General features: G+C 42.7%; 3 protein-coding genes across 10 annotated transcripts in view; all 3 read right to left on the bottom strand.

The window, feature by feature from the left end:
* Positions 1 to 30,610: 30,610 nt before the first annotated feature.
* On the bottom strand, positions 30,611 to 67,870 carry LOC110523913 (UPF0606 protein KIAA1549L). 5 transcript variants are annotated; one of them, XM_036978514.1, is made up of 23 exons: positions 67,262 to 67,870; positions 52,447 to 52,761; positions 51,398 to 51,994; positions 51,085 to 51,200; positions 49,773 to 49,995; positions 49,485 to 49,618; positions 49,199 to 49,367; positions 44,342 to 44,401; positions 43,632 to 43,792; positions 42,818 to 42,989; positions 42,384 to 42,544; positions 42,118 to 42,153; positions 39,817 to 40,007; positions 37,764 to 37,891; positions 37,180 to 37,307; positions 36,614 to 36,828; positions 36,041 to 36,179; positions 35,162 to 35,542; positions 34,672 to 34,769; positions 33,728 to 33,870; positions 33,387 to 33,547; positions 33,194 to 33,267; positions 30,611 to 33,089 (listed from the first exon to the last, which is right to left on the bottom strand). In XM_036978514.1, the coding sequence occupies exons 1-22, from the start codon at positions 67,482 to 67,484 to the stop codon at positions 33,238 to 33,240; spliced, it is 3,981 nt and encodes a 1,326-aa protein (XP_036834409.1). In that variant the 5' UTR covers positions 67,485 to 67,870; the 3' UTR covers positions 30,611 to 33,089; positions 33,194 to 33,237. The 5 variants fall into 5 exon arrangements, with proteins under 5 accessions (XP_036834409.1, XP_036834417.1, XP_036834392.1 ...); XM_036978522.1 differs by having other exon boundaries at positions 33,396 to 33,547; positions 37,764 to 37,894; XM_036978497.1 differs by having other exon boundaries at positions 37,764 to 37,894; positions 67,262 to 67,869.
* A 572-nt stretch (positions 67,871 to 68,442) lies between these two features.
* LOC110523921 (homeodomain-interacting protein kinase 3) lies at positions 68,443 to 119,406 on the bottom strand. 2 transcript variants are annotated; one of them, XM_021603074.2, is made up of 15 exons: positions 118,861 to 119,406; positions 111,945 to 113,142; positions 82,772 to 82,895; positions 80,210 to 80,329; positions 78,800 to 78,886; positions 78,442 to 78,626; positions 78,107 to 78,260; positions 77,715 to 77,847; positions 77,474 to 77,583; positions 77,165 to 77,283; positions 76,893 to 77,051; positions 76,115 to 76,558; positions 75,730 to 75,986; positions 72,874 to 73,004; positions 68,443 to 72,702 (listed from the first exon to the last, which is right to left on the bottom strand). In XM_021603074.2, exons 1-15 carry the CDS (start codon positions 118,937 to 118,939, stop codon positions 72,289 to 72,291), a joined length of 3,714 nt encoding a protein of 1,237 aa, XP_021458749.2. In that variant the 5' UTR covers positions 118,940 to 119,406; the 3' UTR covers positions 68,443 to 72,288. The 2 variants fall into 2 exon arrangements, with proteins under 2 accessions (XP_021458749.2, XP_021458758.2); XM_021603083.2 differs by having other exon boundaries at positions 118,961 to 119,396.
* An 8,840-nt stretch (positions 119,407 to 128,246) lies between these two features.
* The window catches only part of tcp11l1 (t-complex 11, testis-specific-like 1), an 11,526-nt gene continuing 10,732 nt past the window's right edge, over positions 128,247 to 129,040 (bottom strand). For all 3 annotated transcript variants that reach the window (XM_021603103.2, XM_021603095.2, XM_036978555.1), the window contains one exon: positions 128,247 to 129,040. This exon is cut by the window's right edge and continues 1,821 nt beyond it. The gene's annotated coding sequence lies outside the window, so the exon portion shown is untranslated.

Below are 129,040 nucleotides of genomic sequence, written 5' to 3' on the forward strand. Positions count from 1 at the left end.
ATGACAGCTCATTTATTAATTCATAACCATTCATTATTAGGGGAAAAAATGTACAATCTATGAAAATATAAGTTCCATGTGAGATGAATCATTTCGTGCCCGCAGCTTTTATGTTTTCTTATTTACTGGCTCAACATCCATAAGCTTTTGAAGCCGGGGGAGCTGACTACGATGAATAGGATGAAAAACTGATATTTTAACATATCTGAGACTTTCTGCAAAACTTTCAGGATACAATTGATTTTCTATTCACTAAGAGCGCTCTGTGGTTATATGGTATTTTACTGCACCTCGAAGATCAATATAGAATATTTCAAGACACTGTTAAAAGTGAGAATATTGCTGTGATATCTGGAAAATTAACAGAGTTCATCACTATTTGTCAAAGTAGTCTCGTGTGTTTGAAAAGTATTCAAAAAAATCCTAAGTTGTGAGTTTTTTGGGGGGTGGGTGGGGGGGCTTGGGCAGGTGAGCTGTCAGACATTTGCTTATCACTGTTCTTATTAGATTAACAGCTTTTCAGTCATGTTAGGTGTCAAAGAGTGTGGTAGACTGGCAGATAACAGTAGGCGTTCTGGACTGTGGACCCTCTATTCCTATGTACCCTCCATTCCTTATGGCATACTCTCACTCAGACAGAGGAAGCCAGTAATGCTTTTCTGATCTTAAATTGAATCACTTCAATTGTGATTCTCCCTCTTCAAGTGGTGGGTGCTTTAGGAATGGGGGTTCAGGAGGATGAGGTTGGGGGGGTAATGTATTAGCAAGCAAGAAGAAATCAATTTATTACTGATTGGAATTATCATACCCAATCGACCTTGGCAATGTTCAAGACAGTGAAGTGGAGAAAAACCCAGTCTGTTTTTGAATGAAATTACCAAGATTGGCAATAATATGAGCAGCGAACTATGGCAGAGTCATCACAAGGATTATAAATCAAAACAGTGGATGTCATAGCTACATCCTGTAATAAAAAATGTTGGAGGCTGGGCGGAACACGCCCGGTGTCGCCAAGATAAACTCATGTCAGAGGGCTGAGCAGGAATGAAGCTGGTTTTACAATCTGTGGCTGTTTCCTGTAACCTATACATATCAATTTAATTAAGTCGTTAAAGAAATGATTAGATGCAACATTCTGCTCTATAATTTGTATCGATTCGCAGCCATAGGCTTATGCTTTCCTCAAATTGCTTTTCCGGAGTACTTTGCATTGCTAAGGGAACTGGGCGCAAGTTCAAAAAAGACTGTTGATATTGAGTCCTGGCCTGTACCCCCTCTGTTAGGTAACTATTACCCAGCTGGCTCTGTGTGTCTCTGTACTCTGTCTCCTGCTCTTAGAGAGTAGGAATGGAGCTGGAATATGACACACATCAGGCTACACAATAACATTGAAGTACTGTACACTAGGATAAGGAGTTACACAAGGATGGAATCCATCTCCCATTCCACATTAACACATACAGTATATGTCGTCATTCAGACATTAAATCATATGTCTAAGTTGAGAAAATTCTACTTTCTAGATAAAATGTATTACTAAATGTATGTGTTCCACTGTGCACTTCGTCAATGCATATTTTAAATGTGTGTAAATTGTAAGTATTTGTTTGGTCTGTAATGTCTTTTTCGTTATGTGTCTGTCACGACTTCCGCCGTAGTCGGCTCCTCTTTTTGTTCAGGCGACGTCACAGGCTTTCTAGCCATCACCACTCCATTTTTCATGAATCCATTTGTTTTGTCTTGTTCCCTGCACACCTGGTCATTCATTCCCCAATCAATCCATATGTATTTATTCCTCTGTTCCCCATCATGTCTTTGTGTAAGATTGTTTGTGTTACGTGTATTTTGGATATTGTTACACACATTACTTTTTGTCTATGTTCCGTGTTCAGGCACATTTTACGTTACTTTGTGCTGTCATTTTGGACCGGAATAAAAAGTGTGCCTATTCACTACACTCTGCTCTCCTGCACCTGACTTTGCCTCCAGTACACACTCCTAACAGAATCTTACACCTAACCATGGAGTCATCAGGAGCAGGTACCCGGTCAGAGGAGTTGAGGAACGCGTCCACGAACACCCGGCTATGCTACATCATCTCGTTGTCCAGACCATGGACCCGCTGGGAGAGAGAGCAAGTCTCTCCAGCGCCTCGACCAGCTCAACCGGGATTATCTCTACCCGTCCCGTCCGGATCCAGCTCCAGTGGAATACGTCTCTCCCTTCCCAGGGAGTATGATGGGACATCCGCACAGTGCCAGGGTTTCCTTTTACAACTGGACCTATACCTGGCCACTGTTCACCCAGCTCCCTCAGGAAGGGAGAGAGTATCCACCCTCGTCTCATGCTTCTCGGGGAGAGCTCTGGAGTGGGCAAATGCCGTGTGGGGAGAGGAAGACGTGGCGTTGGACCACTTCAAGGAATTTACCCTTCCGGGCCGTCTTTGACCATCCGCCCGAAGGTAGAGCGGTGGGTGAACTACTCTTCCATTTGAGGCAGGGGACAAGGAGTGCACAGGATTTCGCGCTGGAGTTCCGGACCTTGGCCGCCGGAGCAGAATGGAACGACAGGGCCCTCATCAACCACTATCAATGCAGTTTACGTGAGGACATCCGATGGGAGTTGGCCTGCAGGGATGCCACCCCCACCTTTGATCAACTGGTGAATATGTTCATCCGGTTGGATAACCTGCTGGTCATCCGTGGACGTCCTGAGGGGGCTCTATAGGTTCCATCTCCCAGCCTATGGAGTTGGGAGGGGCTGCGCATAGGGAGGCTGGAGGAGGGGCCTCCATGTGCACCATCTGTGGCCGCAGAGGGCACACTGCCGGTCGGTGACGGGTTGGTCCCTCTGGGAGTCGAGGCAGCCGGCAGGGCACTCTGGCGACACCCCAGGTGAGTATGCACCACTCTCATCCAGAGTCCTCTGTTGTCCACCTGTTTGTACCTGTTCGTTTCCCAGAGTTCTCCCCGCGTTCCCAGCATACGGCGCTCATCGATTCAGGCTCAGCTGGGAATTTTATTGACAGAGCGTTTGCACTTAGCTTAGGGATCACCATTATTCCTGTAGTTAGACCTTTCCCGGTTCACGCTCTGGATAGTCAACCATTAGGATGCGGGCTAATCAGGGAGGCCACCATTTTCCATGGCCATGGAGACGCAGGGGGGTCACGAGGAGAGAATCAGTCCCTTTCTCATTGACTCTTCTGCGTTTCCTGTGGTACTAGGCCTTCCCTGGTTGGCTCGTCATAACCCCACCATTTCCTGGCAACAGAGGGCTCTCACGGGGTGGTCGTGAGAGTGCTCGGGGAGGTGTGTAGGGGTTTCCGTTGGTGCTACCATGGTGGAAAGTCCAGACCAGGTCTCCACCATGCACATTCCCCCAGAATATGCCGATTTGGCTCTTGCCTTCTGTAAGAATAAGGCGACCCAATTACCACCCCATTAACGGGGGGGATTGTGCGATAAATCTCCTGGTAGACGCTGCACTCCCCAGGAGTCACGTGTATCCCCTGTCGCAAGCGGAGATGGTGGCTATGGAGACATATGAAGGATGGAGGTCTGCACCCGTGCATTGATTATAGGGGTCTCAATCATATCACGGTGAGGTACAGTTACCCGCTAACCTCTTATTGTCACGCCGATTGAGTTAATTAATGCACTTGGGTGCGCTTCTTCACTAAACTGGATCTCAGGAGTGCATACAATCTGGTGCGTATCAAAGAGTGAGACAAATGGAAAACGGCATTTAGTACCACCTCAGGGCATTATGAGTACCTCGCCATGCCATACGGGTTGATGAATGCTCCATCAGTCTTCCAATCCTTCGTAGATGAGATTTTCAGGGACCTGCACGGGCGGGGTGTAGTGGTGTATATCGATGACATTCTGATATACTCCGCTACACGCGCCGAGCATGTGTCCTTGGTGCGCAAGGTATTTGGACGACTGTTGGAGCATGACCTGTACGTCAAGGCTGAGAAATGCCTGTTCTTTCAACAGTCTGTCTCCTTCCTAGGGTATCGCATTTCACATCAGGGGTGGAGATGGAGAGTGACCGCATAGCAGCCGTGCATAATTGGCCGACTCCCACCAAGGTAAAGGAGGTGCTGCGATTTTTAGGGTTTGCCAATTGCTACCGGAGATTTATCCGGGGTTTTGGCAAGGTGGCTGCTCCCATTATCTCACTGCTGAAGGGGTGGTCCTGTATGTCTGCTGTGGTCGGTTGAGGCGGACAGGGCTTTTGGGCAGCTGAGAGCTCTGTTTACCTCGGCTCAGCCCGGCAGAGCGGAACTATGGTGTGGGGGACCGGGAGCTGTTGGCTGTGGTTAAGGCTTTGAAGGCGTGGAGACATTGGCTTGAGGGGGCTAAACACCCTTTCCTCATCTGGACTGACCACCGCAACCTGGAGTACATCCGGGCAGCGAGGAGACTGAATCCTCGTCAGGCAAGGTGGGCCATGTTCTTTACCCGTTTTGTGTTTACCCTGTCCTACAGACCAGGTTCCCAGAATGTTAAGGCAGCCGCACTGTCCCGACTGTATGACACAGAGGAGTGGCCCATGGATCAGACTCCCATTCTCTCAGCCTCCTGCCTGTAGCGCCGGTCGTGTGGGAGCTGGACACGGACATTGAGCGGGCGTTGCGTACTGAACCCGCTCCACTCGAGTGTCCCGTCGGACTTCGGTACATTCCGTCTGCTGTCCGTGACCAGTTGTTCTATTGGGCCCACATATCACCCTCCTCTGGTCATCCGGGGATCGATCGGACGGTGCGCTGTCTGTCTAGGAAGTCCAGGAGGGCCTACCTTTGCTCGGGACATGAGGGTTTATGTTTCCTCCTGCTCGGTGTGCACACCTGCCCAGAGGTAAGCTACATCCCTTACCCGTTCCACAACGGCTTTGGTCACACATGTCAGTTGATTTAATGGATCTTCCTCCCTCACAGGGGAACACCATGATCTTGGTCGTTGTGGATCGTTTCTCTAAGTCCTGTTGTCTCCTCCCTCTGCCCGGTCTCCCTTCGGCCCTACAAACTGCGGAGGCCCTGTTTACACACGTCTTCCGGCATTACGGGGTGCCTGAGGATATAGTGGCTGATCGGGGTCCCCCCGGTTCGAGAGTCTGGAGGGCGTTCATTGAACTTTTGGGGGTCTCGATCAGCCTCACCTCGGGTTTCCATCCCGAGAGTAATGGGCAGGTGGAGAGAGTGAACCAGGATGTGGGCAGGTTTCTGCGGTCCTGTTGCCTATTGCCCTGGGCAGAGATGGCGCAGAACTCGCTCCACCACTCCTCCACTAACCTCTCCGCCTTTCTGTGTGTATTGTGGTACCAGCCGGTTCTGGCACCGTGGCATCGGAGTCAGATCGAGGCTCCTGCGGTGGATGGGGGGTTCAGACTCGCTGAGGAGACCTGGGAAGTCCCGTTGTTCGCACCAGGGGACAGGGTCTGGCTCTCGACCCGAAACCTACCCCTCCGCCTGCCCTGCCGGAAGCTGGGCCCGCGGTTTGTGGGGCCATTCAAAGTCCTGAGGAGACTGAACGAGGTATATTACAGGTTACAGCTTCCCCCCGATTACCATATTAACCCCTCGTTCCATGTGTCTCTCCTCAGGCCGGTGGTGGCTGGTCCACTCCAGGAGTCTGAGGTACGGGAGGTTCCTCCGCCCCCTCTGGACGTCGAAGGGGCCCCGGCGTACTCCGTCTGTTCCATCCTGGATTCAAGGCGTCGGGCGGGGGGCCTTCAGCACCTCGTGGAGTGGGAGGGGTAAGATCTGGAAGAGAGGTCCTGGGTTCTGGTGGCTGATTTATTAGACCCTGAACTACTGCGTGAGTTCCACCGTCGCCGGCCGGATCGCCCTGTGCCTCGCCCTCCGGGTCATCTCCGAGGCCAGTGTCAATGCACCCCTGGAGCCGTGCGTCGGGGTGGGGGGTACTGTCACGACTTCCTGTCACGACTTTACTCTGTGCTGTCATTTTGGACCGGAATAAAAAGTGCGCCTGTTCACTACACTCTGCTCTCCTGCACCTGACTTCGCCTCCAATACACACTCCTAACAGTGTCGGACCCCAGTAAGACTAGCTGTCGCCACTGGCGTCGGCTAATGGGGATCCTAATAAATCAAACCAAATCAAATCTACCAACCAAAAGTGGCTTGCGTTCTTTTGATCATATTTTAAGTTACCTGAATTTGTTCCTTTCTCATCTGAATTTAAAAGTCGTTTTTGGTAGCTGAACTAATGAGCATCTTGTGGTATAATTTATGCCCATATTAATTTGCAGCTTCCCATCTAATGTGAAGTTGTTTGGTTCAGCTTTTAAAATAGAGCACTCTACAGGCTTTTAGGGGTTTGCTGTTTATCAAAGTCACTCTGTTGAAAGAGGAGATGGCTACTGTGTTGTGGACATAGATGGATGAACGTGCAACAATCCCCTAATGAGTATGACCATAGTCCTATCCCAGTTTTATCCCAGTGTTATTTTATGTAAAAACCTGCTAAATGCTGCTAAGTTGTATAGTGAGTGCCATAAGTTATCTATGAATTATTTCACATGCTCTCTGGTAATTTATTCAATGAATACGCTCCAGTAGCTAATTCGTTTCCTCTGTGTCTTCTGCTATGAATAATACCTCGTCCTCAGTAGCCTATCATGTCCATTTACTTCAACAGGTGCTGGCCTTTTATAATTGACAATAAGTACCTATAATATCTTGATATCATCTTTTATCATTCACTGATGGAAAATAAGACCTGTAATTTTCATCCTGGCAACGTACGGTACACGTTCCCCTCTTGTTGCTTAGCTCTTTGTCTGTACCCTCCGTTTTCTAATAGATAATAAGGCTTTTTTGTATTCCTTTTATAACCTGTGATACTCTAGCCTGTAAGTGTTTTAGGACTATGTCACTCCACATGCTTTTTGAAAGATACATTTTCGTAAATCCAGAAGCCCAGATATTTATATTCGTGCAAACGATCAATGAGGGCACCGTCCAAGGTACGTATGCGTAAATCATCAAATACATTTTTCTATAATTTGGAGAATAACGTATACTTGGTTTTCAACAAAAGCTTTCTGCAGGCTGATAAAGGCAGATTGAAGCTCTGACAGAGCCTGGTCAGCTGTGGGGGCAATAGTGTCCCAGTGACCACAGTGTCATCTGCATACAGGTGAAAGTGACCATTTATTTAGCAGATAAACCAAAATTGTTCATGTAAATAGTGAAAAGAATTAGACCAAGAATCAATCCCTGTGGGACAACCTGATTTAACCAACGATGTATATAAATCCTGGATTGCTGATGCTATGTATTGGCCATTGAGAGGCTTTGAAGCCACCGGTCGGCCATATTGGCAATCCCCTGTAGGAGCAGTCCTCCAAAGGAATGAATGGAATTCTACAGTATTTCAAATGTTTCAAAGACAAAATTACATGCATTTAAGTACTTTTTGTTGTAATGGGGACCATAAATTAGTACTTTCTAAAGAAAATACTTTAAGGAAATTGTTTGTATATATTTTTTTAATGTTTAGTTCACATAATATAATTTAAAAGTATGCATTTAAGGTGTCTGTAATATAATACATGTATCAAAAACAAATGAGGACATATAAAATAAATGCATTTCTATAGCTTCCAAAAAAAAAAAAATTTAACTGGAGGAGGAGTACCAAGATGGTTGCGCATTGGCTTCGATACAGCGCCCCCTGTCAGTCATCCAGAGTTTATACTGTACACATAATTGGATTTAACATCATCAGTAAATACACACGGTCCTTTAAATAATTTTCAAACCAGCTACACATGGCCTGGTCCAGGCCAATTGATTGAAACATACCAGAAATGAGCCTGTGGGATTTCCATACAAGTTAAATAAGCATGTTTTAAGATAGAGCTAATTTAATTGCCTTATTGGTTTCCACGATGGGAACCTACTGGGTTGTGAGAAGTTACTCAGAGCAGGGTTAAAATTTTGCATTACTACAAAACACATACAACGCTGCTTATTCTCAAAGCACTCTATCTCTCTCATCTAATAATTTCACTGAAAAGCTCCCATTGACTCTAGAATTACGAGAAGCACTTATTTGGAAAGTGACCACAATTCCTCCATAGAAAGTTACCTTTTCAATTTTTTGGGGGAAAGGTCCTTGAAATGTTTGTAATTAATACTTTGGAGAAATGTATTGATTTAGCCTTATCACGGCTGGGCTGAAGCCACAGACTGTGATCATGCTGGCCAGAGCTACCAGAGTAGAGTATATACCCTACCCCGTGCTGCAAAGACACTCAGCAATCAGTCCAGGTGGAGTTATCACCAACCACATGAATAATGACTGTTGGAACCACCTGAAAGACGCTTTCAGATGAACCATGTTCAGCTGCTCACAACAACCCTCAGTGTGCTGACTGTGCACCCAAGCTGCAGGAGATTTCCGGGTTTATCAGACCAGAACAAACCCCTCCTGTCTCATTGTGGCGTGTTTAGGCTCTGAGGGCTGGTTACTGCTACTCCTCATTGTTTAGAAACAGTTCATGTACTGAGTGGATCATTACATAGCAGACTCCAGTGGTTCCACATGCCTACACGCAACTTGTGTCTAACAGACTCTCTGTAGAGGATTGGAATTTTGAGTGTATGCAGAGTGTGTGCAGCATGATTCCATTTGGTGGGAGTCTGCGCAGAGTCTCAAACAAGGTAGTGTGGAACTCATTGGGGAATATGTGCGCCAGAGAACCAGGAGCGAGAGAGTCTTATTTCATTCATGTATCAATGATAAGTCCATTCAACATTTTGTTTATTTTGTCTTTAGAATTAATATTGTTAAGTGCCTATTACAGAGATAATGTGTATCTGAAAAAGATAATCCATCAAAAATATGTTTTTGCTGTAGGAACGGTTTCCTGTAATCTTCATCAAAGGGATGACTTAATGAAAGTTCACGACCCAAAAAAAGCACTTTGCTGATTTACAGCGCCATTAGTCTGGTCTGTTTAATTAAGCCAGATTTCATTAGCACGTCTATTACACAGAAACAGTGTGATTTAAGAGGTTTACCAGACAGGTGTACAGAGGGAGAGTGTGTGAAAATTACATCCTGTCATGAAAGGTTAGGGAGGTCTGGAGTGGAGGTGGCACAGGAACCAGAGATATATCAAGTAACTTTACAATAATGGGCTCTGTAGGCTATACCGTTCATCTACTCATGATCATTGCCAAGGGCTGCTCAGACAGTATGCCAAAAACGATAACTACTCATTGGGCTCTTGTAGCAATTAAGTAAAATATGAACTTTCATGCATTTAGTTTTAAGTCATATTTTGATCGGCTTGTTTCGTCCCGTCTCGAGATAACCCGAACGCTCCTCTTGCCAGCTCTGACAACAGACAGCAGATACATTCATCTCAGAAATGGGAGTTGTTTTGAAAAACAGGAGACACTTGTTGAATCGCTGCTTACAGTGAATAAATATTGAACTCTGACCATAATTATGATGATATTACTGTATTCAGGAGCGTATAAAACTATAACTTGAACACATCATCGGACTGTCTGAACCCACACAGTACAGTGTGGCAACACCTTCACCTTTAACAGTTTGTGAACACACAGTATACGCTATATGCTATAATTAGAGATTTAACTGACTTTAATTGGCAATGAGATGCGACGCTCTTTAACCTGGGAAACCTTTTGGCAGCTGAGTTATGTAATGTATGGAAAAAGTGGGTACAGTACTTGAGCATATGAATCCTGTCTCGAAAAAAAACAAGCATCTGCTATTTCATTTGCCACCACATGGCCATTTGCATTATCAGTCTAATTGTAAACATATTGCAGTGTACAGCAGGACTGTCTGTGTGCGTGTAAAACTCAGTCTAAACAAGTCCATCTGATATCTTATTGTACACAAGTCATGGAAAATGTCATCTATTTTTTGTTCTCACCCTTCCTGCATTAGTTTATAGTGTAGTGGCATTTATGTTAAATCATTTTAACATCTCCTGAGTGCAAACAAAACAAGGGCAGGAATTAAAAATCAAAATCAGTTCAAAGTTTATTGGTCACGTACACAGATTTGCAGATGTCATCGCAGATGCAGTGAAATGATTGTGCTTTTAGATCCTAAAGTGCAGTAATAATACCTAGCAATAAAAAAATAACTTTACACACGTAAATAAACTAATTAATATATATACAGTTGAAGTCGGAAGTTTACATACATTTAGCAGTCATTAAAACTAGTTTTTCAACCACTCCACAAATTTCTTGTTAACAAACTACAGTTTTGGCAAGTTGGTTAGGACATCTACTTCGTGCATGACACAAGTAATCTTTCCAACAATTGTCTGCAGACAGATTATTTCATTTCATAACATACACTAAGTTGACTGTGCCTTTAAACGTCTTAAATTCCAGGAAATTAGGTCAAGGCTTTAGAAGCTTCTGATAGGCTAATTGACATAATTTGAGTCAATTGGAGGTGTACCTGTGGGTGTATTTCAAGGTCTACCTTCAAACTCAGTGCCCCTTTGCTTGACATCATCGGAAAATCAAAAGAAATCAGCCAAGACCTCAGAAATAAATTGTAGACCTCCACAAGTCTGGTTCATCCTTGGGAGCAATTTCCAAACGCCTGAAGGTACCACATTCATCTGTACAAATAATAGGACGCAAGTATAAACACCATGTGACCACGCAGCCGTCATACCGCTCAGGAAGGAGACGCGTTCTTTCTCCTAGAGATGAGCGTACTTATGTGCGAAAAGTGCATATCAATCCCAGTATAACAGCAAAGGACCTTGTGAAGATGCTGGAGGAAACGGGTACAAAAGTATCTATATCCACAAAAGAACGAGTTCTATATTGACATAAACTGAAAGGCCGCTCAGCAAGGAAGAAGCCACTGCTTCAAAACCCCCATAAAAAAGCCAGACTACGGTTTGCAACTGCACATGGGGACAAAGATCGTAGTTTTTAGAGAAATGTCCTCTGGTCTGATGAAACAAAAATAGAACTGTTTGGCCATAATGACCATCGCTACGTTTGGAGGAAAAAGGGGGATGCTTGCAAGCCGAAGAACATCATCCCAACAGTGAAGCACGGGGGGTGGTAGCATCATGTTTTGGGGGTGCTTTGCTGCAGGAGGGACTGGTGCACTTCACAAAATAGATGGCATCATGAGGTAGGAAAATTAAGTGGATATATTGAAGCAACATCTCACGACATCAGTTTTGGTAATCCAAATGGACAATGACCCCAAGCATACTTCCAAAGTTGTGGCAAAATGGTTTAAGGACAACAAAGTCAAGGTATTGGAGTGGCCATCACAAAGCCCTGACCTCAATCCTATAGAAAATTTGTGGGCAGAACTGTAAAAGCGTGTGCGAGCAAGGAGGCCTACAAACCTGACTCGATTACACTAGCTTTGTCAGGATGAAGTGGGCCAAAATTCACCCAACTTATTGTGGGAAGCTTGTGGAAGGCCACCCGAAACATTTGACCCAAGTTAAACAATGTAAAGGCAATACTACCAAATACTAATTGAGTGTATGTAAACTTCTGACCCACTGGGAATGTGATGAAAGAAATTAAAGCTGAAATAAATCATTCTCTCTGCTATTATTCTGTCATTTCACATTCTTAAAATAAAGTGGTGATCCTAACTGACCTAAAACAGGGAATTTTGACTTGGATTAAATGTCAGGAATTGTGAAAAACTGCGTTCAAATGTATTTGGCTAAGGTGTATGTAAACTTCCGACTTAAACTGTATATATTTGGCTCATGGCTCATCTAACATATAGTTTATTTTTATTGCTAGGTATTACTACACTGTTGGAGCTAGAAACACAAGCATTTCACTGCACCTGTGATAACATCTGCAAATCTGTGTATGTGACCAATAAACTTTTAGTTGATTTTAGAATGCAAAGTCCCGTCTCTAGATGTCCCGAACGTTCCTCTTGTCAGCTCTGACAACAGACTGCAGATACATTCATCTCAGCAACAGAAGACACTTGTTGAATCGCTGCTTACAGTGAATAAATATTGAACTCTGACCATAATTATGATGATATTACTGTATTCAGGAGCGTATAAAACCAGGATGAGCCATGACTAGAATGCAGTATGAAGTGGGTGAAACAGTATGTACATAGGGCAGCCGTCTCTAAGGATGGTAGCCGACTAGAACAGTGACTAAGGTTCAGGGCAGGGTATTAGGCAGAGCCCGACTAACAGTCTGGTGGTCTGGAGATAGAAGCTGTTTCTCAGTGTCTCGGTCCCGGCTTTGATATATCTGTACTGTCACTGCCTTCAAAATGGTAGCAGGGTGAACAGGCCGTGGCTCGGGTGGCTGAGGTCCTTGATGATCTTCTTGGCCTTCCTGTGACACCGGGTGCTGTAGATGTCCTGGAGGGCTGATCGCACCAGCCTCTAGAGAGCCCTATGTTTGCCGATGGTGCAAATACCGTACCGTGCGGTGATACAGCCCGACAGGATGCTCTCAATGGTGCATCTATAGAAGTTTGTAAGGGTCTTAGGGGCCAATACAAATTTCTTCACCCTCCTGAAGTTGCCAAGCTGTCTGTGTGATGGATTCAGGTTGTCGGTGAGCTTTTGACCCTCTCCACTGCAGGCCCATTGACGTGGATGGGGGCGTGCTCTCGCTTCTATCTTCTATAGTCCACAATCAGCTCCTTCCTTTTGTTAACATTGAGGGAGAGGTTATTTTCCTGTCTCCAATCCCCCAGGGCTCTTACCTCCTCCCTGTAGGCTGTCTCGTCGTTGTTGGTAATCAGGCCTACCACTGTTGTGTCGCCATCAAACTTGATGACTGCGTTGGAGACGTGCGTGGCCACACAGTCATGGGTCAACAGGGAGTACAGGAGGGGGCTGTGTTGAGGATCAGTGTAGCGGAGGTGTTGTTTCATACCTTCACCACCTGGGGGCGGTCCGTCAGGAAGTCCGGGACCCGGTTGCACCGGGAGGGGGTTCAGACCCAGGGCCCTGAGCTTAGCGATGAGCTTTGAAGGGCACTATGGTGTTGAAGGCTGAGTTGTCGTCGACAAACAGCATTCTCACATACCACAAAGTCAGAGATTACGTGATGAGTGTAAAAACACTGCAGTGTATCAGACGACTACAGAAGATAGAGAGGGCAACAAGTACAGGGGAATATAAGAACATACAAACTGGTGGATCATTATGGACAACTCCCCCAGGTCAGCAGAGACATTTCCAGAGCACCTCTCCTGCGGTCATTCTACCTCTGAGATAAAGAGGTGATGTAAAGGGGATGTGGCAGAGACACACAGGGACAGAAATAGCTGCTGGCGGGCTCTGGGATTAGAGGAGGTGGTGCTGATGGGTTGTGTGTGTTTGTGGGGAAGGGGGGGGCACAGCTGGCCATGTGGAGGTGAGAGAGGGGATAACAGGGACACACAGGAACAATCACATAAAGCCCCCGCCGAGGGTGCCAGTCAATAGATAGAGGGAGAGATAGATGGAGAGGTAGAAAAATATCCCAAACTGGACAGTGGCAGCAATAGAGAGAGCTGCTCTGGTCTTGTTCACAATTACTGTGCTAAGTGTGGACACAGAACAGGAACATAATATGCAGTACCAACCAGTCTAAGAGGACCCTAGTCAGAGGACACCTTAGAAACCAACCCAAACAAGGGTTAGGTTTAGGGCTACACCCTTACACTCCAAAAGGGTTCTTTGGCTGTCCCCATAGGATAAACCTTTTTGGTTTCATGTAGAATCCTTTTAGTTCCAAAAAGAACTCTCTCCTGAAAGAGTTCTGCGTGGAACCCAACAGGGTTCTATCTGGAACCAAAACGGATTCTTCAAGGTTTCTCCAATGGGTAGTCAAGGAACCATTTTAGGTTCTAGATAGCAAAAAAAATATCTTAGAGTGCAGGGTAACGGTTGACCAGAGATGTGGACATAAACCTGTGGTTAGAGATGTCGACATGAAGCTAGGCTTAGTGTGATCCTGTAATGGTAGCTAATACACTTATTCACACTGGGACAATAGTGCAAGTCCTGACAAGTCACTGAGTGTTATGATTTTTATCCATAGCTGTGGGAAGTAGGGGTGCTGAGGGTGCTGCAGCAGCCCTGATAAATCACAATAAATCAAATAATAATACATAAAAATGAAAAAACATTATTGCACTAGGCCTTTATTACTCCTGTATGATCTGAAAAAAATACTAGTCAGCAGAGAGGAATTCTTCACCCTCAGTATACAGTGCTCCCAACCCTGGTCCTCGAGTACCCCCTACAGTACACATTTTTCTTGTAACCCTAGACAAGCACACCTGATTCAACTTGTCAACTAATCATGAATGAGTTGAGTGAGGTGTGTTTGTCCAGGGCTACAATGAAAACGTGTAGCGTAGGGGGTACTCAAGGACCAGGGTTGGGAAACACTGCTCTAGTAATCCTCAAATACTTTAAACGCTTTGTCCGGCACACTGAGAAAATCCTACATTAGAGTCCTGGTCGACAGCACCCTCACCCCAAAACATTTTCCCGCGGCCATGCCTTTATCCCTTTGTCTCAGTTTAGGTCTGGGAATGAAGCAGCCTACACCCTGGAACGTAGCCTAAGCAAGATGTGTTCATCAGAAGAGTTCATACTCTATGACACAGAGATCCACCTATTGGTAACATCACTGCAATCTCTCTTTCAAGAGTAAAGAAAAAACAGGTGTGCCGTCTTCAAAAACACCAAATGTTATAAGGACGTATCACTTTGCAATGAAAAGGAATCATGGTGTAGGTATACACCCAAAACTTTTCTCAGTACATTGGTACATTGAGATAAATACTTTTTGTCCCAGAAAACTATTTCACGTGGAACGGCTTAATATTCTGTGCTTTCACACAGGCTGTAAAATTGTATTAAAGGTTATTTCCAGGTCACTGCCTTGTTTAAAACAGAGGACAGAAAGCTGTGCAGAAAGCTGCTGCTGTCCACCGCTACCATAAAAATAAAAATTGCCTGCAGGATATGGTTATATTCTGTCATTAATTATCTTGGGGACAGTCTCGCAAAGCCGGCTAAACTAGAAGAGAGCCCTAATCGATACACAAGACCAGACAATGAGATGTCATATTCAGGAGACTTAGATGACAAAATGGCATCCTTTCAGAGAAAAGCATGCCCGGCTCTTGCTTTCTCTCCCATTACTGAAGAGCAAGCATCTCTCCCTGAGTGCTACCTGTAATTGTGGCGGTGCTGCGAGGAGTCATTAGTGTGGAAAGGAGACAACAGTGTGTGTGTGTGTGTGTGTGTGTGTGTGTGTGTGTGTGTGTGTGTGTGTGTGTGTGTGTGTGTGTGTGTGTGTGTGTGTGTGTGTGTGTGTGTGTGTGTGTGTGTGTGTGTGTGTGTGTGTGTGCGTGAGTGCTTAGAGCGCAGATATTGCATCCCCTACTGCCTGATAATTTGCATTTAATAAAGCAAAAAACATTCGTACCCGAAACTCATGAATTAGGTCTCTGTGTTATAATTGCCTTATATTGCCTCTCCATCAGTGATTTAAATTACCCACAGTGTATTTCTTGTGTATCCTAAGATAGGTGACATATTCTGAAGAGAGGGAAACGTTGCGCTGAAGGAGACTAGCAATACATTGGGGATAAGTGATCAATGCAATGACTGTTACGATTTCATAACATGAACAAAAATGGCCTACATCTGACAAAACACACATAGAGACATACACACACTGGAGAAACATTTGTAAGATCTGTAACGTTTTAAGTGCCAAGGGCTTACATATTTCATCACTCTCCTGGATCGCCATTTCTGCCCTCCCCACCTCTCTCTTCCTCTGTCTCTCTCTCTCTCTCTCTCTCCCTCCCCTGCCTTCCACCTCTCCCTCCCTCCCTCTTCACTTTACAGGTCTTCACATTACTGTTTAATCAGAGCCTCTCCTCTGCCAGGTATATTGAACTGTAATCACAGTTTCAGTTTCTTATTAGCAGATAAGACTTTGATAATGGGCCCTGGGAGGGAAACCAAACCTAATTAATTCTGCCCAAACAAGGTGTCTGGCTAACTCTCACCGCTCCCACATTACACTGGAGCAAACGGCTGTTGAGATCAGCGTCCTAGAACAGATAAGAGGAAAACTGCAGCCCTCTACTGGCCTGTCCCCCGTAGTTTACAAAGACAGCCATCTAGAGCGGATGGCACCCTGTCATCATCCTGGCTCAACTAAACCAGTGTCTCCCCCTGTGGCTTTAAATCTAACAAGGACATCCAATTCTCTCTCAATGAACGACATTCGCTATGAGGCAGTGGCTTCTTTCCCCCCCCATCTCTCCATTTGGTCCTGCCAATTACAAGGAGACACTCAGGCTGCGTTCCAAACGCAAAGCAGACAGCCCTTGGCCCTCTGCCACCAGCCCTTGAATTATGTTTTACATTGTCACATCCGAGTGTACCTTAAATGTCGCTTGCCCAAGCGAGGGAGAGTGATGATCTAAGAGGCAAGGTCCCTGATGGAAATCTTGGAAGTTGTGCCTGAAAACAACCAACCTAAAGCTATTGATGTACCTAGAAAGCTAACCTAACCTGAGTGGTGTTTCTTTCTTTCCGGTCCTTTGCCAGATTGGTTCTCTTTAGCACAGTTGAAACAAAGGGAGGAATAGGCGGGAGCTAGCCACCCGGCAGTTCCGCTCTATGGACAATGATTCCCGTTATTAGGACGGAGACATAAGCATCTCATCATTATATCCATATCCCTGGCCTTACTGACTTCCAGCTGAAAGAGGGTTGGAGGATAAGAGCTAAAAAAAACATGAATTATTCTTACAATGATGGCTCAAAAAATATGACAAACTGAGAAAGACACTGGTAGTAGTTATTCCTGTTTGAAAATTGTTCACTCAGATTATATTGAACATTTTGAACTAAGTCTCATAATTGAGCATTGGGCGATTACATTACCAGTAGGCCCTACATGAGATATTTTCAAAAAATGACTGATATAGCCTATTTACTCATTGAGGGGTAGTTAGCCAAGTGGTTAAGCGTGTTGGCCTAGTAACCAAAAGGTTTCTGGTTTGACTCCCTGAGTGGGCAAAGTGAAAAAATGTCCATGTGCCCTTGAGCAACGTACTTAACCCTAGTTGCTCTGGATAAATCAGGGTTTCTTGAACCCAATCCTGATTTGGTTTTTGCCCTAGCACTACACAGCTGATTCAAATAGCAAATTTATCATCAAGTTTTGATTATTTGAATCAGCTGTGTAGTGCTAGGTCAAAAACCAAAAGACAGGACGGAGTTTGGGAAACCGTACGCTAAATTACTAAAAAAGATTGTGAGATAGGAGAAAATGTTAGCTAAATATTCAGGAAAAAAATTAGCCGGAAGTTCTCTTCTGCACTGTTCAACCAATCTGGTAAATGTGAAGGAGGAGTTAAGATGGAGTGTCGCCTTGTTAATATTCCGGATAGAAACAACTAGCCACGCCTGCTACGTTAGGTTACAAGCTAGCAAATGTGCCGTAGCTAGCTGCTATATGTTCCACCGGGGACTGTAAATAGCAAGGTGCACATCCAAAAGCAGAAGTTGCGTCACAGGCTCTCTTCCTTTTCCCCTGAAAACCGATTGACTCTGATTTTTGCTGATGGAACAGAGGGTGCGGTTTCCAATACTCTTGATAGGTTGATATTTCATTGGGGGTGGGAGTAGAGAACGTAGACAACAGCTGTCTAGTATCATAATCCCTTGAAACGGTAGCGAGAGATAAACCAATTGTGGGTTTTTGGTTGCAATCAAGCATGTAATTTCCTGTTACTGGCGTTTTAAGAAATCCAGTGATAACCTGCAGGAGCTCATTAAATTCTGCCTGTCCGTTGCAAACGACCCAGTATGATCGGCACATTGGAGCTTTGAATCATATCATCAGTGGCCGTCATGTCTAGCTAGCAATTAGCAATTTCGCACATTTTTATATTTTGTGACATTTGTTGGGTGTGGTTACAAATAACTCAGAATTGTCAAATATTTTGTTGACAGAATTTTGCAGTTTGAGTTTGTTTGTTCATTGTTAGTGCTATCCGGGATCCTTGGGATTTGCCTACCCTAACCTTAACCCTAACCATTTTACATTTCAACTTCAATGGGGTAGGGCTGTCCCAAGGATCCCGGATAGCAAGGATGTTTGTTCATCACAGCCTGGTTTTACTAGGAAGTGAAATAGAGTGGTGAACACAGTGATCAGACTGGTTCCACCAGGCTAGCTCCCTGTCATGCAATTTTCCCCCTCTTTTTTTTAGATCAGCACACTGTGCTTTGTGACAACAGTATAAAAAATAAGTGTTTTTTCTTTGTTTTTATAGCTAAAGAATCTCTGTAGTTTTACCTTCCATTTTTAAAACTGAAAAACGCAAGTAGGCCTAGCCTATGTGGAATTCTCCATAAAAATACATTCTTAATACACTGCAGTTAGAGCAGCAATTTCCCCTGTGTTCCCATTCTCTATCAAAACGTAAATCCTCCGAACAGTTTGAGCCCTGTGCTCTGATCTTTTGCTGAGTTCCCCAATTTCATAATTCTCATTTGTTTGCCTTTCAGTGATTGCTCATTAATTACTGTGAGAAGCGATTAAACATCTCTCATTACAGTGGGCCTCCCAGGCAGAGGAGCTGAGCCAGCACTGCCTGAAGGGCCTCCAAGCCCTTATTTACACACACACACAAACTGCTGGCCTGAAGATGCTGTTCTGTGCAAATCTGATGGACAAGTGCACAGTCCAAGCTGAGTGTAAAATCAACTCCGGCAGGCGGTGAAAGGATTAAGAGACAAGGCAAGCCATCCAAGGACAAAACAGAACATTCTCAAATCAAAATCCTTCGCAAGCACAAAAGAGAGCTGTCGGATTTTTCCATTCAAAGTAACACGTCCTTGAGCCATTTGGAAGACCGAACAATGAAAAATGTATTGTTCTGATAAGCTAATTATCTATCTACAGTACCAGTTTGGACACATCTACTCATTCCAGGGTTTTTCTTTATTTTGACTATTTTCTACATTGTACTTCTGAGCTATAAGACACCAGTATTGAAAGCGGTGTTGGTTGTTTTGCTCAATGACGCACACAAGCTTCACAGGAGTGAAGGCACAACATGCATAGGGAGTAAACAGTGCCATGAATAAAGTGACCAAACTTGTGTCTAAATTGTATCTATTGTATCTTAGATATAGGATAGACATTTTAAAACCTTATTCTTCATTATACATTTTTGGACCGTCTTGCCATGTACATGTTTTGCCACGTACAAATATGATACTCAATAAATTTCTATGGGCTATAGCAGTAAAGGACAAATTCAATGTTTTATCAAATATTTTTTATATAGAGTAACAGTCAAACGTTTGGACACACCTACTCATTCCAGTGTTTTTATTCTTACTATTTTCTAAATTGTAGAATAATAGTGAAGACATCAAAACTATGAAATAGCACATTTGGAATCATGTACTAACGAAAAAAGTGTTAAACGAATCAAAATATATTTTAGATTTTAGATTCTTCAAAGTAGCCACCCTTTGCCTTGATGACAGCTTTGCACACTCTTGGCATTCTCTCAACCAGCTTGATGAGATAGTCATCTGGAATGCATTTCAATTAACAGGTGTGCCTTGTTAAAAGTTAATTAGGGGAATTTATTTTCTGCGTTTGAACCAATCAGTTGTGTTCTGACAAGATAGGGGTGGTATACAGAAGACCAAGTCCTTATTATGGCAAGAACAGATCTAATGTGACCCGTTTCAGGAAACTAGGCGTATGTCATGGGTCAATACTTCACACGAGAGCCATTTGAACGTAATCTTTTCTTCTTAAAAAAAAAAAATCGAAATGAGTTTTTTTGGCAGCAACGCCTTCTGGAACATGTGAACTTTCATGTGCCTTAATAACAAACGTGTATGCCATCTGTAAATACAAATAAAATTGTACATTTACGAGCCTAGTTTGTTTAGCCACAGAAAAAGTCAGCAACCTTCCCACTAACAATGCTTGGCTGAGATAATGAGTGGGCTGGACATGCAGGGGTTGAGTTTGGATTGGACTGCCATATAGCACACTTCTGTCTATTTGAGCTGGTTAGTATGTGTAGGTAATCCTGTCTAACATGGCTTTTAAAATATATATATATATTGCTTAGTAGAACTGCAAAGTGTTGCTCTCCACTTTCTGGAGGACTGAGTTTTGCAATCAGTGGAATTAGAGTATGATAGCTAAGGAGATGGATAAAACACCTGTCTCCAGATTACATCTTCAAACTAACGGCAACCATGGCATCCGTGACAGGGAGAAGTGTCCAACCATGATGGGTAAGATAGTCTAGCTAGCTACATTTTCAGATATTACACGTTTCTAATTTTGACAAAGTTGTTTTCATTTCAAGTTAAAGTGTACTGTACTAACGTTAGCTGGCTGGCTGGCTTGCTAAAGTTACGTGTATTATCGTATTATTCGTATCTCAGAGCCATTTACTTAGCTAGCTATAGCCTAATGTTAGCTAGCTAGCATTGAACCTGGTTGGTTAGCTACCTGCAGATTCATGCAGGGTAGTAACATCATGAGTTGGAATTATGTTTAATTGTTTAGCTGGCTAGCTACATGTCTAAACAAAAGACTCATCAATGAAAGTATCAATTTCAATAGAATGTCACTGCGACGAAACTTAGCTGGTAAAATTGCTCTGGCTATCTACTCCGATTTCAGACCACGGGTAAGATAGTCTAGCTACAGTAGCTACATTTTCAGATATATAACATTTCTAATTTTGACATAGGGTCATGAATTGGGATTATGGTTAATTGTTTTAACAAAAGGTTTCACTATGTAAGTAACCATTTTGGGTACGTTCGTAAATTCAGTTTGGCTATCTACTCCGATTTCAGAGCACTCTCGTCTGAGTGTGCCAGTGCAGCAGAATAACTCATTAATTTACGAACGCTCAACACCCGTTGAATATGGCCGGTGTCAGTAAACGTTGGCAAAAAAAGCATAATTAAATTGTTGCCAGCAGCACTGTTACAGTCACCAACACTCTGGATAACATGAAAACAGTTTAACCAGCTCTGCTAGGGCGAGTAACATGGTCAGAGTGGGGTGTTCTTTCATTTCTCTTAGCTCAAGCTAGCCAATGTTAGCCAGTTAACTTGGGTGCTTGACTGCCGTTGTGAGGTCAGAACGTTCGGATCAACTCTACTCATCGGCCAGATCGTCCAGTGTGCGCTCTGAATACGCTGAGAGCGAATCGCTTTGAATTTACGAAAGGACAATCTGACAGCACAGTTGCAGTCACCAACGCTCTGCATAACATAACAGCCTAACCAGCTCTGCTAGGGTGAGTAATGTTCAGTGAGCTGTTCTCTCATTTGTGTCTGGAAGTAGCTAGCAAGTTAGCTTGGGTGCTTGACTGCTGTTGTTAATAAAGAATGCTCGGCTCAACCCTTAAAGAGATGGGTGAGGCTGAAGCTTAAGAGGGTGTGAATAGGTGATGCTGAATGGGTGTAGACCAGTGGTTCTTAACCTGGGTTCGATCGAACCCCAGGGGTTCGGTGAGTCAGTCTCAGGGGTTCGGCGGAGGTCAAGACACACATCCGATTAATATGATTCGTGATGACACGCTCCGCTTGGCCATCATTGGCTGCAGGTGATCACGCTACATCGCTTGGCCTATCTGTGCTGCAGGGAATTTGGTGCCCTCAGTAGTCGACTTGTGATTTCTTTCTTAATATTTTAATCCCTTCATACTTACTATGTCGAGCAAAAAAAGAAAGTGGTCGGACGAATATGTACAATATGGATTTACATGTATAACCGAACGTGATGGGAGTCAGTGTCCTAACTGCATGATTCGCAATGCCAAGTTGAGCAATTCTAGTCTAGCACCGGCAAAACTAAGAGAACACTTCCTTAAGCTGCATGGAGATGGAAAATACAAGAACACAACGCTCGCTGAATTCAAGGTGAAGAGAGCCAGATTCGATGAAAAGGCTACTCTGCCTGTTCTCGGTTTTGTACCCATCAACAAACCGATCCTCACAGCATCGTACGAAGTTGCCTACCTGATCGCAAAGCAGGGCAAACCACACACCATTGGTGAAACACTCATAAAACCAGCTGTGTTGAAGATGGTGAATATCATGCTGGGAAAAGAGGCCGAAGTTAAGTTATCCCAAATTCCTCTTTCAAATGACACCATCAGCGACAGAATAGAGGACATGAGCAAAGACATCTTGGCTCAAGTAGTTGCAGATCTGATTTCAAGCCCGGCAAAATTCAGCCTTCAACTCGACGAGACCACAGACGTTTCCAATCTAAGCCAGCTTGCTGTATTCGTGCGCTATGTGAAAGACGACGTGATAAAGGAATAATTTTTATTTTGTAAGCCTCTTACAACAACAACTAAGGCAGCCGATGTGAAGAAACTTGTGGATGACTTCTTCAAAGACAACAATCTTTCGTGGGATATGGTTTCTGCAGTTTGTTCGGACGGAGCTCCAGTCATGCTGGGAAGAAAGTCTGGTTTTGGTGCGCTAGTGAAAGCCGATGCACCACACATCATTGTTACGCATTGTATTCTGCACAGGCATGCGTTGGCAACAAAAACCTTGCCTCCAAAACTGGCAGAAGTATTAAAAATTGTAGTGGAATGCGTGAACTATGTGCGAACTAGTGCTCTGCGGCATCGCATCTTCAGTGAGCTGTGTAAAGAAATGGGCTCTGAATTCGAGGTACTTCTGTACCATTCTAACGTTAGGTGGTTATCCCGGGGACAGGTGCTGAATCGTGTTTTTGCCGTGCGTGTGGAATTAGCCCTGTTTTTGCAAGAGCACCAACATTGTCATGCAGATTGCTTCAAAAATTCTGAGTTCATTCTCATTTTAGCGTACATGGCCGATATCTTCGCAGCTCTCAATCATCTCAATCAAAAGATGTAGGGCGGTGGAGTCAACATCATCGAAGCGGAGGAAAACCTGAAGGCTTTTCAAAAAAAGCTACCGTTATGGAAACGACGAACAGAGAACAATAACTTCGCAAACTTTCCCCTGCTGGACGACTGTGTAAGTAAGATCGAAGATGTATCTGGAATCGGAGACATTTCTGTACCCGCTGAACTAAAGCAAGCAATTGCCACGCACTTAGATGAGCTTGCAAATTCTCTCAACGGATACTTCCCTACAACAGAGTCATATCCAGCATGGGTGAGACAGCCGTTCGCAGTAAGTATTCATTATTATGTTTTTGTTTTTGTGTAAAAATGATCATCTGTGTGAAAATGATTTTGTTCTTTGAACACAGTGATGTTGATGCGCGGTTCATTTTGTGCACCAGTCAAATATATACCTATGTTTTGAATTAGATTTTTTTTTTCAATTAAGAAGGGTTCGGTGAATGCGCATATGAAACTGGTGGGGTTCAGTACCTCCAACAAGGTTAAGAACCACTGGTGTAGACAAAGAAGGGCTCTCCAGTAGCAGTACCAAAATATTCAAAGGCCATTTTCTCAAAAGTGAGTTTACAAGTTTATCAACTTTCTAAGCAGAATTACTTTCCCATTGCTCCTCAACTGTAGTGTATGACATACCATTTTATAGCTCTTTTATCCAATGTAAAAAAAATAAAAAATCAAATTTTGCTACGTAAGACCGATTTCAGCCAGTCGGTCACAAATAAGCAAAGAGAAACAACAGGCCATCATTACTTTAAGACATGAAAGTCAGTCAATCTGGAAAATGTCAAGAACTTTGAAAGTTTCTTCAAGTGGTGTTGCAAAACCCATCAAGCACTATGATGAAACTGGCTCATGAGGACCGCCACAAGAAAGGATGACCCAGAGTTACCTCTGCTGCAGAAGATACGTTCATTATTTTATATAACCTTTATTTAACTAGGCAAGTCAGTTAAGAACAAATTGTTGCTTACAATGACGGCCTACCAAAAGGCAAAAGGCCTCCTGCGGGGACGGGGGCCTGGGATTTAAAAATAAATAAAAAAATACAATATAAATATAGGACAAAACACACATAACAAGAGAGACAACACAACACTACATAAAGAGAGACAACAACATAGCAAGGCAGCAACACATGACAACACAGCATGGTAGCAACACAACATAACAATAACATGGTAGCAACACAACAAGGTGGCAGCACAAAACATGGTACATATTAGAGTTACCAGCCTCAGAAACTGCAGCCCAAATAAATGCTTCACAGAGTTCAAGTAACAGACACATCTCAACATCAACTGTTCAGAGGTGATTGCGTGAATCAGGCCTTCATGGTCGAATTGCTGCAAAGAAACCACTACTAAAAGACACCAATAAGAATAACTTATTTGGGCCAAGAAACATGAGCTATGGACATTAGACCGGTGGAAATCTGTTCTTTGGTCTGATGAGTCCAAATTTGAGATTTGTGCTTCAAACCGCCGTGTCATTGTGAGATGCAGAGTAGGTGAACGGATTATCTCCGCATGTGTGGTTCCCACCGTGAATCATGGAGGAGGTGTGATGGTGTGGGGGTGCTTTGCTGGTGACACTGTCAGTGATTTATTTAGAATTCAAGGCACACTTAACCAGCATAGCTACCACAGCATTCTGCAGCGATACGCCATCCCATCTGGTTTGCGCTTAGTCGGACTATTATTTGTTATTAAACAGGACAATGACCCAAAACCCACCCCAGGCTATGTAAGGTATATTTGACTAAGCAGGGTGATGGAGCGCTGCATCAGATGACCTGGCCTCCACAATCCCCCGACCTCAACCAAATTGAGATGGTTAGGGATGAGTTGGACACAGAGTGAAGGAAAAGTAACCAACAAATGCTCAGCATATGTGGGAACTCATTCAAGACTGCTGGAAAAGCATTCCAGGTGAAGCTTGTTGATAGAATGTCAAGAGTGTGCAAAGCTGTCATCAAGGCAAAGGGTGGCTACTTTGAAGAATTTGAAAAGTAACACTTTTTTTGATTACTACATGATTCCATGTGTTATTTCATAGTTTTGATGTCTTCCCTATTATTCTACAACATAGAAATTAGTACATTTAAAGAAAAACCCTTAAATGAGTAGGTGTGTCCTCAATGTTGCCATTATGGTGGTTAATTCATTAATGACTTAAACTTCTGTGTGCGTAGTTTGGTCCAGTTCAGGGGTAGTATGGATCCATCATGACAACCAGATGTAGATCAAGCAAAACACTAAGCTATCAGGGATTGAGAGCAGTGGAGGCTGCTGAGGGGAGGACGACTCCATTCCAGCCATTGTTTTGAGCCGTCCTCCCCCCAGTAGCCTCCACTGATTTAGAGACACCCTGTTATTAAAGTTGGATATAATCCCATTGCTTTTGCAGAAGCAGTGGTCCTGGAGGCTGTGCTCTGTGTGTTGACTACCTCAGTAGGAGAGAGGAAGAAACAGATCAAAACAATGTGGTGAAGAGGGGATTGTTTTTGTCACTGCATCGCTGCCTGGGGCTTGTTCCATGGTCAGGGAGATGAGATGTGACAGACACCTTGGCAGGTAGGGACATCAGATCCAGAGCCGCAGGGGATGGGTTACCTGGGTATGGTGTTGTTGTTAAACAGGGTTGTCTCAGCAGCAGCAAGATAAAGAGCAAGCAATGATGTCATTCCAACCAGTGTTGCCCGCTGGGCGGGAACATTAGACAAGAGCCATGTCTGGATAACACTATAACGTGTTTGAGAAGAAATCCAGAGGCATCATGGGAGGAAAATAGCATCTAAACCTCCATTAATGCAAGAAAGGTTTTGCAAAAGGATAGGAAGATGAAACCTTAATGCATTAGAGGAATTCTGCCTCCCCCTAATGGAAATACAGGAGAACTGCCAGTTGATGATCACACTTTTCCTACGAGCTGAGTGTGTTTTGAGCTGAGTGTTTTGACCCCATGTTTTACGGGCTTTATGTCTTGAGAGTAGAACAATAAAACACCTGATCGAGACTCTTTGGTTTACTCTCAGGCTTACTGACAATCTGGATCTAAAAGCTAAACTCATCCCATGTTACTTTAGATCTCATATGGATTTATGTCCCTAAAACGGAAGTGTATCTTAACCAGGGGTGGAGTGCTGCCGGGCGCTACTTCACCTTCTTCAATTTGAGAATACACCGAGCTGGTAAAAAAATAATTCTGATCAATTCTAAATAGATTATATTTAATTACCACAGAAAATAAGAAAAAAAAGATAGAATGTCAAACCAAATAAATGTGCATAACAGCCTAGAGGTACAGTAAACGGTGGTTTCTTCCCTGTCTTGTCTCTGGCAGTGGCGAGAATTATGCTGAACTATAGGCTACTTGTGTGCACTGCTGAGGCCTGTATAAGAATTGACCACTTTAACCAATCAGAATGGAGGTTTAAAAAAAATGCTTATTGAGGCGCATGAATACACCACAGCAAAAGCTGGATTGTATGTCTGTTTTTACAGCGAATTTCCTGCAATTCTATGTAGTAACGATTTATGTTCACTTCTTGTTCAATTGATTTGTTGATAACATTTATGCAAATACAGTCTATGAATTGGTAGTTCATCTCTCTGTTTTATTTTATTCTGCAATCGGGTATATTGTAACCATATGTTCAAGCTATTCAAATCAAAGTTTATTTTTTGATACAGCGTAGTGTTAGCTACACAATACAATGAAATGGCAATAGCAACTAAAGCTCTCCTCGCAGACAGTACCATGATATAATGGTAACGTTACACGTGCTTGTTAGGTTATAGCCTACAAATAGCTATACCAGGTAGTCGTAGGCCTATTAGGGTTTAAGGCAAATTATATATTTTTCCTGAACTAACATCCAGCTATCCTTAAACACAACAAGTTGGTTCAACTTCTTAAACATCACTGTGCGATCCTGGTGCTGTCCTATCACAACCACGAAGGGCGCTCCAATCGTTTAAAATAGCACTCATCAAGATCTGTTGCCTACGCCTAATAGCTCTTCTACTCATCACGTATTGTTATTACAAATAGAAGATGATCACTTCGCACAATGGTGCTCGTTTAGAAAATCTCGATCAGAGCTGAATTACTGAATGATTGCCTCGCTGTTTCATGTCCACGAGAATCTGTCTATGGGAGATGACATAACGAATCATGAGTATTTTACATAACAGAACCGAATATAATAGCATAGCATACAGTAGTAGGCCTATAATGTTACTGTTACCGAAGAAAAAAAACACCTCATCGGTTCCAATGAGATTTTAGGATGGTTAGCTGAAGCTGAATAGTCACCGAAATAAATATCATGCGCCAAAACTCAATTAGAGCGCGCCACTAGGCAGGATTTATGCTTTGATTGAAACAAAATACAAGACAGGTTAATAGTTCGTTAACATAATCTGTTCTAATTCGCTCACGAAACACACATATCGAAATGCACAGGCTATTCCCCAGAAAATGATTGGCATGCAGATGCAGTTTCACCGATAAAACGTAAATAATTACCATTCGCCATTGACAGTGATGATGGCCTATTTTAAAATTAGGTATGCCTGTGTTTGAGGGTATTAAAAATATATGTTTTACTTGAGACAATATGTGTGGGCATAGGCAGACGTTGCAATTGGAGGATGCATTTTATGCATATTAAATAACAGGGCTCTCCAACCCTGTTCCTGGAGAGCTACCATCCTATAGGTTTTCATTCCAACCCACATCTAGTACACCCGATTCTAATAATTAGCTGGTTTATAAAATGTATTATGTTAGTTATAACTGGGGTTGAAGTGAGGGTTGAAGTGAAAACCTACAGGAGGATAGATCTCCAGGAAGAGGGTTTTGCGAGTCTTGTTCTATAATGATACCTACTTCATTTACTTTTTTGTTGTTGCGTTCCCTCACCCAAAAAAGTCAAGGACCATGACGTGGGATTCAGTGCTCATTGAAAAGTCCTGTCAAGAAAAGTCCTTTAACAGTCTTTGTTTAATACTCCAATGTCACTGGTCAAATGAGTTTCACACTGGGGAAGTTCTGCTCTTTACACAATGGGAACAATGCACGTTAGATGACTGTGAGACCCTGACATTTATTCCGTGAACTTAGTAGAAAATGTCAAACACTGAAAATGTCAGACACCTCCCTCACATGCAGGTTTCTACAGTAGGGGAGAGCGTGAGCCAAATGAATTAGTTGAGCCACCCCTTGTTTCTGGGAAACCATACACAAAATGAATCATGTGACCAAATATTTAGGAAGAGGTCATCATTTCATGGAGTCTGTGAAGGAAGAAAACACATGGAAAAAGTGGTAAGCAAGTTAGGTCATTTAAAAAAAAAAAAGGATTTTCACAAAGTCAAATTCATTTATTGTGTTATAGGTTTCATGATGCTTGTATCTAAACCAAAGTAGATGTACATCGGTTGGGGTCTCTATAAGCTACAATATGAGGTTCTAAACCTAGCATGAATGTCCATTGTAGCTGTGTGGGCCAATATAGTCAAAATGTTTGTCTTGGGGTAAGTTGAGTTGGGGTGGGATAAGATTTGAATCCCGAGCCAACTAGGTGAAAAATCTGCCGAAGTGCTATTGAGCAAGGCACTTAACCCTAATTGCTCTTGTAAACCGCTCTGGAGGGCCACCATTGTTCCTGTTCCCAAGAAAGCTAAGGTAACTGAGCTAAACGACTACCGCCCCGTAGCACTCACTTCCGTCATCATGAAGTGCTTTGAGAGACTAGTCAAGGACCATATCACCTCCACCCTACCTGACACCCTAGACCCACTCCAATTTGCTTACCGCCCAAATAGGTCCACAGACGATGCAATCTCAACCACACTGCACACTGCCCTAACCCATCTGGACAAGAGGAATACCTATGTGAGAATGCTGTTCATTGACTACAGCTCGGCATTCAACACCATAGTACCCTCCAAGCTCGTCATCAAGCTCGAGACCCTGGGTCTCGACCCCGCCCTGTGCAACTGGGTACTGGACTTCCTGACAGGCCGCCCCCAGGTGGTGAGGGTAGGCAACAACATCTCCTCCCCGCTGATCCTCAACACTGGGGCCCCACAAGGGTGCGTTCTGAGCCCTCTCCTGTACTCCCTGTTCACCCACGACTGCGTGGCCATGCACGCCTCCAACTCAATCATCAAGTTTGCGGACGACACAACAGTGGTAGGCTTGATTACCAACAACGACGAGACGGCCTACAGGGAGGAGGTGAGGGCCCTCGGAGTGTGGTGTCAGGAAAATAACCTCACACTCAACGTCAACAAAACTAAGGAGATGATTGTGGACTTCAGGAAACAGCAGAGGGAACACCCCCCTATCCACATCGATGGAACAGTAGTGGAGAGGGTAGCAAGTTTTAAGTTCCTCGGCATACACATCACAGACAAACTGAATTGGTCCACTCACACAGACAGCATTGTGAAGAAGGCGCAGCAGCGCCTCTTCAACCTCAGGAGGCTGAAGAAATTCGGCTTGTCACCAAAAGCACTCACAAACTTCTACAGATGCACAATCGAGAGCATCCTGGCGGGCTGTATCACCGCCTGGTACGGCAACTGCTCCGCCCTCAACCGTAAGGCTCTCCAGAGGGTAGTGAGGTCTGCACAACGCATCACCGGGGGCAAACTACTAACACTGAGTGGCTGCTGCCAAAACACTGACACTGACTCAACTCCAGCCACTTTAATAATGGGAATTGATGGGAAGTGATGTAAATATATCACTAGCCACTTTAAACAATGCTACATTATATAATGTTACTTACCCTACATTATTCATCTCATATGCATACGTATATACTGTACTCTATATCATCGACGGTATCCTTATGTAATACATGTATCACTAGCCACTTTATACTATACTATGCCACTTTGTTTACATACTCATCTCATTTGTACATACTGTACCCGATACCATCTACTGTATCTTGCCTATGCTGCTCTGTACCATCACTCATTCATATATCCTTATGTACATATTCTTTATCCCCTTACACTGTGTACAAGACAGTAGTTTTGGAATTGTTAGTTAGATTACTTGTTATTACTGCATTGTCGGAACTAGAAGCACAAGCATTTCGCTACACTCGCATTAACATCTGCTAACCATGTGTATGTGACAAATAAAATTGATTTGGATTAGAGTGTCTGCTAAATGTTAAAAATGTGAAATGGAAGGGTAAGTGATATTGAACAGAGAGATCTAAATCCGAATGTTGGTCGACATTTATGATGTGCAATACACCACAACCCCATTCCATTCATTCGCATTTGACCAACCAACACCATCACCCACTGTCACAGGACACCAGCACCCACTTACCCCAAGGCAGCTCAACTTACCCTGTCCCTATGCTCAATTTACCTCATACCTGGGGTAAGTTGTTTCAAGAGAACACCTTTTTTGGACAAGCTATATTTTCAAAACGGTCATGTTTACATAAATTCTGATTATTTCCGGGGATATACAACATCATGAAATGTATGTACAGTAGAAATCTTTGTCCCCCACCTCACTCTCCCCTAGCTATTCTTTATTCAGGGTTGAAAACTGTAATGTTCCACACAAGAAACAAATTCTAAGTTGTAATTTATTGGTTTTTATTCCACCCAAATTCTGCATAACTACATCCAACTGCATTCTGTATGACATGATTCAAACTCCTGTGCCTTCAGAAGCCTCAGGGGCCTGTCGTCACATTCCACCTCAGAAACGTGTCGGATGAAAGATGCATCAGCAGTGCATCGACTTGTGTCAACTCATTTGTCCTGTTCCTTTTGACTGTTTTTAATCAATCATATTTTCCATTCATTAGCTTGAAATATGGGTGAACATACCAATGATATTATTTGAAACAAACTGGAGTACCTTTTGTCTTTTTAGCGATACAAGTGATAATGATGATGATTCCAAGCACCAACCAAATGGTTTGTGCTCGACAAAGGCCAAGATGTTAAATGTATAAGCTACATTATGATTCCTTTTCAAGTCTCATCCACATTGTTGAGTGAAACTTTTTATTGTGAGTCAAATCTGGTAGAGGAATTTTTTTTTTTACAAATGTATGAGTAGAGGTGAAAAGGAAGGTAGTGTTACAGAGCACATCATATAGATTCTCAAAAAGGTATTTGCGTTTCAGCTTTTTAAAATGTCATCATATTTCCTGTGGAATATTCGGCATACATTTTTGGAACTACATCTCCCAAAAATAATTGATTCATCATTTTGTAGAAAAATAGTCAAATCACATTTGTCAAACTGGGTAGCAACAGTTGAGATCCATTTAAAGACACCTACCCAGTCAAACGAATGGACTAGATAATGACTTTGCATTTGCGTCATTATCATTGAGTATAGCTCAAAAAATTTGTAAAATCAAAAAAAAAAAGAAATCTAATATTTCAAATATGAATATTGCATGCTTAACAAAGTCTTCACATTGATACTGCAGTTTTGTAGAGCCAGGTAATCTAAGAAAGTGCTATGTTCATCTAATCCATACTAAACTAATGTCGTACCTACATTGTGATAGACCAAACTGTATTTTCTATTTCCAATTATATCACATTGATTAGACCTTATTCTGTTACTATTTCGAAAGTGTGAAAGCTTTTCCAACGCTATGTCATTATCAGATATGCAATGTCAGCGCAGTAATACACATCGCCCAATCTGGTAACATGTTTTGGTGGCTGTTGATCTACACCTAACTGTACTGATGAACTGAACTAGTAGCATGTACAGTACATGGTAAAGGGCCCTAGCCGTCATGTTTTCCTTGTTTTGAGATCCTGAAAACTCAGTAAATACTAGTAAAACATAGAATTATCCATCATTTTGCTTATGTTATGACCGAGTGAGTAATTTTGCATATACCAGCATATGCACCGACATGAATACATTCGAAATGTGCTATTTGTTTTACACTATGTGATCCTGTGTTGGTACCCTTTGACAAATTAGAAAATAGGATTGAAAGCAATCTGACCATCCTTCAAATTAAAAAATGCAGTAAAGCAAGTCAACTTCTAAAGAAAATGGTGTCAAAATATACAAGCAAATCTCTCGCTCTCTCTCTCTGTCTCTCACGGCTGGCACAAGTCTCTTCAATAATTAATGTCTTCACGTTACATCATATATTTAATCAACACACCTGTGGCCCATCCGACACCCATCTTCCTATACTACTCTGTCCAGTGAAAAGGATAGGACCCAATATAAGTCAAAATCTCCAAATACAAAACCGTAACACGTGAAGAACTATTGTAAGATCATTTGTGTGCGGCAATATACGACTCTATTCATCTTTTCATAATCGTGGTCAGTAGACAAACTTCATAAGCATATGAATAACAGAACAGGTGACCGTTGTTTTTTTTTGTGTTTTTTTACTGTAATCTGATTGGGTAAAGGTCATGAGTACATTTGAAAAATACAGAATGACATAGCCACTCACACTAAAGCCTTTCTTCGCACGGTTTTTTCTTCTTTTTTTTCTCTTTTGCCTTTTAATAAGGTGAGCGCACAACAGACACTCACTCAATTATTTCCCCCTTTTAAAAAGAAGTAAAGCATGAAAGTAAACGACAAAGCACACGAATATCCAACAACTGAAACTGAGAGACTAAGTTAGTTTTTTTTTTTAAAATACACACAAACCACCAGTAGTAGGTACAAGTCTTCTGTCCATTAAGGAATTTGGAGAATCAAAAAGCACAGTTAGTTAGTCCAGCTTTGCCATCCCTGTCGTTGGATGGTGTGGACCAGGGTAGAGGTTGTATGTGGCACTACCATGGGGGATAGGGCTGCTGTACTCTAGTCTAGGCCATCCTCTGCTGGCTGATGGCAGTTGACATGGAGGCTGTGAGGTCTGGGAGACCTGGGGCTCAGAGAGCAGAGCAGAGAGGGCATGGCTGGGCTGAGGAGGCAGGCCAGAGGCCAGTAGCCAGGGGCCAGTAACCAGGGCCAGGGGAGAAGGGCAGGGCAGGGTGCTCGAGTCCAGGGGTACTCAATGTGAGGGAGGGAGGCCCTACTGCCTAACCAAAAGGACACCTGGAAGACAAAGAAAAGGAAATGGAATGAGAGGAAATGAGCCACAACAACCCTGTACATTGATCGGAAAATTCTGTGTTGTGTTACGAAGTGTGTGTGCCCACCGAAATATATGCTGTCTCCACTCAGCTCCAAAGATCATGTAATCTCAACAAATGGTTTCTAAATGACACGGATTCTGCAAAGAGAAGAGACGATGATGTAAAACAGGGACAAATAGTGAGGATAAATCCAGATCAAACCAACAGAGTTATCTAGGGACAATATCAGAGGATATTGTCTGGTTCAGATACTAACAGTATTTACAGTCTCATTCCACTGGTGTGGGATGTCCTCGGGTTCTGGTGGGTAGGACATCCAGGATGGGCTTCCATACGACGCTGGTGGAGGCATGACAAAGTAGTCTGAGTAACCAGGGCGGTTGGCTGATATGGCATAGACTCCTGTCATTGGGTTTCCTGTACGAGATAAGCAGTGTTTTGCCAATCAGAGGCTTGGATGAGTGAACTGAAGCAATTTGACAGAGAAAGGTATACATTTGCCTTATGTATATTATATATACACATTTACATGTATATACGTATACATTTACTAGTCATAATATATATATATATATATATACTATTTATTATTCTGACCTGAGTAGCTGGTCATGGACTGGTCAACAGTAACAGCAGGGAAGGGCGCTCTGTTGAGAGGCAGATAGGGGGCACCATTGTGCTGACTCTGCATCTCAGAGGCCTCGGAAACACGAGGCTTCAGGCTGACATCGGGTGAAGAACTGCAGAAGGGGAAACAAAGACAAAAGCCTTGTAATTCATACATCTCACCACTGGGTGGCCTGTAAACCTCATGCGCAAACCTGGTTACAGTCAAGGCATTCAAATGAAGATGCTATTTGTTTTAAATAATGCGGGAAAAAAGTACAGCGCAGAGTAGAATTACAACACAATGCATGAACAGTATGACATCTAAAGCCAAAGGACTTAAACTGAACAATTTTTCAACTTCATATTCATCATCTCTAGCGCCATCCCAACATCAACACCAACAGATTATGTGAAAATGGCCCATTTCTATGTTTTGTAGTAAAAAAAGATAAAGTGTTTCTAATGACATCATCAACCAATTAGCAGGCAATTAGTAGGCAATTAGTAGGCAATGCCTTCTCTAAAACTGATCAAACTCACACGAGTTTGGAAACGCTTATCTAAGCGTCATAGGAAACGCTTATCTTCCTCTATCTTTTTAACTACAAAACATAGAAATGGGCCATTTTCACATATGTTGACTTTGGGATGGTGCTGGAGATGATGAATATGAAGTTGACCTTATTTTTTCTCCGTTTCCCTTTATTATGCGGTAGATAAAAAAAAAAAAACATGGGGGATGCACTACAAGGATACACAGTGCACAAGTTAAGTAGACTTTAAAAAAAATATTTAAAAAAATAGGTTGGGCATGTTTAGCATTGGGAGGATGTGAATACATCAGAATTAATGTTATTTTCATCAGTTTACTGTCTTTCTAACAGCTAGAGAAGTGTTGAAGGGAGAAAGAGGAGGGGGGGGTGGTTCCGTACAGCCTCATTGAGGTCCCGGTAGGGGGTCCAGGCCTGGAGGGTATCAGAGGAGGTGGGGGTCCAACGCCCATGTCAGGAAGCTGAGTGAACCTGAAGCCCTGCAGCACCAAGCACAACACACACGCACGCACGCACGCACGCACACACGCACACACGCACACACACACACACACACACACACACACACACACACACACACACACACACACACACACACACACACACACACACACACACACACACACACACACACACACACACACACACACACACACACACACACACAGACACAACTTAGTTAAATCAGTGTGTGGGTGTTTAAACATATGTACTGTGCAGCTACTCTCTCGACACACCTTGACTTTCTACAGTAGCATTCAGGATTTTTGCTTGAAGCACCACCATAAGCAATTATACAAGAGCACACGTACACAAATGCGTTGTTCTAAATCATTTGCTTTACATTGCACAGTCTAATCAATGCACTCACAGGTTTGGGTAAGCTACACTGGTGGATTTCCGGCCCGTAGGCAGACCCGCGCTGGTGACCTCCTCCGCATGGATGGTTCATGGTGCCAGGAGCGCTGGTCACACCCTCGGAGTAAGCGCTGGTGTGGCTGGGATTGTAGGAACTGTGGAGGTGGGGGTGAGGGTGGTGGTGGTGGTGGTGGCTGGCAGGCGAGGGCTCGTCTGGGGCCAGCCCAAAGGCATTACCCAGCAGGATATGCATCTGCTGCCGGACCTCGTCGATGGAGGGCTGAGAGCTCAGAGTGGACGAGTCCGAGAGACCTTTGACCTGATGGCTTCCACCATAACCCAGGGAGCACATCAGTCGGTCCACATTGGTCTCCTGGAACGTCTCTGGCTCTGCCTGACTCACAGGAAGACAAAATACACACACACACACACACGAATCGTACACATACACGGTTATCCATTTGCAATTTAAAAGCACCGAACATTCAGAGCTATTAACTGGTATCGAATTTCCAATCTAAATCACTGAACAGGCTATAAATCATATTCACTGTCATTGACATTCAGCAAGGTTCAGGCAGCATAAAGAATGGGCTCCCAGGCAGCGCTAGATGAAGGTTTTAAAGTTCGGCTGAAGGTAATCCTCTTCATTTCAGCCATGGAGCTTAAAAGTGAGGATTGGGAGAGGTAGGTATAATGGGAAAGGCTTTGTCCTAGGGTTTTCTCTAGGTTATTGCACCCCAGTACCAGAACTTCTCTAGGCTCAACCACCTTTGCCCCTGCAGTGACTCCAGGAGTATGGTGTTCATTTTAGGACATTCTCCCTGCAGTTACATCGGCATTTAAGGACATCTATGTCTCATGGATGCAGTGATATTCAGTGATGACTCACGTCATAACCGCTGTTGCGGATGCCTCTCCTGGACCTCTCCCTGAGGACCAGCAGGTCCATCTCCGTCTCCACGGGGCTAGGGCTGCTGGCGGCCAGGGACTGACGGCTCCAGTAGGCTGGCTCTCTCGATGGGGGGTGCCTGAAGTAGGGATATCATAGTTGCCGTCGTCATTATTACAGCCATCATTAATATCATCATCATCAGTAAAAAATGTCATCTGCAAACATCCACAGTTGGGCTGATTCAATTATTTCTCTGCGCTGCAGCAGAGGTTTAAACTGAACACCTGGATATACAAAATGGACTTACAACTGCTCCCTTACTGGAAAATTTCAGACAGTTACTAAACAGGTACCAGGGAGAAGTGGCAGTCAAGCATCACGTCAGCAGATACTCTCGCCCAGAAAAGGCACCGGTGCTGCAGCACAGGCATTTTGAAAAGTGACTTTTAAATCAGTGGATCTGCATACACTGAACGCCCACTGAACACCCACTCAAACATGAAATGAATGCTTCCTGTGTAGTATACTGTATGTCTCTCGGCATACTACATAATGTGGATGCTCCCCCACCTCCTGATGTGGCATCCTGCATAGGAGGCCCTCTTCTCCTCAGCAGTCATTGGCTCCTTTGCCATCTCAGGCCTACTGTGCCTCTCTCTGGGGTTGTATGGGTGGATGCCATTGTCTGTGATGGGGAAATCACAGTAGCCTTTTCTCTTGGCTTTCTGGCGGACTTTGTTCCTGTAGTGTTCGATGTCGGTTTTCTGCTTGAGCCCCATGTTTGCCTGTGGACAAAGTCATTTGTATCCATTACATTTGTATATTGATTCTAGTTTGGCATTGCTTGGTATTATGCGTATACTTGGTGAGGTTTCTCTTCCCTATAAATAAACAACTGGTTTCAATTCCATTCTTATTTCCCCTTGGCCCTAACCCATTGATGTTTGCAGATCTGTAGTCCAAGTGAAATATACAGTAGCCCCACCTCTACACTGCCTGTTCCGTACCTATCCAGAACTATCTTCAGATCTGCGTATAAAGGGTTGGGGCTAAGGGGAAGGGGAAGGGAGCAATTTGGGACAGGCTGGCCGACTAAGTATGACATCATTCCCAGCAGGCCGGGGACGGGCTCTCACCTCCCCATTGAGGACGACAGAGTCCTGGCTGTGACTGGAGGAGGATGGGTAGGAGTATGTGGGCTGGGCTGCCATTGGCTTGATGGTGATGAGTCGCAGTGAGCCGGTGTGGTCCTCGTAGGGATCTGCTGGGGTGAGAGGACATTGCTATTTAGCACAGCACTAGCTAGCCCAGCTACTACTGATCCTGCTGTTATCCCCACTCACACTGCCTGAGTTACTGCAGTAAGACATGCGGTGTGTGCACGTGCGCGCGTGTGTGCGCGCGTGTGTGCGTGTGTGCTTGTGTGCATGTGTGCTTGTGTGTGTGTGTGTGTGTATGTGTGTGTGTGTGTGTGTGTGTGTGTGTGTGTGTGTGTGTGTGTGTGTGTGTGTGTGTGTGTGTGTGTGTGTGTGTGTGTGTGTGAGTGAGAGCACTGTGTAAGTGAGGGCATGTGTCCATGCATATATGTGTTTATTTACAATTCATTAGCTCTCTCCTATTGGTCCTACAGTGTCTCAAGCCTGTGTGATGACATAACATTGTGTGGACACGCAGCAGTAGCCTACAGTAGTCAGAGCGTGGCCTCTCGCCTCTCTCTCACCGCTCCTCTTGTGCAGCAGATCCTCCTTGGTGCTCTTCTGTGCCGCAGCCCTCCGTGCCGCCAAGCTCTTGCCCGTGTTGAGTTTCCCGGATTCGTTGCTCGCAACCGAGCCGTCCTCGCTTGGCAACCTGCTGCGGGTAACCATAGCAACAGAGGCAGGCAGTGGTAAGCTCTGTGCATACAGTATTATCCAAGGTTAATGCCGCTATCACACAGCCCCCTGGCCACAGTTCTAACCCGTGAAGACTGACTGCAGTGCGTAATACAGACACCTCGACAGGTGGTGTGCTAGCTTAGACCACAGGCTAGCACCGTGGGTGCTTCTAGCTTAATGTCAACATATCTCCCCTGGTATCTTTTCAGGAGTAACCAACAGGCAGAGACACGAGTGACTAACACACCAGTCTGATGTGATGTCATATAAGATAGCTTGGAACAAGTACACCCATCATGTCAGCTCATATCGACATCCCTCTTCAGAATGTATGGATCAGGTCATTCGAAGGGTGTTATGCATTCAGAAATGCAAAATGGAATCCACATTCATGAGGCTTGTATAATGAGGCACTGTTCTACTTATGTGATAAATAGCCAGACTGAGACAGAGAGAGAGAGAGAGAGAGAGAGAGAGAGAGAGAGGGGGGGGGGGGGGGAGGGGGAGAGAGAGAGGGAGAGAGAGAGAGAGAGAGAGAGAGAGAGAGAGAGAGAGAGAGAGAGAGAGGGAGAGAATATGTGTCTGTGTGTATTCCTGTCAACGTGAGCCCAGAAAAACACTGAATCAAACATGGCCCTGGAAGCATCTCTCCAGGCTGTGTAAGTTCACTCACGTTACCAAGCCCAGTGTTCAGCCTCTATTCACTATACACCACTGTGTGTTTACCCCTTGTTTGTTTTTTTCCCCAGTTATTATGCTCAGTATCCTTTCAAAGGCGTTTTGTTGTATAATCATCACACTGCAGAATCCCAATGACAGCAGCAGAGGACCTGTGTTTGTAGCCTTGCTAATCCCAGTCTGAATGAGCCCTGGGGTCCATCCAAAGGGTGACTGGAACAGCAGCTGACCTGAGTTCAGATACTATTTCAAATCGTTTCAAATACTTGATCAGTGTTTGATTGAGCTTGCCTGGTTTAATGAGTCAATAGAATGGTCAAAAACTACAACGCCCACTCGTCTGGTACTCCAGGCAGGCAAAGCAAATACTCAAAGCATTTGAAAGACTTACAGTACTATTTGAACCCAGGTCTGCACTGCAGTGCCTTCAAGGCCCAGTAATCATTGCAGCAGACTCATGTCACACCTCCAGCATGGCGGCCGTAAATATGGCACTAAAAAGTCCAAGTGGGTCTAAATCAGCCAAAGATAGGGGAGATCTGTTTGACAGCTGACAATGACGGATGTTTTGGGTTGGGTCAGTAAAAAAAAAATCAAGCCTTTGGTTGGTCTGTACCATTTCTTCCAGTGTGTTAGAATGAGCATTTTTATGCATTGGAAATTCAAAGGAAAGATGGCTCGATAGGCAGCTCAAGCTTAGCTTTGGCTACGTTTAGACAGGCAGACCGATTCTGATATTGTTTTCACTAACTGTTTTTTTGACCAATCAGATCCGCTATTACAAAGATCTGGTGTGACAATATCTGGTGTGATTGGTCAAAAGACCAATTGGTGGGAAAAGATATCAGAATTGGGCTGCCTGTCTAAACACAGTCTTTAGTGTTCTAGACTAGAGGGAAGAGAGGAGGCTGTATTCATTTTGTGGCACGGCAATAACGCATTCATGAATCACAAGTTTTTCATTACAAATTCTTCTTTCTATTGCCTTTTCCTAGTGATAGATGGCTACGATTCTTGGAATTGGCAACACCCAGGCAAACTGTAAGCCAGTCAACATGAGCAGATTTAAGCAGATTCTATGCAATCTGTCCAAGACTGTCATATTTTTGGTGCATTTTCCTTGACTTAAAGTATTGCCACAAACAAATCCAAATGTGTTCTGGTAATCTAAAGAAAACAGGGAGATCATTCTGTTTAAATTGAATTCAGTGTTTTTCTTACCCTTTGTGGATGATGTCAGCAGAAGGAGGTCTTTTAGAGGCAGTCCCATCCTGGTGCACCTTCCTGTCCAATGACAACGGGGCATCTCTCACTGGGAGGCCCAGAACCAGCGTCTCCTTGGTAACAGAGACGGTCTCCTCACCTTGCTGATGGCCTATGTGCTTCTTGGCATAGTCAAATCCCTGCACATGCTGGGACAGAGAGGGTTTACGATGACATATGATCTGTGGTAAAGTAAAGGAGAATGACATTTAATTTACAGATAAGGTAAATGACAAAGTTGGCTCGGTGAGCTCTGATTTCTCTCAGTCAGCAAGTAAAGACTACTAAATGTTCAAACGAAGTGTCTAATAGCACCTTTGAAGTTGGGATATATTGGAAGAAAGAAATTGACAATTAAATTGGTTTATGATTTATATTATACCTAGGCAGTTTCTTTGTTTCACCAAATTACTCTCATTTCATGAAGCCTCTCTGCATTGCAAAACAGCGAAATGAACAGAATGTACAGACAGATACATTTGTTTTCAAATTCAATTTTTTTTGGAAAACTCTAAATATGTAAATACATTATATTCAATGTTTTTCTAGTGCATGTGGGGATAGAAAGGGAGAATACAACCTCACACAGCTTTAATAATTCAAGTGTCTTGCACGGTGCCATCAATTGCATCACCACACCTGGTTGTGAGATAAATCGACACACTGTTTGTGCAGACATCTTTACCTCATCCTGAGATTAGTGACATTTCACAACAGTGAGAGTCTGGCTGAGATAATGTATGAGGACAGGATGGCTTCATCCTATTGGACAGTCACAGTCAGGGGGAATGTTTCTACAGATGAACCTTGAAGGCTGAGCTCAACAGAGACATGTTTCACTGGCAGGAGGCAGACCTATCTGTCCACTTGATGCGGTTAACTTTATAAATGGCCTCCTTTCATCTTTCAACTGCCCAGTTTGATAAAGACATGGAGCTGATCCGAGACTCTGCACAAGGCTACTCTGTGATGTATTCGACAAAGATGGATTCTGTGTTTTGACTTGGGCTCCTTTGGTATACTGATGGAGAAGGAGAGGTTTGATTATTATTATTTTTTTTAACAAGGGACTTTTTGTAAAGAGACCTCATGGCAGAACCACTCTAAACAACTAAATTATGATTGACATGATATTTGTTTTCGTTGCACAAACGGCCAAAAATAAAGCCACGTGACGGACTATACCACATACTGTGTTTGGAGAGCAATGAAATACGCTCACGTATTGAATGATCAACGCAACAACAACAAACACCCATGCAGACTGAAGCCATGCCATTGATTTGCAGCTTTGCGTCATTGTCCCACTTTGATGGATAATTATGTGCTGGGACTGGTGTTTCGAGAAGTCCACTATCTCCCTAGTGGGTTAGGCTCTGCTTGGTATTCTGTCTTCATTCCCAGAACGTTTGGACACAAACACATTCCACTGCAACAGACTGCACATACGTGCAGTGTGGTGGAACCAAAGAGCTCAACTCAGCACATTTACCACTAATGTCCTTTTGTCATATCGCCACAAGCTATTCATAAACCAAGTAATTATAAGAACGTGTGTCTAATTTGCGCATGCGTGCCACATCTCTGGATCAGCAAGGGACAGAGAGAGAAATCTGCCTCGCAGCATCGCATGTGAATCTCCTTTTTTGGTGCCGTTTCAAATCATTCATGTCACATTCAAAACCAACCCAGTGACATGAAAGGTTCACAAACAGTTTCACAAATCATCAAAGCCTTGAAGCACTGTACTCGCACATGTAAGATGTTGTTGGCAAATATGGTGCTAATTGGCCAGGTTCTGGGAGAGGAAGTCCTATCCTACTGTCCTATTTTTACTTGACACTAGTGTATGTCTGACCTTGTCCTACACCATAAACTGGAGCTGGCGCTTCTCTTTTCCCATCCAAAAATATGCACTGATGTTACATCTCTTCTTCTGGAGGGAGTGATTTTGGTGTGACGTACAGAAGTTATACATTATCTCTATTCATCTCTATCTCTATTCATCTCTATCTCTATTCATCTCTATTCATCTAAATGGCACAATATTTAATCCAGTAACAAAATTACTGATCGCTTGGATTGCGCCACTGAGCCACTGGCTGGTATGAGATGAGAAGAAGCCTGGTGGATAAGGACGTATAAAATGGCCCACTGATCGTGGACGATAAGCCATGGTGAGCCCACTCCACCCCTTCCATTGATTCCCCCCAGGCACTGTCAACATGCATTTATTCACAAATAACACTCAGTCAATACCTGGTGGTGATAACTGCCCTCCCTCCGATAGGATGTCTAAACAAGAAGACAATTAAAGGGACATTTAGCCGAGGATTCACTTCCATCACATTAACCATCTGGATTCTCATTTCGCCGCCCCATCATGCTTATTGAGCACCCATCACTATCGTCACCATTGGCTAGAAGTAATTGAGCGAACTCAAGACAAAGTGTTAAGACCCGCCCAAGATAAAGACATTTCTCGGAACTGCGCATTAAGGTGATAAGAGATATGCAAAGTTCACCTTAGAGCGGGGTTTGAAGCTCCTGAAAGCGCCCGTCTTGAAGATGACCCTGTTCCTCTTGCACAGGATGGCGGTGACCATGGCGACAACAACCATCACCAGGGCAACAGGCGTCAGCACAGCCATGATCCACAGATTGGCAGGCGGGCCCTTTACCACAGCTGTCGGGGAACCATGGAGACCAAATAAATACACCCATATCTATCAATATGTATTTTTGTTTGCAATCATTACAAAATGATTGAGGCACATAGCTATTCAACAGGCTACGAGACAGATAGAAGTGCTTCAGCCTGAGCATAACTAAAATATACTGCAATAACTCCTATGCATCCATCTCTTTATGACTGAAAAAGCTAGTTCTGTAGACTTCATGTAAGAGAATAATGTTAAGGCTGTTTGGTAAAGATGTGTAAAAAAAAATAATAACCTACGATCAGCTTGGAGCAGGACAAAGTAGCCCAGAGTGAGGGCCATGGTTTGGGAATCCAAGGTACTGAGGGTCTTAGCTGCAGTGGTGCCAGTTATGGGGGCACCATTCAGTTGGGCATAGTAGGTCATTTCGGCTGAGTTCTTAGGCCCCGGGAGTCGACGAATGCCAACCATCTAAACAAGAGCAGCACAATTTGGTGGATTCGGTGCTGTCATATGGCATGAGACATGCAGTGCTGTCATATGAGACATTGCAAAAATACAATAGCAGTAATTATGTATTTGAAACACTCCAAAAATAACAGCACTCAGGGAACACACTCATGGGATTAATATGAATCAGTGGAATTCATTGTATTTTAGTATAGATCACATGTTTAATGTCCATAATACGTCATAATGGTTTCATCACGGGCTGTGATTAAAGCTTGCCATAAAGAAGGGGGAAGGGAGTGTTAAATGGAAGAGCTCAACATCCGTTACATGAGCTCTCTCCCCCCTCATAAAACCTGATCATCTGTGACGTTACATAAAAATGTTAATCTGTGACAAAACCTAAAAGGGGACATAGAAATTCCGTGAATCTTCATAAAATAGTGAAACTCTGGGGCAAGTGAACATAAAATGGGACTGAGTGGTTTATCAGTGAGTGAGCATGCAGTCCCCTGTGTGTGTGTGTGTGTGTATGTGTGTGTGTGTGTGTGTGTGTGTGTGTGTGTGTGTGTGTGTGTGTGTGTGTGTGTGTGTGTGTGTGTGTGTGTGTGTGTGTGTGTGTGTGTGTGTGTGTGTGTGTGTGTGTGTGCGTGCCCGCCTCACCTGGACAGTGTAGCTCCCGACGGTGGTGGCCCTTCTAAAGCGGCTCCCCTGACTCCCCTGACGCCCAGACACCAAAAAAAGCTCAGCCAGCCGCTGCTCCATTAAACTAGCAAAGCTCTGATAATTCCCTTCCAGAGAAGAGCTGTCAACATCCTGAATTACTGCAGAGCAGTGGAGCACAGAGAGAGAGAGAGAGAGAGAGAGAGAGAGAGAGAGAGAGAGAGAGGTGGAGACGGGGAGGGGGATGTGAGGGGGGAGAGAGGTGGAGAGAGGGGGAGGGGGAAGTGAGGGGAGAGGGGGGAGAGAGAGGTAAGAGGAAAAGAGAGGGATAGAGAGGTAATGGAGAGGTGGGATAGGGACAGAGGAGGAAAGAGAGGTTTGGTCATTCCTCAATTTAAAACTTGTAAGTCATATTATAGTAGGGCTGACCTGGGCGCACTGCAGTCTCATCACGACAGTGGCAGAAAGGTGTGCCATTTAGAGTCCTCTCACAAAACAGGGCCTCCTTCACACCGAGCATTTATCCGATGTGATCTCACAGAAACAGATGTCAGGAAGCTCTAAATAATGCATCAATAGGATTCGGGAGGGAAAGGAGGAGCTCAAAGATGTTGGGAGAAGAAACACCACAGGCAAATGTACACAACACACAGTCGACCAAAGCACTAACTAACTAGCAGTTAGTGAAAATCAATGACAGTTTAAATTACCTGTGATCACCCAGTAGTGCTTTGTGGCAGTGGATGTGTTGAGGTTGTGGTACTCTAGTGCTGTGGAGTGAAAGGGAGAGAGAAAGAGAGAGGGAGAGCAGAGATGAGAGAGAGGTTACAGAGAGTAGGCTTGGGCAATATACCGTTTATACCGTATACAAGGGGCTGCAGGGGTGCGTGCTCGGCCACTGCTTATAACAATAAGTTAAGTATAACTACAAGAAATCGAAGATGTGCCAAATAAATTATATCCAGCTCAGGAGTCCAGCTATGCATTTGGTTGGCTAACTTGAAAGCTACGTGGCTTGATACCAAGATCAAGCCTCTTGGTTACAGCAGAGACATTCAATCCCCTTCTGGATCAAGATCCCTGTTGCCGAAAATAGTTTTGTGCTTAAAAAAAATGCATATATACAGTCAAAAGTTTAGACACACCTACTCATTCAAGGGTTTTTCTTTATTTTGACTATTTTCTGCATTGCAGAGTAATAGTGAAGACATCAAAACTATGAAATAACACGATGGAATCATGTAGTAACCAAAAAAGTGTTATACAGTATAAAGATTTTAGACTCCGCAAAGTAGCCAACCTTTGTCTTGATGACAACTTTGCACACTCTTGGCATTCTCTCAACCAGCTACATGATGAATGCTTTTCCAATAGTCTTGAAGGAGTTCCCATATATTCTGAGCACTTTTGTGCTGCTTTTCCTTCACTCTGCTGTCCAACTCATCCCAAACCATCTCAATTGAGGTCAGGGGATTGTGGAGGCCAGGTCATCTGATGCAGCACTCCATCACTCTCCTTCTTTGTAAAATATCCCTTACACAGCCTGGAGGTGTGTTGGGTCATTGTCCTGTTAAAAACAAATGACAGTCCCACTAAGCGCAAACCAGATGGGAATAGTATCGCTGCAGAATGCTATGGTAGCCCTGCTGGTTAAGTGTGCCTTGAATTCTAAATAAATCACAGATAGTGTCACCAGCAAAGCACCCCCACACCATAACACCTCTTCCTCCATGCTTTATGGTGGGAAATACACATGCGGAGATCATCAGTTCACAGCATTTATTTGGGTTGCAATTTCTGAAGCTGGTGACTTTAATGAACTTATCCTCTGGGTTTCACATTCCTATAGTGGTTCTCATAGCGCTTGATGGTTGTTGCTATCTCCCCCCCCCCCCCCCCCCCCCCCACACACACACACACAAACCTTGTCACAACACAACTGATTGGCTCAAACACATTAAGAAGGAAAATAATTCCACAAATTAACTTTTAAGAAGGCACACCTGTTAATTGAAATGCATTCCAGGTGACTGCCTCACAAAGCTGGTTGAGAGAATGCCAAGAGTGTCCAAAGCTGTCATCAAGGCAAAGGTTGGCTACTTTGCGGAGTCTAAAATCTTTATACTGGTTACTACATGATTCCATATGTGTTATTTTATAGTTTTGATGTCTTCACTATTACTCTGCAATGCAGAAAATAGTCAAAATAAAGAAAAACCCTTGAATGAGTAGGTGTTCTAAAACTTTTGACCGGTAATGTATAACAAGGTAATTAGAAATGCCAGACGGGCAAATTTTTCTCACTTGATCACTACTAATTAGAATTATTTGAGTGCTCTTCTCGATCAGTTGATGGCCTGATAAATCCAAAATGATGTGAACTTTCTTGCACATCTAAATGTGATGAGTTTGTGGCATATTACAGAGATAAGATTACCAACATTAGGATGGGTGATGACTGATGACAGGCTACCAAGCAAAGGCACAATGGATGCATTTTACCTGGTTGACACAGACATGCGCAGGAAAGTGATATCACAACTTCAGCCATCTACCTGCATTCTCGATCCTATCCCCAGCACCTTCGTCAAAAATGTTTTTAATTGAAGAAGTGTAAGCTATTGTTAATCACTCCCTGGAGAAATTGGTGTTCAAACAGCAAAATTATTTTTAAGTGCCAACTGTAATTTTAAAAAATGCAATCTGGTTTTCGTGCCAACCACAGCACATAGACAGCCTTAGTTCAAGTGATAAATTATCTTGGAGCCAACACAGGCCAAACAGCTCTCTGTCCATGTACTTGTAGATTTAACCTCTACAGGATTGGTGGGTCCCTCTCGGGACGGTTGAGCTTAGGTAGGCTAATGCGATTAGCATGAGGTTGTAAGTAACAAGGAAATTTCCCAGGACATAGACGTATCTCATATTGGCAGAAAGCTTAAATTCTTGTTCATCTAACTGCACTGTCCAATTTACAGTAGCTATTACAGTGAAATAAGGCCATGCTATTGTTTGAGGAGAGTGCACAGTTATGAATTTGAAAAGTTCAAAATAAACCAATTAGGCACATTTGGGCAGTCTTGACACAACATTTTCAACAGAAATGCAATGGTTCATTGGATCAGTCCAAAACGTTGTACATACACTGCTGCCATCTAGCGGCCAAAATCTAAATTGCGCCTGAGCTGGAATTATACATGATGGTCTTTCTCTTGCATTTCAAAGAAGATGGTACAAAAAAATACAAATATTTTACCAGATCTAATGTGTTATATTCTCCTACATTCATTTCACATTTCCACAAACTTCAAAGTGTTTCCCTCAAATGATATCAAGAATATGCATATTGTTGCTTCAGGTCCTAAGCTACAGACAGATAGATTTGGGTATGTTATTTTAGGTGAAAATTGAAAAAAAGGGTCCGATCCTTGGGCTGCATTTGACACTATTGACCATGAAGTCCGTCTGGACAGACTGGAGAGGTGGGTTGGCCTCTAAATTAGTTTACATAACTCAGAGAAAATACATATCAAATGTTGAGTTCCACGAAGTTCGATTTTGGGTCTGATACTGTTCAGTTTATATACTGTATGTTACCCCTTGGCAGTGTTATCAGAAAGTGCAGCATTGATTTTCACAGCTACGCAGACGACACACAACTTTACATTTCTGTGTCACCAGACGACTTTAGCTCCACAGATAAATTATTATACTGTATTAGTGATTAAAATACTTGGATGGCTCACAACTTCCTCCAGCTAAATCAAGACAAGACCGAGGTACTCATTGTTGAAGCCAAAGCACAGAGAGAGAATCTAGCCGCACATTTGAATTCATGGCAATAAAGATAAAACACCAGGTAAAAAACCTAGGTGTTACTTTAGATTCTGAACAATTTTTTTTAAGAATGTGACTAAAATAGCTTTGTATCACCTGAGGAACATTTTCTCTCTCAGGCTGATACAGACAGACTCATCCATGCTTTTATTATAAGCAGGCTTGACTACTGTCATGCTCTCCTGTCTGGTCTACCCAAGAAAGCCATTGGTGAACTGTAAAACATACAGAATGCTGCAGCATGGGTACTGACCAAGACCAGGCGGCGAGCCCACATTAAACCGGTTTCAAGGTCTCTGCACTGGCTGCCTTTGAGTTTTAGAATTCATTTTAAGATTCTTCTATTGGTTTTTAAATCAATCCCTGACTGTGCACACCAATACATGTCAGACATGCTTTTCAGTTATGTACCCAGTCGGTCCCTCAGGTCCTCTGGCACTGGCCGTTTAACTATCTTAAAACCCAGGACCAAGAGGCATGGAGAGGTAGCCTTTATTTATTACGACCCCTGTCTCGGGAATTGCCTGCCAAAGAACCTGAGGGGGGCCGAAACTGTGGACATATTTAAAAGAGATCTTAACACGTCTTTTTAGCTCCCCTTTTCCTTTGGGTGCTTTTTAGTTGTTCAGTTTGTGTTATTCTTTGTGTTTTTTTACATTATGCTTGTTGTGTAGTGGATATTTGAGCTTTTATTTTCATTGTTTTTATTAGTGTTTTCCTGTAAAGCACATTGGGTTGCATTCCATGTCTGAAATGTGCTGTATAAATAAAGGGTGATCTGTTTGAAGGGTTCAAATACACTGAGTGTACAAAACATTAGGAACACCTTCCTACTATTGTGTTGCACCCCCTTTAGCCCTCAGAACAGCTTCGATTTTGTCGGGGCATTCGACTCTACAAGGTGTCGAAGGCGTTCCACAGGGATGCTGGCCCATGTTGACTCCAATGCTTCCCACAGTCGAGTCAAGTTGGCTGGATGTCCTTTGGGTGGTGGACCATTCTTGATACACACAGGAAACTGTTGAATGTGAAAAAGCCAGCAGCGTTACACTTCTTGACACACTCAAACTGGTGTGCCTGGCACCTACCCCATTCAAAGGCACTTACATATTTTGTCTCGCCCATTCACCCTCTGAATGGCGCACATACACAATCCATGTCTCAATTGTCTCAAGTCTTAAAAATCCTTCTTTAACCTGTCTCCTCCCCATCATCTACACTGGTTTAAGTGGATTTAATAAGTTACATCAATAAGGAATCATAGCTTTCACCTGGATTCCCCTGGTCAGTCTATGTCATGGAAAGAGCAGGTGTTCCTAATGTTTTGTACACTCAGTGTATAAATAGAATATTATTTGATCTTCCCTTCGTGCTCAAATCATCCATTCTCTGAAGAAACACCCAGAAGGTGATGCAAATGATTGCAGGTTAGCATGAAGTGAGCTAATCAGCCTCCTCTCCACTGCACAATATTGGACCATAACGTCACCTTTGTCAATTAGTTCAACATCCAATTATCAGTACTCTGCTGGTATGATGAAATAAAGACACCATTCATATTTTCATGTTCAGACCCCACACTTACAAACACGCAAACTTAAGCTTTCGCTGAGGACAACACTCAGTGGAAATATGACATGTTTCTGTATAAAAATGAAGAAAACAAGACGAAAATGCCACTGGAAACAACTATCACGCAAACCCTTCCCGTGATGCCCTGGGGCACTTACGCTCAGCGATGATGAGCGGGGGGAAGAAGAGGAAGTAGCCCACCAGCTCTGCGGTCAGCTGGTTCAGGAGACCGCTGGAGACGGTTCCGTTCAGCACCGCGTTCTCATTCTTCACCACATAGACCAGAGACACGGCAGGAGAGCCAATCACCTGGGCGGTGCTCTGGATCTGAACAAACACAGACAAGGATGTTGTACAATATCAGACATGTCGAAGTAAATACAACACGCTAAACAGGTATGCTAATTGCATGGGATTGAATATGGCCCAAAGTCATTAACACACCTCCACAGAAAGCCCGCTGTAAGATTCCAGCACTTTGTCCTGAGCTTCCTCAAATGCATTCTCCAGCCGTTGTTCCATCATTTGAACAAAACTGCAGGAGTTGACATTGTCTTCTGGGCCTACAAACCTGAGAACTAAAAAAAAACGCAGAGCAACAATCAATATACCAGTAGAGTACATTCAGTTACAGAACGTAAGAGCGCAGTACAACATTTTCTACAATAATGGTCACATCATTCAGCAGTGTTACATGTGTTGTTGTGGAGTGTTGTCCCTATTGGGCCTTACCTGTTTTGAGCTGCAGATGGACACTGAGGCTGGAGGCCCAGGGGGCTACAGGGAGCAGAACAGCCTTCACCAGAGGACTGTGCTGCCGGATGTCTGCCAGCACTTTGTCAAAGCCATAGGTATTCATTGTCTCCACCACCACAGATGCTATGTAGACCGTTTTCCCACTGGCTACATAGTACCCAAGAGTGACATTATGAGGGCTGCAGAGGTCCCGTTCAACCTGAGAAGAGAAAATGTGTTGTTTATGTCTTGATCGCTATCGCTAACACCCAACACAATTGCAGTGGGTCAAGGTTTCTGGTCCTATGTACTACCACTCACTCCTCTCCAGTCTCCACCAGTTTGTGTTAGCTAGCTATCCCCGGACACATAACTATGCAGCTTGTGTTTGTGTTGTTTCCTGACGATCACTTCCGGGCTCAGTAATAATACATGGGTTCTGATGGGGGAGAGAAGAGGACTGGGATAGAGCAGCAATCACTGAATTACACCTCGGGCAGACAGACAGACAGAAAAACAGACAGAAAAACAGACAGCACAGGTAGGAAATCGATGGACTTAAACTGAGTCAGCCATCATATAGAGAGAGAGAGAGAGAGAGAGAGAGAGAGAGAGAGAGAGAGAGAGAGAGAGAGAGAGAGAGAGAGAGAGAGAGAGAGAGAGAGAGAGAGAGAGAGAGAGAGAGAGAGAGAGAGAGAGAGAGAGAGAGAGAGAGAGAGAGAGAGAGAGAGAGAGAGAGAGAGAGAGAGAGAGAGAGAGAGAGAGAGAGAGAGAGAGAGAGAGAGAGAGAGAGAGAGAGAGAGAGAGAGAGAAAGCGTGAAATAGAGAACAAGAGAACAAGAGAACTGAATAACGGACGTGTCTGAAGAGGAAACGCCTGCAATAATAGGTTTTAATCATTCAGCGAGTAGGGTCAATAAAGAGCTATTCTCTTCACATACTGTTAACAGCCTCTATAAAGCAAAGCCTATTCACCATTCAAGATGCCATTTATCATCATATTGAAATCCATTCACCGTTAGTCACTTCAGTCTCCTCCGCTATCAAAGTGAGAAATTGTACCCCATGAATAGTATGGCTAAGAGGGGAGCCAGAATAAGTAAATACACTCACTCTAATTCCTAGAGCTCTGGCCATCCAGAGTAACTAATATGAAATCCTTGTCCCACAACGTGAACATGGACTATCAACATTTAAACAGGACTACGGCACTGTATTCTGTATTTGATGTGGTAGTTGTTCTTCTCCAGTTACACTACAGCAGTAACAACATCCTAACACAGAGAGTAGAGAGCAGAATAATACGGACCTGGACATAAACATTGGTGTCGTTGAAGGCCCTCTGTAGAGCATGGGTGAGTCCTTTAGACAGATTCTGCCTTGTCATGATATCAAGCCTGTTCCTCCACAGCTGCATGGACAAAACTTTGGAGGAAAACAAACAGTTATATATATATATATATATATATATATATATATTTTTTTTTTTTTATGAAGGTCTTCATTAGGGATGTAATCATATGGTGGCATCTCAAATCTTGTTTTATTTATTTGGCGAAACAGAGTACACTAACGAACGGTTTTCAAACTGAGCTGCTGTTGATTGAGTGCCCATACTGTACCTGTTTTGACCCAGGTCTTCTCAGTGATGTTACATGGTAGATGCTCCCCTTCAGGACTGGTGGGGGTTGGTTCGGTTGTGGTCGGTCCAGGGGTTGTTCCTTTGGTGGTGGTGGGGATGGTCAAAGTGGTAGTCGGTGCAATTGTGGTTGTAGTGGGAGCGGTTGTGGTTGTGGTCGTGGTTTGGTCAGTTGTGGTTGCCATCACTGTGGTCTCTTGGAGGGTGGTCACTTCCTGTGTGGTCGTAGTGGTCCAGGTTGTGGTTGTAACCGCCTCTGTGGTCGAAGCTGTGGTGGTCTGGGGTGTCACAGTTGTGGTGGTCACGGTCAGGGGCGTGACGGTCGTGGTGGTCACAGTCGTGAGCTGTAGACTGTCATTGGTCACAGTGTCTGGTGTTGGGTTGGTGTGTGCTGCTGTGGTGGATGGTGTAGTGGTGTTGGTGTCAGCCCTTGCAGGTGTAGTGGTGTTCCATGTGTGAGTGGAGAAAGGACTAGTCACATTGTCTGGGAGGGTGGCGTCGCTCTCCCCCAATGTGGCCAGAGAGGACACTGGGACTGTAGGTAAATCTGGGTTCGCAGGCAAACTGCTGTCTCCCTCCTCTGCAATGAAAGAAGGAGCAGCTTTTAAATTGTTTCAAAAATCGGTTCATATCAGGTGAAAAATGTCCCGTTTGGATGATGTCCCATAATGTGAGGATGAGGTCAGACCTGGAGAGGCAGCATGATAGAGGGGATGGAGCAGGGTAATGTGGGACTGAGCTGGACCGAAAGAAAATGGGATTTTGAGGGAATGAAGGTGCAGAGCATAATGATGATGACGATGATAATGATGACGATGATGGGGATGATGATGAGGATGATGATGATGATGATGATGACGACAACGCTGATGATGATGACGACAACGATGATGACAAGAAACCAACGTCTCTCTAGTGTGTAGAGACACTAACAACAGTCATGAGGCGGGTATGTAGGTATATAACATTACGATAGTTTTTTTTCCTTCTACAACAAGATGAGGTTAATTATTGTTTGATGACGTGTCCTACCTGGGCTGGTGTTTGAGGTGCTGTTGGTTACAGGTGCTAAAGACAAAGGGTCTGTTGTTCCTGCTGTTTGATTGTCACTGTTGATGGCTGAGGAGGAGGCTAAGGAGGAGGCATTAGCTAGCACGGATGGTTGCACAGGCTGCTCTCTGGTGCTTTCTGCTGTCACCCCTGATGGGTCTGTTGGGTCCGTGGGTATGGCTGGAGGGGCCCGGGGCCCGTCCTCCACTGGCGTTACCCTAGCAGAGAGGTTAGAGGGCACGGCTGGGTCCTGAGGCAGAGCCGCATGCCTTGATGACTCGTTGTAGTGCCCTTCATCTGGAAAACGAGGAGAGAGATGGGACTTAAACAGCAACTGAAAGCATGTAGATGCAGCATGGAAATGTAGAAACACACACACACACACACACACACACACACACACACACACACACAGCACTCCATCATGTATCAACTAAAGTGACAGGATACAAATGCGACAATAATTTAACCGTTTTTGAACACAAGAAAGCACAGCAAATGTGTTTATTCTTCCATGTGGTTGGTGGCACTGAGTTGGCAGTGCATGTAGTCAGGCACGGATAGAGGTTTACCTGTGCCTGAGCACCTGCCCCTGTGCACTCTCACTCTCCAAGTGCTCTTTTGGGTATTTGTATCATTATTCTTTTTTTGTATACCGTTTTTGTCGTTGGACCCAAATATCGTTGTGATGTCGTGAAGTTCACCCCCCCCCCTCCCCCCCTCCCCCCCCCCCACCACCACCACCACCACCACCACCACCACCCCTAACATGTTGGTCTGCCCTGTGCCTGTACGGAGTCTGCCCTGTGCCTGTACGGAGTCTGCCCTGTGCCTGTACGGAGTCTGCCCTGTGCCTGTACGGAGCTCGCGTGTGCCCGTTTGTGCTTTTCCCCAGTCTGACCTGCAGGGTACAGAGATTGTGTGCGCCCAGTATCCAAACATGCATGGCTTGAGAATTGACCGGTCGAGTGTGGGTAGCAAGCTATTTAGTTTAAATATCAACATTAGGCTACTACCAGAACAGCATAACACTTGATTTAGGCTACATCATCATCAATATTCAGTCTGGTTGGCCTACACACAGCAGCACTTCATCATTTGTTTCCTTATAGAATCATAGCTATGGGAAAGGTGCTGGAGGTGCTGCAACCCCCTGATGAATTTAAATACATTTGCCAAAGTTGTAGAATTAACTGCCGTATGTTAAAATATAAATGAAATCCTTCAGAACAGCCTACTACACCATGAGTAGACTTATAACATAGCCACAGAGGAGCCATAGCTTCTTTTAAAAAATGGCCTACCTGTGGATTGTGTGTCTATCAAATCTATCAGTGAACAGCATGCAGACAAAACAGGCCTTTCACTAAATTTCTAATACAATCCAGGGAAAAGAGGTTGGAAAGCAAATGGCTCCTACTAAAAAGTGAAGACTATAATCTGTCTGCTGTAGGCTACCAAAACTATTATCTTTAACATACAAATAGGCCCATTGAGCAAACATTGTTTTACAAAGCAAAACAAGAGAGAGATAGGCTTTTAGCACGAGTGCATCAGCCATCGGCGAGTGAGCTGCGCAACGTTAGGTATTTTAGTGAAACTGGAAAGCTTTTTTAGGACTCCTCATACTGTACAATGTGTGTCTCCAGACACCTAGGCGTAGGCTAATCTATTGATGGATTCAAGATGAGGTCCTTTTGAATTCTCAGTTTGTTAGTGTCAAAGTAGCCTGTCGTGATCATTTGTGAGGTATTGAAAAAGATTCTGTGAGGTATTAAAAAATATTCTGTGAGGTATTAAAAAAGATTCTGTGAGGTATTAAAAAAGATTCTGTGAGGTATTAAAAAAGAGGCTCACAGGTAGTTTAACCACCATACACTCAAATTCCACACAAGCCACTAGCCAGCCAGCCAGCCATAAATCATGAGTTAGAAGGTTATGAATATTAGGATATATCATAAAATTATTATTTAAGAGCACTGAAGCTAAATAGCAATCAGTAAAACAAATATTTAACGAGCTAACGAGCTGATTTACATCAATCATCAACCATTTTGAACACCTGCCCCCTGAAAGGTCTGTGCACGGCCCTGCATGCAGTGACGTGGGCTGGTGTAGATAAAATGGCCAAATTCTTGTCCCAGTCCGCCCCTGGCTTCACTGACGTACAAGGACGGTTTCCAATAGACCATTCCCTTAATGTCAAACAGAAGTTAACCAGAACGTGGTTACCATGTTCTTAGAATATGTAACATTAATGTTCCTGTCACATTTCATGGAAACGTTGCAAAAGCATACCTGCGTCTAGTTTATTATGGGTTAGGAGACTATTCCATCAACGTCCCACCAAACATACACAGTACATGGTTGCCATGTTCTCAGAATATAAGATACTAATGTTCCAGGCATGTTTCATGGGAAGGTTGCTGGAACATACGTGTCCAGTTTTCTGAGGGTTAGCCACCTAGAGTCGATTGATGCACCCGTGCATCACATGGTGATGCAATTTTGAATATCGAATAGCCCCCTGTATGTTTACGCAAGATAATTAGCATTTCTTGCAGTGGCTGCAGCTCAATGACCTCTTTCCGCCAATATGACGTTTGTGCCTATTCCATAACATGGGGCTTGTAAAAGAGGTGTTTTTCTACACGTGAGAGGATCCGGACAAGAGAATGGTCACAAAATCGTCTGTATAACAATCATCTCGCTCTACGACATCCACAAGCTTTACTGCAATCGTCTGAACTCTCTGAGAACATGGTAACCATGTATTGTATATGTTTGGTGGGACACTGATAGAATATTATCCTAACCCTCAGAAAACTGGACACAGGAATGTTCTTGCAGCATCCAATGAAATGTGTCTAGAATATTAATATAGGATATTCTGAGAACATGGCAACCACGTTCTGGGTAAGTTCTGTTTGACATTTAGGGAACGTTCTCCTAACTCTAATTCCAAAACATGCAAAATAGGTTCTCAGGAGAGTTTTGCTTACATACATAGAATGTTCACCTAACTAACTGAGAACTAGACACTGAAACATCTAGGCACCATTACGGCTAACATTACAAAAACATTCTCTCTCTCCCTAGAATTGTTAGCTGGGAAGGCAGGAACACGTTAATTCTCCATTTGACTCATCAATCCCAGAGGCCTGATGATGACATCCTGACTGTCCCCCTATGTTTCTCATCAACATCGTCTCTCTCTATAACCACATCTTGAAAGCATGAAATATTGTTCTCCAAAACGCAGCCTGGCATTGCCCCCTGTCAACAACATGAGTGGTACGGGGAGAGGCCGACGTCAAAACTATGGAGCAGAACATTTGAGGATACAAACACTTCTTAGTCATCCAGGAGCAGTATTATGAAACCGTGACAGAGGGAAAATAATCTTAATAAGTAGGTCACTTATGTTTTGTTCAGGATGAGCACAGGGAATTAATTTAGACGCTCTCAAGTACATATCTGGGGCACACATAAGCAGCTGCTGTGATTTAAAAACATATAATCTCAACCTACGAGGGAAAGCTAGTGCGTTGAATCAGTGCTGATACGGTGGTGGTGTTTTCAAAGACATCTTTTCCTCAGTACAAGTGAACGATGAGGAATGGGCAGCTAGCAGGGTTTATTGCCTTCTATAAGGGAGACGATTAAATACTGGCAGACCTCCAGAGCGCATTTGTACTTCCGTACCGAGCACATGCTTCCCCCACACTCTAAATCTATTCATCGGAGGATTGTTTAATTAAAAGGAAGGATTTCCGAACCAGGCTGGCTTTGTACAGTACAACCAGGCCTGTGCTTACATCCCCAGGATGCAAGCCCACTGTCTTCCATTAACACTACCTACTGGACTGTTCATCTCAAACAATGAGTCTAGCAGGAACTAGCATCGCTTAATCCTACAAAAAACTCAGATGAACCAATCATTTAAAGCCCTACATGAATATATATATATATATGACAACGAGTTTGTACGTTCTTTATAGTAAACATGATCAGGAGATATTTATCCTAAAAGACCCTATAGGCTCAGCAGTGGGAGTGTGACAGTATTTGGTGTCTTCAAGACAGGACACACTGAAGACCTCTCCTGTATCTATCCTATCCCCCCACAGAAAGCCACCTGCTCTAACAGGGGGCAACATAAGGGCCCTCCCTCAGCAGCACTGAGAGATCACTGAGAGGCTGAGCCATGGCAGTAGACAGCAAAGCTCCTCCATTGGGCTCCTATGAGAACACATGGCAGCTCCAGCCGTCCTGGGACTCATGAAGAACCTCTGCCCATTCAAAACAGTGAGCCATTGGGGCAGGAAAGAGGGACGCATGGAGAAACACAGTGCACCACCATCCAAGGCGCAGGTGGTGAGGAGGGGGCCTTTGGGAAGTGTCCAACTGAAATTAAACCCATTGCGACAGTGTGGTGTGCTTTCCATGGAGTGACACCTTTCCAACAGGATGTACAGATACACACTTCCTGAAACTATTCATAGTGTCCATCTGTCTCTCTGGGTTGAATATTGGATCTGGAGAGTAAGTCACACTTCTACAGTACTTTTCAGGAAGACTACAGGACCCAAATGCAACAATTAACCTTGAAAAGGATGATTAGAGCAATTTATTCCACAAGCAAAACACAGGAAACGTGAATATGAAAAAAACAAAAATAGGTATCACATTGTATTGTACTTAGCAAAATTGCACAAATCTAAGACTCAAAAGTGTGCAAAGCTGTCGTCAGCTGTCAAGGCAAAGGGTGGCTATTTTAAGAATCTCAAATATAAAATATATTTTGATTTGTTTAACACTTTTTTTGTTACTACATGATTCCGTATGTGTAATTTCATAGATTTGCTGTCTTCACTATTATTCTACAATGTAGAAATTTGTACAAATAAAGACAAACCCTTGAATGGGTAGGTGTTCTAAAACTTTTGACTGGTAGTGTATGTGAATGTCTGCAGAAATTGGTCATAAAATTTGATCTTCATCTAAGTCACAACAATAGACAAACACAGTGTGCTTAAACTAATAACACACAAATGATTGTATTTTTCTTGTCTATATTGAATACAAAATTTAAACATTCACAGTGTAGGTTGGAAAAAGTATGTGAACCCCTAGACTAACGACTTCTCCAAAAGCTAATTGGAGTCAGGAGTCAGCTAACCTGGAGTCCAATCACTGAGACGAGATTGGAGATGTTGGTTAGAGCTGCCTTGCCCTATAAAAACACCCACAAAATTAGAGTTTGCTATTCACAAGAAGCATTGCCTGATGTGAACCATGCCTCTAACAAAAGAGATCTCAGGACACCTAAGATTAAGAATTGTGACTTACATAAAGCAGGAAAGGGTTACAAAACTATCTCTAAAAGCCTTGATGTTCATTAGTCCACGGTAAGACAAATAGTCTATAAATGGAGAAAGTTCATCACTGTTGCTACTCTCCCTAGGAGTGACTGTCCTGCAAAGATGACTGCAAGAGCACGGCGCAGAATGCTCAATGAGGTTAAGAATAATCCTAGTGTCAGCTAAAGACTTGGACATCTCTGGAACATGCTAACATCTCTGGAACATGCTAACATCTCTGTTGATGAGTCTACAATACATAAAACACTAAACAAGACTGGTGTTCATGGGAGGACACCACGGAAGAAGCCATTGCTGTCCAAGAAAACATTACTGCACATCTGAAGTTTGCAAAAGTGCACCTGGATGTTCCACAGAGCTACTGGCAAAATATTCTGTGGACAGATGAAACTACCGTTGAGTTGTTTGGAAGGAACACACAACACTGTGTGTGGAGAAAAAAAGGCACCGCACACCAACATCAAAACCTCATCTCAACTGTAAAGTATGGTGGAGGGAGCATCATGGTTTGGGGCTGCTTTGCTGCTATTAGTTTAAGCAGACTGTTTGTCTATTGTTGTGACCTAGATGAAGATCAGATCAAATTTGAGGACCAATTTATGCAGAAATCCAGGTATTTCCAAAGGGTTCACATACTTTTTCTTACCACTGTATGTCATCTCCCTGGTAGACAAGGCAGATAAGAAAAGGGAATCATCAAGTACGGACAGAGTGCGTTCAGCATGCGGTGACAGCAGGGCTTGCAGATTTGAGCTCTAAAAGCTATATGAAAGTTCAGCTGATATTTCACTGTTTTGTTTGTCAAACTCAACAGAATATGGCTCCTATTTACCCTGTGGCACTGCACAGACACCTGCTAAGCATGGTCACACTGCAGCTCAGCATGCATCTTCAGTCACAGCATAGCAACAACATTGCCTTTTAACGATGGGGAGGTGTTCGAGAGGTCTAGCCGCAATAAAGAGATGCTCTGCTTTTTTGACACCACAGTCAAAAAGCAAGTCCTGCAGGCTCTAGTTTTGTCTAATCTTGATTATTGTCCAGTCGTGTGGTCCAGTGCTGCAAGGAAAGACCTAGTTAAGCTGAATGGCACGTTTTGCTCTTAATTGTAATCAGAGGGCTGATATAAATACTATGCATGCCAGTCTCTCTTGGCTAAGAGTTGAGGAGAGACTGACTGCATCACTTCTTATTTTATTAAGAAACTTTAATGTGTTGAAAATCCCAAATTGTTTGCATAGTCAACTTACACACAGCTCTGACACACACACTTATCCCACCAGACATGCCACCAGGGGTCTTTTCACAGTCCCCAAATCCAGAACAAATTCAAGAAAGCGTACAGTATTATATAGAGCCCTTATTGCATGGAACTTCCTTCCATCTCATATTGCTCAAATAAACAGCAAACCTGGTTTCAAAAAACAGATATAGCAACACCTCGCGGCACAACGCCTCTCCCCTATTTGACCTAGATAGTTTGTGTGTACATTGATATGTAGGCTACGTGTACCTTTTTTTAAATGTATGTAGTTCTGTCCTTGAGCTGTTCTTGTCTATTGATGTTCTGTATTATGCCATTCTGTATTATGTTTCATGTTTTGTGTGGACCCCAGGAAGAGTAGCTGCTGCTTTTGCAACAGCTAATGGGGATCCTAATAAAATACCAAAAATACCAAAAGGCTGTTGTTCCATCTGATTCAATGGAATTCTATTCACAGTAATTCAATAGTACTGTTACTAGTGGTCATTCAATATTACTAATCAGCAGAATCAAAGCAAACAACCTAGGCTACTGCATGCACACACACAAAAAAATCGTAAGCTAGTGCCACTGTCTCCCAGGTAAGACATTACCATAAATGACGATCTGAAGAAAGATATTTTTGTGTTCAATTTCACACTGGGAAGAAAACGCACACCAATTATTCTCATGATAGAAGCAAGGTATTAAGTTATGGCAGTAAACCCTACAGCACACTAACTCATAGAAATGCCAAACTAAAGTCAAATCAGAGCCTGGGTTTTGCACAGCTTATGATTAAGGAGAGTATTAAACATTTTTCGAAAGTTGAAAAAAAAAGCCAATGAAGTGATGTTGTGACAGTGAAAAAAAAGATTCAGCTGCAGAATAAACTAAGTGCCATATTCTGTTTGATCTCTTGTTGGAGCCCAGGCCCTGTGTGTGTGACCCATATTGCAGTAATCACACTCCTGGGTCCTGGGAGAATATGATGGACATACTCTGGCACTTCAGTTATCACACACGTTAAAGCCACAGTCTGCAATATATGCTACTGCCTGCAATATTTCCCAAACAATTCATGATTGATTAAAGTGGCCAGTGATTTCATAGACTTGAAATCACTGGCCACTTTAATAATGGAACACCAGTCACTTTAATAATATACTCTATTCTATTCTACTGTATTTTAGTCTATGCTGCTCCGACATTGCTCGTCCAAATATTCATATATGCTTAATTCCATTCCTTTACTTTAAATTTGTGTGTATTGTGGGCATTGTTGTGAAATTGTTATTTATTACTTGTTAGATATTACTGCTCTGTTGGGGCTAGAAACAGAAGCATTTCACTACACCCGCAATAACATCTGCTAAACGTGTATGCGACCAATAAAATTTGATTTGATTTGATACGGTGCCTTCAGAATGACTTATTGCACATTTTGTTGTGTTACAGCCTGAATTCAAAATGGATTAAATGTTTGTTTTTTTCTCATCCATCTACACACAATCCCTCAAAATGACAAAGTGAAAACATGTTTTTAGAAATGTAAAGCCGTGAGTCTTTCTGGGTAAGTCTCTAAGAGCTTTCCACACCTGGATTATGCAACATTTGCCCATTATTCTTTCAAAAATTCATCAAGCTGTGTCAAATTGGTTGTTGATAATCGCTACGCAACTATTTTCAGGTCTTGCTATATACTTTCAAGTAGATTTACTGTAAATCAAAACTGTAACTAAGCCACTCAGGAACATTCACTGTCTTCTTGGTAAGCAACCACTGTAGATTTGGCTTTGTGTTTTCAGGTTATTGTCCTACTGAAAGGTGAATTAATCTCCCAGTGTCTGGTGGAAAGCAGACTGAACCAGGTTTTCTTCTAGGATTTTAACTGTGCTTAGCTCCATTCCATTTTGTTTTTATCCTGAAAAACTCCCCGGTCCTTAACGATTGATTACAAGCATACCCATAACATAATGCAGCTACCACTATGCTTGAAAATAAAATATGGAGAATGGTACTCAGTAATGTGTTGTATTGGATTAACCCCAAACATAACGCTTTGTGTTCAGGACAAAAAGTTAATTTACTCGATACCATCTACTGCATCTTGCCTATGCCGTTCTGTACCATCACTCATTCATATATCTTTATGTACATATTCTTCATCCCTTCACACTTGTGTGTATAAGGTAGTTGTTGTGAAATTGTTAGGTTAGATTACTTGTTGGTTATTACTGCATTGTCGGAACTAGAAGCACAAGCATTTTGCTACACTCACATTAACATCTGCTAACCATGTGTATGTGACAAATACAATTTGATTTGATTTACATTTTTTGCAGTATTACTTTAGTTCCTTGTTGCAAACAGGATACATGTTTTTCAACATTTTTATTCCGTACCGGCTTCCTTCTTTTCCCTCTGTCAATTAGGTTAGTATTGTGGAGTAACTACAATGTTGTTGATCCATTCTCAGTTTTCAGCCATTAAACTCTAACTGTTTTAAAGTCACCATTGGCCTTATGGTTAAATCCCTGAGCGGTATCTTTCCCCCTCGGCAACTGAGTTAGGAAGGACGCCTGTATTTATTTAGTGACTGGGTGTATTGATACACCATTCAAAGTGAAATTAATAACATGAATATCTTCACCACGCTCAAAGGGATATTCAATGTCTGCTTTTTTATTTTTTACCCATCTACTGATAGGTGCCCAACCTTGCGAGGCATTGGAAATTGTGTTTAGGTCAGTGACAAAAAACATCTAAATTGAATCAATTTCAAATTCAGGCTGTGACAAAAATACCCATAGATTCTCGAAGAATATAAGTTATTATCATAACTCAAGATCGCAAAAAACAACAACTAGTAAGCCTACTTGTTAAACTTCCAACCACAAACTAAAATTATTTGGTGTTAAAGATCCTGGAAATTGATTTCATTGGAGGAATAAACACGTAACTAGCACATTGCACACACATGAAGAATGCCTTCCAAATGTGATAAACAAAACTAGGTTGTGATGTCAATGATGCAGATGAATAGCAGCTCATCTGTGTAGGCATTACTTGGTCCCATGTGACTAGACAAGACAATCATGTGACCATTTCCTGGCTCGGGGTATGTCAAGGCAGTCTAGCAAAAACAGATTGAGGGTGAGACATTCTGAGCAACGACAATTTTAAAAGTGGTCACGTAAGGACATACTGAGAGTGGAAATTATGCAGTTGACAATCTGGCCATATGGTGATCAGGCAGGCAGCAATGAAGAATCCACTAAGTGAGCTGCACTGAGGAGAGAGGATCTTTTGACTATTTCTACTGCATGCCTTTGATTTGGAGGGGAAAGACACTGTTGGGAGAACTCTAGTCTAGCACTGAAGCTCATGAAAAACATCACAGAAAGGGACACAGCAAACAGCATTACAGTACATTGCCCTAAATCCACCTTGGCAAACAAACATATCCTGATCCTGCCACACTGGCTTTCTACAACAAACCTGATGGCTTGCGGGACAGTGATAATGAATGGCGACAAAGATGGATGGAGCGTGGATTTCAGCAGGCCTTGTTCGTTTTGTATTCTGAGTCTGGCTCAGTCTGGCTCTGCAGCCTTCTCCTTTGGTTAGCATCACAGCAGCCAGGGACTGAAATATTGAGAGCTTTCTAAGCTCCTGCAAGGGAGAGCATGTGAGATTCCTTCACCTGAGTGCATCCTAAGAAACACATGCTTCAAGCTTCAAGTCCCAGGGATGCAGCAGGCAAATCACAACCCTATTAAAAGTGGATGAGTGTCTTGCTCCTCCAGTACCACCCTGCAAAAGAGCAGCGAGAATTTTTCCCCCTCATATCTGAGGAGTCGAAACCGACCTCAGGGTACCAGAAGTAAGACATAGACACTGGGAAAGTTAGTTTCACTTTGCATTAGTTCGTGTTGAATTGTTCTTTGTAGCCTACTGATCCTCAGACAGACAATATTCATGTCCACGTGAGTAAGTCTCACTCATAAATATAAGACCAACACTAAAGACAACCCACTTAATTTCCAAATACTATCAGAAGCAACGTACGGCCTTGTGACAAAACAAGATACTGACATGATTGGTGTTGGCAAACACATTACTGATCATACAAAAATAAAACTTTTCATTAAAAAAAATATATGTAATTTATACAATTCAACACAACATGCCAATTTTAAAACTGAGTTGCTTACACTAGCCTTCTATGAGACCAATTTGTATATTAATAATATTTTTTCAGTACGGATATTTTTTTTGAAAGGTGTTACAAACATTTCTTATAGCTTCTCTCAAATTCAGATCGTGTGATGAATTCACAGTTATTTCACTACAGTATGATCAACTGTCAGAACTGGCACTGAGGGTAGAGCGAAATTAGGAAAGTCAGTCACCTGAACTTTTGTAGCTAAGGTGACAAATGCACGCACACACGCACACTGGCAGGCATGTACACGCACACAACGCGCACGCACGCACACATACACGCACACACACACACACACACACACACAGTACACTTGCAGGCATGTACACAAACCATATTTTTTATTATGAATTCCTATTGATTCAAATGGCCAAACACAGACAGTAAATCATAAAAGCCCCTAGCAACAGCCTATCCCAGGGAAGCAGAAGCACTTCAATTGATAAGACTTTTAACATGAAAGTATGCATTGATTTTTCATAACAAATGCCAAAACTGCTGCAGGACCACGTGACGCCACTTGTCCAATGAGGAACCACTAGCCATGCTTTGCCCTTCCTTGTCCCCTACCGTGACTCAATACATAATAATAAAAGCCATTTAGCAGACACTTCTATCCAAAGCGACTTATAACAATGCGTGCATACATTTTACATACGAGTGGTCCTGGGAATCAAACCCACTAACCTGGCATTACAAGCTCCATGCTCTACCAACTGAGCTACAAAGGACTCTGATTCATAACCTACTGTAGTGGGAGACTTGCAGGCACATATGGTGTGAGCACAGAAGTGATTTCATCATTGTTTCTGGGAATCAGAAGCATTAACCTGACAGAGGCCACCACATGATCGCCTGACTTTTCAACCCCTCTTAGGAAACACATTTGTTAAATGGCTCTGATTCCATTGCATATAGTATTCATTAGAAGGCCAGGACTCTTGGCTGTCCTTTCCCGTTACATAATAGACACAGTCATACAACACACAGTGAGAAGCATCTTTGCAGCTCTCCGCCAGTTGAGGATACAGCAAGTGGGTTCTAAACGGACGCTGAAGTTGGAGGGAAGAATATTTCTAAGATTCCAAACTCATTGGGGTTGTGCCAACCAGGTTTCATTTGCTTTACCTTCAGGGTATACAGCACATCATTTTTTACATGCAAATTCCAAATACCTTTACAGCCCTAAGCCGTGCCAAATAAATAACTACACAACGCTTCTGTATGGCAGTGCTGACATGAATCAAAGCAGTTATTTTCTGTTCCTGTTTCAGTTTCTTTTGAGTTTGACCTGCTGATTGCTCAGGTCTAAGGTGAGGCCAGCCAGACAGCCCTTCCCTTTGTGTTTCTCTCTTTAGTCAGCACTGAAGCCTCCCAGGCCAACACAAAGTGAAGACTGCTGCTTCATAGCAGGCAGCATCTATTAAGGCCGTCACACAGCCGTCACCGTGAGCGATGACGAGAGGGCGCTCTAACACATTGTGAGTTCAGAAAATGCTCAAGGAGACGGAGACATAAATCCATTCTTCACTCAATCTTGAGGGACTTGATGAAATGTTCATGCAAGTCAAGAGCATTCACTGGCTGTGATTTTTTACTGAAACATCTCTGTTACCTAATGTGTTGGTTTTGGGGTCAACGCTATTCCCCAAGGAAAGAAATGACAAAACACTGTGTCTATGAATATGGACAATCTCTGGGGACGTCTAAGCTTGTCAGATACAGATTACATGTCACTCAGAATTACAGCTTTTAAAAAGGGGGGACAGTAGCTGGACTTATAGCTGCTGTGCAGACTCCAAAATACAGACATTTGGAAAACACACATACAGTATAATATACTAACATGTATTTACATGTATTACCCACAGATACATTATATTGTGCATATATAATTTAATATTCTGCATCAAGGTTTACACTTCATTACAACAACAAAAAACACAAACTGTGTTTTGAACATACTCTCATGTTCAGAACACGATATAGAATTCCCCATAGATTGGGAAATAAGTACTATACCTAATTGGGATTAGAAATCAAATTAGCCAACAAGATCATCCCAACCACATGATTTGTAGAGGCTCGTCATGCATAATGTATTTAATGTACAAGGGAAATATCTATTTAAGATCTGACACAGTGAGAGGGGCTCTAGCAATGCATAATTAACTTTCACAGCACAGGCAATCACCCTAATGAAGCAAAGCAGAGTGCACGGGGCAAGGTGCTGTACAGGCCATGTTTGAGGCCGATCTATTAAAAAGACTAAGTATCCAAGCAACCCAACTATTCATCCAAATTGTGGGCATCTTATTATGGGATTGAATAAGGCCAGTGTTTCCCACACCAATACTGATACAGCAGCAAGACATGACCACATCATGGACAGCCTGGTTAAAGAAGTGTGAAAGGTCTAGTTGTGTGTAATGGTAGAACAACACTGGAAAGAAAATGGAGCACAAAATTCAGTGTTTTCTTGTGAAGAAATGCTTATAGGCCTAGGCATGCATTGTACTGTATCTCCAAAATGCCTGTTGATGCCGTTGAGCAGTGTGAAATCCTATCTTCCGTCATTTACACAAAGAAGTAATTTGTTTGCACGTACTATTCGAATCACACAGCATTTCCAATAATTTCAAATCAATCTTAAACTATTGTCTAAAAGCAGACACAAATTGGAGCGTGTACTGGTTATTCAGATGCTATAGGGCAGGCTATATACAGCCCAGTCTGAAAAAAAAGCGTTAGACAGATCAGTTCCCATGGCAACAAGGCACAGTGGGCTCCATGTTGACTCAAAGGAACAGCTCAACCCCCCCCCCCCCCCCCCCCCCCCCCCCCCTCCCTCGGGAAATACAGGAAAAAACACCTCATTCTCAAAATGGTACGTGGATCTAGCCCTCCCAGGACCACAGCCAAACGCCAAATTCCAAATTCAAATATTGTTTTATGAATGGAGGAATAGGGGTATATTATGGCAATCTGAGAGGATCAGAAAGTGTATAGGTCAGGCCCATGGCTAAGTCACGAGATGTTTTTCTTACTTGAAGGAACAATGAGATGAAAACAGCTACCCATGGTTAAATTATAGGCTAATAAACATCAGGTTCAAATCAGAGAGGAAAAGAAAAAACGAAAACCAATTTAGGCTAGTGGCTAGTTTTAGCTTCTTATGACAGCATTATAAATAATGAGTATGAACGTTTCACGAGTTGTGTTCTTTTTTTTATTCTATATTGTGAATAACCTCCACAAATGTTTGCCAACACCGTCGATCAAGTAAGTTAGTATGGATATTATTAAAAGCGCGCTTCTGCGCGCACGTTGCAGTATTGACCGCACACAGGCATGCCACCCCAGGCACAAAGGCCACTCCAGCGGTTATTTTACTAATTCGAAAGACAGTGTCTGGGAGGCTGCATTATAGAAAATCAACATTCATATTGATTTAGGGACGTTCAATAGCTTGAATGTGTCTGCGACAGATAACACGGCTAGTGGGACATTTAGATCATGCAAAATAGGCGCAATGTCATCATTTACGCACAATAAACCACTACTACCCAAATTGTTTGAATATAAAAAAATAATAATGTAGATTTGTGAAGTGCCCTCCACATAGGCTACATTGCAAGTGGCGCTTTTTTGTTGTTGTCTTCTAAAATCTAGATTTTTGTAATAAATCGCAATTTCCTACATCGACAAAAAATAACTAGGTGGTGGGCTACTTTCTCCACGGTCATTATCCCCGTGTGTGAGCTGATAGTCATAATATAGGGACAGGGCACGAAGAGTTCCACCAACCTGAAGAGCAACCAATTTGGGGTACGGCTCTATAATAATACAGCCCAACATCTCAATGAAGATCAATTAGTTTGTCCTACCAAAATCAAGAAAAATATTACTCGAACAGGTTGTCATTAACCAAATAAGTCTTACCATCAGCAGCTAGGACCGACGGCATTAAAAGCAAAACCATTCCAACGGATAAAATACATTTAGTCCACATTCGATTCAGCCCCAGTGTTTTTCCGTTTTTCTGGAAACATAAGGTGGATCCCATCCCCATACCTATCCATTCAATCGAACCAAGCGCGCGAGCATTGTTTATTCCGCTGGCGATCAAATCATCGAGGCTGTTACACGCATGTTTTGAAGCCATTTGTTTATCCTTGATACATCTAACAGTCTTAATCTTGTAAAATACATTTGATCAATCCTTCACTGCGGACAATGAGAGGTTCTGCGTAAGCCCGTCTCTCCCAGAGGTTGACACAAAACGGCAGCATTGACACTTGTGTGTAATGCGTCTGTAGGGCACACTCCATGCACCACGTCGACCTGCTAGCGCGTAATAAGCTATTATCTGCGAAAAATTAAAGATGCACTCATATCCATAGTAGTGAGTTCAGTCATTCTGACAAAACAAACGTCTCCCATTGAAAAAAAACCCGAACTGATAAATCATACGACACCGTCAGAATATTTACTTTCAAACCCGTCATTTCACGCCAGTGACGCCAGCATTGACTGCTAAAAATATTTGGCATTCTCAGTGAGAGACGACCGCTTGTGGGTATAGATGGCAAACCAAACTAATAAGTCATCAATAGTAAACCAACTGGAAAACGCTAATTCTATCACCAATTTGATTTGCATGAATTAAAATTGGGCTTCAAAAAGGACAGGTTGTCACCAGGGGGCAGCCAGGGCGGGCCAATGGTATCGCATACATAAGTGATGAGACATTTGAGATCTGGGTTTGTGAACAGCATTGCATGTTATTTAAAAATTGGCCTGGTTTCAAAATGACAGCTTATATTAACATGTCTGCTATTATTTAGAACACTCCAGGCATTAGCTGAGGAACATGGTGTCATCTACATCACTATGATTTACCATGCCCTATACTGTACATGGTCAATGCAATCAAAATACAGGTAGTGCTTTTCTACTCTGCTTGCACAGGGTGGTGCTATAGGCTTCGACCCGTTTCATCTACTGTATTGTACTGTATCTGAAATTGGACAAACTAAAATACAAGTTAGCAAAGCAAATACCTTATGCTAAACTGGGTTAACACAGTGACAAACAAGATGGCTGAAGCAATATCATTTTTTTTTTTTTTTATTCAAAGTGAATCTTGACAATAGTACACCAATTCTTAATTTGACACTCGCCAATATTCACCAGGAAAACCCGCTTTTTATGACAAAGTACATAATGCTTGGTCACATTGAAATCACTGAGAACTAGAGAGAAATACGACCGCAAACTGTAAAAGACATTACATCCAAAATAATAAATTGTCCCAGTCCTCATAATATATATATATATATATATATATATATATATATATATATATTGCACAGTGCATTTGCTACATGGCAAACTAGTGTAGCATAAAATCAAAAGCAAACAAAATCATAAAGCCACAAAAACTACACATTAAACCAGTAACAGTTCCAATTTCACAATCAAGTCTATATGCTGTGTTGTTTAGATACCGTATATTACCCAATAAATTGAAGTGAAATACAACTTGTGCTAACAGGTGAAATTACTGCAAAAAAAGATCCAAAGCAATCAAACAAAGTGGTAAGGATTGGAAGGTTAATACAGTAGAATACAAAAGACCCTGAATGAATCATATAGGAAGTCATAAAACAATACAATTGCAGTATATGTGACAACTTTGGACCTAATATTTACGTGGGATGTTAAAGCAAATACCAACAAGTGATACATCAAAACTAAGGCTGCTATATGGATGTTGATCATATACACAGAACAGAATTCTCTGTAGCCAATCGAAAACTAAAACAAAACTATTTTGTCAAGTCCGCAAACCATATGTTCAACTCCACATATACATTCACATTGTATGTAAAGCTTTGCATTTGTGCATGTCCAATAAGAGATAAACTGTGTCTTGGGTGAAGAGTGTAAAAAAATATTCCCTGACTAAGAATAACATTTGTATTTTTATATTCTGTAGAAAAGCTTTATGGATTCAGACCATATGGTCTAAGGTTGCGCATTGGGGTTGAGTGATCTGAAGATAGAAGCCAGCACCCATAAGAGCTTCTCAAGAGAGAAGAATGCATTGGATTTGTCAGCTCTATTACACTGTACACGAGTCCAGAAGCAGAATGCTTTCTCACTGATGGCAAACATGTAAAACATATTTGGAGACAGGCTGCAGAAGTCCTGAAATAACAAGAGGCTGCTTAATCCTAACATCCTGCCGCTTGGATGTGTAATACTCTATTCTGTTGAGGAGCGTCCACATCTGACTCTACTGCCACCCCTCTGCGGGAGAGGGGACTGCCTAGGGGTCAGGGAGTTATCGACAAACAGTTATTCTCTGGACCACATATCTAAAAAGGCACTAGGTTGGTTATAGACAGTCAGAATGACAAAAAAATGCATCCGTGTGTGTCCGGGGTTGTGGGGCTAGTGAGTAAACAAATTTAAACAAATCTCTCAGTCCACAATGTAATGAAACTACAAAAGGAGTGGCAAGATTTGAAAGCGAAAAAGATCAGTCATCATTTGACAATCCCCCTTGTTTGGATTAAAGATTGAAGAAAAATCCCACACATTTGCCTCAGTCAATCAACTAGGAATAGGTCAGAATAATCTGTAGAAGATCCCTCTCAATCCACTTTAGATACAAAAAGTGGGTTTAGAACATTTTCTTAGGCTTAAAATAAATGCCTAAAAAAGAAATCATATAGTCAAAGTCCACAGAGCACAGCAATTTCATGAAAACTGTGTGGGATTTTACCTTATACTGAACCTGATGAGCATATTGAGAGTTCAATAAATTTGAACAAGTGCTTACTGATCCATTTCATAACAAATAGTACGTATGTGAAGAAGGCCTCTCTGTAGCCCAATGTTTAGATAAGGACCAAATAGATGTGTTGCAGTAAATATATCTGCATGGTAATACAGATCTGTCAATCAATGGTAATGCGAGTAAGATGTAGGCTTTTGAGCGTGTTAACAGAACAATAACTAAAAATCAACACAAAATTGTCAACACATCAATTACTGTATGCAATGATGAACCCAACCTATATTTAATAAGATAAAAATACTGATGCTATAGGCACACACAAAAGAAAAAACACACACACAAAAAAAAAGCTAAATTCCATTACTTGCAATACAGTAGATACAATCGCACTTCAAAACGTCAAAGCAAATATACAGAGGCACTAACAAGTCTTAATGCCATTAAGTATACTCTATACTAAAATAAAATCCACCTCTATTATATGGTAATTGAAACTATACAAAAGTAAGAACACAGTAAGAACTAAGTTAATCATTTTGATGTGGCAATCAGTACATAGCTAGCAGCTTATCTAGGATACATTCAATACATAATATAATCATACTTGCCCAAAATGCTGAAAATAAAACCTCAAACCTTTTTAAAATATATTTCATCTCGATGACTCCAGAATACTTGAGGTCAACGGAAAATGAGTAGCTACCTTGCTTAGGATATGAATTAGTCTTTGGTGCTGAAAGAGCATTTGAAAAGTAAGGAAAGACAAAAATCTAATGCTCATGCAAGCAATTAAAAAACAAAATTCAAAATATATTTCCTCCCTGAAGGAATGTAGAAAATAAGCACTAAGCAGTTGACGACGACAAATCTTTAAATGGAACAATGAAAGCAAATTGCACTCAACCAATACACCTTGTCAAGCACTACATAGTCCAGCAATTATACTGTAGGTTGATAGATGGGTATATCAAACACTGTATAGGTGTTCTGAAGATAATGAGATCATACTGTACCAAGAACCAACCAACTATTTGCATGTTTGTCGATAGTCAACGTTATGCCTCACATCAGTATTAATCTAAGAAAAAGGCTGTAAAAAACCATAACACAGCAAACCAGCGCCTAATATCTAGATTGTACTGCAGTTTCAAAAAAACAGTGTCAATACTGTTAGTAATTAAGTACTAAGTGACTAGAAATTGATTATCAAATATTAAAATCATTCAAATTCTGTTTTATGTACATTAGTTCATTTGGGAAAAGTCCAAACCAAATAAACATTTGCCACAGCAAAGCATGCTGGCGTCCTCTGGTAAAAGAGGCTCAACTACTCAAATATACAATGAGGCCAAATAAGCAAGACTTATTTGATTATCTGATAAGCATATCAGAGTAAAAATAATCTTCAAGTGCTGCAGTCCAGTACATTTATATATTTATATATATATATATATGCGATAAGTAACATTAACAACCTCATATATTTAAGGCACTAGTAGGTGTGGGAACAAGTTACGATGCAGCAAGTCTCACAGTACACATAGAAAGAGTGACATCTAAGCATCTGTCAACGACTCGACTAAGTTATTTTGCCCATGCGACGTCATGCAGCGTGTGGAACAACCTTTTCAGACCACTGACGGTATCACACTGAAAACACAGAGGACATTAGCAAACACTAACACCTTTACACCACAATGAACCAACAAACGAACGGAGACAAACTTCTGCTGTCCTAGCACTGGAGATTGGGATGGCTTAACGAGTGATGTGATTAGCACACGTGCTAGATAGAAGGCAATACAGAAAAACAGGAAAAGTGGGGGTTGAGAAAACGACCTCTAACCCTCCATTTGACCCATTTCATAGAGAGAACCATTCGATCCAAATGACAAAGCAGAGCAAATGTGCAAAAACACATTAAGTGAGAATTTCTTAATCATTCACTGATTCATTCATTCTTTTTCCATTATGTTTTTTTAATTATATTTTTAAAGCTAACGGTTTCAATTCTATTATCATCACCATCAACCAACATGATTTGTTAAAGTCAAAGGGGATTCTTTATCCGTCATAACATGAGAGATGACAGATGAAGGCCTTGGTTGTAGTTGTCACTGCTGGCTGCCCTTGCTGGCCCATGGCCCTGGGTGGCTGGTTCTCAGATGTAAGGGTACTGGTTGAGTTTGGTGGGGCTGAGGGGAAAACCTGTATAGGCGGGCGAGGCGATGTAGGAGTGTGGTGGAAAGAGGGGTTTGTACTGGCCCTGGTGATGGATGGTGGGTGAGGGCAGCAGCCGGTGGTTGATGCCCATGGTCACCTGGTGGACAATGCCGTAGGTGGGCTGCAGAACGGGCCGCTGGGCGCAGGGCGAGGCCAGAAGGTGGGCGACGGGCGCCGAGGGAGGGTAGGAGAGTAGGGCGGCCTGGGGGTGGTGTCCCGAGTTGTGGGTGGGGCTGCTGTGGGGGAGGGTGAAAGCATGGCCGTGCACCGTGGGAGGGATGTAAGCGTGCGGCCGCCGGTGCTGCCCATAGTTTCCGTTCCACTCCTTGTTGCAGGAGCCGTAATGCTGGACCTGAGGGTGGGCAGATGAGAGGGAGAAACCGTTAGTTTGTAGTGTTGTCTAAGTCGTTCTAGATAAGAGCACCTGCTAAATTACTAAAATGTCAAAAAAGTAAAATGATGCAGGTAGAATTAGATTTGAATGACAAAACCTGGAAGACACCAGTAAGAAGGGAGGACTGACCTGGCCAAAGCCCAGGGGCTGCTGCTGGAACGCGGTCATCTTCTGTTGCTGCCGGGGATGGAGAGGTGTGGAATGGTGGTTCAGTCGTCCGGGGGCGCAACGCCCTTTGGACTGGCACGAGATTTCGAAGACTGCAAGAGAAACCACAAAAGGGATCGGTAAGACTAACAGATAAAATAAGTATTTTAATATATGACTGGCTAAAAGACCAATAAGGACCCACTGGAAACAAGAGCATGCTTTGCTGAAATAAACAGAGAGAGAAACTTCGGCAGACAGAAATACAATTGCTCCTCCTTGCTAGTGGTAATAAAGCCCATTAGTAAGAGTGAGGTCTAGCATTGTCTTGCATTAGGAGGAACCCAGGGCCAACCGCACCAGCATATGGTCTCACAAGGGGTCTGAGGATCTCATCTCGGTACCTAATGGCAGTCAGGCTACCTTTGGCAAGCACATGGAGGGCTGTGCGGCCCCCCAAAGAAATGCCACCCCACACCATGACTGACCCACCACCAAACCGGTCATGCTGGAGGATGTGAGGCAGCAGAACGTTCTCCACGGCGTCTCCAGACTCTGTCATGTCTGTCATGTGCTCAGTGTGAACCTGCTTTCATCTGTGAAGAGCACTGGGTGCCAGGGGCGAATTTGCCAATCTTGGTGTTCTCTGGAAAATGAAAAACGTCCTGCACGGTGTTGGGCTGTAAGCTCAACCCCCACCTGTGGACGTCGGGCCCTCATACCACCCTCATGGAGTCTGTTTCTGACCGTTTGAGCAGACACATGCACATTTCTGGCCTGCTGGAGGTCATTTTGCAGGGCTCTGGCAGTGCTCCTCCTGCTCCTCCTTGCACAAAGGTGGAGGTAGCGGTCCTGCTGCTGGGTTGTTGCCCTCCTACGGCCACCTCCACGTCTCCTGGTGTACTGGCCTGTCTCCTGGTAGCGCCTCCATGCTCTGGACACTACGCTGACAGACACAGCAAACCTTCTTGCCACAGCTCGCATTGATGTTCCATTTTGGATGAGCTGCACTACCTGAGCCACTTGTGTGGGTTGTAGACTCAGTCTCATGCTACCACTAGAGTGAAAGCACCGCCAGCATTCAAAAATGACCAATGTGACTGAATGCGCTGGTTGATGCTGCAGGGTGGTGCCTAGACAACCAAAGACTTGCTTACATATTTCAGCAAAGCGCAACAACTTTTCATCACACTATAATACATTTAAAAGTCCACGTTACCGCATAAAGTAATTTAACCGCACAAATCCCGGCCGTCCTCTCTTCAGTCAGCTGTTTCCTGCATTTCTACACATTTCTCCATGGAGCCGAGATATGAGGTTTTAAAGCAAATTTTCTATAATTCCATGAATTTTGTCATGCAGTGTTCTTTCGCTCAAACAAAATAAATACGGCAAAAAATTGACTGTTTTCTGAATTTTCTATTCTCTGACTACCTAGATTTAATTTAGGTGATTGTTAGTTCTCAAAGATTATACTAATATAAAATATATAAGTCCATTATCTTTGACTTACACCCCCCCCCCAAAAAAAATGTATTTATTTTTGCACACCTACTCTCTCAAGGGTTTTTCTTTATTTTTACTATTTTCTATATTGTAGAATACTAGAGAAGACATCAAAACTATGAAATAGAAAAATTGTTAAACAGTTTAAACAGTTCAAAATATGTTATATATTAGATTCTTCAAAGTAGCCACCCTTTGCATTCTCTCAAATCAGCTTCACCTGGAATGCTTTCCCAACAGTCTTGAAGGACTTCCCACATGCTGAGCACTTGTTGGCTGCTTTTCCTTTACTCTATGGTCCAACTCATCCCAAACCATCTCAATTGGGTTGAGAGGGGGATGCAGCACTCCACCACTCTCCTTCTTGGTCAAATAGCCCTTACACAGCCTGGAGGTGTGTGTTGGGTGACTGTCCTGATGAAAAACAAATGATAGTGGGACTAAGCCCAAACCAGATGGGATGGTGCATCGCTGCAGAATGCTGTGGTAGCCATGCTGGTTAAGTGTGCCTTGAATTCTAAACAAATCCCCAACAGTGTCACCAGCAAAGCACCCCAAAACCATCACACCTCCTCCATGCTTCACGGTGGGACTCACACATGCAGAGATCATCCGTTCACCTACTCTGCGTCTCACAAAGACAGTGCTTGGAACCAAATTTATCAAATTTGGACACATCAGACCAAAAGACAGATTTCCACCGGTCTAATGTACATTAAATCGTGTTTCTTGGCCGAAGCAAGTCTCTTCTTATTATTGGTGTCCTTTATTAGTGGTTTCTTTGCAGCAATTCGACCATGAAGGCCTCCTCTGAACAGTTGATGTTGAGATGTGTCTGTTACTTGAACTCTGTGAAGCATTTATTTGGGCTACAATTTCTGAGGCTGGTAATTCTAATGGACTTATCCCCTGCAGCAGAGGTAACTCTGGGTCTTCCTTTCCTGTGGCGGTCCTCATGAGCCAGTTTCATCATAGTGCTTGATGGCTTTTGCAACTACGCTTTAAGAAGTTCTTGAAATTTTCCAGATTGACTGACCTTTATATGTCTTAAAGTAATGATGGACTGTTGTTTCTCTTTGCATACTTGAGCTGTTCTTTCCATAATACGGACTTGGTATTTTACCAAATAGGGCTATCTTCCGTATACCACCTTGTCACAACACAATAATTGGCTCAAACGCATTGAGGAAAGAAATTCCATAAATTAACTTTTAACAGTTCAGAGATCAGTTCTAACCAGCCCTTTGCATTACACAAAACATTACTGTATAGGCCTATTCTTACTGTTAATACTGAAATAATTGACATGAAATTCTCCAAATAGAAACTGACCCGTTCTGTCTGTGTGCTGGTCCATGTTGTTGTTGTTCTGCACCACCCTCATAGGGGGCACCACCATGGTTCTCACTGGGAGCTTGCTGGGATCGTTCTCAGGGTCCATGCCACGCGTCGTCATACCCAGGGACTGATGGTTGTGGTTGCCTAGGTAGCGGCTCTCCAGGTAGGGGCTGTGGCTCTGGCTGGAGTCCGAGGCGGGGGAACCGTCTACCGTCTCGCAGCCGCTCCCATGACCATCATCCTCAGACATGCTGAAAACAGACAAACACAATCAATAACAGAATAACTAACAGAACAACTAAATGCACAGGCGTGCTACTGATGATCAAGACTTTGACCCCTCAGGCAAGTTATCAAAAGTTGTGCAGTTTGGCAGTACCTGTTGGGCCTCTTGCAGGGGGACGGGCTGGACTGCACCGAGGCAGAGGAGCTGGTGCTGAGGGTGCTGTCTGGGCTGCTGAGGGAGCACACCCTCTCCATGTTCAGAGAGCCCTTACAAGCCTCGCAGTCAGAGCCGCCTTTGCACCTGCAGGAAGAATCCTCCTCCCCATCCGTGTCACTGCTGATACTGATTACGCTGAGGGTGGGGCTGGGTAGGTCATCGATGACCGCAGACTCTCGCTGCTGGTGGGACATATCTATCCGCTCGTCCTCCACTGCCTTACAGCAGCTCACTTCTTCACTTCTTTCCTGCTGAACCTCCACAGGCCTCTCCCGATGGGACAAATCGCCTCCTCCTGTGTTACTAACACGGTCGGACATCTTTGGAGATCGGCACATTGAGATTTGGATGTCCCTGTTGTTGTGTGAGTAGTTCATGCTCCTAATAGGTAGTAGAGTAAAAGTTGTTTATCCGTACATTGACTATTGTTTATGTAAGAACAATATGACTATGATTTAGTAGTACACTCACTTAAAGGGAAAATCCACTCAAAACTATACATTTATATTTTTTTATAGTCCCAAAACAGTAAAGTTAAAGATATTAGACTTTCAAGAAGCAAAATGTCACCAGCCACATTATCATGATGATGTAAAATCAATCATTTATCAAGCCAGAAACAATGAACTCAGGTCAATCCAACAGCATTGATTTGCCATGGACACTATCTAACTGTAACAGAGGAGAATCGTTGGGCGGAAGAAGGAAATCTCACCTGTTCTGACTGGTCTGGTTCCTCTTGTTGGCGTGCGGCTGTGGCCACACCACGTGTGCAATACCAATGTTGATTGGTTGTGGACCGGATATGGTCATTTGGTTGGTTAGAATTGGCTGCATCATGTTGGTGTAATGATTGCTGTGTTGCCGTACTTTCCTTTAAAAAGGCAAAACAACAACATTATATACGTTTTATCTCCACAGTACAAAGAAAGGGGAAAGTGAAGTAAGTGTTAAAAAGGTAATTTCTTCTATGGTGAACTAACTCACCCCCAGTCACTGAGCCTCTGTGGGCCAGCCACATTATCAGAAGCCATAGAGGAGGTAGGAGGAGCCACTTGCTGCCAGGCTGGTACCAGGATTTGCTGGCCTCTACTTGGCCACGGTTGCTGCAAAGAACCAAGACAGGAATCATTAGCACGCCATAAACCTTTAAGATGCGGTAAGGGAAGCGTCAAACTCCTAAACCGCCTCACTTGAAAGTGTTACCTCCGACTAGCATGAGTCAAGGACCTCAACTAAGTACAGTGTGGCATCTGACCCCTGTAAACAAATATCCCCAATGTGAGCCAGTCTCACCTGTGCCATAACTCCAGGTCGCATCTGCAAAGGCTGTATGGGAGGGGCTTGGTTCACCATTGGTATCGTGCTCTCCATCCGAACTGCATATCCTGACTGGTTTGGGTTAGCTACATGAAACAACAAGCATAGCCTAGTATTGGATTTGAACTTTGATCGACAAGGCCACTGTAAATCCAGCATTAATATTGTATCTCTCATGAAATGACTAGATTGTGTGCTAATTTGAAGCGCTCCATACCTTGCATGGTTGGGGGGCAAAGGATGAGGGCTGGCTGAAAGGAGTCGTTACACCCAAACTGACCATTTCCAGTCTGCAGCATCCCAGGATGCATCACAGAGGGAGCAGACTGCGTCAAAGCCTGCGTCAAAGCCTGCATAGGGGGTGGGGGGGGGGGGTTAAGTTTCATCAACTTTTCTTTTCATTATTTACTTCAGACACTGAAGTGAGAGAGACAGCAGTACCATTAAAGGTAAATATTAATAGCAATTCAATAGCACCAATAATCCTGTAGGTGGCAATATTGGTTAAATAAGAAGTCTATTTACCCCAACCATAAATGTAACAGATTTCAAGTTTACATCCATTCAGGCCATACATTAAGCTTCTTGTAATTGTGATGAATAGATTACCTGGGAGTGAACCGATCCCATTTTATTGAAGGCCATTGGCAGTCCAGCTGAGTTGTTTGAGGGTCTGTGGAACGGTGCTTTGTTGCGGTTGAGTGTATCGTAAGTGTTGGGACGTGATTGACAGGCATCCATGATGTGGAAACACGATTGAACACTGGAGAAAAGGGAGGAGAACGGGTGAGATGGACGATCGGGCAGAGCGCATTCATGGAACATTGCAGCATACTTCTGATCAGTGTCCATCTGTAATCAGTTTGTAGTTAATTTCTTGGTAGAGCATGGAAGAGCTTTTGTTGGGTTTGTTATGTTATTGTTTAGCCCTAGGCTAGACTTACTGATTGCTGTGGGGGAAGTCAAGAAGGTGCTGCATGGTGACAAAGGGATGGTTGAGGGCATCTGAGGGAGCAAGCCTCTTCTCAGCATCAATCAGCAACATGGTCTTCAGCAGGCCCACAAACTCCATCCGGTCTGCCTTCTCTGCCAGCGAGTCACTGCCATCCATATTCAGCACCAGATTCACCTGGCAGCAAAACAAAACCAACCTCTTTAGCTACTATGTATCAAAATACACAGGTATTCACTTGTCACACTACTGTATCATAAGGTCGTTTTCACACATAATTTACTTGTACGCAAATTCGTACTTTGAATGATGTGATTATCTGACACATTTAAGCAAAGTTTTGTACTCACATGTGCTATGTCATCCAGACTGCTAAAAATGTACTTCCTGGCCTCTTTGGATTTCATCCCCGTCTCAGCCTCATGCTCCTCTGTCGTCTGCAGAAACAAAAAATGTGAGGAGTCTTCAATTGTGAACATGCATTCTCTAGAATTCTACCTAGTGTACTCAGAACTGGGTCTGTTGATGGTTTATGACAGGTGTCGGCAACATGCGGTTCGGTTTTTGGTCCGTGAGTGATTTATTTTTTGCACAAAAACCTGAAAAATAAAATGACCAGTTCAGCAATAAAATAAAATAATAATAATAATAATAATAATAATTCAGGAAATCTGTTCCAAGTATTCCCACAAATAAAATAGATATGTGATCGTGTCTCAATGTAATCAAATACAATAGATTTTTGGCTTAGTTGTGGCCCATTTGCAGTACTCAAAATTATTACAATTATGTTCCGGCCACCTTACCATCTGCTATGACAAATCATCCCGCGGCTAAATCAATGGCTGGCAAAGTTGCTGGATATTGGCGGGAACTGGAACACGCTGTCTGTCGTACACGTCAATCCAGAGCATCCCAAATGTGCTCAATGGATGGCATGTCGTGAGTATGCAGGCCATGGAAGAACGGACATTTTCAGCTTCCAGGAATTGTGTACAGATCATTATGACACGGGGCCGTGCATTTTAATGCTGAAACATGAGGTGATGGCGGCGGATGAATGGCATGACGATGGGCCTCAGGATCTTGTCACGGTATCTCTGCATTGAAATTGCCATTGATAAAATGCAATTGTGTTTGTGTTCCGTAGCTTATGCCTGCCCATACCATAAGAGTGCCCCATGGTGGCGGTGGGGTTAACATTGACATCAGCAAACACTCGCCCACACCATACATGGTCTGCGATTGTGAGGCCAGTTGGACATACTGCCAAATTCTCTAAAACAACATTGGAGGCAGCTTATGGTAGAGAAATGAACATTCAACTTTCTAGCAACAGCTCTAATGGACATTCCTGCAGTCAGCATGCCAATTGCATGCTCCCTCAAAACTTTGTGGCATTGTGTTGTGCGACAAAACTGCACATTTTATAGTGGCCTTTTATTGTCCCCAGCACAAGGTGCACCAGTGTAATGATCATGCTGCTTAATCAGCTTATTGATATGCCACACCTGTCAGGTGGATGGATTATCTTTTCAAAATGAGAAATGCTCACTAACAGGGATGTAAACTAATTTGTGCACAACATTTAAGAGAAATAAGCTTTGCGCGTGTAAGGAACATTTCTGGGACCTTTTATTTCAGCTCAGGAAACATGGGACTAACATTTCACATGTTGATATTTATATATTTTTGTTCAATGTAGTTGCCTGGCCCTGGTCTAGGATGCCCATGTTCAGGAATCAGAGTGTCAATGTTACCTTCAGTCTCCAGGAAGCATAAGGCGAGTCGGACTCTTTGCAGAAGAAGCGGGATGTCTTGGTCCCCGCGTTTAGCAGTTGCTCCCCCGGCAACACTTGTGTCTGAGATATGTAGCGAATCTGTGTAGGAGAAAGATAGAGGAAGACAATATGATTGCAGCGTTTACATCATATTCCTGCTTGTTGGACCTACTAATATACAGTGCCTTCAGAAAGTATTCATACCCCTTGACTTATTCCACATTTTGTTGTGTTACAGCCTGATTATATTGATTTTCTCACCCATTTTCTCACAACATTTCTAAAAACATGTTTTCACTTTGTCATTATGGGGCATTGTGTGTAGAAGGATAAAAAAATAAAAAAAAATAAAAAAAAATATATATATATATATATATATATATATATTTCGAATTTAGGCTGTATGTGGAATAAGTCAAGGGGTACGAATACTTTCTGAATACATCTACAAAGGAATCACCAACATTAAGGATAATGGACAAACATGTCAACATAAATGACTAACACCGGATGTGAAGTATGTAGAAAAGATAATGGACCTATATTTTCAAATAAGATCATCTTTGAGAACTAACAATCACCAAAATAAAAGCTAGACAGAGAATCAAAAATTCCCCCCAAAAATGTGTATTGTATTTTTGTCATTGAATAGCCATTGATTTTGTTATGTTTGAGTCAGTCAGATAGCATAAGCCATGGCAAGATGTGTGGAACTGCAGGAAATGTACATTTGTTACTGCAGTCAACAGGAGGGCCTCTAAAAATGGTGGTCAGCGACCGCACCATTGGCCACGCCAACCACCCAAAACCCCATTTTGATCTTGAAAAAACCCTGATGGCACTACACAGATATTCATCAAAACAAACTACACAATAGTATTTTAATGCAGGACGTAAATAGAGCTGACCACTGCACTGCTATTGATGGCATGCAATGACTGGACCGCCAAGTGTGGTCATGGAGTTGTGAGGTTTGTGAGAGAAGTGTCGAGGAGAACTTCCCATTAGCAGCATTCCGTCACCCCCACATCGGGAGCCTGACACAGGCACACGGCTATCCCAGCCCTACCAAACATACCCGCAGGACAAAGACACTTAAGCGAAACAGGGTGTTTCGGTCTCTACTAATCCAAGCTAATCAAAAAGTTACATGTAGGTCTTCCAAACGGAGTAAATAGACACACGTCATACACTTGTAAAATATAATTCCAGTAGGAATATCGGTTACTCTATTATAGTACTGCTGCTAATCCCTTGCTACTTTGCCAGGCCAATATGCTGAGAGCCACTTGACATGCCCAGGACAGATGTAATGTGCTCCAAAATCGCCATGGAAACCTTTCCAATCCCACAAAGTGGAGGTAGGGTGACCTAGATAAATGCAAAAAAAAAAAAAAAAAAAAAAAAAAAAAATCACCTTACAAAAAGACATGTTGCTCATCTGGTAACATGGCAAAAACAATAATGACGAGATCTACTTCTTTATTATTCAAACAACGTCATTGCTGCCCATGAGCTCATTACTAAAATTGTTTTTAAAAACAGCAATAGACCAGACTTAGATTTTGACACTTGCTCTCCTGTGGGAGCAGTGACACTGACAGTATGACAAATACAAGTTAGCATCTGTCCCTGACAGTAAAGCCAGTAAGGCCTATTTCTCAGAAAGGGTACGTCATATCTACCCTCTTCCAGCCAAAACACTGTGCCTTAGAGCTGCTAAAACTACAAGACCAGGCATGTGTTAGGACAGGAGGCAGGGGTTTTTCCTCACTCTGCAAAGCTGCCGCTGTATCTCTCAATACAGCCAGGAGACCGGCGAGATTAACTGGCTCTGTTTAAGGCTTGATGATTTGGATGTTATAGAGATTCAAATTGGGTTGCCACAACGCTGCACAAACACAGTGAGAGCAATGAAGTGAGAACCTGCTGATGGTGCAGGCTTGGGGTGGTGGTGGTGGGGGTGGGTCGAGGTGTGTGTGGTGTGTCTAGCATTAGGCTTATAAATACATTTTGCTGTGTGGCATGGAACTGGACCCAGCGCTGGCGCGGTGCAGCAGTCAGGGGGGCTCATGGTCAGCAAAGCACTACTGCCTGGTCGTGGTCCAAATGACCACTAGACCCAAGAATGACAGCCCTGCCCCAGCACACCACAGAGCTTTACCATGGTCTCCCCTTTAAGCTGGGGGACTCAGTCCCAATCACTTAGTTACTGGCCTAAGGGAAATAATCAAAGATGACACAGCCAATTTCCTGTTCCATTAATGTCCAGATGAGACATTTTGTATTCGTATGCGTCACTGCTTAGAGAGCACCAACAAAATAAGACAGGGTTTCAATAAGAAAACAAACGAAAAGTGGAGGCTTTAACCATCACATTTAGATTCAAAACACACCAGCACACAGGCATCAGGGGCTGTTACACTGCTCCACTGGTCTGTGTGTGGCCAGTCTTCACTGAGATGTCAGTTCTGTCAGTATCGCTCTCTTCCCTTGACAGTCTGCTAGCTTTGGAGATGTCAGGCAGGTGCTTTGATTTACCTGGTCATACTCCAGTGCTCCTGGGTAGAGGGGCCAGCCCAGAAAGAGCTCAGCGATGACACAGCCCAGGGACCACATGTCGATGGCCTCACAGAACGGCAGACCCAGGATGATCTCTGGAGCCCTGTATATAGGGAATACAAAACAGGAAAGAGTTTAGTGGGGAGCACTTTCAACAACCATTGTTACACACATACAACAGGCATTGGATTTGTTATACTCATGGGAGGGCAGGGAACTCAAGATGAGATCGTAACTAACATGATTTATTGTGGGAACTCATGTATGAAGACCATGAGGTCACACAAACACAGTAGGTACTGTATATTGAACTCGTATTAGTTCTTCACAAATACTGAGACAGAGCACACACGCACACAAAACAAATGTTTAATCAAGCCGAGAGAGTGACGCTCGTGGACTTTGACGGCCATCAAGCAATTTTGTGGACAATACCGTAAGGTTCCACTTCCATAAAAAATTAAGGCCAATCAATCAGTTACCATTTTAAAACCAAGGCGGAGCACAGCGGCTGCCTTGACAGATGCAACACCCTAATGCGACCATTATAGTGTGACACACAAGGTAACCTGTGAAGTCATCACTCGGTTTTGATATCCTGCTGGCAGGAAACGTCTGTCGATGGATAAATGCTGAAACAAATTCAGCGAGAGAAAGTGTGACCAAAAAAAAAAAAAAAAAAAAAAAACAGGCTCTTAGTTCTACGGAAAGGGCGGAAACCTAGTCAGTTGTTCAACTGAACGTATTCAACTGAAATGTGTCTTCCACATTTAACCCAACCCCTTAGAGAAGTGCATGCAAAATGGGAGGTTATATCCAGTAGCGGTGGGCAGGTAAAATAACTGGAGAAGTTGTTTGCTCTACAACAGGTTAGTTCTTATGCCTTGCCACCATGATACAGTGCATTCTGAAAGTATTCGGACCGTAACTTTGTCCACATTGTTACGTTACAGCTTGATTCTAAAATGGATTAAAACATGTCAATCTATTCACAATACCCCATAATGACAAAGCCAAAACAGTTTAGAAATTGTTGCCAATGTATAAAAAAAAATGTAAAACAAATACCTTATTTATATAAGAATTCAGCCCCTTTGCTATGAGATTCTAAATTCATTTCAGGTGCATGCTGTTTCCATTGATCATCCTTGAGATGTTTCTACAACTTGATTGGAGTCCACCTGTGGTAGATTCAATTGATTGGACATGATTTGGAAAGGGACCCAACTGTCTATATAAAGGTCCCACAATTGACAGTGCATGTCAGAGCAAAAATCAAGCAATGAGGTTGAAGGAATTGTCCGTAGACCTCCGAGACAGGATTGTGTCGAGGCACAGATCTCGGGAAGGGTACCAAAACATTTCTGCAGCATTGAAGGTCCCCAAGAACACGGTGGCCTCCATCATTCCTAAATGGAAGTTTGGAACCACCAAGTCTTGTCCTAGAGCTGGCTGCCCGGCCAAACTAAGCAGTTGGGGGAGAAGGGACTTGGTCAGGGAGGTGACCAAGAACCCAATTGTCACTGACAGAGCTCCAGAGTTCCTCTGTGGAAATGGGAGAACCTTCCAGAAGGACAGCCATCTCTGCAGCATTCCACCAAAACAGGCCTTCATGGTAGTGGTCACACATCAGTAAAAAGGCACATGACAGCCCGCTAGGAGTTTGCGAAAAGGCACCTCAAGGAAACCAGATTATCTGGACTGATGAAACCAAGATTGAACTCTTTGGCCTGAATGCCAAGCGTCATGTCTGAAGGAAAACTGGCACCGCTCATCACCTGGCCAATACCATCCCTAAGGTGAAGCATTGTGGTGGTAGCATCATGCTATGGGAAAGTCTTTCGGCTTCAGGGACTGGGAGACTAGTCAGGGTCTAGGCAAAGATTAACGGAGCAAAGTACAGAGAGCTCCTTGATGAAAAAAAAAAACAACCCTAAGCACACAGTCAAAACAACGCAGGAGTGGCTTCGGTACAAGTCTCAATGTCCTTGAGTGAACCAGCCAGAGCCCTTGAAAGGATCTGCAGAGTATAATGGAAACTACCCAAATACAGGTGTGTCAAGCTTGTAGCGTCATACCCAAGAAGACTTGAGGCTATAAATCGCTGCCAAAGGCGCTTCAACATTGGACTGAGTAAAGGGTCTGAATACTTATGCAAATGTGATTTCAATTTCAAATTTTTATACATTTGCAATAATTTCTAAATTATGGCTTAGTGTGTGTAGATTGATGAGGGGGCAAAACACTATTGAATCCATTTTATAAGGCTGTAACGTAACATTTTGAAAAAGTCAAGGTGTCTGAATACTGTCCAAATGCACTGTGTGTATAGGCCTAAAGCAGAGACAATAACCTGTTTCATCGCAAAACCAGAGAGCAATACGTCAGGTGACGTCCACAAAGCATTTTTATATGTATCGAACAGTTACATGACCTACAGCAGGATCAAGCAAGTTAATGTTTCCGACATTTTCAGACTCTAAATCAACGGTTGTTTAGTAACCACGGAGAGTTACTGCAAGTCTAAAAGAAAACAGGAGCTGCCTCCACTATTCCAGCACCATTTCAACATGAACTAACTTATGCTTAGTCTAATATAGTGACAACTAAAAAGATATCAAAAACAATTAAGTCCAAGCTAAATATGAAGTAGCTGTCCATGGTGCCGATGTGTGCGCGTGAGTAAAAAAAAAAAACATGTTGACTCACCCTACTTGTAGAGAAACGCAAACGACATCCTCCCCTCCATGTTAACGAAAAGGTCTGACTGTCATACAGTACACGCTTTTAGTTCGTTGTCCTAGGTTACCTGGCTAAAATGCTTGCTCGTTAGCATACTTCCTTTCATGGACAACGATGCGCCAGGCCAGCTAGTTAACACTAGCCTACTACATATTGAACTTCGATCCTCTCAGGCCTGGGGCACAACGTATGAATTTATGGTTAGCATCGCCGTTATAAGCATTGGCCAGTGTGGAGAACTAAGTAAAACCACAAATCCAAATCCCTAGCTCCATGCATGGCTTATTTTAGGTAAGGGACAATTTTAGCTGGCCAGCCACTGGAGGTCAACGAAACAAAGAGATGCAACAATTCAAGTTTTTCTGTAAATTTCATTCTGTTTTTGATGTGATGTGATTGGTGTGAAGCCAAATCCAAACTGGCTTCCGTTAACACTTTATTTGTTGTGCTAGCATCATTCACAGTTTAGATCAATGCTGGTTGGCTATTATTTTTATGAAAGAGACAACATTTTATCTTTCATGTTATTTTTTTTTAATAGGTAAACTTTTTGGCATCCATGAGTACGCGCCTCTGGTTATAGAGTCTATCATATTGTGCAGCAGAGACCCATAAAACTTCAGTTCAGATACAGACAAATGGGCCATCTGTAATTATTTCAGGCAAGAAATAACTACTTTCTCAAAACCTCTTTTGGACATCTGAAGAGTGGGCATGGCTATGAGACGTCTGAAAAAGAGAATATCAACAGTGCAATCTTATATTGTGACCATGGGCACCCTCTCTTGCATCAGCAGTTAATTCTGTGCCCTGATGACAGCATGGCTTAGCACACCCAGCATACAGGAAGAGGAGATGCAGAGTTACTCTATATCCAGCCCTGGACAACACTGGCAACAGCTGAGGGGGATCATGTACACCCACAGGGAGACAGACAGTCAAGTCAGTGTTCACCTCAGGCACCAGTGTGAATAAGAGATAACCAGACATAGTATAAAACCTTAGCTATCTGGGAAAGTAACACCTGATATAAAAGGCCTTTAACAGGAAGATCAGGACAGTTCATGTTTTTCTACCCTGTGCTGGAAGGGGAAGCAACAATTAACTATTTCCTGTCATTCCTAAAAAAGAGCAGAACGTTAGAGTTATGTGATGCAAAGAAAGGACAAGGGACATTGAGGAACGCAGAACATTTCAACGTCAGTATCCGTCGCATAAAGTGGAAATTAGGTCAGAGAGCTATCCAGAGCAGAGATAGTCTTCCCCTTTTTTGCAAAACATTGGCAAAGGAATGGATTAGAGTGGTGGGTGGGTTATTTAAAAAATATAATTTTTAAACTCCTGTACATGGTGTGCTTACAGCTAAGTTCAGAAGAGTCTGTTATATCATATTACAAAATGTCCCATTAGAGATAAAGCCTAGCCTATATAACACCAGCATGAACTAATATAGATAACATGCAAGTAACTGATTAATCCAGGCTGGAGCAGGAAGTTCATCCCTAGAGAACGTGTTTCCTAGGCTACTGTGACCGAGGATCTGACCGCCTGGTCAACAAGGCCTGGGTATCCGCCTCCCTGTGGTCCAGGGGAATTCTGCACACTGCAGCTGTTCTGGGGAAAACACATGTCTTCCACAGGCCCAGGAGCAGGGAAAATCTAACCATGGCCCTAACTAAACTCAATCTACTAAAATAAACACTACATGTGTCAGGGCAATGCCGATTAGGGGGAGCTGTGAGGGGGTTTCCTCAATCTGTCAGCACAGCTGGGTGCAGGCGAAGACAATCTCGGAGCGACATTGGCTCTCCATTCCTACATCAGTTTATTCCAGTTCAGACGGTTCTCACGTTGTGTCTAGAGACACAGGGCTCTACATACAGCTCTCCTGCCACGGTTCTCAACCTGCTGGGCTAAAAATACTCTGCCTCATGGGGTGCATAGCTAGAAATCTCCACAGCTGATAAACACAGCCATGTGTTCTTCGGAAAAACTTGGAGAATGTTTAAATGTAGTACATCAACCTTCCATTGAGATGCCTTAACAGAGGTCAAGGATAAATGACCGAACTTACCCCATTACCCAAGCAGCAAGAACAAGGACAGAAGCGCTCTTTGATGCAAATACAGGTAACAGCCAAAATAAAAGGAATCACCAACATAAAATGTCCTAATAGGGCGTTGGACTACCACGAGCCAGAACAGCTTCAATGCACCTTGGCATAGATTCTGCAAGTGTCTGGAACTCTATTGGAGAAATGAGACACCATTCTTCCACGAGAAATTCCATTATTTGATGTTTTGATGGTGGTGGAAAAAACTGCTCTCGCTGTTGCTGCTCCAGAATCTCCCATATGTGTTCAATTGGGTAGAGATCTGGTGACTGACGAACATGGCATAGTTTACATGTTCATCAAACCATTCAGTGACCTCGTGCCCTATCGATGGGGGCATTGTTTTTTTTTTAAATTATTATTTTACCTTTATTTAACCAGGTAGGCTAGTTGAGAACAAGTTCTCATTTGCAACTGCGACCTGGCCAAGATAAGGCATAGCAGTGTGAACAGACAACACAGAGTTACACATGGAGTAAACAATTAACAAGTCAATAACACAGTAGAAAAAAGGGGAGTCTATATATACATTGTGTGCAAAAGGCATGAGAAGGTAGGCAAATAATTACAATTATGCAGATTAACACTGGAGTGATAAATGATCAGATGGTTATGTACAGGTAGAGATATTGGTGTGCAAAAGAGCAGAAAAATAAAAATAAATAAATAAAAACAGTATGGGGATGAGGTAGGTGAAAATGGGTGGGCTATTTACCAATAGACTATGTACAGCTGCAGCGATCGGTTAGCTGCTCAGATAGCAGATGTTTGAAGTTGGTGAGGGAGATAAAAGTCTCCAACTTCAGCGATTTTTGCAATTCGTTCCAGTCACAGGCAGCAGAGAACTGGAACGAAAGGCGGCCAAATGAGGTGTTGGCTTTAGGGATGATCAGTGAGATACACCTGCTGGAGCGCGTGCTACGGATGGGTGTTGCCATCGTAACCAGTGAACTGAGATAAGGCGGAGCTTTACCTAGCATGGACTTGTAGATGACCTGGAGCCAGTGGGTCTGGCGACGAATATGTAGCGAGGGCCAGCCGACTAGAGCATACAAGTCGCAGTGGTGGGTGGTATAAGGTGCTTTAGTGACAAAACGGATGGCACTGTGATAAACTGCATCCAGTTTGCTGAGTAGAGTGTTGGAAGCAATTTTGTAGATGACATCGCCGAAGTCGAGGATCGGTAGGATAGTCAGTTTTACTAGGGTAAGTTTGGCGGCGTGAGTGAAGGAGGCTTTGTTGCGGAATAGAAAGCCGACTCTTGATTTGATTTTCGATTGGAGATGTTTGATATGGGTCTGGAAGGAGAGTTTAGAGTCTAGCCAGACACCTAGGTACTTATAGATGTCCACATATTCAAGGTCGGAACCATCCAGGGTGGTGATGCTGGTCAGGCGTGCGGGTGCAGGCAGCGAACGGTTGAAAAGCATGCATTTGGTTTTACTAGCGTTTAAGAGCAGTTGGAGGCCACGGAAGGAGTGCTGTATGGCATTGAAGCTCGTTTGGAGGTTAGATAGCACAGTGTCCAAGGACAGGCCGGAAGTATATAGAATGGTGTCGTCTGCGTAGAGGTGGATCAGGGAATCGCCCGCAGCATGAGAAACATCATTGATATATACAGAGAAAAGAGTCGGCCCGAGAATTGAACCCTGTGGCACCCCCATAGAGACTGCCAGAGGACCGGACAGCATGCCCTCCGATTTGACACACTGAACTCTGTCTGCAAAGTAATTGGTGAACCAGGCAAGGCAGTCATCCGAAAAACCGAGGCTACTGAGTCTGCCGATAAGAATACGGTGATTGACAGAGTCGAAAGCCTTGGCAAGGTCTATGAAGACGGCTGCACAGTACTGTCTTTTATCGATGGCGGTTATGATATCGTTTAGTACCTTGAGCGTGGCTGAGGTACACCCGTGACCGGCTCGGAAACCAGATTGCACAGTGGAGAAGGTACGGTGGGATTCAAGATGGTCAGTGACCTGTTTGTTGACTTGGCTTTCGAAGACCTTAGATAGGCAGGGCAGGATGGATATAGGTCTGTAACAGTTTGGGTCCAGGGTGTCGCCCCCTTTGAAGAGGGGGATGACTGCGGCAGCTTTCCAATCCTTGGGGATCTCAGACGATATGAAAGAGAGGTTGAACAGGCTGGTAATAGGGGTTGCGACAATGGCGGCGGATAGTTTCAGGAATAGAGGGTCCAGATTGTCCAGCCCAGCTGATTTGTACGGGTCCAGGTTTTGCAGCTCTTTCAGGACATCTGCTATCTGGATTTGGGTAAAGGAGAACCTGGAGAGGCTTGGGCGAGTAGCTGCGGGGGGGGGGGGAGCTGTTGTCCGAGGTTGGAGTAGCCAGGCGGAAGGCATGGCCAGCCGTTGAGAAATGCTTGTTGAAGTTTTCGATAATCATGGATTTATCGGTGGTGACCATGTTACCTAGTCTCAGTGCAGTGGGCAGCTGGGAGGAGGTGCTCTTGTTCTCCATGGACTTCACAGTGTCCCAGAACTTTTTGGAGTTGGAGCTACAGGATGCAAACTTCTGCCTGAAGAAGTTGGCTTTAGCTTTCCTGACTGACTGTGTGTATTGGTTCCTGACTTCCCTGAACAGTTGCATATCGCGGGGACTATTCGATGTTAGCGCAGTCCGCCACAGGATGTTTTTGTGCTGGTCGAGGGCAGTCAGGTCTGGAGTGAACCAGGGGCTATATCTGTTCTTAGTTCTGCATTTTTTGAACGGAGCATGCTTATCTAAAATGGTGAGGAAGTTACTTTTAAAGAAAGACCAGGCATCCTCAACTGACGGGATGAGGTCAATGTCCTTCCAGGATACCCGGGCCAGGTCGATTAGAAAGGCCTGCTCACAGAAGTGTTTTAGGGAGCGTTTGACAGTGATGAGGGGTGGTCGTTTGACTGCGGCTCCATAGCGGATACAGGCAATGAGGCAGTGATCGCTGAGATCCTGGTTGTAGACAGCGGAGGTGTATTTGGAGGGCCAGTTGGTCAGGATGACGTCAATGAGGGTGCCCTTGTTTACAGAGTTAGGGTTGTACCTGGTGGGTTCCTTGATGATTTGAGTGAGATTGAGGGCATCTAGCTTAGATTGTAGGACTGCCGGGGTGTTAAGCATATCCCAGTTTAGGTCACCTAACAGAACAAACTCTGAAGCTAGATGGGGGGCGATCAATTCACAAATGGTGTCCAGGGCACAGCTGGGAGCTGAGGGGGGTCGGTAGCAGGCGGCAACAGTGAGAGACTTATTTCTGGAGAGAGTAATTTTCAAAATTAGTAGTTCGAACTGTTTGGGTATGGACCTGGAGAGTATGACATTACTTTGCAGGCTATCTCTGCAGTAGACTGCAACTCCTCCCCCTTTGGCAGTTCTATCTTGACGGAAGATGTTATAGTTGGGTATGGAAATCTCAGAATTTTTGGTGGCCTTCCTGAGCCAGGATTCAGACACGGCAAGGACATCAGGGTTAGCAGAGTGTGCTAGAGCAGTGAGTAAGACACACTTAGGGAGGAGGCTTCTGATGTTGACATGCATGAAACCAAGGCTTTTTCGATCACAGAAGTCAACAAATGAGGGTGCCTGGGGACATGCAGGGCCTGGGTTGTCATTCTATGGGGGCATAGCCAAGGTCGCCATATTTACACATGACCCTAAGCATGATGTTAATTGCTTAATTAAACCAGACCTGTATCCCTCATTTACTCAAGTGTTTCCATTTTGCCTATACTCTTACAGCAGAACAGGGTATGCATTTTACAGCCCTTCAAATTCACAGAAAGTCAGAAATTCCTCCATACAGATACCACAGGAAGCAGAAAGACTAGTTTAACAAAATGTTTTGTTAAGACCTAATGTTGGATATTTAGAAAGAGATACGATCAAGTTCATTTAAGTTAGTGCGTTCTTTATGTGTTGTGGCTGAAGTGTGCGTGAGTGAGTGACAACCTGTGAATATACATATCGGACCATTTGTGTCGCGCTCACACCCAGCAGGGAAAGCATACTGCTCATAACTGAACTCCGGCAGTGTGATAAAGGCTGCAGCCACAGCCTGCCTTTCCAGAAGCTGCCCGTACAATACACACACCATATTTGATGGAACACAGCACTTTGTGGAGCCTCGTGGGGGTGGGGGGGGGGGGGGGGGGGCAACCATTTCCAGAATTAAAATACACTGGACCATTCACGAGAGCTGCCTTATCTAGGTAAAAACAGACCAAACTGACATAGCTAGAATTCCGTGATGCCAAAAGAGCATTTGGAATAGCAGCTAAGAATGTAGATTAGATTACACAGGGAAGGAAGATATTAGCTTCTAGCCAACAGCCACACACAAAAACAAAATGGGCATCATTTACTTTACTCAACAGCCATTAAATATCTTCCATGTCTGATTGGGTGATTAAACAAACGGAGTAGAGCCTCTGCACCAGCAGATAACTGCTCTCCAACTCGAGAAGGCCCATCTGCAGTCTGTCGACACAGGACATTGACTGACTTTATTAGGGACTCATCAGCAGCATCAGCCCAGACATGGCCAGATGACCCTCCTTTAATGTGCCAATTAAGAAACAGGTCTTCATCAAGCAGCCACAGGCCATTGTGTTCCTGACCATTTCTACTTTAATGATGTGTACTGCCACGGGCATGTTTCTCTGATCAAAACAGCAGCCCTGGCTGATCCGACCACACGACCTTCTCTACTGTGGGATTGGATAACCATAGAAGCTTCAATCTTCGACTTAGTGAGATTGTAAAACAGTGGTAGGGCTGGGCCGTAAACTGCATTTCACTATATACACCAGTATTGATGCACAGATCGGTTTGGATTTTTATTTTACCTTACATAATGGTATTTGTCAATGTTTCGTATGTTAAATAGAAATGTAATATTGATGAAAGTAAAACAATTCTGGCAATCGTCCATTCTTACTGTCAGTAAGAGACTGCTAACAGTCAAGAACTGCCAATTTGCTGAGAAGCATCCAGCTGCAGATTATGCATGCTGACGCCGCCTGGTCTGCGAACCTCCAAATTGTATTTTTGCATCTCAGATGCGTGCAAACGGTAGAAGTTTGTTGGTCGCGTGTATCGCACAAGTCAGTAGCTTTGTTGCAGGGCATCAGTGTGCAACGCACACACCAACTGTTGGTGGCAGTAACGAACCATCCTCTCTGGCACCATTAAACCCGTCTGAGCTCGTCTGTCTCACGTCTATGTCCTGAGAAGGTATCTGCTGGAGCCAGACCCTATTGAATTTGCTAGCAAAAGCTTTGGATATGCATGTACATGTACATTTGCACCATGAATAGTGCCTGTGAAGCAGCGCTGGCGCTGAAGGTACTTTTGGAATGTGCATACGTGCCAAAAGCACATTTTAAAATCGGCACAATGCCCCTTGTGGCGAAAGTAAGAACTGCCATTGAATCCACTGAAAAAACATGGTCAATAACGATGTTGTTTCCATTAGAGGTTGACCGATTGGCCGATTAATTAGGGACGATTTCAAGTTTTCATAACAATCGGAAATCGGTATTTTTGGGCACCGATTTGCCGATTTAAATAAATAAATAAATAAATAAATAAATAAATAAATAAATACATAAATACACACACACACACACACACACACACAGTGCCTTGCGAAAGTATTCGGCCCCCTTGAACTTTGAGACCTTTTGCCACATTTCAGGCTTCAAACATAAAGATATAAAACTGTATTTTTTTGTGAAGAATCAACAACAAGTGGGACACAATCATGAAGTGGAACGACATTTATTGGATATTTCAAACTTTAACAAATCAAAAACTGAAAAATTGGGCGTGCAAAATTATTCAGCCCCCTTAAGTTAATACTTTGTAGCGCCACCTTTTGCTGCGATTACAGCTGTAAGTCGCTTGGGGTATGTCTCTATCAGTTTTGCACATCGAGAGACTGAAATTTTTCCCCATTCCTCCTTGCAAAACAGCTCGAGCTCAGCGAGGTTGGATGGAGAGCATTTGCGAACAGCAGTTTTCAGTTCTTTCCACAGATTCTCGATTGGATTCAGGTCTGGACTTTGACTTGGCCATTCTAACACCTGGATATGTTTATTTTTGAACCATTCCATTGTAGATTTTGCTTTATGTTTTGGATCATTGTCTTGTTGGAAGACAAATCTCCGTCCCAGTCTCAGGTCTTTTGCAGACTCCATCAGGTTCTTCCAGAATGGTCCTGTATTTGGCTCCATCCATCTTCCCATCAATTTTAACCATCTTCCCTGTCCCTGCTGAAGAAAAGCAGGCCCAAACCATGATGCTGCCACCACCATGTTTGACAGTGGGGATGGTGTGTTCAGGGTGATGAGCTGTGTTGCTTTTACGCCAAACATAACGTTTTGCATTGTTGCCAAAAAGTTCCATTTTGGTTTCATCTGACCAGAGCACCTTCTTCCACATGTTTGGTGTGTCTCCCAGGTGGCTTGTGGCAAACTTTAAACGACACTTTTTATGGATATCTTTAAGAAATGGCTTTCTTCTTGCCACTCTTCCATAAAGGCCAGATTTGTGCAATATACGACTGATTGTTGTCCTATGGACAGAGTCTCCCACCTCAGCTGTAGATCTCTGCAGTTCAACCAGAGTGATCATGGGCCTCTTGGCTGCACAGCATTGGCTGTTTTTGATTAGTTAAAAAAGTTTGAAAAATCCAATAAATGTCATTCCACTTCATGATTGTGTCCCACTTGTTGTTGATGCTTCACAAAAAAATACAGTTTTATATCTTTATGTTTGAAGCCTGAAATGTGGCAAAAGGTCGCAAAGTTCAAGGGGGCCGAATACTTTCGCAAGGCACTGTATAGACACACACACACACACACACAAACACACACACACCTTTATTTAACTAGGCAAGTCAGTTAAGAACACATTCTGATTTTCAATAACGGCATAGGAATTGTGGGTTAACTGCCTTGTTCAGGAGCAGAAAGACAGATTTTCACCTTGTCAGCTCGGGGGAACCAATCTTGCAACCTTACAGTTAACGAGTCCAACGCAATAACGACCTGCCTCTCTCTCATTGCACTCCACAAGGAGACTGCCTGTTATGCGAATGCAGTAAGCCAAGGTAAGTTGCTAGCTAGCTAGCATTAAACTTGTCTTATAAAAAAACAATCATAAATCACTAGTTAACTACACATGGTTGATGATATTACTAGATATTATCTAACGTGTCCTGCGTTGCATATAATCTGACTGAGCATACAAGTATCTAAGTATCTGACTGAGCGGTAGTAGGCAGAAGCAGGCGCGTAAACATTCATTCAAACAGCACTTTAGTGCGTTTTGACAGCAGCTCTTCGTTGTGCGTCAAGAATTGCGCTGTTTATGACTTCAAGCTCATCAACTCCCGAGATGAGGCTTGTGTAACCGAAGTGAAATGGCTAGCTAGTTAGCGCGCGCTAATTGTCGTTGTGTTGCTGGTTCGAGCCCAGGGAGGAGCGAGGAGAGGGACGGAAGCTGTACTGTTACACTGGCAATACTAAAGTACCTATAAGAACATCAAATAGTTAAAGGTTAATGAAATACAAATGGTATAGAGGGAAATAGTCCTTTAATAACTACAACCTAAAACTTCTTACCTGGGAATATTGAAGACTCGTGTTAAAAGGAACCACCAGCTTTCATGTTCTGAATGTTTCTGAGCAAGGAACTGAAACGTTAGCTTTCTTACATAACAAGTTGCACTTTTACTTTCTTCTCCAACACTTTGTTTTTGCATTATTTAAACCAAATTGAACATGTTTCATTATTTACCTGAGGCTAAATTAATTTTATTGATGCATTATATTAAGTTAAAATAAGTGTTCATTCAGTATTGTTGTAATTGTCATTATTACAAATTAATCTAAATAAATCAATTTAAAAAAAATAATAAAAAAAAAATCGGCTGATTAATCGGTATCGTTTTTAAATAAAATAAAATCGGTATCGTCATTGAAAAATCATAAATCGGTCGACCTCTAGTTTCCATCCACCGTAAAGTTAACATATATAGAAAATATTAAAAAACGACAGTTGAAGTGGAAACAGGAAGTACAATTTAATAAATGCCAAAAGATACTATAATTTGTTAATTTGACATGGTGGGATCTGTGTAAAATTCATTATGGAAGAACTGGCGGTGGAAAATCCTTCACAGGCTGACTATACCGCTCGAGTGCGCGAGCGTTGCAAAATCAATTTAGAAATCTATATTATTGAATTATTGCGCCAACAAGCATCTGCGTTGCCAAGGGCTAAAATAGAAGTCAGTTCTATTTGTGACAGAGATAGCACTGCAAGTCCTGCCTCTCCGATCTCCTCATTGGTTTATAGAAGCAGGTTCCCACGTGCCACCTCCTCATTGGTTATACCCACATGGGTGACTGAATGCAACTAATTTATAAGTTGCCAATCGCAATATAAAGTCAAGAGAAGAAAAAGCCTAGGAGGAGGAGAGATGACTAGAAACGATTAGGTTGACCATTGTGTGGATTCATTGTCAGAGTAGCGGACCTTGTGCATTTCAGGTAAAATAACTCAATGTTTATATCCCAGGACAAATTAGCTAGCAACATCTAGCTAGCTAAAATGCCATAAATGTTTAATGCTTTTCAACCTGTCCCCAAAGTAATGTAATTGGTTCAGAGTTTGTTTTGATATTTTAACCTGCGTGTCGTGAACGCGTTTGGTGTGGGGGGACAAAATACATTTATGCACGATGGCGCACGCGAGCAGCCAGTTTGGGTTCCGTGTTAGGCGCAAATATTAATATAATAACCATGATATGGAAGTAACCTTGGAGTCAAACGATGACATGGCGTATGGTCCTTCTACTACGACTCGGGGAAACCATGCAGTTTATTAGGCTCCAGATTAAATAAGTGATGAACTTCACAGGGTGGTGAATGTGCCCGGTATGAACTTGATGCTCCTTTCCAGTAAATGTTGAGGGTTTTATTCTGGTGACATTATCAATGCTCGACTCCCGTTTGACAAATACATACATTCTTGCACTTACAGTGGGGCAAAAAAGTATTTAGTCAGCCACCAATTGTGTAAGTTCTCCCACTTAAAAAGATGAGGCCTGTAATTTTCATCATAGGTACACTTCAACTATGACAGACAAAATGAGGAAAAGAATATCCAGAAAATCACATTGTAGGATTTTTAATGAATTTATTTGCAAATTATGGTGGAAAATAAGTATTTGGTCAATAACGAAAAAGTTTCTCAATACTTTGTTATATACCCTTTGTTGGCAATGACAGAGGTTAAACGTTTTCTGTAAGTCTTCACAAGGTTCTCACACTGTTGCTGGTATTTTGGTCCATTCCTCCATGCAGATCTCCTCTAGAGCAGTGATGTTTTGGGGCTGTTGCTGGGCAACATGGACTTTCAACTCCCTCCAAAGATTTTCTATGGGGTTGAGATATGGAGACTGGCTAGGCCACTCCAGGACCTTGAAATGCTTCTTACGAAGCCACTCCTTCGTTGCCCGGGCGGTGTGTTTGGGATCATTGTCATGCTGAAAGACCCAGCCACGTTTCATCTTCAATGCCCTTGCTGATGGAAGGAGGTTTTCACTCAAAATCTCACGATACATGGCCCCATTCATTCTTTCCTTTACACGGATCAGTCGTCCTGGTCCCTTTGCAGAAAAACAGCCCCAAAGCATGATGTTTCCACCCCCATGCTTCACAGTAGGTATGGTGTTCTTTGGATGCAACTCAGCATTCTTTGTCCTCCAAACACGACGAGTTGAGTTTTTACCAAAAAGTAATATTTTGGTTTCATCTGACCATATAACACACTCCCAATCGTCTTCTGGATCATCCAAATGCTCGCTAGCAAACTTCAGACGGGCCTGGCCATGTACTGGCTTAAGCAGGGAGACACGTCTGGCACTGCAGGATTTGAGTCCCTGGCGGCGTCGTGTGTTACTGATGGTAGGCTTTGTTACTTTGGTCCAAGCTCTCTGCAGGTCATTCACTAGGTCCCCCCCGTGTGGTTCTGGGATTTTTGCTCACCGTTCTTGTGATCATTTTGACCCCACGGGGTGAGATCCTGCGTGGAGCCCCAGATCGAGGGAGATTATCAGTGGTCTTGTATGTCTTCCATTTCCTAATAATTGCTCCCACAGTGGATTTCTTCAAACCAAGCTGCTTACCTATTGCAGATTCAGTCTTCCCAGCCTGGTGCAGTCTACAATTTTGTTTCTGGTGTCCTTTGACAGCTCTTTGGTCTTGGCCATAGTGGAGTTTGGAGTGTGACTGTTTGAGGATGTGGACAGGTGTCTTTTATACTAATAACAAGTTCAAACAGGTGCCATTAATACAGGTAACGAGTGGAGGACAGAGAAGCCTCTTAAAGAAGAAGTTGCAGGTCTGTGAGAGACAGAAATCTTGCTTGTTTGTAGGTGACCAAATACTTATTTTCCACCATAATTTGCAAATAAATTCATTAAAAATCCTACAATGTGATTTTCTGGATATTTTTTTTCTCATTTTGTCTGTCATAGTTGAAGTGTACCTATGATGAAAATTACAGGCCTCATCTTTTTAAGTGGGAGAACTTACACAATTGGTGGCTGACTAAATACTTTTTTGCCCCACTGTGTGTGTGTGTGTGTGTGTGTGTGTGTGTGTGTGTGTGTGTGTGTGTGTGTGTGTATATATATAATTTAACACTTAAACAACACAATGTAACTACAAGTCAATCACAATTCTGTGAAATCAAACTGTCCACTTAGGAAGCAACACTGATTGACAAATTTCACATGCTGTTGTGCAAATGGAATAGACAACAGGTGGAAATTATAGGCAATTAGAAAGACACCCCCAATAAAGGAGTGGTTCTGCAGGTGGTGACCACAGACGACTTCTCAGTTCCTATGCTTCCTGGCTGATGTTCTGGTCACTTTTGAATGCTGGTGGTGCTTTCACTCTAGTGGTAGCATGAGACGGAGTCTACACCCACACAAGTTGCTCAGGTAGTGCAGCTCATCCAGGATGGCACATTACATCAATGCGAGCTGTGGCAAGAAGGTTTGCTGTGTCTGTCAGCGTAGTGTCCAGAGCATGGAGGCGCTACCAGGAGACAGGCCAGTACATCAGGAGACGTGGAGGAGGGCAACAACCCAGCAGCAGGACCGCTACCTCCACCTTTGTGCAAGGAGGAGCAGGAGGAGCACTGCCAGAGCCCTGCAAAATGACCTCCAGCAGGCCACAAATGTGCAAGTGTCTGCTCAAATGGTCAGAAACAGACTCCATGAGGGTGGTTTGAGGGCCCAACGTCCACAGGTGGGGGTTGTGCTTACAGCCCAACACCGTGCAGGACGTTTGGCATTTGCCAGAGAACACCAAGATTGGCAAATTCGCCACTGGCACCCAGTGCTCTTCACAGATGAAAGCAGGTTCACACTGAGCACGTGACAGACATGACAGAGTCTGGAGACGCCGTGGAGAACGTTCTGCTGCCTGCAACATCCTCCAGCATGACCGGTTTGGCGGTGGGTCAGTCATGGTGTGGGGTGGCATTTCTTTGGGGGGCCGCACAGCCCTCCATGTGCTCGCCAGAGGTAGCCTGACTGCCATTAGGTACCGAGATGAGATCCTCAGACCCCTTGTGAGACCATATGCTGGTGCGGTTGGCCCTGGGTTCCTCCTAATGCAAGACCTCATGCGGCTGGAGCTTGTCAGCAGTTCCTGCAAGAGGAAGGCATTGATGCTGTGGACTGGCCCGCCCGTTCCCCAAACCTGAATCCAATTGAGCACATCATGTCTCGCTCCTTCCACCAACGCCACGTTGCACCACAGACTGTCCAGGAGTTAGCGGATGCTTTAGTCCAGGTCTGGGAGGAGATCATCCGCCATCTCATCAGGAGCATGCCCAGGCGTTGTAGGGAGGCCACACACACACACATTACATCAAAGTTGGATCAGCCTGTAGTGTGGTTTTCCACTTTAATTTTGAGTGTGACTCCAAATCCAGACCTCCATGGGTTGATAAATTTGATTTCCATTGATCATTTTTGTGTGATTTTTGTCAGCACATTCAACTATGTAAAGAAAAAAGTATTTAATAAGAATATTTCATTCATTCAGATCTAGGATGTGTTATTTTAGTGTTCTTTATTTTTTTGAGCAGTATATATATATATATATATATATAAATAAATAAATAAATAAAATAAATCGAATACAAAATGTAAGCAAGGTTTGAAATTATTAGGTTTTAGTCAAATTCTGTTTCCGGCCCCCTGACCATCTGCTCAAGAAAAATATAAAAACGAAATTCCGGAGGGTGAATCTAGTTGATGACCCTTGACGTAGACTACCCTATCCACAGAGCCTACCAGCACTATCTGCCAGCTGTTGGTTAGTGCATGTGCCAAAACCAGAGTAGACACATTTGAGACAAAAAAAAAATAAAAAAAAAAATAAAAATCGGTAGAGTTGAAAATCCATGGAAACACATTGGATTTTTAGTTGGTGAACGAAAATTTAAGCAGAAAAGTACACTGCTCCAAAAAATAAAGGGAACACTAAAATAACACATCCTAGATCTGAATGAATGAAATATTCTTATTAAATACTTTTTTCTTTACATAGTTGAATGTGCTGACAAAAATCACACAAAAATGATCAATGGAAATCAAATTTATCAACCCATGGAGGTCTGGATTTGGAGTCACACTCAAAATTAAAGTGGAAAACCACACTACAGGCTGATCCAACTTTGATGTAATGTCCTTAAAACAAGTCAAAATGAGGCTCAGTAGTGTGTGTGGCCTCCACGTGCCTGTATGACCTCCCTACAACGCCTGGGCATGCTCCTGATGAGGTGGCGGATGGTCTCCTGAGGGATCTCCTCCCAGACCTGGACTAAAGCATCTGCCAACTGCTGGACAGTGTGGTGCAACGTGGCGTTGGTGGAAGGAGCGAGACATGATGTCCCAGATGTGCTCAATTGGATTCAGGTCTGAGGAACGGGCGGTCCATAGCGTCAATGCCTTCCTCTTGCAGGAACTGCTGACACACTCCAGCCACATGAGGTCTAGCATTGTCTTGCATTAGGAGGAACCCAGGGCCAACCGCACCAGCATATGGTCTCACAAGGGGTCTGAGGATCTCATCTTGGTACCTAAATGGCAGTCAGGCTACCTCTGGCGAGCACATGGAGGGCTGTGCGGCCTCCCAAAGAAATGCCACCCCACATGACTGACCCACCGCCAAACCGGTCATGCTGGAGGATGTTGCAGGCAGCAGAACGTTCTCCACGGCGTCTCCAGAATGTCACGTCTGTCACATGTGCTCAGTGTGAACCTGCTTTCATCTGTGAAGAGCACAGGGCGCCAGTGGCGAATTTGCCAATCTTGGTGTTCTCTGGAAAATGCCAAACGTCCTGCACGGTGTTGGGCTGTAAGCACAACCCCCACCTGTGGACGTCGGGCCCTCATACCACCCTCATGGAGTCTGTTTCTGACTGTTTGAGCAGACACATGCACATTTGTGGCCTGCTGGATGTCATTTTGCAGGGCTCTGGCAGTGCTCCTCCTTGCACAAAGGTGGAGGTAGCGGTCCTGCTGCTGGGTTGTTGCCTTCCTCCTGTCTCCTGGTAGCGCCTCCATACTCTGGACACTACGCTGACAGACACAGCAAACCTTCTTGCCACAGCTCGCATTGATGTTCCATCCTGGATGAGCTGCACTACCTGAGCAACTTGTGTGGGTTGTAGACTCCGTCTCATGCTACCACTAGAGTGAAAGCACCACCAGCATTCAAAAGTGACCAAAACATCAGCCAGGAAGCATAGAAACTGAGAAGTGGCCTGGTCACCACCTGCAGAACCACTCCTTTATTGGGGGTGTCTTGCTAATTGCCTATAATTTCCACCTGTTGTCTATTCCATTTGCACAACAGGATGTGAAATTTGTCAATCAGTGTTGCTTCCTAAGTGGACAGTTTGATTTCACAGAATTGTGATTGACTTGGAGTTACATTGTGTTGTTTAAGTGTTCCCTTTATTTTTTTGAGCAGTGTATATTGTTATTTATCCGCAACAAGTCAGTTTGGTGGAAACACACCACTGGTGGAAAATTGCAGATATTTCCTTTGTGCAGATACCCCAAAAATAAATAAATAATAATAAAAAAAATAAAAAAATAAATAAATATATATATATATATATATATATATATATATATATATATAATATTTGTTTATTTTTAAATGCGTCACTTTTCCAAAGGCAGTTCATATTAGTGTGTATCCCAAACTGTTTGGACGCTACAGACAGAAGTTGGCAGATCGGCTGTACCGACTTCAGGCGAGTCACAAAATGCTTGTGGGGTCTTACGAGCAAAACAGAGGACACCATCGTGTTAATGAGAGTCATCTTTCCAGAGGGGTCATAGTAGTTTGTAGGCCAAACCTTTTAAACGCTACAGAAAAGTATTTTGTTTGTCAAAGATCTACACCATGACAATTAAATCATTTTTAATCCCACCTTGTAACACAACAAAATGTGGAAAAAAGTTGAGGGGTGTGAATACTTTCTGTAAGCATCGTGCATTTTTAGGCAATTCAAATCATTGATTTTTTAAATCAGGGGACAGCCATGCATAACCCACCTTCAGTCATATTCCTAGCCTATCAAATGGAGAGCAAGCGAGCGAATATAGGCAGTCGTTTTTTTTTTCTTCTTTCAAACAGCTAGACAAGAGTGTAAGTCGCCCAACCCTAACCAGACACTGATATGGACAGTGTAAAGCAATCAAACACAGAGCAACAATATCATTACATTTTACTCATTAAGCAGATGCTCTTATCCAGAGCCTACCCTCCACCATGACCAGAATGTATCACTGATAACCCCAATCTGCTCCTGGTCATGGTGGAGGTTATGTGCCTTGCTCAAGGGCATATCAACACATTTTTCACATAGTCAACTCGGGGATTCAAACCAGTGTCCTTTCGGCTACTGGCCCAACGCTCTTAACCACTACGCTACCTGCTGCCCCATGAGGGCCAGCATGCTTACCGAGACAAATCACAAACAAAGTAAAGCAACTGCATGATGCTATGCCAAGATGTGATGCACTACTATAGTGGTAACTATTAGTAGGATACATGGCTAGCTTCTTTACACTTTTTGGTGTAAATCTTCAGATCGGTCTTTACAGCTTAATCAAAGCCAATGCGTAATTAAAACTGCCCTCATTCCCTGCAGGCATTTCAATACACCAAGAGTCAAGTCAATTGCCAGACCTCATCGAGAGACTGGCCTCTGGTCAGAGGAGACTAAGCCCATGGTTAAGACATCCGAGGAGGCTTGTTAAACCACAGTTCTGTGATCTGTTGAATGGGATCAGATACAACTACACAGGTCAAGGATTAGATAATATCCAACACCTTGTGATGAAAACTGCAGTTTGCCCTTAAGTTTAAGAGGGCACTTTTAATATGGACAAAATAGCCTTGGGTGGAGAGAACCAGGGAATGTCTATTGAAATCAAACAGACACTTTTAGCAGGCACCTGGGCAAGTGAAATTTGTTTTGCCTAATTTCTAAAGTTTACTAACGCTCGGTACAGAATGTTCAGAGTTTAAGGAGGTAGTGTTCAAACACACTGTGAGCCATTCCATTCCTGGCTCTATGGAATGGGGTCCAACCTAAAATATAACAGCAGGTATATGTTAAGGCCATTCAAGTCTGCCATACGACAGAGCAGACATGAAAAATGTGCTTTATGAACCAAAGCGAAGAGGAGAGGAAGAAAAACAGTGATGTTGCATAATGTTGAGGGAGGGAGTAATTAATTTTACTGTGGCAAAGGCAAATAGCTCTGGTTAACGTCAAGCAGCTTGTATTGCACCCACAGACTGATCCTGCCTAGGCTTGCATGCACGCATTTCACAAGGCATGTACCCAAAGAGAAAAGGCCCTGAACATGTTGTTCCGAGAAGTTTATGGCTTTAAAATAGAAGTACAAAACCCTATACTAGGCAATAAGACCAGCGCCTCCTATTCGACGCTTAACATCGGACACCGCGCAAGAAAAAAAAAACATTGTTGGATATTTTCCTAGCAAATAGAATTAGAAAGACAACTGCGGAACACTAATAGGCCTATATCACAGATATCAGCACTAGATCAATAAGCATGACGTGGGAAATACATTGACCTGGTTGTGTACACAGAGATCCGTGTCATATAAAAAAAATGGCACAGTAACATTCTACAAGTCTAAACTAAATATGACGATCAACAACGCAACCGGCAAGACTGAAGCAGTATTCCTTCCTTCACTGGCAACAGTCAGCCATAAAAGTAAGGTTCTCCCCTGAGCTGGCACAAGATAAGCTGGTTATGTGGAAAGCACACACGATCCATAAACCTCTTAAGAATCTGAACCTTTTCCCACAATTTTTGCTTAAAATTACATACCCAAATCTAACTGCCTGTAGCCTAGGACATGAAGCAAGTATATGCATATTTTTGATACCATTTGAAAGGAAACACTTTGAAGTTTGTGGAAATGTGAAATTAATATAGGAGAATAACACATTAGATCTGATAAGAAAAGAAAAAGTAGTATTTTTTTGTACCATCATCTTTGAAATGCAGGAGAAAGGCCATAGTGTATTATTCCAGCCCAGGCACAATTTAGATTTTGGCCACTAGATGGCAGCAGTGTATGATGAAAACCGGTTTACCTCCATCGCTAACATTTGACAGAGTCTTGTCGTTCTCAAACAACAAAAAGAGTGGCTGAGCAGTGATGCCACTTGTGGTAGTACTCCAAGTAGGGCTGGTACAATTACAGTATAACCGATGGTTATGGATGAAGACCGTAAATAAAATACCCGCCATAAACATGGAACAGCTGACTGGAGACGTGACGGCTGGGCATTCGTGCGGTTGAGTCAGTTTCTGCTGTAACATGGAATCCACAACGTGATGAAACTTTGTTCCTCCTTGCTAAAACATGCAAGCTGTTGCGGCAAACAAGTCTTCAGTAGCCTAGGCAACGTCCCCGTCCCTGCAGCACCAGCACACATGCAGTCAGGAGCAGAGAAGGAGAAACGGGTCTTTAAAAGCAAAAAATGAAGGGCTCACTGCTAATGACAATTAGTGCAAAAATAACAGCATGGACACTGCAAACCGTGCATTTGACAGCCCTGGGGCGGTAGAGGGAAAGTCCAACCTCAGGGCAGGGCTAAACCACAAAACTACTGAACAAAAATAGCCTAGCGCTCAGGGAAAGTACACTAAACCCCGGTTATAGCCTGCTACTTTGAAACCTTGCATGAAGGCAAACTCTTTGGCTGTGTAACTCCAGGACTCTCTTGTCCAGAAAACCAACAAAAAAACACACACACACACACACACACAGGAGCTGGTGGTTGAATTATTCAAAAGAGCACAGTGCTCCATTTATTCTGGTACAAGAACCTGGAGGGGGAACACTGCCCAACTACAGCTAGAGGAGGCTAAACATCACAGAATAAAAATAAAATTTAAAAATGACACCTAACCCATATCTTAACCACAAAATAAAAAAAATATTTCTCACAAGAGAATGATTAACTGACTAGCCTAACATTTAATAAGCCTACATTACTGGAGTCACTTCACTGTCATATTTACAGATTACAGTAGGAACATTAGGTTTTGTATATGCAGTTGAAGTCAGAAGTTTACATACATCTTAGCCAAATACATTTAAACTCAGTTTCACAATTGCTGACATTTAATCCTATTCACAATTCCCTGTTTTAGGTCAGTTAGGATGTAAAGCAGAGGCACTGAGTTTGAAGGTAGGCCTTGAAATACACACAGGTACACCTCAAATTGACATCAATTAGCCTATCAGAAGCTTCTAAAGCCATGATATTTTCTGGAATTGTTCAAGCGGTTTAAAGGCACAGTCAACTTAGTGCATGTAAACTTCTGACCCACTGGAATTGTGAGACAGTGAATTATAAGTGAAATAATCTGTCTGTAAACAATTTTTGGAAAAATTACTTGAGTCACGCACAAAACAGATGTCCTAACCGACTTGCCAAAACTATAGTGCTAAAACAAGAAAAGCCCATCGGGCCTCAATTAACAAAATGCTAAGACAATTTGTACAAACTAATAGCAAAATCGTTAACCAAATGCTAATGTGCGAAAACTAAAGTAAACAAAATTGCAAAGACCGACAACTCGAGCTCAAAGTTAAGCATAGCTAATAGCTACCAAATGTCATTTTCAGTGAGAGTGGACATTTACAAGCAAAAGTGAATGAGATAAATTGTGCAAATGAACAAAGTTGTGATGCGCGTGTACACGGAGCAGAGTGGAAAAGAACAGAGAGAAGAAAAAAACAACAACTAGGACACACAGGGGTAAAAATAAATAATAATTTAAAAAAATGGTAGCTGTACAGACTACTCATCCTGAGCTCTTTGATTTATAGCAGGTAGCCATTATAAGATATCCGATAGCAAACACTCAGTAGTGAATTGTATACAAGTGTAACTTTATCACCTCATATGCGCCTCACAGACTAGCTGATAGATACAGAACGCTTGGACTCACCAGCTCCCGCCGTCTCCCATTTACAAACAAACACGTGACTGGCTCAACTGTCCTGGGGAACTACAAATAATGTGACAGGTGAAATGAAGAACGCAATCTGCTTCCTCTCCTAACGTATTGCACAAGCTGACTGCAACTTTAAAAAATAGCTACAAATATTCAAATGTCATAAAAGAAAAAACTTCCAATAAACATTTGACCGTATTGAAAAACCACCCTGTGGCTTTTTCCAAATACCATTGTATACAGCATAAACAGTACACCGCCAAGCATAACCATAAGAAGTGTTTTAAAATGTTTAGTTTGTTCTAAAAGGATGAACTTGTTACCAGTGCTCCTGATTAGGCCTAAATTAGGAATGGTATCCATATTTATGCAATTTTATCTGTTCTCGCATCTCAATTAGGTTCAACTTCATTTTCTCATTAGAATACCACACACCACATGTGGGCTGTGCTCAAGAGCACACATGCCCAAATAAAATCCTAACCTGAAAAGCAGGGCAATGAAAAAACACACACAGCGGTCAAATTCCTCAAAGGAGGCGGCCAGGTGACAGGCACATTATTCTACTTTTAAAAGAACAAACCCCCCCCCCCCAATAAAAGTTATCCTGGAATATTCAGAAAGTATCATTTAAATCTATAAACTGATCCGAGATCAGCCAGAGGAGTGTGACCTTCGGGGATTTACTTCTGGCATGTTTTACTGTGGCCCCTGCCAGCAGCTTACCATCTGTAGCAGTCAGACTGCACTGTCCAACACCCAAAGGCTAGGCCTATTTCTAGGCCTATTTCTAGCAGCAGTGTATCATGCTCAGCGTCTCTTACGCACTCCTCAGCCAAACTCTAACAACAACCTCAACCCATAGTTGAAGAGAGAAAACTCAAGGCAAGTGCAACTACACTGAACAAAAATATTAAAAAACACAACATGTTAAGTGCTGGTCCAATGTTACATAAACTGAAATAAAAAGGTCCCAAAGTTCCAAATGCACAAAGAAAACGTAGTTCTCTCAACTGCGCACAAATTAGTTTACATCCTTGTTAGCGAGCACTTTATCATTTGTCAACATAATCCATCCACCTGACCGGTACGGCATATCAAGAAGCTAATTAAAGTGCATTACACAGATGCACCTTGTGCTGGGGACAATAAAAGGCCACTAAAATATGTAGTTGTGTCACAACACAATGACACAGATGTCTCAAGTTGAGGGAACGTGCAATTAGCATGACTGACTGCAGGAATGTCCACCAGAGCTGTTGCCAGACAATTTAATGTTAATTTCTCTACCATAAACTGCCTCCCAATGTCATTTTAGAGAATTTGGCAGTACGTCCAACTGGCCTCAAAACTGCAGACCACGTGTAACCACGCCAACCCAGGACCTCCACATTAGGCTTTCACCACTTTCAGTATAGCTACCACACATCTACCAGATGCGGTATAATTAAATGCAGTCTCTCATAGTGTGTTCGGAAAGCATTCAGACGCCTCAACTTTTCCCACTTTGTTACGTTATACAGCCTAATTCTAAAATGTATTAAATAAAAAAAATCCTCAATCTACACACAAATCAGGCCTTTATGGTAGAGTGGCCAGACAGAAGCCACTCCTCAGTAAAAGGCACAGCAGCCCACTTGGAGTTAGGCAAAAAAAAAGGCACCTAAAAGGACTCTCAGATCATGAGAAACAAGATTCTCTGGTCTGATGAAACCAAGATGGAATTCTTTGGCCTGAATGCCAAGCGTCACGTCTGGAGGAAGCCTGGCACCATCTCTACAGTGAAGCATCATGCTGTGGGGATGTTTTTTCAGGGACTGGGAGACTAGTCAGGATCGAGGGAAAGATGAATGGAGCAAAGTACAGAGAGATCCTTGATGAAAACCCATTCCAGACCGCTCAGGACCTCAGACTAGGTGAAGTTTCACCTTCCAACAGGACAACGGCCCTAAAACACAGTCAAGACAACGCAAGAATGGCTTCGGGACGAGTCTCTGAATGTCCTTGAGTGGCCCAGCCAGAGCCCGGACATGAACATTTCTGGAGAGACCTGAAAACAGCTGTGCAGCGACTCTCCCCATCCAATCTGACAGAGCTTGAGAGGATCTGCAGAGAAGCATGGGGACAAACTCCCCAAATACAGGTGTGCCAAGTTTGTAGTGTCATACCCAAGAAGACTTGAGGCTGTAATCGCTGCTAAAGGTGCTTCAACAAAAGTACTGAGTATAGGGTCTGAATAGTTATGTAAATGTGATCAGTTTTTTTTCTTCTTCCAATAAATGTGCAAAAAAATAAATAAGTTATTGCTTTGTCATTATATAGGGTAGTGTGTAGATTGATAAGGGGAAAATAAACTGTGTATCCATTTTAGAACAGGGCTGTAGCGTAACAAAATGTGGAAAAGTAGGGGATCTGAATACTTTCCGAATGCACTGTATATGTGAATTAGAGTTCGTAGCAGTCCGTACGTCAGATTGATGCCTTTCTAAAAACGAATTACTGTGTAAGCCCCTCAAGTGTGCTTAGTCATGACAACCCAGCATACGAGCCTGACTATGAATAAAGGTTGCTCTTCACCATGGTCAATCAGTAACAGTGCTTTTATGGTACTGACCACATTGAAAATAAGAAAAACTGAGGCATGTGTTAAATGGCATAACCCACAACCATAGGCAAAGACACACCTACGCATATGCACAATTACTTTAATCTAAAAGGTCTGCGCACATGACATTTAGCAACCGTCCTCATTTATTGTTTCTGTCTGATGTTTTATCAAGAAATTAAGCTACCTGCCCATATAAGATGTCTATGTCCCAGAAAGTTGACCGTTGTATACAACGTTTTCTAGTCACATTTTTTGCATATTAGGCAACAACCGTCCCAGTATAAGGACACCGATCCGAACCGAGGTTAAGGGTATTTTACCAAGCCCTCAAGACCAGGGTTTTCCTGCAGTCCATGGATTTGGATAACTGATGTCAGAAAAGAGGTTACCATTTGAAACATGCAGGTACATATATAGGTAACCTTCATGGGAGGCAAAGTGAAGACTACAAACAGCAGGTAGAAATGAGAGTAGAGGCAAAAGGCATGTGACTTTGAAAAAACAAAACGAGAGCTTTTAAGGCACAGTGTGGTACCTCGGAAAACTCACTTTACATGTTCCAATAAAAAGATTGGTCACCAACCAGTAGTCTCCAAGGCATTCCTAGTCATTCAAACATTTCAGCAAAATATATATATATATATATTCTTAACTAATAAAAAAACACAGCGCTGTTGGCATAGGTGCACTTGATTCAGCAGTAAAAGTGTTCCCATTTTTGAACCATTTGTGTCTGAAGGTTTAACTCCACCTACCTGGCAGGCCCGGAGAGCAAATTAAGTCCACTTATAGGCCTACCACTCTCCAATCAGATTGCAGACAGTGATCAGAGTTCGGTTACCTCATGCCATAGACTGTAAAAAGAAGCCTTGAATGCACAGCAAAGTTGATGTGAGATTTCAAAACCACGACTAGAGACTCAATGAATACAGCAAAGAGTTGCTGTTTTTATGAGTAAGTTCATGTGTAAGTTGTTATTCGGCCCTGTCAACACTTTGTTCAACCCTTTTATAAAGCCATGAAATGTGCGTTTTCCCTACTTCCACTCATGCTACAACCAGCTGCAATGAATGAGTATAGCAAAATGTTTTTGTTAAGGTTCCGTTATTATTTGTGGCTTGTGTCTTATTTATTGTCAAGGAATATTGCACTTTCTCTGGTCTCGGAGGCAGAAATAATGCAGTACGAGTTAAGTTTCACCATCAACTGGAAGACTGTGTCCCCTTTTCTCAGCGGAAGGAGGGAGAGCAGAGGGGACGGTGTCTGGTGAGAGACAGCCTCACGGCTGCTCCCTCCATCCCCTCAGACTGACCATCAGATGCTGGCCATCAGTCCAGTAACAAAAATGTATATATTATGCTCACTCAGCTGTGCCACAAGTAATACAACAAATTATTACTAGTGTATACCAAAAATGTTGAAATAGTCTGACAAGAATATTGGCAGGGCAATTCAAGCACGGCTGTGATAACGTATTGTGCCTATAGCCTACTGCACAAACCTCATTGCTACAGAACTGTTTTTAATTGGTTAATGTAGCATAGGCTTAGGTTTAAATAATATTATTTAAAAAATGTGAATGGTAGATCTCAGGTTACATTTTGACTCAGTGACCTGGACTCAGAAAAGGTTGGTGACCACTGCTATAAAACGATAAGGCGTAAACTACATGTCACAGGTAGTAGTCTATGCATTGTAATTTGAACACATTTCTGATTTAATCCAGCAGTAATAGTTGAGAGCTGCATTCCGGGCCTAGTTGAGAAGTAAAAAAGTAAAGCTTTAGTCACCTCCAAAATGTGAAGCACTATGAAAAGAAGTAATATCCCTCTTATGAAACACTCGGTTTCAACCTCCAGTTTATGCACTCAGTTCCTCCTTATATCTATTTGACTGATAACCTGAGTGTAACAAAGTCACACACGGGTTCTGTACCCTCACTGAAACATTACATCATCAACATCAAGAAAGTAGATAAGTCCAACACCTACATGAGAGGCGTAGGGGGAGGTTTAGCAGGTGTGCAACTGCAGGGGTGTTCATATACTGCTATCTGCGTAGGTTGAGTTCACTGGACATACTGGCATGTCTACACATAGATAACTGTAGTTTATCACAATGATATGGAAATATGAATCCAAGAGAAGCCAATTGTTCACTGTGTACAGTTCAGAAGGCAGGCAACCAGCCTTAGCTGTTGTGAACCTCATGTCAGCCTCCAACACATGCTCCATGGCTGGCTGAACACAAGAACTGCTGTTCCCAATACCAAGATGCAGATGGAAAGAAAATAAAATACCTTGGTGCCGTGTTCTGCACACACACACACTCTAAAACAGAGGAACGTCCAAATGTCTTTCTCTGGTCTCTAAATGTGCGTTTACACGCAACATTCTTCCCCCCGCCTACTGACCTCTCTGGCTATATGCAGCCAAGCCATGAGAATAAACTGGCTTTCTAAGCTCTTCATAGACCAGTACCATTTCTGAGAAGCACCATTACACCGAAGCGGGTCACGGAGGTATGTTACGTAACACTGTTTCAACATTTCACATACTTGTTAAATTGGAAGCGTAAGGCCTATATATGGTAGTGGCCAAAAGGATTAGACATCAAGAATTTTCCATGTGTCTCATCCGGAAACATGTAAAACATTAAAGGCATTCTTGTTCATGTAAACATTTCTGTTCCTTCAACAGGTTATGTAATGTAGGCCCATTTGGGTGTGACCGTCTGATGGTTAACAGAGGCAGAGCACGGAAAGCGTTTGCATGCCGTCAAGCTCCCTCTGAAAGATCTGCAGGTTATTACAGGGCCCTTTGTTCATATTGCATAATGGACTAAATGCATAAAGCTCTGGACAATAGACTAACCCTTGTGAAATGCTAACCCTGTATCTTGAACTGGTCAGTGCTTAATTGGTAGCCTAACTGGAGTTGTGCTGATTTGTCATTCCAACTTTTAAAATAGTTCTATGAAGATAAAGGCATAAACACTCTATTCATGTAGTCAGGTCACAGTACTAAACTGTATTATTGTGACGTAAAAGGACAGGCCCAACCTACCTGTAGTAGCGTGACTGCAGGTACGTGGAACACACAGCTTTGGACACGTGGCTGGCCGAGCCAAAGTCGATCACTTTCACCCGGTAAGGTTGTCGCACCGGGTCCACCAGCATGATGTTCTCTGGCTTCAGATCAGCGTGGATCAGCCCCAGGCTCTTGAGCTTCTTCAGCGCAGTGGCCACCTGCTGTAAGACCGGCCGGATCACCTTCAATGGCAGTGGGCTGAACTTGTTCTGCTTGAGGAAGTCATAGAGGTTCTGCTCAAGCATCTCAAACACCAGACAGGTGTGGCTGCGGTGCTGGAAGCACTCAAAGGCCCGCACCAGGTTATGCTGATCTGCATTCTCGCCACTCAGACGGGCAAGGATGCCCACCTCTATCTGGCCCTGTCGCGCGTACGATGGGTGGTTCTTTAGGATCTTGATAGCCACAACCTCTCCTGTGCCCCGCTTCCAACACTTCACCACCTGTCCGAAGGTGCCGCGCCCCAGGAACTCCAGCACCTCGTAAGTGTTCTTCATGGAGCACAAGACCTCGTGCTGCACCAACTGGTAGTCCCCATCCCCGACCACATTGCGAGCCCCAGTCCCTCCCCCATTCTGTTTGCGGGGCACTCCCCCCACCGTGTTCCCTATGTTAGTTTGCAACATGGCAGGTATCATGGAAACGTCCTCCACTATCTGCATGGCTTTCCCACTGTTCTCTGGGTGCTCACCCTGACGTTTCAGCCCACATTGCAGGGGGCTTTTCAATGAGTTCAAACCTCCCTCGCTCTCTATCTCCTCACCTCCTTCACTGCTGCTTCTCTGGCCACAGTCCCCTCTGGCCAGTCTGACTGCCCCTGTAGCTCCACTGCTGTGCCGGCTTCTCTGGACAGTTGCCTTGACGGGGGGACCCTGGTCCTGGGTCCGAGGTGTTTTTTGGAGCAACTCACTGTGTACTACTTTCAGGGATGCAGTGGCCTGCAAAGATATGTCCTGCCCACTCAGGAGTCTACCAGATGTTGAAGTTTGTCTTAAATGGAGGATATTGGTAGGCTGGGCAATGCCAAGGTTTATTCCAATTATATAGGTCGACAGGGTCCAATCATAAAAAAAAAAAACAGCTGTTGAACTCAACTCTGTTTCTTCACACTGCAAAAGGCACTCGTTTGTGTTTGATAAACATCTGGTGGGTAGACCAACATTTGAGGCCATACCTGTAAGAGAGAAGGAATGGGAAAGATTAGTTTACAACTACCGCACCTCTTGTTTTGCAGGCAATAACTATCCAAAATACATTTTTCACGCTATATAAAACGTAGCCAGCCACGTTGTTGTTACGTGGCTGATTGTTAGGCCATCAACACAACTTCCAACAAAAACTGCTATCGAGGAGGCAATTAGACATTTCAGTTAGATCAGATAGCATGTGGTTTCCAGAATTTCCATTGGTTCTCCATAGCAAGCTCTACCGGGGCGCATTCAGCAAAAAACTAAAACCATATCAATGTAATGAGGGGGGAATCCCATCCCTCTGTGGGCAAGCTATGGTGTGTCTGTCTCACTCAGGCAGGAAAAGCAGAGCAAGCAAAAAAGGGGACTACAGTAGATTGGGGGGGGGGGGGGGGGGGGCTTTATTCAAACAGCAAACTATGTGGCACTCTAGACCACATGCAAACAGACAGCCAACCTGCCAGCCTGTCAAAAGCTAACATTTCAGCATTACCTTTTAAAATGTCTCATCTTGTCACTATAGTCTCTGGAGTACCAGCACTTGTTAGATCATCAAAGTTCGGAAACATGAATGTTTTAGCTGTGCTGCGGATTCTATCAGAGTGAGTGACTGCGTCAAACAGTATGGAAAGGTTTTATGCTGACATGGCAATAGTTACACCATGGGGTACAAATACAGTGCCTTCAGAAAGTATTCATACCCCTCGACTTATCACACATTCTGTTGTGTTCCAGCCTGAATTCAAAATAGTTGAAATATTTTTTTTGCTGTCACCCATCTACACACAATAACACATAATGACAAAGTATTTTTTTTTGTTTAGCCAGTTAGCCAATTTATTGAAAATTATACAGAGATCGAATTTACATAAGTATTCATACCCCTTTACTATGACGCTCCAAATTGAGCTCAGGTGCATCCAATTTCCTTTGATCATCCTTGAGATGTCACAACTTGGAGTCCACTTGTGGCCAAATCAATTATTTGATTTCGAAACACCTCTCTATAACGTTCCCACAGTTGACCGTGCATGTCAGAGCAGAAACTATACCATGAAGTTCAAGGAACTGTCCATAAATTGAGTGTTTTCAATAACAGTGGTCTTCATCATTGGGAAATTGAAAAAATACAAAACTACCCAGACTCTGCCAAGAGCTGTCTGACCAAACTGAGTAACCGGGCATGAAGGACCTTGGTCAAGGAGGTGACCAATAACCCAATGACCACTGACAGAACTACAGAGTTCTTTGGCTGAGATTGTAGTCCTTCTGGCATGTTCTCCAGTCTCTACAGCACTTCAACAATCTGGGCTTTATGGGAGGCCAGAAGAAGCCACTCCTGAGAAAAAAAAACACAACAGCACACCTTCAGTTTGCAAAAAGGCACAAAGATTCTGTGGTCGGAGAAGACAAAAATGTAACCCTTTGGCCTGATTGCAAAGCACTGTGTCTGGAGAAAACCAGGCACAGCTCAACGTCCATCTAACACCATCCCTACCATGAAGCATGGTGGTGGCAGCATCATGCTATGGGGATGCTTGTCAGCAGCAGGGACTAGGAGATTGGTACAGCTTGAGGGAACAATGAGTAGAGAGACAAATACAGGCAAATCCTTGATGAGAACCTGCTTCAGAGAGCAAACGACCTTAGACTGGGGCAAAGAATTACATTCCAAATGGACAATGAGCCCAAGCATACAGCCAAAGAAACACTGGAATGGCTCCAGAACACGAATGTAAAACTCCTTGAGGAGCCCAGCCAACTTGCATGCCATTTGAAAATCACTGTCCACAGCTACTCCTAAACTAATTTAATAGAGCTTGAGAAAATCTGCAATGAAGAATGGGAGAAAAATCACCAAATCCAGATGTGCAAAGCTGACAGATATACCCAAGACGACGCAAAGACGTAATCATCGTAAAAGGTGCTTCTACAAAGTATTGATTCGGGGGTGTGAATACTTATGCAATTGAGATATTTCTACATTTTCAATAGTTTCAAAAATCATGTTTTCACTTTGTCATGGGTTATTAAACAAACAATCTTGAATTCAGGCTACAACAAAATGTGGAATAAGTCAAGGGGTATGAATACTTTCTGAAGGCACTGTATGCCATGTTCAGACAGAGGAATGGGTGTGTCTTTCTTATTGAAATGGATTTAGTTAAGGGAGGGGCACGGTTAATCAAATAGCCGAACAGACGTTAGTAGATTCCTGTCTCCAAAAAGCACCTGTTGTGTTGAACGATTTAAGCAAATAAACACCAGGGCGATTAATTGAAGATTTACGGTACTTGAGATATATTGTTTACTCTTTTCTGCATGATAGAATAATATTGAAGACATCAAAACTATGAAACATATCAAATCATGTAGTAACCAAAAAGTCTTAAACAAATCAAAATATATTTGATACGAGATTCTTCAAAGTAGTCCAAATTTTTGATTTTTGGTTCCAATCGATGGGTCTTTGTGAGACGCAGAGTAGGTGAACAGATGATCTCTGCATGTGTGGTTCCCACCGTGAAGCAAGGTGGTGGTGTGATGGTGCTTTGCTGGTGACACCGTCTGATTTATTTAGAATTCAAGGCACACTTAACCAGCATGGCAAACACAGCAATACGCCATCCCATTTGGTTTGCGCTTATCAGGAGTATAATTTGTACAACAGGACAATGACCCAGGACGTGTAAGGGATATTTGACCAAGGAGAGAGATGGAGTGCTGCATTAGATGACCTGGCGTCCACAATCACCCGACCTCAACCAAATTGAGATGGTGTGGGATGAGTTGGACCGCAGAGTGAAGTAAATGCAGCCAGAAAGTGCTCAGCATATGTGGGAACTCCATCAAGACTGTAGAAAAAGCATTCCAGGTGAAGCTGGTTGAGAGAATGTCAAGAGTGTGCAAAGATTTCATTAAGGCAAAGGGTGGCTACTTTGAAGAATATAAACTATATATATATATTGATTTGTTTAACACTTTTTGTTTACTACATGATTCCATGTGTGTTTTCATAGTTTTGATGTCAGCACTATCATTCTACAATGCAGAAAATAGTCAAAATAAAGAAAACCCTGGAATGCGTAAGTGTCCAGACTTTTGACTGGTACTGCATTTATAGGCCTAACAATTGAAAGGCTTTGTCTAAATTAAATTATCCTTGACATTTTTACCAACAAGTATACCCCATGACATTTGAAAGTCTTAATTCAAACAACTTTTGAATGCCATTTTTATAATGGTGCATTGAACTATTGCTGCGCATTTAGCCCCCCAGGCTGCCCTGACATTAGTATGCTATTTCCCCCACTTCAAAAAGCAATTACAGGCCCTCACCTAACGGTTTTCACAATACCTGACAGATGAACACAACACTCACCCCAAAAACTTGTTACATAATCAGTTCTGGTGAAATCTGACTTTTCATTCTCTGTTGCTTTTAGCCAAACTACAGAAGAAAAGCAGCATACCCGCTGTCTAGCATTTACATCAGCAGTCTCCAACAGGTTAATTACGCACTACCAGTAGCTCGCCAAACAATTCTGAAAGTACATGCAATTTTCACATGTTCCACCGACAGAAATACTTGCCCCAAAACCTTCAATTAAATGTTAACTGCAAAGAAGGCTTACCTGGCAGAAGTATATCATGAATAAGTGTATCTATTATTTGCAAACGTTGCCATGAAATGAACAGCAGCAGTTCAGAACTGTCACTAGACCAGCAGATTAGACAGCACATTGTTCCCTCACTAGATCTGCAATGTAAAAAGGGCCAGAGGTGCAATTTAAATGATTCCAGATCTTCTGATGTGATTTAAGCATTGACAAGGACTCAGAACATCAAATTTTGATGTTGTTTCTTTAAGAGGGGCGGCAGGTAGCCTCGTGGTTAGAGCGTTGGGCCAGTAACCTAAAGGCTGCTAGATCGAATCCCTGAGCTGACAAGGGAAAAAAATCTGTTGTTCTGCCCCTGAACAAGGCAGTTAACCCACTGTTCCTAGGCCGTCATTGTAAATAAGAATTTGTTCTCGACTTGCCTAGTTAAATAAAACAAGAACAATTGTAATTTTTACTGAAAAAATATTCTACAAGGAAAAATATAAAACAATCAGATTCTCTAGTTGTTTATTAGCCACTATTTTATCAGGTATATTGACAGAAAACAGAGTGCACTTCTTCTTGTACACTAAGGACCCGGAGAAAGAGTTTCTAGGGAGAGTAGAAGAGAAGAATGTGCCTATTTGAAAGGAAAAAATTAATCAAAATGAGTAGCTCGCAATAAGTAAAACCTTTTTTTTTTTAAGTAGCTCTCCTGTTGGAAATGGTTGGAGACCCCTGACAAATATCATTCTGATTGCTCGAGAGTCAGTAGCTATTTTATTTTGTATTTTGACAATATCCCCAAAAAGTAATATGAATAGTAACATAATATTAAATGCCCATCCCTACTTCAGTTCCTAATTTAAAATAGTAAAAACAAACATAACAAAAAGCATATTGCTAGTTGCATCACACATGAACTGAAATGATGTCATCCTGCCAAAAAAAACAGTGCAAAATAAAATAAACTGATTACCCAATGAAAAGGTTCACTTCACACTCAGGGGTACCCTGTGGTGATATAAATCAGAATAGCAAGTCTTCATTCTTTATCATTATTTACATAAACCTTGTCCAACACTTACTAGTTACCACACTAGCTAAGTACAAAAACAGTGTCAGCTGCAATGCCATCTGTCCATACACGCAGAGGCTTGATACCCCATCATTGGTAGGAGACCCTGGTCTAGTGTTGAATTACACTCCTCACCATTTCAGGATTGTAAAGGCTGCCTGCTGTAAGAGGCCACTAGTAACTAAGTCAAATCGAATCACTAGTGACTGACTGACCTTTCTGTGTAAGTAATCAACAAATGGGTGGGGGTGCAAACTGAGGACGGGTATGGGTGGTTGATAAGGCACCTGTTGACAACGTAGCTTAAAAGTAATTTCAAGTAAGTAGCTAACGTTAGTAGTGCCAAGGCAGAAATCCAATAGTATGTAAATTATATAAGGGAGTTCATGTTTTAACTAACTATATGTCTGAGGGATAAAACATTGTTATTATAAGTTAGATGGCTGGTGAATGTAAGCGTTCATCTTGTCAGTTAACGTTATGTCACAACAAGAGGAAGGACATGACTGGGACTTCTCGTTCCCCCCGAGTGGATTACTACTCAGAGACAGTGTGTGTGCAGTAACGTTACTGTTGCTATTCCATACAATGTAGTTAGTTAACGTTAGCCTTTCCATGACGTTGGCTAGCCAGCTAAATGGTAGGCAATAATTAAAAATCACCCAAAATCAGATAATTAAGATGTACATACAAACCAATGGACGAATCAAAAATGCAACCCATGCTGACGAACAAACGTCTTGCTAACATTAACTATTGGCTAGCAACTAGCTAGCTAGTTTGACACATTTGCTAACGTTAGCTAGCCAACGTCTACATTAGGCATTGAAGTCAAACTGAGTAAAACTAACAAACTAGCTATTTACTAGTTACGAAATGCATTGAAATTCGCACAAATGGCTTGATAATTTTTAACGTTATGCTATATAAACGTTTGCTATCTTTATTAACAGTAGTTAGTGACAGAATACAGTCAGCAGGGCTTCTCTGAACATGCTAACGAGTTTAACAAGTACCCACACCATGCTCAGTCTGCCTGCAATGCTGCCATCTTGTTCTCCTGGACAACGAGGCTTTCGATAAACCCACAATCTCACACATTTTAAACTCCAAATAACTCACGTATTACACCGTTAAATGAAACCAGTCTTCGTCCACGGCGTAGTCAACAACTGCCAGTTTCGCAAAAAAAGTGGCTCTTGTTTTCGTTTAAAGGGTAACGGAGCCCATATTTCTAATCTTTGTTGGAACCAGTTATCCCAGAGGCCGTGCAGTTTCAGCACTTTGCTCGTTATTTCATCAACTAGCACTAGCTATGTTGGAAGCCAGCAGAAAAAGTCTCCCCACCCCATTGCGTGTGCAATGTTTAAGAGTCATAGAGCAAGACCAGAGAAATCAACCATCGACACATTACGAGCTGACTTCTGAGCACGATATCGTCAAAGCCGCTGGCAGAGTTATTTTTGCATGGCCCGGTTCCCCAAGGGAGCGGAGTTAACTGATATTAGACCATTCCATTGGTCCTTAAGGGAAATCACCACTCACCCGGGGCACCGGGCCAAGCAAAACGAACTGCACCAATTATAATCTATAAAGAAAATAACATTTATGAAACATGATTTATAAAAAGTTTTAAAAAAAAAGAAAACTGACATATTTGTGCAAATATGAACAGTCCCCATAGTCTCAGTCACGTGATTTATTTCCTCAGTTCCTTAAATCCTATTATACATCAGGTGGTTCTGAGCACTGAATGCTGATTGGCTGAAAACGGTGGTATATTTAAGCAATAAAACTCGAGAGGGTGTACTACACCCACGGCTAAGAGCTGTTCTTAGGGCAACGCAATGCAGAGTGCCTGGATACAGCCCTTAGCCATGGTATATTGGGCATATATAATAAACCTGAGGTGCCTTACTGCTATTATAAACTGGTTACCAATGTAATTAGAGCAGTAAAAATAAATGTTTTGTCATACCTGTGGTATACAGTCTGATATACCACGGCTTTCAGCCAATCAGCATTCACGAACCACCCAGTTTATAACAGACCGTAGACCATGCATTGGTGAAAAAAAATGTGATTTTACTGTCCTAATTAGGTTGGTAATCAGTTTATAATAGCAATAAGGCATCTCGGGGATTTGTGATACATGGACAATATACCACGACTAATGGCTATTACAGGCAAACTGCATGGCGTTGTGCTTTTAAGAACAGCCGTGGCATATTGGCCATATACCACACCCCTCATTCTTATTGCTTAATTAGAGTATCAATTTCAAAATGAACTTTAGTTACCTCCAATATCTAATGCAATTAATGCAATTCTATTGAATCTATTTTCAACAGCAAGGTGAAGACCCCACCACATAAAACATCATAAATAGGATTTGTTTGTTCAGTGCAAAATGCAACAAAATATTAATAAGGACATTTTTGCATTCTATCCATAGCTAATAATAATAATAGTAAAATAATAATAGACTGTGTTATATTATGGGAAATTCTAAAATAACCCTCCCAGGCCCTCAGAATGCCCTTCGGTTTCAGCAAATGATAAAAAGAGAACACCTCTGTAATTTCCCCACAGCAATACATTAACCTTTTCCTAGATGATAGCGCTGGCCACTTTAATGTATGAATAAACTTGATTTGAATGTCTGTTTCAATATTGAGTATTGTTTCCCTCTGTTGTTAAATATGTGTATTGCATGTAAACTCCACAGTGAAGGCTCTGCTAGTCCCAAAAGCATGGGGTTTAAAACAAGTGTAATTTTTCAGCAAAGGAAATATATATACACTACCAGTCAAAAGTTTGGACACACCTACTCATTCAAGGATTTTTCTTTATTTGTACTATTTCCTACATTGTAGAAATATATTTATATTTTAAATATAAATATATTTTGTATTTGAGATTCTTCAAAGTAGCCACCCTTTGCCTTAATGACAGCTTTGCACACTCTTGGCATTCTCTCAACCAGCTTCATGAGGTAGTCACCTGGAATGCATTTCAATTAATTGGTGTGCCTTCTTCAAAGTTAATTTGGGGAATTTGTTTCCTAAATGCCTTTGAGCCAATCAGTTGTGTTGTGAAAAGGTAGGGGTGGTATACAGAAGATAGCCCTATTTGGTAAAAGACCAAGTACATATTATGGCAAGAACAGCTCAAATAAGCACAGAAAAACAAATGTCCATAATTACTTTTCCTCCACAAGAAAGGAAGACCCAGAGTTACCTTTGCTGCAGAGGATAAGTTCATTAGAATTTACCAGCCTCAGAAATTGCAGTCTAAATAAATGCTTCACAGAGTGCAAGTAACAGACACAACTCAATTGTCACACACTGATCTGTTTCACCTGTCCTTGTGCTTGTTTCCACCCCCCTCCAGGTGTCACCCATCTTACCCATTATCCCCTGTGTATTTATACCTGTGTTTTCTGTTTGTCTGTGCCAGTTTGATTTGTTTGTCAAGTCAACCAGCGGTTTTGTCTCAGCGCCTGCTTTTCCTCAGTCTCTCTTTTTTTTCCTCACCCTCGTGGTTTTGAACCTTGCCTGTCCTGACTCTGAGCCTGCCTGATGTCCTGTACCCATACCCCACCTATGGATTACCAACCTCTGCCTGCCTGACCTGACCCTAACTGCTGTCCTGTACCTTTGCCCCACCACTCTGGATTATCAACCCCTGCCTGCCTTGACCTGTCGTTTGCCTGTTGTTGTAATAAATATGGTTACTTTGACACAATCTGCATCTGGGTCTTACCTTCAGACCTGATATCAACTGTTCAGAGGAGACTGCGTGAATGAGGCCTTCATGGTTGAATTGCTGCAAAGAAACCACCAATAAGAAGAGACTTGCTTGGGCGAAGAAACATGAGCAATGGACATTAGACCAGCGGGAATCTGTCCTTTGGTTTGATGAGTCCAAATTTGAGATTTTTGGTTCCAACCGTTGTCTTTGTGAGACGCAGAGAAGGTGAACGGATGATCTCCGCATGTGTGGTTCCCAAGGTGGAGGAGGAAGTGTGGGGGTGCTTTCCTGGTGACACTCGTGATTTATTTTGAATTCAAAGCACACTTAACCAGCATGGCTACCACAGCATTCTGCAGCGATACACCATCCCATCTGGTTTGGCTTAGTGGGACTATCATTTGTTTTTCACCAGGACAATGACCCAAAACACCTATAGGCTTTGTGTGGGCTATTTGACCAAGAAGGAGAGTGATGGTGTGCTGCATCGGATGACCTGGCCTCCACAATCGCCTGACCTCAACTCAACAACAATTTAAATGGTTTGGGATGAGTTTGACCGCAGAGTGAAGGAAAAGCAGCCAACAAAAGCTCATGAAGCTGGTTGAGAGAATACCAAGAGTGTGCTGTCAAGGCAAAGGGTGACTCAAATTTAACATTTCTGATTTAACACTTTTTTTTGGTTGCTACATGATTCCATATGTGCTATTTCATAGTTTTGATGTCTTCACTATTATTCCACAATATAGTAAATAAAGAAAATCCCTTGAATGAGTAGGTTTGTCTAAACTTTTGACTATGTATACTACTGTTTGGGGTCACTTAGAAATGACCTTGTTTTTTAAAGAAAAACACTTTTTTTCCATTAAAATAGCATTAAATTGATCAGAAATAGTGTAGACATTGTTAATTTTGTAAATTACTATTGTAGCTAGATGCGCCTGATTTTGAATGGAATATCTACAGAGGCCCATTATCAGCAACTCCTGTGTTCCAATGGCACGTTGTGTTAGCTAATCCAAGTTTATCATGTAAAAAGGCTAATTGATCATTAGAAAACCCTTATGCAATTATGTTAGCACAGCTGCAAACTGTTTTCTAAGTGACCAAAAACTTTTGAGCGGTAATGTCGGTTAGGACATCTACTTTGTGCATGACACAAGTCATTTTTCCATCAATTGTTTACAGACATTATTTCACTTATTCACTGTATCACAGTTCCAGTGGGTCAGAAGTTTACATACACTAAATTCTCTGCCTTTAAACAGCTTGGAAAATTCCAGAAAATGATGTCATGGCTACAGAAGTTCTGGTAGCCTAATTGACATCATTTCAGTCAGCTGGAGTTGTACCTGTAGATGTATTTCAAGGCCTACCTTCAAACTCAGTGCCTCTTTGATTGACATCATGGGAAAATCAAAAGAAATCAGCCAAGACCTCAGAAAAAAAAAGTTACGACCTCCACAAATCTGGTTCATCCTTGGGAGCAATTTCCAAATTCCTGAAGGTACCACATTCATCTGTACAAACAATATTATGCAAGTATAAACACGCAGCTGTCATACAGCTCAGGAAGGAGACGCGTACTGTCTCCTAGAGATGAGCGTACTTATGTGCGAAAAGTGCAAATCAATCCCAGAACAACAGCAAATGACCTGGTGAAGATGCTGGAGGAAACAAAGTTACAAAGTATCTATATCCACAGTAAAACAAGTCCTATATCGACAAACCTGAAAGGCCGCTCAGCAAGGAAGAAGCCACTGCTCCCAAACCGCCATAAAAAAAAGCCAGACTACGGTTTGCAACTGCACATGGGGACAAAGATCTTACTTTTTGGAGATGTGTCCTCTGGTCTGACGAAACAAAAATATAACTGTTTGGCCATAATGACCATTGTTATGTTTGGAGGAAAAAGGGGGATGCTTGCAAGCCGAAGAACACCATCCCAACCGTGACGCACGGGGGTGGCATCATCATGTTATGGGGGTGCTTTGCTGCAGTAGGGACTGGTGCACTTCACAAAATAGATGATGTGGATATATTGAAGCAACATCTCAAGACATCAGTCAGGAAGTTAAAGCTTGGGTCTTCCAAATGGACAATGACCCCAAGCATACTTCCAAAGTTGTGGCAAAATGGCTTAAGGACAACGAAGTCAAGGTATTGGAGTGGCCATCACAAAGCCCTGACCTCAATCCGATAGAAAAGTTGTGGGCAGAACTGAAAAAACATGTGCGAGCAAGGAGGCCTACAAACCTGACTCAGTTACACCAGCTGTCAGGAGGAATGGGCCAAAATTTACCCAACTTATTGTGGGAAGCTCGTGGAAGGCTACCCAAAACACTTGACCCGTTAAACAATTTAAAGGCAATGCTACCAAATACTAACTGAGTGTATGTAAACCTCTGACCCACTGGGAATGTGACGAAAGAAATAAAAGCTCAAATAAATCATTCTCTCTAGTATTATTCTGACATTTCACATCCTTAAAATAAAGTGGTGATCCAAACTGACCAAAGACAGGGCACTTTTACTAGGATTAAATGTCAGGGATTGTGAAAAACTGAGTTTAAATGTATTTAGCTAAGGTGTATGTAAACTTCCGACTTCAACTGTATATATACAGAAATGTTTGTTTCCTCTAAACAAAAAAATAGATTGTTCTCACCTGAAAGTTGTGTGTATGTACTGACATTTATGCTGTATCCGTCCACTAATACAGGTAAGGCCTGTCCGCTCATTAGGCAGGATAATGCGGCAGACTGAAGAGGGTGGCATTTTCTGAGCTAAACTTACCAAGACGCACCTTCAACAACACATACAAACCTCACTTAATTCTGACCAAAAACAATGACAATCTCTCTCAACCAGTGGCATATGGGCTAACTAATAGATGCAGGCACGCACACGCGTGCAAACACACACATTCATGTTTTTAAATGTATGTAAATTGTATTATTTTGTCTGTAATGTCTTTTTCCTTATGTGTCGGACGCCAGTAAGACTAGCCGACGCCAATGGCGACAGCTAATGAAGATCCTAATCATATCAAAGTCACAAAAAGGCTGCAAACTAAATTCAGCAAAGGCTTGACAACCAACACAAACCTGAAAACAAATAAATATTCACAGGATTTATTGAGTGCTTCATGTTCGGTGCTTAACATTGCTGATAGGTAATTACAGCCTTACACAAAATAAATAACATTGATGTGATAACACTTTATGTAACAATACATAGCCACGGGAAGATGTTTGGGGGTGGGAGTGCTGCAAATTTGGGAGAAAAACATTTCTTCTGGTGTTACAGACTGCTGTATCCGTCCACTAATACAGGCAAGGCCTGTCCGCTCATTAGGCAGGATTATGCCTACGGCGGCAATTTCTGAGCTAAACTGATCAAGACACACCTTCAACAACACATAAAAACCTCACATAATTCTGCCCAAAAACAATGACAATTTCTCTCAACCTGTGGCATATGGGCTTTTTAAGTGAGTGCTGATGCCGCCGTGTAATACACAGTGGCCACTTTGTCAAAGGCAGGGGCGCAAGAAATGTTGCTTGTCCATTCCCAGCATGCGTCTCCATGGTGCTGTTGGACAACTGCATCACTGCCACTCTCCAACGTTCCGCCAACAACAACAAATAATCTGACATAAATCATAGCAGATATCAAATATGGTAGAAAGAGTATGCGGCCTTTTCTGTGGCCTACAGGCTGGAGATAAAAATGTACGACAATGTAATGAGACAGGCTATTTGATCTGAAATCGGCATGATGTGTCTAACATAAATGGTGCCCAATAAAAAATTAAAAAATAAACATTGCCGACAAGTTGACAAAAAACAGATCCTAAAAACAGGACAGGTCAAAGTAAAATGGACAATATGGAATGGATAATCAGGCTACTCAACTACTGCTGTCCAGGAGCTTTACGCCGTGGGCTAAATTGTCATGAAAAGTGGTTTCAAGTTTGCATCCTTCAATTTTTGACGAGCTGATCATTACATTTGAGTCACTTAGCAGACTCTCTTATCCAGAGAAACGTACAGTAGCAATTGGGGTTACGTGGGCAAATCAAGGGCAAATCAACAGATTTTTCACCTAATCGGCTTTGGGATTCCAACCAGCGACCTTTCTTTTACTAGGCAAACACTCTTAACAACTAGGATACCTGCCACAAAAAAAGAAAATACTTACAGTGCACTCAGAAAGTATTCAGACCCTTTGACTTCTTTTTCCACATTTTGTTATTTTACAGCCTTATTCTAAAATTGATTCAATTGTTGTTGTTTTTCCCCTTATCAATCTACACACAATACCCCATAATAACAAGGCAAAAAGAGATTTGAGTTTTTTGCAAAAATGTGATGGAGTGCTGAATCAGATGACCTGGCCTCCACAATCACCCGATCTCAACCCAATTGAGATGGTTTGGGATGAGTTGGACCGCAGAGTGAAGGAAAAGCAGCCAACAAGTGCACAGCATATGTGGGAACTCCTTCAAGATTGCTGGAAAAGCATTCCAGGTGAAGCTGGTTAAGAGAATGCCAAGAGTATGCAAAGCTGTCAATGCAAAGGGTGGCTACTTTGAAGAATCTAAAATATATTTTGATTTGTTTAACACTATTTTAGTTACTACATGATTCCATATGTGTTAGTTTTGATGTCTTCACTATTATTCTACAATGTAGAAAATAGTACAAATAAAGAAAAACCCTTGAATGAGTAGGTGTCCAAACTTTTCATTGGTAGTGTATATTTTAATTAATCAATTTTTTTCCCCCCAGCTTTTTCAGGGGGTGCTGCAGCACCCTCGGCACCCCTATTTCCCACAGCTATGCATTGAAGGAGCGTTAATGTTGCATGGAATGAGTCAAAAGATCGATGGACATGCAGTAGATGTTGAGAAAACAATAAGTTAAACAGTAACATCAAGCTCTTACAGTATATACACATTTGCATGCACAACTGGTTTTATCTGCATCTATAGCTAGGTTTCCATCCAATTGGGGACAGATTTTAAATGCCAATATTCAAACAGTCTTAAAAACAATATGTACATTTTCCCACCACAGACGTTTCCATCCAATTGGCAAGTGGCCAATAAATGGCCGTGCCAAATGACGGAGTGGCGAGTAAAACATTTCCATCGCATTTGCAACTCTACTGATGGTTTTGTCACAAAAATGTTGGTGTAACATTGCGAACGTCCCATTCTGGCAAGTGCATGGGCGCTCTAGCCAACAGCTCGCACTCGCAGATACAGTGTGGGTATAGCCTACTACATGATAAGATTATTATGGACAAAAGAGCGAGATATTATTTTCATTTGTCAAACGGCAGACAAGCATCAATTATCATGTCAACAGAATTAAGACCCCCGATAGGTATTGGAAATGAGCATCAAGCTCATCACCGTGCACTTTCACCACCCAGTGAAGTTCATAACTTTCATCGGTCTCCAATCCAAAATGAAATCTAGAATCGGCTTCCTATTTCACAACAAAGCATCCTTCACTCATGCTGCCAAACATACCTTGTAAAACTGACTATCCTACCGATCCTTGACTTCGGCGATGTCATTTACAAAATAGCCCCTGAAACACTCTACTCAGCAAATTGGATGCAGTCTATCACAGTGCCATCCGTTTTGTCACCAAAGCCCCATATACTACCCACTACTGAGACCTGTATGCTCTCGTTGGCTGACCCTCGCTTCATATTCGTCGCCAAACCCACTGGCTCCAGGTCATCTATAAGTCTGCTAGGTAAAGCCCCGCCTTATCTCAGCCCACTGTTCACCATAGCAGCACCCACCCGTAGCATGCGCTCCAGCAGGTATATTTCACTGGTTACCCCCAAAGCCTATTACTCCTTTGGCGCCTTTCCTTTCAGTTCTCTGCTGCCAATGATTGGAATGAATTGCAAAAATCACTGAAGCTGGAGACTCACTAACTTTAAGCATCAGCTGTCAGAGCAGCTCACAGATCATTGCACCTGTACATAGCCCATCTGTAAATAGCTCATCCAACTACCTCATCCCCATATTGTTTTTTTGCTCCATTGCACCCCAGTATCTCTACTTTCACATTCATCTTCTGCACATCTATCACTCCAGTGTTTAATTGCTAAATTGTAATTACTTCGCCATTATGGCCTATTTATTGCCTTACCTCCCTAATCTTACCTCATTTGCACACACTGTATATAGATTTTTCTATTGCGTTATTGACTGTAAGTTTGTTTTTCCATGTGTAACTCTGTGTTGTTGTTTGTGTCGCATTGCTTTGCTTTATCTTGGCCAGGTCGCAGTTGTAAATGAGAACTTGTTCTCAACTGGCCTACTTTGTTAAATAAAGGCAAAATAAATTTGAATAATTTTTATTTTATGTAGCCTAACTAATAAATTGCATGCTTTCCTGACTCGTAGTGGGAGGATCACAAAAGATCATTACGTGACTCCAATATGATGGTTATTGTATCAATATTTGCATATAAAAACATTTCCACTGCCATTTCTCACATAATACATTTTAGACACAAAAAGATCCCCCACCTCTTGTCTAGCGTATTTTGTTTTGTCGAGATATAAAAAGTTTACAGACAAATTTGCTGTTTCCATCAGGCCTGTCATTACATTTTTTTTCCCCCAACATGTACTTTACTCACATAAAAAGGTTGGATGGAAACCTGGTTTGCCAAAAAGCAAACAGCGCTTGTAAAAACATGGTGTTTTAGACTCTCTCACTCTCCATATCTCGACCATATCTGCTGTCTCAACCTCTGAATGCCAGTGGTGGAAAAGTATTCAAACGTCATACTTGAGTAAAGGTAAAGGTACCTTAATATAAAATGACTCAAGTAAAAGTGAAAGTCACTCATTAAAATAATAATTGAGTAAAAGTCTAAAATTATTGGTTTTAAATATACTTAAGTATCAAATTCCTTATAGTAAGCAAAGCAGACAGATAGCCTTGGGCACACTCCGACACTGACATAATTTACAAATGAAGCATGTATTTAGTGAGACCGCCAGATCGGACGCAGTAGGGATGAGCAGGGATCTTCTCTTGCGTAAATTGGATAATTTTCCTGTCAAAATGTAATGAGTACTTTTGGGTGTCAGGGAAAATATATGGAGAAAAAAGTACATTATTTTCTTTAGGAATGTAGTGAAGTAAAAGTTGTCAAAAATATAAATAGTATACCCCCCAAAAAACCTAAGTACTTAACACCACTGCTGAATGCTTGGCTATGACAAGCCAACTGACATTTACTCCTGAGGTACTGAACTGTTGCAACCTCTCTACAACCACTGTGATTATTATTTGACCCAGCTGGTCATCTATGAACATTTCAACATACTGAAGACCAATCTGGCCTTAATGGCTATGTACCCTTATAATCTCCACCTGGCACAGCCAGAAGAGGACTGGTCACCCA

Source organism: Oncorhynchus mykiss, chromosome 1 (assembly GCF_013265735.2).
Source record: "Oncorhynchus mykiss isolate Arlee chromosome 1, USDA_OmykA_1.1, whole genome shotgun sequence".
Lineage (NCBI taxonomy): Eukaryota > Metazoa > Chordata > Actinopteri > Salmoniformes > Salmonidae > Oncorhynchus > Oncorhynchus mykiss.

Coding starts and splice junctions, on each gene's coding strand:
- LOC110523913 (XM_036978497.1), bottom strand. CDS start 67,484: ATGGCTTCAAAACATGCGTGTAACAGCCTCGATGATTTGATCGCCAGC. Junction 52,762..67,261: donor GTCGGTCCTAGCTGCTGATG/GTAAGACTTATT, acceptor CTCGTTTTCCAG/ATGAAGGGCACTACAACGAG. Junction 33,268..33,386: donor GGAATGAGACTGTAAATACT/GTTAGTATCTGA, acceptor TTCTCTTTGCAG/AATCCGTGTCATTTAGAAAC.
- LOC110523921 (XM_021603074.2), bottom strand. CDS start 118,939: ATGTGTGAGATTGTGGGTTTATCGAAAGCCTCGTTGTCCAGGAGAACA. Junction 80,330..82,771: donor GAGCACTGGAGTATGACCAG/GTAAATCAAAGC, acceptor TCTCCTACACAG/ATTCGCTACATATCTCAGAC. Junction 73,005..75,729: donor CCAGCACACAGACAGAACGG/GTCAGTTTCTAT, acceptor TTTCTCTTGCAG/TCTTCGAAATCTCGTGCCAG.